The following is a 138198-nucleotide window of genomic DNA, read 5'->3' as shown; positions in this document are numbered from 1 at the left end:
GTGGGCAGTTAGCCACCCCGGGTTGTGGTGAAGGGATTACACGGTGGGTGCTAAGAGACAAGTGGGGGTGGCAGTGAAGGTGTAAATGACTATTGGATTTTGAACAAATGTGGAAAAAAATTCCCCCAAAATTTTACTAGTTTTCCACATTTATGACAAATATAACATATAAAACAAAACACGTTACAATACAAAAAAAAAACAAAAAACATATTCTTTCTTATTTTCATTTTCATTTCCATAGTTAAGTGACTTCCTCAAATCCCCCCTAACTGAATTTCATTTTATAACCTTGTAACAGTTCTCCCAAACATCTTTCTAGATAATTAGTTCCTTCAATTGACTATATTCAACTCTTTTCTTATTGTCTTAAATCCATATTGCTATACCACATTCTTATTGTTATCTTAGGCCTGTTTAGTACTTTCAAGAACCTTCTCAATTATCTTATATTACAATATCATAGTCTTTAACTTTCATCCAGTCTTCTTGGTATTCCTCCTCTTTCTGTTCACGAATTCTTCCAGTCAGGTCATCCAGCTCCAGAAACTCCAACATCTTCATCTGCCGTTCTTCTACTGTTGGTTTTTCTTGAGATTTCCAATTTTCTGCTAATAGCAGTCTTGCCGCTGTAGTGGCATACAAAAATGACCTAACATCTTTTTTGGGCAATTCCAATCCTATTATTCCAAGTAAAAAGGCTTCTGGTTTCTTTACAAATGTATATTTCAACATTTTAACTCATTATATATCTTTTCCCAGAAGTCCTTAACCTTAGGACACGTCCATCACATATGGTAACAGGTATGATAAATCTTTGCTAGTTTTACCAGGTTTAAGTACCACCTATACATCATTTTCATAATATTTTCTTTTAGTACCGTACATGCCGTGAACTTAACCCCTTTCTTTCACAACCTTTCCCAATCTTCCAACATTATATTGTATCCCACGTCTCTTGCCCAATCTATCATAACAGATTTGACTTGTTCATCCTTTGTATGCCAATCCAACAGCAAATTATACATTTTAGATAGATTTTTAACATCTGTATCTAACAACTCTGTTTCCAATTTGGTTTTTTCCATTGCAAAACCATTTTTCTTATCAAGCTTATACAACTCATTGATCTGGTAATATTGTAACCAACCATCCAGTTTATCTTTAATTTGATCAAATATTTTCAATTTAAATCCTTCATTATCTTCCAACAATAAATCAGCATATTTCAACCATTTAGTCTCCATATTTAGTTTTTTCTGGGCCTTAGCTTCCATTGGTGAAAGCTACCTGGGTGTTTTCCTTCTAAGAGATCTTTGTATCTTATCCAAACATTATATAGAGATTTTCTAATTACATGTGTCAGGGGCTCGGGAGCAGGAGCACTGGGGAGAGAGGAAATGGAGAGCGAGGGGGAGGAATCCGAGGGCAGCGTAGGGGAGTATGACAGTGACCCGAGAGATTCCATGAGCTTCTCCAGCGAATCAGAAGATTCCCAGAAGGGGGCGCCGATGGTCAGGGCAAGGGGGGTCCCAGGGGGGACGCACCAGAAACAAGGAGCCAGCGGGGAACCCCAAAGCAGCAGCGGGGGATCAGGACCAGTTTCCCCACCAGAGCGTAGTGGGGGGGGAAGAGTCACATGTGTCAGGACCAGCGTCTCCTCCAGCGGGGAGAGAAGATGAGTCAGGGCTGACCACGCCTCCATCGGAGAGTGGGGGAATGGAGGGGAGGTCAGTTGCAGCTAGCCCCCCCGAAGGGGGAAGCAGTGACAGCAGCAGTGAAACGGTTAGGAGGAAAGTTGCTGGCTGGGCGCGCGCACCAAGTTCAAATGTACAGGCGCGGGGGACAGCAGGAGACCCGGATGGGGAACCAGCTCCTAAAGCCCGCCGGAGGGAGGGAGAAGGCTCAGGGGAATCAGCGTCAGAAGAGTCTAGAAAGGGCGAGACCCCGACGGGCAGGCGGACCCAGAGGAGGAAAGAGCAGAGGAAGAGGTGGAGCAAGGCTAGAGTCTTAAACTGGTGTATGGGGGGAGGAGATTCAGACGGAGCATCAGCGGTCTAAAGCTTGAGACGTAGGGCTGCGCGCTGCGGCTCTGGAAGTGAAACTGAACTTCAATAAAGACTTTTGTATTTAACAACGAAGCAGCGTTGGTCCTTTGTGAGCTGGGACCTAGGGCAGCTCTGACAACATGATTTTTAAAACCTTTGTGGGCCTTTATCTTGTTGTACCATAGATATGCATGCCAACCAAATGAATTGTCAAATCCCTCCAGAATCAACACATCAACATTGTCAAATTGAATCCATTCCTTTATCCAGCAGAAAGCTGCAGCTTCAAAATATATCTTCAGGTCTGGCAGGGAGAATCCCCCTCTTTCTTTAGTATCTGTTAGTAACTTACTGGTATATTTAATTCTGGGTCCCCCCCCCCCCCGCCAGATAAATTTAGACAATGCTTTCTGCCATTCTTTAAAACACTTAACATTATCAATAATTGGTATGGCTTGAAATAAGAACAACATCTTTCGCAATACATTCATCTTTACCACTGAAATTAATGGTTACCGTTTTGAATTTTATTGTGTTATTATCTTCCTTAGTGGGTGGTGCAGACTGCTATTCAGAATAATGCTTTTTATAGATTAGAAGGCACTGGGGATGAGTTTATGGAACCAAGGGGGCTGTGGCCCAAAATGGTTTGGGAGCCCCTGATCTAGTGTTTAATTCTTATCTGCTAACTCCAGGGTGTGAGCATGCATATATATGTATATGCTTTTGAGTGCATAGGGATTTAAAAACAAAACAGCACCTTTTCCTTTAACGTCCTCAATCCGGCAATACCTTTATTAGGGCCAAGCAACATGCCACTAAAGAGTTGCAGGCTTTGGAGTGCTGCAGAACTCTTCGTCAAGCAAGATACCATACAAAGCAAGTCACGGGGTGGGGAGTGAGGACAAACAAAGAAGTAAAATATAGGCTTGAGGTTGCAGTCATGTGGTCAGTTTCTAGATTTAGGGTGTGCACAAATTACCACTTTAGAGCACAGTGAAGTCCCATTTCACAACTCCCTCCCCTCCAGGTGTTCACATCCAGTGGCGTAGCGTGGGGGTGCAGGGGGGGCCAGCCGCACCTGGCGCAACATCTGGGGGGCGCTCACACTCGCAGCTCTCTGCCCTACCTGGCTCACTCAGGGTTAGGGGGCGCAAATTACTTGCCTTGCCCCGGGTGCTGACAACCCACGCTACACCACTGTTCACATCAGCCCAAATTCTTTAGTGTCAGATTTGTTTCTGCTTGTATACACACTATGTGTAGTGTACTAACAGCACACTGTCTTCTGACTAATAGCGTATTAATGCTTCCCTTATGAAATGCTGCATTTTGCAGTGCAACCCCCTGCAACCAGACTGCAGTTTAAGTTACTAATGCATACACTGTCATAGAAAGCCATGTTTCTTTGTAGGAAGGGTGCTACATTTAAATTGGTACAATCTAGTATTAAGAGCTTCACAATCGTGGATCATGCATGCTGAGGTGCAACATTAAATGCTGATGATCGCAAATGTATGCATATGTAAATCTAAATATTACATACACATTAAATGTAAAACTCCAAAGGGAGATAAGAAAGTTTGAATTCTGTTTCTTCTTATTTGAATTTATCTCCCTTTTCCTTACAAGTGAAACTGTGGAAATATATTTTGTTAGACGTTCATCTTTTTTCTTTTCTTTTCAAAAATCATAATCAATCGCTGGGGGAGCAGGACTTTTGATCGTGGAATGACTTCCTGGTGTCCCAAGAAGTTCAGAAACCACCTCATATGTTGCTGGCACATGGGAACCCAACAGTCTTTCTGATCACATCTCTAATTTCTTTGTTTCTCCGAGAATAGATGATGGGGTTGAAGAGAGGGATAAAAAAGGCGTAGATGACTGCAACAATCTTGTCATAACGTCCCGATCCCATCCATGTCAAGTGCATGTACATGAAGCCAGTCGTTCCAAAAAAAGTAAAGACCACAATGAGGTGGGAGGCACAGGTGGAAAAAGCCTTCTGGCGCCCCTCCGAGCTATTGATCTTAACAATGACTTTCAGTATCTTCATGTATGAGAGGAGGATGAGAAAGATGAGGGCCAGGATGGCGATGGTGTGGAGGGCAAAATCCAACATGATGCTGGTCAATATGTCTGTGCAAGCAAGACTGATCACCTGGGGGAAGTCACAGAATATATGATCTATATGACTAGGCCCACAGAAGGGTAACCTGGAAGTCAGAACAATCTCCGGCAAAGGACACACAAAACCACATGCACAGCATCCCAGCACAAGCTGAATGCAAAGTTGGGGTGTCATCTTGGTCATATAGTTTAACGGGGCACAGATGGCTAAGTACCGGTCGTAAGCCATCACTGCGAGCAAGCAGGCCTCTGAGATACCCACACTGTGGAAGAAATAGATTTGCAGAAGGCAGCTCCTGAAGGAAATGGACTTCTTGCTCTTCAGAAGGTCCACCAGCACCCTGGGCATGGTAATGGTAGTATAGAACACCTCCAAGGTGGCCAACACAGCAATGAAGAAATACATAGGGACGTGAAGACGAGGAGTGGCAGAGATGAGGCTTAAGATGAGAGCATTGGCACTGAGGATGAGCAGTAGGTCACCAAGAAGATGGCAAAGAGGAGTATGCCGTAGTCGCCCAAGTTGAGGAACCCATCAAGCTCAAACTCAGACACTGAAGTGCCATTGATAGTGTTAAGTTGTGGGCGAACATAGCAGACGACACAGCGATTTCTCCAGAGCAGCTCTTTATTTGTAAGCTGGACAGAACTGAACAGCAAACAGCTCAGCCGGCCTGCTTCTATAGGCAGCCGGCTGTCAACATTGTAGCAACAACAACCCAGGATTTCCCGCCTAAAAGAATTGACGTGGACCTGAGTGAAAACTATCTACAGTATCCCCCTGCTGGCCCAGGGTGAGAACTTCAGTACATAACACCCCTCCCCACCGAGATAAGGCGTTAGTTACAATCATAATGGTTTCCTTATATACAGCACTACACGTAATGGTTCAATTAGACACAAAAGCATATCGGTTACATTTCCCATACTTAGACCAACAGTGATACATGTCCAACAACATAGTCCTTTAAATAAGTTGGGCGCTTGGAAACTCTGCCAGACCGCCGAGGACTGGTAGCCAAGTCCGGGGGGCCACACAATTCTTGCTGAGGTTGTGGTGCGACCCTAGGTGGCGTTGAAACCAAATCCCCTGGATCCGCTGCTGTGGGTGGAGCCTCCGCAAGTGGAGTGGTCTGAGTCTGTGGTAAGTCTGGCAGACCCTCTGAAGCAGCTTGGTTCAGCTCCACGCTGGCAGTTTGCGAGGGAGGTGTAGGTGGAGCCTCGCCATCTGTAAGTGTCTCTTCTGGAGCCACAAGCGCAGTTGGGGGCACCACGGTAGTGTCCAAGTCCCCAACCCTGCGCCTACGCTGGTCTATGTGCCGGCGCCACAAGCGTCCGTCTTCGAGTGCCACCTGGTACGAGCGAGGTCCAGTGACTCCCACTACTGTGGCTGGCACATAGGAATGTCCCCCACATAGTTCTGGGCAAAGACCTGGTTTCCTGGAACAAATGACCGTGGCGCGTTGGCACAGCCTGGGGGTTCGGCCACGGCAAAGTCCGGGTGCAGCCGGTCGAGCGGTGACCTGAGGCGGCGGCCCATAAGCAGTTCAGCAGGACTCCGCCCTGTGGCCGCATAAGGGGTGATGTGTTGCACGAACAAGTATTCGGCGACCCGCTCATGCCAGTCTCCCCGGTCCAGGCGCGCCAGTGACTCTTTTGCCGAGTGCACCATTCTCTACGCTTGCCCGTTGCTGGATGGAGGAAAGGGTGCCGTTAGGGCATGGCGGATGCCCAGTCCCAAAAGATACTGCTCAAAAGTGCCTGACGTGAACTGCGATCCATTGTCGGAGACAAGGACATCAGGACACCCATGCATCGCAAACAGGCCTTGCAGCACCCGGATGATGGCCTCGGTAGTGGTGGAGGGCATCAGGGCCACCTCCAGCCATTTGGAATAGGCATCCACCACTACCATAAAGGTCTGGCCGTGAAAGGGGCCAGCCAGATCAATGTGCACCCTCGACCAGGGTGTCTTTGGCGTCTCCCAGGTGTGTCCCTTCGCTGCCAGTGGTGCAGGCCTTGACTCTTGGCACGCTTGACAGGCGGACACCCAGGCAGTGATGGCATCGTCCATGTTAGGCCACCAGACGTAACACCGAGCCAACGCCTTCATTTTGACAATTCCCGGGTGGCCAACGTGCAGAGCCTCCAGGACGCGCTGACAGAGTCCCTGGGGAATCACGACGCGGTCTCCCCACAGCAGACAGCCGCGATGAGCCAAGAGTTCATGTTGTCTGGTTGTGAAGGGCTGGAACTCCGATGCAAAAGGCCCTTGTGGCCACCCCCTCCACACCCAGTTGAGCACCCGGCTGATGGTGCGATCCTGGGCAGATGCGGAGGCCACAGTGGCAGCCGATACAGGCGCTGCCGGAAGATCCTCCATCAGGAGGAGCGATGAAGCTGGAGCCGGGTCTTCCACAAACGCTGGAGGAGGGCAACAGCTGAGGGCGTCGGCATGGCCCATCGATTTCCCCTGGCAATGGACGAGCCGGTAGTGGTAGGCAGCCAGGAAAACAGTCCATCGCAGCATGCGTGGCAAGAGGACCGGTGGAGTTGGACGATCACCGGCGAGGAGGCCCAGGAGTGGCTTGTGGTCAGTGATGAGGTCAAAAGTCCTGCCATAGAGGTATTCATGGAACCTCTTCACTCCAGCCACAAGTGCCAGTGCCTCCTTGTCGAGCTGACTGTAATTCCGTTCCGTCGGAGATAGCGTCCTGGAAAAGTAGGCGAGCGGTGCTTCTCTTCCGTCTGGAAAACGATGACTAAGGACAGCGCCGATGCCAAAAGGTGAGGCGTCGCAGGCAAGGACCAGCGGCCTGGATTCACTGTACTGTACCAGCACACGGTCCGATGAAAGGAGAGCCTTTTTTTTTTTTTTTTTTTATAATATTTTTTATTACGTTTCTTTCCAAATTTTATACATTACAAACAAATAAAGAGTTTACAAGAAACCATTTTTTTTTTTTTAACAAAAATCCCAACTTGGACTTCCCCACCCCTTCCGATTCTGCGTTCTTTATATTAACAATGTCAGCAATTTGTTACCTTATGTCATACCTTATTGTAACTTTTACATGTTATGTATCTAAGTTCAATATATTGTGTCACAGTTTTTATACCTTTAAAATAAACGTAACATGTTCAGTTCATATTATCTCCTTTTCTCTTTTATCACTTAGTTTACTATTTACTTAATCATAATTGCTAAAGCGTATCATTTCGAAATCATGCACAATCTTAAGATTCATACAGTTTATAATACTTTTGCAAGTAGTCTTTAAACTTTTTCCAGTCCGCCTCAGTTGTTTCTACATCCAAATCTCGGATTCTGCCGGTCAGTTCAGCTATCTCCATGTAGTCCATCAACTGCGTCTGCCATTCCTCCAGCGTGGGTAAATCTTGTGTCTTCCAGTTCTTTGCGATAAGTATTCTTGCTGCTATACTAGCATACATAAACAAAGTTCTGTCCTTCTTTGACACTTTCTGGTCTACCATGCCCAACAGGAAGGCCTCTGGTTTCTTGGGAAAGGTATACCTAAATATCTTTTTCAACTCATTATAAATCATTTCCCAGAAAGCCTTAACCCTTGGGCATGTCCACCAGAGGTGAAAGAAAGTCCCCTCTGCTTCCTTACACTTCCAACATTTATTGTCAGACAGGTGGTGTATCTTAGCTAACTTGACTGGGGTCATGTACCACCGGTATATCATTTTCATAATGTTTTCCTTCAAGGCCGTACTTGCCGTGAATTTCATTCCGGTGTTCCATAACCTTTCCCAGTCTTCAAACATAATGTTGTGTCCAACATCCTGTGCCCATTTAATCATAGCAGATTTAACTGTCTCATCCTGTAAGTTCCACATAAGCAGCAAGTTATACATTCTAGATAACAGCTTTGTCTTTGGTTCTAACAATTCTGTCTCTAGTTTCGACTTTTCCACCTGGAAACCAACTTTTTTATCCATTTTGAAAACCTCTTGAATTTGAGCATAATGTAACCAATCTCGCACCTTATTTTTTAGTTTGTCCTGGCTCTGCAACTTCCAATTGTCTCCAATTTTTTCAGTCAGTTCCCAATATTTCGGCCAATAGGCCTCCATATTGGGTCTTTTTCGGGCCTTGGCCTCCACTGGTGATAGCCACCTCGGAGTTTTACTCTCTAGTAAGTCTTTATATTTCATCCAGACTGCAAAAATTGCTTTTCTGACAATGTGACTTTTAAACAATTTATGTACTTTAACCTTGTCGTACCATAGGTATGCGTGCCATCCAACCGATGAAAGGAGAGCCTTGACCGCGTTGAAGGCCACCGTCTCCCGATGACCCCAGGACCAAGGCGTCTTTGTGCTGAGGAGTCAGTGAAGAGGCTCAGCCACCGTGGCTTTGTGGGGCAGGAACATGTTATAAAAGTTCAGCAGCCCCAGGAACGCCTGCAACTCCGTCTTGTTCTTTGGGATGGGGGCCTGCTGAATAGCGCGGATCTTGGATGTGGTCGGGTGAAGGCCGGAGGCGTCGATAAGATAGCCCAGGAACTCTACCTGTGGAACGGCGATCTGGCACTTCTCCCTCTTTACCTTGAGCCCGGCCTCTTGGAACCTGGTCAGCACGGCACGGAGGCGCTCGAACAGCTGCTGGTGTGAGTCTGCGGACACCAAGACGTCATCAAAATATGGTACCACGCCCGGAAGCTCTTGCAGGAGACGCTCCATAAGGCTTTGGAAGATGCCAGGAGCCACACTCACCCTGAACTGCAACCGGCGGCAACGGAATGCCCCTTGGTGGGTGACGATCATCTGGGCTTCAGCAGTGGCATCATCGACGGGCAGTTGTTGATAGGCTTGGGCAAGGTCCAGCTTAGCGAAGACCTTACCCTCACCCAGGGAATGCAGCAGGTTTTGGACAACAGGAACCGGATAAGCGTGCTGCTGAAGTGCCTTGTTGATCGTGCACTTGTAGTCAGCGCAGATTCTCACCGACCCGTCTGGCTTGACAGGCGTGACGATGGGGGTTTCCCACTTGGCGTGGTCAACTGGCTCCAAAATTCCTTGGGTGATCAGCTTGTCCAGTTGTTCGTCCACCTTAGCCTTGAGAGCAAAGGGAACCCGGCGTGGCTTTAGCTTGATGGGGGCAACTTGTGGATCAAGGCTAAAGGAGATGGGCGTACCTGTATATTGCCCCAAAGTGCTGTCAAAAACCTCGGCAAAGTCTTTGACCAGACCCTCCATCTCTGTGTTAGAGATGCAGTTGATGCCGGTGACTTCCAGGCCGAGGGCATCAAACCAGTCTAGCCCTAGGAGGCTTGGCCACTGACCTTCGACCACCACCAACCGGAGCAGGCCTGAAAAATCCTTGAAGGCAATCCGGAACCGGCCAACGCCTACCACGGGAATGTCGTTTCCCTGGTAGTCTCTCAGGTGTATGAGGTGAGAGTCGAGTTGCCTTTTGGACACTCTGGGTACCAGTCTTTTGTTGGTGCTCCAAGACACGATGGACAGGGCAGACCTGGTGTCGATCTCCATGTCACATGGAGTTCCTTCAATGAGCACCGTGACGTTCAGCTTGCGTCGCGTAGGCAAGTCGGTTTGGCCAATCGTGGTTCCAGACGGGCAGCGGCAGTTGGTGAGAGCAAAACAGCTTTCCTTGGCAGCCTGGAGTGAAGACTTGGACTTGCGAGTCGGTGAAGGGGGGGTGTCAGAGGGAGCTGATCGGCAGACCTTAGCGATGTGGCCCCTTCTGGAACACTTCCTACAGATGGCGTCTCTGAATCGACACTTGGCATGGGAATGGTTGCCTCCGCAGCCGGCACATTCCAGTTGGCCCTTGGACTTCTGTTGGAACTTCCTGCGCTCCCGCTTTGTCTGGTGCACGTCATCGTCTTCACTGGAGGATGCCTCATCACTGCTGGCCTCTTCATGATGCACTGGAACTGGCTTCCTAGCAAGACGCGGGCTGCTGGACTTGCGGATCTCCTGGGCGGAGCGTTCAGCAGCTTCTGAGGCCACAGCCTCCTCAATGGCTTTCTGTAGCATGAGGTCTGGCTTGGCGAGGAGACGCCGTTGCAGATGGATGTCCCGGACCCCGCAGACAATTTGATCCATCAGGGCATCGTCTAAGTCTCGGAACTCGCAGTGCATTGCAGCCTGTCGCAGGGCGGTGGTGCAGTTGTTGATTGACTCCCCCTCTGCCTGGTTCCGGTGGTAGAACGCATGGCGGGCAGCAATCTTGGACGGCTTTGGTGCGTAGTGCTTGCGGAGCTTCTCTTGGATCGTGTCCCACGGTGTTGCCTGGACTGCTTCAGGCGCAACCAATGCTCGGGCTGTCTCAAACACCTCAGGCCCACAGAGGCTGAGGAATAGGCCCCTCTTACGCTCCTGTGATACTTGCGTCAGCTCGTTGGCTTGGAGGTAGCAGTCGAACCGAGCGAGGTAGGAGTCCCATGATTCAGAGGCTGGCACAAACGGCGGTAGAGGCACAAGTGAAGCCATGATTCCGATGCCGGCGTGAAGGGCAATGGATGGAACACCGTGCTCTAGCCAGAATAATCAGCTCTGAATTGGTTCTGTTCAGTGATTTCGCTCAGTGATTCAGCTCAGTGATTCAGCTCTGCTCAGAGGTGGCTGCATCTGGCTGTGCTCTGATGTCCATCTATCCCATCCTCGTGGCCAGTGTTAAGTTGTGGGCGAACATAGCAGATGACACAGCGATTTCTCCAGAGCAGCTCTTTATTTGTAAGCTGGACAGAACTGAACAGCAAACAGCTCAGCCGGCCTGCTTTTATAGGCAGCCGGCTGTCAACATTGTAGCAACAACAACCCAGGATTTCCCGCCTAAAATAATTGACGTGGACCTGAGTGAAAACTATCTACAGTATCCCCCTGCTGGCCCAGGGTGAGAACTTCAGTACATAACAGATAGCTTCGACCTGCATCATAGGTAGGCTAATCTAGAATAGGAAATAAAATATATGAAGACGGGAGGCTGGCAAATGGAAGGTCATGGACTTTATGTATGCATCAGACTTTCACTGTATTTCCCTGTAACTTGAAAGATACCACTGCCTGAAGCTTGCAAGGATCATTATGACCACACAAATAGTATAGTACAGGTCAATCTTTTTAACAAAAGCTCCAGAATTTTGGGGGGGATCTGTGTGTCAATTACATAAAAACACATACTTCCATTCTCAGATATAATTGGAAAAAACAGTGGGTTGGGGGTGGGAGGGGGAAAGGAACATTTCTTTTACTTTCCGGGTCATGTTGTCAGCAGGACTAAACCACTTCTGGCGCAACAGGCCCTGTGACGGAAACCAGAGTGCATGGAAACACCGTTTACCTTCCCACCATACTTCAATTTGCACTGGCGTGCTTTCGAACTGCTAGGTTGGCAGGAGCTGGGACAGAGCAACGGGAGCTCACCCCATCCCAGGGATTTCAACCACCGACCTTCTTATCAGCAAGCCCAAGAGGCTCAGTGGTTTAGACCGCAGTGCCACCAGTGTCCTAGTATTAGAAGCGATGGTTAATAAAGGCTGTGCACTGCTGTGCTCCCTCCCTGCTGAAAGTGATGGGCACAGTCACTGAAGGCAAACGTAGTGAACAAGAATAGGATGGGTCGCAGGTGGCCAGCTCCCACCAATCACAAGAAATTGCTCATGGTACCTGGGACTGAAATGGGTTCATCTCTTTTCTTCAAAGGGAGCTGTGTGTTTACTCTGCTTTCAATGCCAGGACTCTATAGCATCTGGGGAGTGATGACAGTGCCTCTGAGTGTATACAGCTTGTCTTTCTTTCCACCTCTAACAAACCACTGCCAGTTCTCAAACATTCAAGATTAAGAAGCAGAGACTGGAGGCCTGATGAATTATTTCCTCAATGCTTTCAGGAGATATAATTATAGATGTAGTATAATAATAATAATAATAATAATAATAATAATAATAATAATAATGTCTCACCCATAAATTGCATCCCATGAGGCATCCCAAAGTGATTTACAATGTAATAAAAACATACATAAAATAATGTAAATATAAAATATTGTGTTTGTGTGTGTGTGTGTGTGTGTGTGTGTGTGTGTGTGGATAGATAGATAAATAATTAGGTAAGCTGAAAATTTAAAACAGCAATAAGACATACGTAACATACCAATTATATCCAATACAGATACCAACATTGACAAATACCCTAATTTAGAAGACTTGTTGAAAGAAGAACATCTTTGGCTGGTGCCGAGAAAACAACAGTGATGGTGCCTCTCTGAGGTTTAACGTTTAATGTTCCAAGGAGTAAATGCTCCAATGGCAAAGGCTCAATTCTGACATTGTGCAGAAAGATCAGACAGTGCTGCAGGATAACCTCTCCTGCAGAATGCAGTGATTTTGGTTTGGTGTGTAGAGAAGTGAGACAATCTTTTAGGTGTACCAATCCCCTCGTCTACAATGGGAAAATATTATACCTATCCAAGACCCCTGTGGGAATCCCTTGTTTATTATTCCTCAGACTATAGTTCTTCAGAACAAAACTGTTTTCCCAGGAAATCAACATACCCTATTGAGTATAAATATAAATATCTCCTAAAGTCCAACTATACCTGGAGGATTTTTGACTGCAAGAAATTGGATCCAAAAACTCTGGAGGCACCAAACATTACGCTGACTCTTTTTCACACACCACAGGAGCCTCTGGGCTGCAATTCACACAACACACTCATCAGGGAGTAGTAATTTCCACTGAGTTTATTTGTGAGTAAGTGCGCTGAAGGGTTCAGAGAAAAGAAATGCCATAGTGCACCTGCAGTCTGTCCCATATTGGTCTCTACAGCCACAGCTGGCGCTGTAACTCCCCAATGGTTTGACTTTATCCCGGAAGGTACACTATTCACTTGTCTCCCGAGATGCCAACACAAAAATCCAGTTAGGAGTGGGCTGCAAATCACTTGAAAGGGAAGGTATGCCTCTCATCTGAAAAGGTTTGCTCTTATAATTAATGAGGGAGCTTTAAATATAGTCAATTTGGGTAGTTGTCATGCACCTTACTTGAAGGATGTTTTTTAAAAAGCAAAGAAAGCAGGAAACAAATGAATAATCAAAACAAATCTCCCAAAAGAGCAATGTAAGCTAATGTTTCCTACCCCACCCCTTCTGATAGATCAGCATCAACTTATGTCTGGGTGTTAAAAGCGATCCTCTTTTAACACACACACACACACACACTACATAATTTTCATAACTTTCAGAACTTCAATCTTCCCCCTTACTAAGCACTGTGGATGGATATTCCATAACTAGACTGTTTCTCTTGAATACTCACAGCAAAGATTCCACACTTCCCTGGCCTTTTCGCCTAGGATTGCTGTAATCCAAAAATATATCCTGATATTGAAAACCAGGGACCCTTGTTTGGAGCTTCCAAGAGAGGGAAGAGGAAACTGTTCCCCCACCCCATAGGGCCAACTCCTCCTCCTTATCATACAGCCAATCCAGCAGCCTTGAACTCATCCCACATTGCCATGCCTTCAGCCAGTCCTGTTTCCTGCTAGGACTTGATGCTCAATTGAGTACCATAATGGAGAACAGAAAGCTCTTGTTTCAAAAATCCCCACTGGCTACCGGTCCATTTCCAGGCACCATTCAAAGCTTTGGTTATAACCTACAAAGCCCTATACAGATTGAGTTCAGGCTATCTGAATGAGCATCTCTCTATATATGATTCTGCTCGGCTATGTGAGAGTTACATTGGGGAGTTACAGCGCCAGCATCGGAGAGTTACAGCACCAGCTGTGGCTGTAGAGACCAATATGGGAGAGACTTTCTCTCAGTCCCATCTCACTCACAGGCACGTTTGGTGAAGATAAGAGGGGGCCTTCTTGGTGGCTGCTCCCAGATTGTGGAACTACCTTCCAAGGGAGACTAGACTGGCCCTAATCAGCTTTCCTGTCACCAGCAAGCAAATTTTTTTGTTCTGACAGGCCATTTTCTTTGGCCACTAAATTGCTGTCGTGGCAGCATTGGTGTTGTTCTCTCTCTCTCTCTCTCTCTCTCTCTCTCTCTCTCTCTCTCTGTGTGTGTGTTTTCAAACAATTTTCAGAGATTCTCTGTGCTGTATCTATAATACCAACTAACGAAACACACATTAAATTCTTATTTTTAATAATAAATAAATATAAGCCAATCAATAAAAACATTTTACATTTATAATTTAATATTTCTCCTTTGTTAGTCACTGTAATAAATACAGGGTTTTAGTGATTTCGCATCTTATTACATTCCACATGTACATTATTACATGTCTTTGTGAGCCTGTGCATGAATGAGCAGATGGGTTTGAGATGGGTTTGTGTGTCATGACACACGGTTTGGAAAGCTCTGTGCCATGGTCCTCAAAGTGGGCAGTTAACCACCCCGGGTTGTGGTGATGGGAGTACACAGTGGGTGCTAAGAGACAAGTGGGGTGACATTGGAGGTGTAAATGACTATCAGACTTTGAAAAGCTGGTATACTGGATTGAGTCCATCAAATTGGTTTAATCAGTTGAACGAAATATTTTAATTGGATTTTGAACAAATGTGAATTTAATTGTTACCGTGGTGCAAAACGCTATTCTGAATAATGCTTTTTATAGATTAGAAGGCACTGGGGATGAGTTTATGGAACCAAGGGGGCTGTGGCCCAAAAAGGTTTGGGAGCCACTGATCTAATGTTTATTTCTTATCTGCTAACACCAGGGTGTGATCATGAATATATATATGTATACGCTCTTGAGTGCATTGGGATTTAAAAACAAAACAGCACCTTTTCCTTTAACGTCCTCAATCCGGCAATACCTTTATTAGGGCCAAGCAACATGCCACTAAAGAGTTGCAGGCTTTTCAGTGCTGCAGAACTCTTCCTCAAGCAAGATATCATACAAAGCAAGTCACGGGGTGGGGAGTGAGGACAAAGAAAGAAGTAAAATATAGGCTCAATGTTGCAGTCATGAGGTCAGTTTCTAGATTTAAGGTGTGCTCAAATTTCCACTTTAGAGCGCAGTGAAGTCCTATACCCCCTTGCAATTCATAACTCTGTCCCCTCCAGCTGTTCACAGCAGCACAACTTTGTTAGTGTTCAGATTTGTTTCTCCTTGTATACACACTATGTGTGGTGTACTAACTAACAGCACACTGTCTTCTAATAGCGTATTGATGCTTCCCTTGAGAAATGATACATTTTGAGGCATCCCACACACCCACACCCCACAGCAAGCTTGCATCCAGACTGCATTTTAAGCTGGTAATGCATACAATGTCATAGAATGCCATGTTTCTTTGTAGGAACGGTGCTACATTTAAATTGATATAATGGAGTATTAAGAGCTTCACAATTGTGGATCACGCATTCTGAGGTGCAACATTACATGCTGACGTTCGCAAATGTATGCATATGTAAATCTAGATGCTACATACATGTTACATGCAAAATTTCAAAGGGAGATAAGAAAGTTTGAATTCTGTTTCTTCTTATTTGAATTTATCTCCCTTTTCCTTACAAGTGAAACTGTGGAAATATATTTTGTTAGACGTTCATCTTTTTTCTTTTCTTTTCAAAAATACCGTAGTAATTACAGCAACAATCGCTGGGTGAGCAGGACTTTTGATCGTGGAATGACTTCTTGATGTCCCAAGAAGTTCATAAACCAACTCACATGTTGCTGGTGCATGCCAAAGCAGGGAAACTAACAATCTTTCTGATCACATCCCTGATTTCTTTGTTTCTCAGAGAATAAATGATGGGGTTGAAGAGAGGGATAATAAAGGCATAGATGACTGCAACAATCTTGTCATAATGTCCCGATCCCATCCATGTCAAGTGCATGTACATGAAGCCAGTAGTTCCAAAAAAAGTAAGGACCACAATGAGGTGGGAGGCACAGGTGGAAAAAGCCTTCTGGCGCCCCTCCGAGCTATTGATCTTAACAATGACTTTCAGTATCTTCATGTATGAGAGGAGGATGAGGAAGATGGGGCCCAGGATGACAAGGGCATGGAGGGAGAAATCCAACACAATGCTGGTTGATAGGTCTGTGCAAGCAAGACTGATCACCTGAGGGAAGTCACAGAATATATGATCTATATGACTAGGCCCACAGAAGGGTAACCTGGAAGTCAGAACAATCTCCGGCAAAGGACACACAAAACCACACACACAGCATCCCAGCACGAGCTGAACACAAAGTTTGGGCGTCATCTTGGTCATATAAGTTAACGGGGCGCAAATGGCTAAGAACCGGTCGTAAGCCATCACTGCAAGCAAGCAGGCCTCTGAGATACCCAAGCTGTGGAAGAAATAGATTTGCAGAAGACAGCTGCTCAAGGAAATGGACTTCTTGCTTCTCAGAAAGTCCACCAGCACCCTGGGCATGGTAACGGTGGTGTAGAACACCTCCAAGGTGGCCAGCACAGCAATGAAGAAATACATGGGGACGTGAAGGCGAGGAGTGGCAGAGATGAGGCTGAAGATGAGAGCATTGGCACTGAGGATGAGCAGGTAGGTCACCAAGAAGATGGCAAAGAGGAGTATGCCGTAGTTGCCCAAGTTGAGGAACCCATCAAGCTCAAACTCAGACACTGAAGTGCAATTGATAGCTTCGACCTGCATCATAGGTAGGCTAATCTAGAATAGGAAATAAAATATATGTATGCATCAGTCTTTCACTGCATTTCCCTGTAACTTGAAAGATACCACTCCCCGAAGTTTGTAAGGGTCATTATGACCACACAAATAGTATAGTACAGGTGAATCTTTTTAACAAAAACTCCATAATTTTTGGGGGGATCTGTGTGTCAATTACATAAAACCACATACTTCCATTCTCAGATATGATTCGGAAAAAACAGTGGGTTGGGGGTGGGAAGGGAAGAGGAACATTTCTTTTACTTGGCGCAGATTGGAATATAAATATTTTGAATTTAAACCTACGTCGTTTAAGCCACTTCTATATCAACCCAACTTGACCATGCAACACTGATAAGAGGCATTTTCAAAGAGAAAAAACCCCACCCCTTCACTGACACCAAAGATAAAAGAGAAACCAGGTCTGGATGAAATGTGCTAATTTACAGGTATTGATGCAAATCCTGATATTATTACTATGCTTTAATATAAATACCATATATCTCACCAGGCAGTGTATGCACATTGCACCTTTATAGCACATTCAAAGCACATTTCCTCCCTCAAAGGACCCTTTGCTCAGGGTGCCGGGAGGTGTAGCTCTGTGAAGAGTAAACTGCTGTGGTATCGCCATGTGGTTTATCCATAAAAAAGCCACTGTACTGGGTGCAGTGTACAGTAAAGGGGACATTAGAAACCACAAGAGAAGCACTAGTATTAGAAGGTAAAAGGTAAAGGTAAAGGACCCCAGGACGGTTAAGTCCAGTCAAAGGCGACTATGGGGTTGTGGCACTCATCTCGCTTTCAGGCCGAGGGATCCAGCATTTGTCAACAGACAGCTTTCCGGTTCATGTGGCCAGCATGACTAAACCGCTTCTGGCGCAACGGAACTCAGTGGTTTAGACCACAGCGCAACCTATGTCCTAGTATTAGAAGCGATGGTTAATAAAGGCTGTGCACCTCTGTGCTCCCTCCCTGCTGAAAGTGATGGGCACAGTCACTGAAGGCAAACGTAGTGCACAAGAATAGAATGGCACAGGTGGCCAGCTCCCACCAATCACAAGAGACAGGAAAGTAGAAATTGCACATGGTACCTGGGACTGAAATGGGTTCATCTCTTTTCTTCAAAGTGAGCTGTGTGTTTACTCTGCTTTCAATGCCAGGACTCTATAGCATCTGGGGAGTGATGACAGTGCCTCTGAGTGTATACAGCTTGTCTTTCTTTCCACCTCTAACAAACCACTGCCAGTGCTCAAACATTCAAGATTAAGAAGCAGAGACTGGAGGCCTGATGAATTATTTCATCAACGCTTTTAGAAGATATAATAATAATAGTAATAATAATAATAATGTCTCACCCATGAATTGCATCCCATGAGGCATCCCAAAGTGATCTACAATGTTATAATAACATACACAAAATAATGTAAATATAAAAGATTGTTTGTGTGGATAGATAATTAGGTAAGTTGAAAATTTAAAACAGCAACAGGACATACGTAACATACCAATTACACCCAATACAGAAACCAACATCGACAAACACCTTAATTTAGAAGACTTGTTGAAAGAAGAACATCTTTGGCAGGTGCTGAGCAAACAACAGTGATGGTGCCTCTCTGATGTTTAATGGGAGTTCCAAGGAGTAGATGCTCCAATGGCAAAGGCTCAATTCTGATATTGTGCAGAAAGATCAGACAGTACCTGCAGGATAACCTCTCCTGCAGAATGCAGTGATTTTGGTTCGGCGTGTAGAGAAGTGAGACAATCCTTTAGGTGCACCAATCCCATCATCCACAATGGGAAAATATAATTCATTTCCAAGACCTCTGTGGCCATCCCTTGTTTATTATTACTAAGACTATAGTTCTTCAGAACATAACTGTGTCCCCAGGAAATCAACCTACCCTAGTGAGTATAAATATAAATATCTCCTAAAATCCAGGATTTTTGATTGCAAGAAATTGGATCCAAAAACTCTGGAGGCACCAAACGTTAGGCTGACTCTTTTTCACACACCCCAGGAGCCTCTGGGCTGCAATTCACACAACACACTCATCAGGGAGAAGTAATTCCCACAGAGTTTATTTGTGAGTAAATGCGCTGAAGAGTTCAGAGAAAAGAAATGCAATGGTGCACCTGTATGGTGCACACTACGTAATTTTCACAATTTTCAGATCTTAGGATTTCTCCTTACTAAGCACTGTGGATGAATATTCCATAACTAGACTGGTTCTCTTGAATACCCATAGAAAAGACTCCACACTTCCCTGGCCTTTTCACCTAGGATTGCTGTAATCCAAAAATATATCCTGATGTTGATAATCAGGGACCCTTGTTTGGAGCTTCTGAGCGGGAAGAGGAAACTGTTCCCCCCCCCATAGGGCCAACTAGTCCTTATCATACATCTAATCCAGCTGCCTTGAACTCATCCCACATTGCCATGCCTTCAACCAGTCCTGTTTCCTGCTAGGACTTGATGCTCAATTGAGTACCATAAGGCAAGACAGAAACGCCTAATTTCAAAAACCCCATTGGCACCATTCAAAGCTTTGGTTATGACCTACAAAGCTATACAGCTTGAGTTCAGGCTCTCTGAATGACCATCTCTCTCTCTATGATTCTGCTCGGCTTTGAGATATTCCAAGGAAGTCTTTCTCTCAGTCCCATCTCACTCACAGCTACTTTTGGTGAAGATAGGAGAGGGCCTTCTTGGTGGCTGTTCCTAGATTGTGGAACTACCTTCCAAGGGAGACTAGACTGGCCCTAGTCAGCTTTCCTGTCACCAGTAGGCACACTTTTTTTTTCTTCCAACAGGCCTTTTTCCTCGCCAGGCTTCCTCAAACCCGGCCCTCCAGATGTTTTTGGCATACAACTCCCATGATCCCTAGCTAGCAGGACCAGTGGTCAGGGATGATGGGAATTGTAGTCTCAAAACATCTGGAGGGCCGAGTTTGAGGAAGCTTGTTCTTTGGCCACTAACTGGCTGTCATGGCAGGGTAGGTGCTGTTCTTTGTGTCTGCGTGTGTGTGCTTTTAAAATGATTTTCAGAGATTCTCAGTGCTGTATTTATCATAGCAACTAACAAAACAAATACATTATTTGTAATAATAAATAAAATATAAGCCAATCATTAAAAACATTTTATATTTATAATTTAATATCTCTTCTTTGTTAGTCACTGTAATAAAAACAGGGTTTTAGTGATTTGGTATCTTATTACATTCCACAGAAAACTTGTCTGAAATGCTGTTTGATGCTCCAGAACCTGTCTATTTGTACATACTTGTGTGGAATCTCGATTAAAATAAAAATGGGGGGAAATAAACTGAAAGTTAACTTTCCTAAATATTTCTGTTGTTTTCTGCTCACCTGCAGCAACCTAACAGACAAGTAAATAGCGAAGCAAGGTGAAGAAAACACCAGTAGGCTACCCGCCTAGGTGTACCAGGGTGCCCTGTCCCTGCTAAAGACCTTCTGTGGGTTTTCACTTTGCTTCCCCATTTGAAGAAGGCTTGGTTCAGAAGAGCCAGGAATCTGCATTGCAAAAGTAAAAAATAACAAATCGCTGGCCTAGATCATGTTTACATCTCTTGATGAGATTAGCTCGGCAAGCGGTTCAGAAGATCACGATCCAATTAGGGTACGAGGGTGACCGAAAAAGAAAAAGGAACCCCGGCAGCGACTCTAAGCAAGGGAGCATGGGGATGAATCCCCACCCCACGCCCTCATTGAGCAAAGCACGCAGATCGCAAAGCGGCGCCTTTCGGGAGAAGGAGGAGGGATCGCGCTTGCGCACTTCCCTCGGAACGCAGGTAAGGAAAGAGGGGATCTCCTGGAACCCGCGAATCCTTCGGCGGGATTAGGCGAAGGCGAGCCTTAGTTAGAGAAAAGCCCAAATTTCAAAGGTCCTCCGGAAGACCCGCCCTTCGCCGCGGCACTCTGGGCCGTTGAGCGGGATCCGCTGTGATGCGTCTGTCTGGGGTTGTTTTTTGGGTTGTCGCCATCCCGTTTTTCGAGCTGGGGCGGGGTAAAGGGGCGCCTGTTCTCCAAAAGAGAAATGCATCCCGATATTGGGGGATGAGAGAAGCGGGGAGAGGGGACGTGTCGGATCCTTGAAGCGATCCTTACCCAATGCATTAAAAAAGAAATAACTTTTGCAAGCGTTTGTGTGTGCAGACAAATGCTCCCTCGTTGGATCAGCAACAGCGATGGCAGACGCAGGCGGAAGAGCAGTGCAGATTTGGAGGGGGGAGTGTGGGGGGTCAGGCAGCTGCCTCCCTCCCTCCAAGCCTAACAGTGAGTGTGGGAAGGGGGGTCTGATCTCGATCTCTCTTTCTCCCGCCTCCCTTCCAAATTATTAGGATGGAGGAGAGTGGGAAGGTCAAGCCGCGGTTGCCACTGAACTGGGAAGAAAGTTGCCGCGCAGCAGCAGAAAAGGGCGCCGGGGTAGCGCTGGTCCAAAGTTTTGGTATTTTTCTTATTTTCCCATACAAACACACACACACGAATAAAAAAAACATGGGCGTAGCCAGGATTTATTTAAGGGGGGGTGGGCAGGGTTTATGTTGGGCGGGGGGCGGAACCAAGCTATTTGCGATGCAATTGGTCAGTTAAGCACTTTTATTTATTTACTTGATTTAGGCTGGGAGCCGCTGACCCCCACCCACCCCCAACTACGCCCATGCACACAAACCCAGTACTGGAACTTGGTATTGCTTCTTGATCACAAGACAGCAGGGGTTGAGGAGTCCCTCTCTGGGGACAGGATCAATTCCTCACCTCCCCCCCTGGCAGCTCTTTAAACGGCCTAAGGTCCTGCCAGCGCTGAGGGAGATTGTAGCCTACCCACCGCCTGCCTTGACACACTCCTGGAGAAATAGGAAGGGGAAGCTTCCCGCTTCCTGTTCCTTCTGGAATCATCGCTCCATCCCCTGTACCCTATATGTTGTAACTGAGCCAAAAAGTAGGCATAGCGGAAATAATCACGCAATCTTCCTCTTCCTGCTTCTTGTAACCAACTCGCTGGCTCCCATTTCCTCTGCTGATGGCCGTGTCTGTATTTAAGTGCCTCCAGACTCTCTGTGTGTCACAGGAGGGGTTCCTGCGTAAATTTAGGTACACTGTTGTTCTGGTGCAAGAAACCCTGCTTAAAAATGAATAAAAATGGATCTTCTGCGGTTAGGGAACTGACAGTGTAATGCACTGAGAAGTGTGGGGTGAGCAAATGATGAATGGGAAGGCATGTAAACACACCAGGAGTAACTCAGGATGAATGCTCTTTGTTGTGTAAGTGCCCCATAAGTAAATCCAAAGGAAAGCACAGTAAATAGTTAGCCGCAGGGTAAAGCAAACCAGGAAGGATGCTGAATTGTCCACAGGAAGCGTTAGACTGTAAGCTTCTTCTGCAAATGCAGCTAACTTGATGTTGCTAGGCTACGGTTCTCATCACTCCCAGCCAGCATGCCCAGTGGTCAAGGGTTATGGGAATCCAACAACATCTGGAGGAGACAGTGCTACATAAGGCCTCATTCTTGTTTCAGTGTGTAGAAGGCGTTAGTCTGGTTCACACATAACACTAAACCTTAATTTGTGGAACTGTGTTTTATTACATGATGGTGTGGCATTAAATGTGAACCATGTCCTATGGCTTAACTATGGTTTCTTTATTGCCATCAAGCCATCATCCGAAGCCACAGCTTGTTGGCTTATAAATCTTGGCTTGTTTTAATTATGACTTGATGCATGTTTGTTTTTGGTTTTTTGGTTGTAATTCAGAAAAGTGAACAAGGAATAATTTTTTTTAAAAAAAGCAAAGGTATGGGGCAAGAGTAGCTGGAAAATAAAGCAAACTGGAGAAGCAAACTGGTTTGTTTGATCATCTGTGAGGCAACTTGTGGTTTGTGAAACAAACCGTGGCTTAGCATTAAGACAGACCGATATGCTCCTTTATAATGTGTTTTTGCTAACATTTTACCATATGCTGTCCACACCAGTGGGCAAAGTTGGGTGAGAAGTAGCCAGGTTTCACCTTGATATACCATTGCCCACATAATTTGTTTTACGGCAGAAGTGTGCAATTCTTAGACTCACAGAATTGTAGAGTTGGGTCATCTAGGACTCATCTACATTAGTAAAAAAAACTGCTATGAATGCGTTATAAACATGCAACACTAGATGGTGCTGTAGAGCAAAGAATTATCTTCGCGATTTTCCATTGCGAGGTTCCCCCCCCTTTTTTGTTATAATGATTTAATTTCTGACTTATATATTGCGGGGGGTTTTCCCCTTTGTGTAGATCCACCCCTGTTTTAACCCGCTGCAATGCAGGAATCTAAACTGAAGCATCCATGACAGAAGGTCACCCAACATCTGCTCAAAAACCTCCTTCGTTCAACATTGCTCCTGTGACTTCCAACACCGTTCCACTCCTTGCGCAGCATGGAAACTCATGTGTTGCTCCAGCTGCTGAAGTTACACCTTGAGGTGTTGGTTGCGGTGCTCCACTCAGCCATCAGCCGATGCAACGCCTATCTTATGAGTATCAGAAGGCGGCAGAGGAGGAGAGTGCTGATAGGGCGGGCGATTCAGAACCACATCTTGAGGACTAGGCGCATCATTCAGAGGAGGAGGAGCTGCAGACATATGGTTCCTATCGTCACCTTGTTGGAAAGCGGGCCGAAATTGCGGCGCTGGTGGGTCTGCCCCACCAAGCAGCATTGGTGGGAGCGTTCCATGCTGGGGACCCGGGACGACGAAACGTGGATCGAGAGCTTCCAGATGAGCAGAGGGACCCTCTTTGAAATTGCGGACGTCCTCCGACCCCAGCTCCAGAGGCAGAGAACTATCATGCGGGAAGCCATCCCCGTCGAGAAGCGGGTCGCTATCGCCGTGTGGTGGCTTTCTAATCTGAAGTGCTACCGCGAAGTTGCCGCTCAGTTTGGAGTCGGGAGGTCGACGGTGGGAGAGATCGTTCTGGAGGTGTGCTTTGCCATCAAGCACCTGCTCATCCAGAAGACAATCTATTTGGGCGACTACTGGAAGGTAAAGATTTTTTTTAATGTGTTTTTTAAAAAGTTGCTGCAGTTTCACAGGTTCAAACTAACACTGCTGCATTTTCTGGAGGGTGTGTGAGTGTGTTGAGTTGCACATTGCAAAGGAAAAATAGCTATAGATAGATAGATAATTTTTCTGTTTTACAATTTCAAATACTCATTTTACATCCTTAAGATATCAACAACTTCCCTTTTTCTCTTTCCACGCTTCATTTTATATATCTTAAATCCCTGCATACTTTAACAAAAACTATACCAATCAGTATTCCATTACTGCATCCATCAAAACTTATTTATTGCATCCGTCAAAACTTACTGTTGAATTTATCTTAACGCTGCCAGCGTTTTCAGCTATACAGTGGTACCTCAGATTACATACGCTTCAGGTTACATATGCTTCAGGTTACAGACTGCGCTAACCCAGAAATAGTACGTCGGGTTAAGAACTTTGCTTTGAGATGAGAACAGAAATTATGCTCCGACGGCAGCAGGAAGTGCCATTAGCTAAAGTGGTGCTTCAGGTTAAGAACAGTTTCAGGTTAAGAACGGACCTCCGGAACAAATTAAGTACTTAACCCGAGGTACCACTGTACACTATTATTTTCCATATATTCAATAAACGTTTTCCAATCTTCTTTAAACGTATGTTTATAGTTATAGCTAAAAAGTTGGACAGATGGCAAGAATAATATTGATAGTGTAAGAACATATGCTAATTGATATTATTCTTGCCATCTGTCCAACGTTTTACCTATAACTACATGCGGCAATTGCCATTGTATCTGTGGGTACTTATGGAGTAGTCAGTGTAGCAAAATGTTGCTTTCTTTGACATTTTCATCCCACCTTCCCAGATATAAAATCTTCCCTAGGCAGCTTACTATCATCATCATCATCCCACCTTTTCCTCAGACTCGGACTCAATTCAGCTTACAGATAATATTGTTGTTGTTGTTTAGTCGTTTAGTCGGGTCCGACTCTTCGTGACCCCATGGACCAGAGCACACCAGGCACTCCTGTCTTCCACTGCCTCCCGCAGCTTGGTCAAACTCATGTTCGTAGCTTCAAGAACAGATAATATAGTTATACAGATAAAACTTCAATGTAAATTAATAAAACTAATATAAGCATGAAAACATAACAGTTGCGCAGTGTCAGAATACCACTTGCTGAAATCCTATTGGTGACCTGCCATGTTTTATATTATGTGGAAGAGATTTCCGATACGAAACGACTGAATTGTTCGAAACTGCATGGATTGCTGCAGTGGGACGGAATAATTTGGGAACATGGGGCAGAAACTCACATATATTTGCATTGTAGTTTATATGGAATGTACCTGTTTCCTGAACAGTGTTTTTCTGTTTTGCACTTGCAATGCAAAATTAGTAAAAAATACTTACACAGCACAAAAAAGAACACAGCTTGCTACTATGCCATATCACTGTGACTTTTTTTGGATGTGGTGGGTGTGCTGTGTGGACATTTTTGGGGTGAAATTGTTGGCACAACCACAAAACAACCGTTTTTAAATTTACTACTTCTTTGTTGCCGCTTACAGATCATGGATGGTTTCAGGAAGATGGGATTCCCTCACTGCGTTGGCGCAATGGACTTGACGCATCTGTCCATAATAGCCGCTACGGGTCCGGGAGACGAGTGCAACAAGCCAAAGAACTTCTGTTCCATTCTGCTTCAAGGGACAACCGACCACACTGGCCGTTTTACTAACATTGAAGTGGGATGGAGCGGGAAGAAACACGATGACGTGCAGATCTTCCGCAAATCTGCGCTGTGCCAAGCTATGGACGAGGGCACCTTTGTCCCGGGGAACCCGACTATCAACATTCAGGGTGTGGAGATCCCACCTCTAATACTCGCCCATAGCACCTACCCTATGCGGAAGTGGCTCATGAAGCCCTACGGAGGCCCCTTGGACCAGAGGAAGACCATCTACAATAGGACTTTCAACCACTGCCACAACGTGGTCCAGCAGGCCTTTGGCAGGCTCAAGGCAAGGTGGCGTTGCCTCACTGCGAGGCTGCCAGTGGCAGAGGAGAACGTTTTGGCGGTGGTCACCGCATGTGTCGTGCTGCACAATATTTGTGAGACCAAGGGGCACACCGTTCCCGAAGGTGTGGACATCTCTGAGCACGTACTGTTGGCAGCATATAACGAGGACTGCCATTCCTACGAAACCAGCAGTGAGTCGGGAGGCGAGGAGGTGCGCAATGCGATCTCACATTACCTGGCAGGAAATACTGAATGCTGAGATCTGGACTTTGCATTTCGGTGTGTTTGGCATTTGTTTTGTAAATATAATTGCCTTGGTTACGCAGACGCGTTTCATATGTGTGTATGCCATCTACACTCGTTGAGTAAAGCTCAGGTTAATGAAGCCAGATCCCCTTCCCTTCATTCCTAAAATTCCATATTTTCCCTGCATTTTGCATCATATATATATATTACAGTTCACACCATTTGCACAAGTTGAATTAACATGTTGCTGCCATAAAGATGAATATTAAGTGCACATACAGCCTGCCTCGCCCCCACCCTAAAACTTGTAATACTACCTCCCCACAAGAGCAAGACATCTGCCCCCAGATGTACAAACAACAACAGCTTCCCTTTGAAAAAATAACAGACAAGTTAACGAAGGCATTGAAACACACTGCCCCTTCCTCCTGCTCTAGGGAAGGGCTCTGATTAAGCCATCTCCTCTGACCCCTTAGCACCATGGTGACTGAAACACAACTAGCTGGAGGAAGGAGAGGAGTTGCTTTAATTCCCCACGCCAAATCACAGTTTTTAAAGGCAAACGACTCCTCAGTATGTAGCCCTCTTTAGGTGTTAATGGTCCATGGAATGACTCACTCAGGATAGCTCTGTGAGCGTAATGGTAGTGGGGGGATTGGAACTCAGGTTCCTCTGGTCCAAGTACAACACACTGGCAAGCCATGCATTTGTTTTCCGTTTAATCAAGCAATCTAAAGACTTGAGGGGGAAAAGGCAGGTTCTTGAATTCCAAGGTATGTGAGGGGTGAGACAACCCAAAACCTAATTACAGTGGTACCTTCGTTTAAGACCAGCTTAGTTTATGAACAACTTGGATTAAGAACGCTGCAAACCCGGATGTAGGTGTTTTGGTTTGTGAACTTTGCCTTGGAAGCAGAACATGTTGAGTGTGTTGCATTTGTAAATTGAGTCCCTCGCTGCTATGGGAAAGCACGCCTTGGTTTAAGAACGCTTTGGTTTAAGAACAGACTTCCGGAATGGATTAAGTCCATAAACCAAGGCACCACTGTATGTGGAAACCACTGCCTCCTTGGAGGAAGTTCCGTTACTAGGGAGCTATAACCAAGAAGGTTCTGCTAAAAAGGTGCCTGGTCATTGAGGCCACCCAGGGATGCTGCCAGGGATCAGTAACTACAGGTAACATGTAAGCCCCGTCTTGCATGCAGCCAGTTATCAAGGCCAATTAATCTTCCACCAATGTCCTCCAACCACACACTACTTAAGTCTTTTCGTTGGGCTCTATTCACATCTGACTTGTCACTAAGGACATTGTTCAATGTAAAAGAACAAAAGGGTGGTTTGGGAGGAAGTGGGATGACTTGGGTGTGGGTGTGTGGGTGTGGCAAGGTTAGGTCTGAAGTGTTACATCCACCTGAAAAGGAACCTCTTCCTGACGAGAATTAGGATGGCATTCCACCCTTATCCTAAACCAAGCACTGATTCCCAGCCCTATATAATGAAGCCTTTTAATGTGTAATGTTTTATTATGTTTTTATATGTGTTGGGCGCCACCCAAAGTGGCTGGGGCAACCCAGTCAGATGGGCGGGGTACAGATAATAAAATTATTATTATAATACACACATTGGCATATGGCATCATGGAGTCCTGGAGTCCAGCAGTGACAAAGACAGCAGGTCGGAGACTACAGAGTCATCAGCTAGGAAGGAAGCCTGAGTTCCCAACTGACACTGATAAGACGGTCCTATTTTCATCAACATTCTCCTATTTTTGTTGGAGAAATGTTGGAGGGTAGGTAATGTTGGTGATGCAAAAGATGACTGAACCTGAAGGCTGGTAGACAGGAGTCCCCTGAACCATAACTGCACAAGAATATCCTTGCTAGATCATGCCAGCGGCCCACCTAGCTGCTTGTTCCGAAGTTGGAGCCCCTGTGTGTGTGTCGACAGCAAGCATATACTGTATAGTTGTCTCGAAAATCAGGAATTTTGGTTAATAGTTGGTGCTAGAAAGAGGAAGGCGTCTTGGGGTGCAGCAAACGCCTCATGGCGTCCTTGACTTCTTTGTTCCTCAGGCAATATATGATAGGGTTGAGCATTGGCGTCACAACATTGTAGAGCACAGTTGCCAAGGTGTCAAAATATACAGAACGGCTGGCACTGGGCCTGTTATAATTGAACATGCAGGTGACATAGAATAAGGTGACCACTGTGAGGTGCGAAGTGCAGGTGGAGAACGCCTTGCGGCGGCCTCGATTGGTACGGATTCTCAAGATGGCCGCCACGATGCGGACGTAGGAAACCACGATGCAAAGGAAAGGACTGACGCCAAGCAGCAGGGTGACTGCCAGCAAGGTGATTTGGTTGGGGAATGTGTCCGTGCAAGACAGCTTGAGTAGCTGGGGGACGTCGCAGAACAAATGGTCCAGGTTGTGAGAGGCACAGAAGGGCAGGAGAGCGGTCATGGCCGTGTGCAGGACTGAATTGAGGAAGCCGCAGGCCCAGGAGGCTGCCACCAGCCGGGCACACAGCTTCCTGTTCATGAAGATGGTGTACGTAAGTGGGTGGCAGATGGCGACGTATCGGTCATACGCCATCACGGCCAGGAGGAGGCACTCGACCCCTACAAAAGTCACCAAGAAGTAAAGCTGAGCCAGGCAGCCCAGGATGGAGATGGTCTTTGTCTCCGTCAACAGATTCTTGAGCATGTGGGGCAGAGTGACGGAGGAATAGCAAATGTCCAGGAATGACAGGTGCTGGATGAAATAGTACATGGGCGTACGAAGGCCAGAATCTAGCCCTGCGGTCACCAGGATAAGAGCATTGCCCAGCAAGGTGGTGATATACATGGTCAGAAACAGAAGGAAGAAGAGGGCTTGGGGTTCCGGGAAGCTGGAGAAGCCCAGGAACACAAATGATGTTGTCGCGGTTTGGTTTCCCATCTGCCTCACCTCCTGTACCTGAAACGTGGGAGAGATTTAGGAGACCAAACGGAGGGACCACACCCATAACTGAAAATCATGCTTATTCCCAGCACATACAAAGCTCCATTCACGCTGTGTCACAAGAGACTAGGGCCCTGCGGGACCTGACATCTTTCCACCAGGCCTTTGGTCAGGGCGCAGCCTGACTCCCTCCTTTGGCAATCTTTACAGAACTTAAGCTTATGGTTGCCATAAATTTGATTTTAATTAATTTTTATAATGAAATGTTTTTAGAATGTTGCACTATTTTATTGTTGTTAGCCGCCCTGAGCCCGGCTTTGGCTGGGGAGGGCGGGATATAAATAATTATTTTATTTTATTTTATTTTATTTTATTATTTTATTTTATTATATTTTATTTTATTATTTTATTTTATTTTATTTTATTTTATTTTATTTTATTTTATTTTATTTTATTATTATTTCATCTGTGATCTCTCAAGCACACCATGAGTTACAGCAAGAGCTGGGATAGCTCAAGGGGTAGAGCATGAGACTCTTAATCTCTGGGTCTTGGGTTTGAGCCCCAACTTGGGCAAAATAAATTCCTGTATTGCAGGGAGTTGGACTAGATGACCCACGTGGTCCCTTCTAACTCTACAATTCTGATTGTATGTAATCTGTCCTTTCCTCCCTATTTATTTCCTGATCTATAAGATACCCGATTATTCATTTCTGTCTCTCTGTCTCTCCCTTGCACCTTCAGCATCAGTTTCTTTCTTTCCCCCTTTTACTTCTTTTGCAACTTGTGATTCAAGCCCAGCCTTTGTCCACTAGATGCCCTGAAGATGTTGCTGGACTACAGCTCCCATCTTCCGTGACCATCAGCCATGCTTGCTGGGTCTGATGGGAGCTGGCGTCCCATGACATCTGTAGATGTGGGGCAAGCCTGGTTGAGGCAAGCTGCTCTGCCATCTCTACCGGTTTGTTAGTGTCTTCCTCTTCTCCTTCCTAAACCTCACTTCAACTCCTGCTGCCTCACCAATGTGCATCACAGCAGAGATTTCTCATCCTTTGCTTCCTCTCCTTTGCAGTCTCTGCTTCACTTCATACTTCTGCTCTATTGACAAAGCTGCATGAATCCCACAGTGCAGGGCTAGGAAAGCCAATCTGGTGCCCTCCTGACGTTTCTAGACTACAACGCCCATCGGCCTCAGCCAACACGGGCAGTGGTCAGGAATGGTAGGAGTTCTAGTCCAGAAACATCTGGATGTTGTTGACTGTTTCGGGTGTAGAATGCTATGAGAAAGTAGATTCTGCCCCTGTAAATACAGATATTTCTGTAATAATGTAACTGGGATAGGATTAACATAACACAACTCTCTTAGATGCAGGATGTGTCATATTGGAAACCTGGGACCTTGGCTCAAATATTTGTTTGACCATGAAGTTTAGTAACAGTGACCGTAGGCAGTCTTTCAGCCTAAGCTGCCTCAAAGGGTTTTTCTGAGGGGAACTGGGATAGCCCAGTTTTATCAACAGCCATTTTAAAAATAAAAGCATTTCTTATAGTAAGCACTGCTTCAAGTGGCGAAATGCTTGCAAACTGGATGGGAATGAGCTCCATTCCCCACCCAATCGCAGGCACTTGAATTTTGAGTACTAGCAACGTTCATGGGTTTTCTTTTCTTTTTTCCAAGATAGAGATGGGAGGAAAGCTGAGGAACAAGCTGTGAAGTCAATACATTCCACAGTGCCCTGTTTAGTCAGTGGACTCATGTCAGAGTTTTGGAAGCGGCTATCGTTCTTGGTGGGCAAAAGTAAAGTTGTCTAAGGGATCAAAGAGGAATATAAAAAAATTCCCAGCCTTTCCCCCATCCATTTCCTCTGCTTGGTGTTTATGGATACTACAATCACAGCAAAATCAGAGAAGGCAATGCTAAACTAAGTTTGTTAGAAGACTAGTTAAGCAAGGCAACTGACAGCAAGAGAGATGCTGGCAATTACTGTTTCAGACGAATCTTCCTGTGTGATTTTCAGCTACTCTGAATTCAAGGTTGCAATGGTTTTTGAGTCCGCAAACCAATTTAGTTAAAACAGTTCTATGTGATCTTTGCCCCATCGACTTGCCTCGCTTCAATTGCCTTCACATTTATAGACTCAGGCTTGCCTGAAGCTGCTTTAAGTTGAGTGAGGCCAATGGTCCATGTTAGTGAAGTGTTTACTCTGACAGGTACATAGGAACATATGAATCTGCCTTCTACTGAGACTGGCCAGTGGGCCACGGAGCTCACTATTGTCACACAGACAGCAGCACTCAAGGATTCCTGGCCAGAGTTTCTCCCAGCCCTAGATCATCCTAACAACCCACAGAACATTCTAGAGTCTCACCTCAAATCACAGAACTATGGTGCATTACAGAGGTAGCCAACGTGGTGCCCTTGGGATGTGGTTAGACTGAGCTCCATCCTAAGCAGTGACAACAAAATGAAGATGGAAAGCCAGAGAATGAGGACAAGAGATGAATAGCTAGGTAGACCAACAGATGGACAGGGAGCCGGGAAATAAGTTGCATTAAGGATCATAAATATATTTACCAGTGCAGAAGGGTCTCTTTTGTATTATCTCCAGTAAATGCCCATTTCTTGTAATCACACCCCATGAATAAGCCCATGTATATCTTAGTTCTTTGAATACACAAAGCATTTTTAAAAATATCCCAGTGTATTTGCTGCAGATCTGAGGAGCAAACATATCTCAATGCCTTTGGGATTGATTAACTCAAAGGAATTGGTACTCTTAGAGAATTGTTTACTTGCTATAAGAAGTTCCGTCCCCCTTGAGCATTATGTTCCTTGATTGGACCCAGAAGACTTCAAGATCAGCCCAGTCCAGCCTACTCTTGCAGTCAATAATAATAAATAAATAATAATAATAATAATAATAATAATAATAATAATAATAATATTTATATGCCAACCATCTGACTAGGTTGCCCCAGCCACTCTGGGCAGCTCCCCCCAAAATATTAAAAACACAATAAAACAGACTGTACAGGATACAGACTGTACTGTTACATTTCTCCATGTGCAATAGCACATTGGTTTCCTTTGAAAGGAGGCTTATTGCCATTTTGTAATATTTGCATTTATTTACAGATAGACAGGATGAGCATAGGTGGAGGCACAACTTCAGTACTCCAAAAGTCCATCACAGTTCTCTGCTCCTGCATCAGATCCATTTTGAAAATCATTGCCACTGGTATTACCCAATGAATGGCTTGAAAGCATCAGACTATTCCGCAACATTGTGGAAGATAAGCAGATGTGAATCTGATCGGCATCTGGCTGCTTTGAGGAGGCCATATCAGACAATCTGACTCCCATTTTGTGGGGAGAAAAATAGATATAAACCTTCCATGTGGGAGAATTGGCTGGATCCCTAGATCTAAAGTGTGGGGCTAAACACACACTCCAGCAGGAGAGAGCCTGCAGCAGAGTTTAAAAACACAGAATTGTGCAGCAAGTGAGTGAAGCATTAGAATAATAGTCTGTTGGGCCTTTTAAATATTCTTAACACAGAGAACTCCCTTGTTCAGCTCAAAAGTCTCTCCCTTTATCTGTGTATGTGTGCACAAGAGAGGGAAATGGTAATATTTCCCTTTCCAGTTCCCAAGAAAAAGGTTATTGGGAGGGTAGACTTTTCTCCTAGGAAGAGTTTACACCAGGCGCAGGCAAACTCGGCCCTCCAGATGTTTTGGGACTACACTTCCCATCATCCTGACCACTGGTCCTGTTAGCTAGGGATCATGGGAGTTGTAGGTCAAAAACATCTGGCGGGCCAAGTTTGCCTATGCCTGGTTTACACTTTTGTTTTTTCTGCTCACACGGCAAAAAGAGCTCAGAGGGAAAAGGAAAGACTGACACATTTGCAGAGACATGCAACATTTTTATTTAAGATATTGAAAACCAAATAAACATGACTGTGCACAACTGGTTCCACACATTTCAAAACATGTTTTGATTTCATGCCAGGATTTCAAAAGCTTGCTTCCCAGTTCCAGATCTTTAGGTTACACAGGCACCACATAAGCCAGGGATGCCATCTTCATTTCAACATCAGGAAATGGCATTGCATGCAAAGTTGGGTGGGACATGTCCTCCGGCTCACCCATAGCTCTATTCTGGACCTTCTGCTTGTGGAAGTTGCACAGCTCAGTTGGTTAGATCGTGGTGCTGATGACACCAAGGTTGCAGGCTTGATCCCCCTATGGGACCGCTGCCTATTCCTGCATTGTAGGGGGTTGGACTAGGTGATCCTCAGAGTCCCTTCCAACTCTACAATTCTGTGATTCTGAGGGAGCTGCTGAATTGAGACAATTGTGTTTCCATAACACTTACCTTTCTGCTGCATTTCTAGGCACAGATTTGGGCTTTCCAGTCCATGTCCAAGCATGTATTTATTTTTGCCCCACCATTTCCCCCATGAAAACCCGCTCTTTGACACTGAATTGGAGCAAGTGGCAATTCATGGAAAACCCGAATTGCTGTTTGTTCCAATTCAGCAGTAGGGACTGGGTTTTCCTGGGGAATGTGGAGGGACAAAAATGGAAAGTGCGTGGACATGGGCCAGGGAAGTGCAGACCTGTGGCATAATCTTTAATGGACTTTAGCCCATATCATCAGATATCGGAAAATGAAGGAATATATGGAAACCTAAGAAGAAATAAGCTAGTCTTTAAAGTGCCACAAGAGTCTTTGATGTTTTTGTTGCAACAAACTAAAACAGGTTCCCTTCTAGAATTTGTTTGCTCAGGTCCTTCATGCTGTGACTACATTTCTCCAGGGCAAACATTCAAAATTCCACAACAGCTGAATTCCCAAGCTCAAAAGTCAGCGCTCGACATCAGAAATGTTTGTGTTTCGTTATTTCACTATCCATAAACCTCACTTTCCTATTTTTCAAGACGTTAGGTGACAAATTATAGGTTTTTCTAGACACAAAAGTATTAGTCGAAAAGACACTTGCGGGGACCAGTACAAATGTGCACCTATACAAAAATATACATCAAAAGAAAGGGCCAGCATTTCTGATATTAAAGGGAGGGGGCTGGTAGGTATCAGAGGTCTCTCTTCCTCCCTGTCACTTTCCGGAAAGCTTGTTTCACATCCTTATTCCTTAAGCTATAGATCAGTGGATTCAACATGGGTGTGACGGTGCCATAGAATAAGGAAACGTATTTGTCTAGATCTGAGGATGTTTTGGTCTGAGGCTGTAAGTACATTGACATGGCTGTTCCATAGAATATGGTGACCACCATGAGATGTGAACTACAGGTTGAGAAGGCCTTGGCCCTGTTCTCTGTGGATTGCATTTTCAACACGGTGGTGATAATACGGGCATAGGTGACCAAGATGAAGCCAAAAGGAAGAAGCAGAGTAAGGATGCTGGTGGCAAACATTGACACCTGGTTTCCACTAGTATCTGAGCAGGCCAACTTGAGCATAGCCTGGACCTCACACGTGATGTGGTTGATAACATTATGCCCACATAGAGAGGCCTGTGAGGTGAGAGAAGGTACCAGGATCAGCAGGAAGGAGCTGCCCCATGAAATGGTTGCCATAGCAATGCAAACGTTATTGCTCATGATGATATTATAGCGCAGGGGGTTGCAAACAGCCACCCAGCGGTCATAGGACATCATCGCCAGCAGGAAGCATTCTGTCATCCCCAAGAAGAGGGAGATGTACATTTGGGCGTAACAGCCAGAATGGGAAATGGTGGTCTTGGCTGACAGGCAATGAGCCAACATCTGGGGGATGGTGCTGGTAGTATAGCAGATGTCAAGGAAAGACAGGTTGCCAAGGAAGAAGTACATGGGTGTGTGCAGGCAGGGGTCCACCACAGCAAGCAGCAGGAGGAGACCGTTGCCCACCACAGTGATGAGGTAGATGAGGAGAAAGAGGCCAAAGAGGGCGATCTTCGTCTGAGGGTTACTAGAGAGGCCCAGCAGGATGAATTCTGTTGTGGTAGTCTCATTCTCTCTTCTGCCCATGTTATCTCCCTCTAAGAGCTTAGCTGGAACTGAAACAGGAAAACAGATTGGAAGTAAATAGCCTCACCTGATCCAAGAGTGTTGCATTAATTTATATTGAGGCTTACATCTTGTATTATTGCTGAAGCCACAAGGCTGCTAAGCAATAATGAGGAAAATAAGAATCAGGAAAACCCCCACAATATTAGAAGGAAACTAAAAACTGCAAGGAGGGGGAGTTGAAGAAGTTAGGGAGTGGGAAGAGGGGAATGGGTCTTGGAAGCCATTAAATTTCAAACTTGAGAAGGGCAGAAGGGATGCAATGAGTAATTGTATAGGAGACACAAAAGTGAGAAGCAGCATCAAAAAACCCCCACCACCAACCAAGCAACAAAACAATCCAGATTTAGTCATGCTTATATACTACACCCAATACATACACACACAGAGTACATACAATTATTGTGTTTTTTAATGTAGCCCACTGTGGGTAGCTCTCAGTATCATCAGCCCATACATACATACCTCTGAAACTAGCACCAAAATCCATGGAACTTATATTAATCATAATGTGAGCAGAAGTCTGGAAAATGCAACTTAGTCAGACTGCACTTCTCCAGCGATTTACTTCTGTCTGATCAGATAGAGTTAGGATTGCCACTTGAATTCAGACAGAACTCAATATATTTACATCAAAGGTTAGGAAGTCCTCTAACACCCCACCACCATGAAAAACATAATTAACGTGTATAATTTTATTGTCACAAGGTGACACAATGGCCATTAGACAACTTTAAAAGGGAGTTAGAAAATAAGAGAACAAGAAGAATATTCATTGAAAGAAGACTGGAAACTGTTTACTAATTATATGGGTGAAAATTGTGTACATTTAAATATGCTGGTAGCATTAAGATAAACTCAACAGTGTAAACCAATTTTGATGGTGTAACAATGGATTACTGAATGGTATAGTTCATTTAAAATATGCAGGGATGTATGCTATGCAAAATGAACCACAGAAAGAGAAGAAGGGAAGTCAATGATTTAAGGTTGTCTAAATGAATATTTTGAAATGAAAAATCTAATAAAAACTATATATAAAAAAAATAAAATAGGGAATTACATTAGAAACACACACCCCGACTGTGGATCAAAGTATCCCGAACTATAAGCCAGGATAGATAAAAATGAAACATCAACATGCAGAGAAGGTATAACTCTGTATACCAGATGCTGAGGACAAATTACAAGGCAAGGGAAATGCCATCAGTTTCATGGCGGCATCAGGGAGCCGGTCTATGACGGGCGACCATTGTTTGAAACAAAGAGTATCGGACGAGATGGACCATTGGCCTGATCTATCAAGACATGTATTATATTATTACAGGAGACAAAGTTATAACTGGTTCTGTCCTAAATTCTCATTTAACATGCCTAGAAGGAAAAGGAAAGACAGCAACTCACCATAGTAATGCCTTAATCTTCCAGAGTTTTTGGCACCCGTTCACAAATTTTCCCTCACTTGTGAAAAATGAAAGACATGCAGAATACCTACAAATATTAGAGAATAAGATAATGTGTGCCATAGTTTGGGCATTTTAAATAAGACCACAACTATCCCATAGATCAATGAAATTTAAAAAATGCATTGGCTCCATCTAGGGTGGGGGGCGAGAGAAACTGCAGCCAGGAACAGGACATGTTTGCAGTAGTTTTCAGAACTGACAAAAAACTCCTGATTCATTGAAGGTTTAGATAACAACATTCTCTAACTTGGTCATTTTCCAGGACTGTCATCTCATCCACAGGGAGATAATCCACTCTGTACTGTAGTTCATTAGGGAGCACTTGCACATTACGAATTAAATAGTTTTTTCCCCCTCCTCAGTGACAAATGTACCCAAAGATCAGGAAAAAACTGTTTATGTATGCAACAACAGCTGCCCAGATGATTTATGCCAGGCGCAGGCAAACTCGGCCCTCCAATTCTTTTGGGACTACAATTCCCATCATGCCTGACCACTGGTCCTGCAAGCTACGGATCATGGGAGTTGTAGGTCAAAAACATCTGGTGGGCTGGGTTTGCCAATGCCTGGTTTACCCTTTGGTTCTTTCTGCTCACATGGCAAAAAGAGCTCAGAGGGAAAAGGAGAGACTGACACATTTGCAGAGACGTGCAACATTTTTATTTAAGATATTGAAAACCAAATAAACATGACTGTGCACAACTGGTTCCACACATTTCAAAACATGTTTTGATTTCATGCCAGGATTTCAAAAGCTTGCTTCCCAGTTCCAGATCTTTAGGTTACACAGGGTGGCACATAAGCCAGGGATGCCATCTTCATTTCAACATCAGAAAATGGCATTGCATGCAAAGTTGGGTGGGACATGAACTCCAGCTCACCCATAGCTCTATTCTGGACCTTCTGCTTGTGGAAGTTGCACAGCTCAGTTGGTTAGATCGTGGTGCTGATGACGCCAATGTTGCCGGTTTGATCCCCCTATGGGACCGCTGCCTATTCCTGCATTGTAGGGGGTTGGACTAGATAGTCCTCAGAGTCCCTTCCAACTCTACAATTCTGTGATTCTGAGGGAGCTGCTGAATTGAGACAATTGTGTTTCCATAACACTTGCCTTTGTGCTGCATTTCTAGGCACAGATTTGGGCTTTCCGGTCCATGTCCAAGCATTTATTTATTTTTGCCCCACCATTTTCCCCATGAAAACCCGCTCTTTGACACTGAATTGGAGCAAGTGGCAATTCATGGAAAACCCGAATTGCTGTTTGTTCCAATTCAGCAGTAGAGACTGTGTTTTCCTGGGAAATGTGGAGGGACAAAAAATGGAAAGTGCGTGGACATGGGCCAGGGAAGTGCAGACCTGTGGCATAATCTTTAATGGACTTTAGCCCATATCATCAGACATCTGAAAATGAAGGAATATATGGAAACCTAAGAAGAAATCAGCTAAAGTGCCACAGGAGTCTTTGATGTTTTTGTTCTGGCAGACTAAAACAGGTTCCCTTCTGGAATTTGTTTGCTCAGGTCCTTCATGCTGTTACTACATTTCTCCAGGGCAAACATTCAAAATTCCACAACAGCTGAATTCCCAAGCTCAAAAGTCAGCGCTCGACATCAGAAATATTTGTGTTTCGTTATTTCACTATCCATAAACCTTGCTTTCCTATTTTTCAAGATGTTAGGTGACAAATTATAGGTTTTTCTAGACACAAAAGTATTAGCTGAAAAGACATTTGCGGGGACCAGTACAAATGTGCACCTATACAAAAATATACATCAAAAGAAAAGGCCAGCATTTCTGATATTAAAGGGAGGGGGCTGGTAGGTATCAGAGGCCTCTCTTCCTCCCTGTCACTTTCCGGAAAGCTTGTTTCACATCCTTATTCCTTAAGCTATAGATCAGTGGATTCAACATGGGTGTGATGGTGCCATAGAATATGGCAATGTATTTGTCTAGATCTGAGGATGTTTTGGTTTGAGGCTGTAAGTACATTGACATGGCTGTTCCATAGAATATGGTGACCACCATGAGATGTGAACTACAGGTTGAGAAGGCCTTGGTCCTGTTCTCTGTGGATTGCATTTTCAACACGGTGGTGATAATACGGGCGTAGGTGACCAAGATGAAGCCAAAGGGAAGAAGCAGAGTAAGGATGCTGGTAGCAAACATTGACACCTGGTTTCCACTAGTATCTGAGCAGGCCAACTTGAGCATAGCCTGGACTTCACACAGAAAGTGGTTGATAACATTGTGCCCACATAGAGAGGCCTGTGAGGTGAGAGAAGGTACCAGGATCAGGAGGAAGGAGCTGCCCCATGAAATGGTTGCCATAGCAGTGCAAACCTTATTGCTCATGATGATATTATAGCGCAGGGGGTTGCAAACAGCCACCCAGCAGTCGTAGGACATCATTGCCAGCAGGAGGCATTCTGTCGTCCCCAAGAAGAGGGAGATGTACATTTGGGCGTAACAGCCAGAATGGGAAATGGTGGTCTTGGCTGACAGGCAATGAGCCAACATCTGGGGGATGGTGCTGGTAGTATAGCAGATGTCAAGGAAAGACAGGTTGCCAAGGAAGAAGTACATGGGAGTATGCAGGCGGGGGTCCACCACAGCAAGCAGGAGGAGGAGACCGTTGCCCACCACAGTGATGAGGTAGATGAGGAGAAAGAGGCCAAAGAGGGCGATCTTCGTCTGAGGGTTACTAGAGAGGCCCAGCAGGATGAATTCGGTCATGGTAGTCTCATTCTCTCTTCTGCCCATGTTATCTCCCTCTAAGCGCTTAGCTGGAACTGAAACAGGAAAACAGATTGGAAGTAAATAGCCTCACCTGACCCAATAGTTTTGCGTTAATTTATATTGAGGCTTACATCTTGTATTATTGCTGGAGCTTCAAGGCTGCTAAGCAATAATGAGGAAAATAAGAATCAGGAAAACCCCCACAATATTAGAAGCAAACTAAAAACTGCAAGGAGGGGGAGTTGAAGAAGTCAGGGAGTGGGGAGTGAGTCTTGGAAGCCATCAAATTTCATTAAAAGCCTGAGAAGGGCAGAAGGGATACAATGAGTAATTGCATAGGAGACACAACAGTGAGAGGCAGCATCAAAAAAAACCACCACCACCCACTCGAGAGCCAGTGTGGTGTAGTGGTTAAGAGTGGTAGATTCATAATCTGGGGACCCGGTTCACGTCTCCGCTCCTCCACATACAGCTGCTGGGTGACCTATGGCTACTCATACTTCTCTGAAGTCTCTCAGCCCCACTCACCTCACAGAGTGTTTGTTGTGGGGGAGGTAGGAAAAGGAGAATATTAGTAGCTTTGAGACTCCTTTGGGTAGTGATAAAGCGGGATATCAAATCCAAACTCCTCCTCCTCCTCCACTCAACAAAACAATCCAGATTTAGTCATGCTTATAGTACACCCAATACACACACACACACACACACACACAAACACACAGTACATACAATTATTGTGTTTTTTAATGTAGCCCACTGTGGGTAGCTCATTGTATCATCAGCCCATACATACATACCTCTGAAACTAGCACCAAAATCCATGGAACTTATATTAATCATAATGTGAGCAGAAGTCTGGAAAATGCAACTTAGTCAGACTGCACTTCTCCAGCGATTTTCTTCTGTCTGATCAGATAGAGTTAGGATTGCCACTTGAATTCAGACAGAACTCAATATATTTACATCAAAGGTTAGGAAGTCCTCTAACACCCCACCACCATGAAAAACATAATTAACGTGTATAATTTTATTGTCACAAGGTGACACAATGGCCATTAGACAACTTTAAAAGGGAGTTAGAAAATAAGAGAACAAGAAGAATATTCATTGAAAGAAGACTGGAAACTGTTTCCTGATTATATGTGTGAAAATTGTGTACATTTAAAAACGCTGGTAGCATTAAGATAACTTCAACAGTGTAAACAAGTTTTGATGGTGTAACAATGGATTACTGAATGGTTTAGTTCGTTTAAAATATGCAGGGATGTACAGTATGCAAAATGAACCACAGAAAGAGAAAAAGGGAAGTCATTGATTTAAGGTTGTTTAAACAAATATTTTGAAATGTAAATTAGAAAAATCTAATAAAAACTATACATAAAAAATAAAATATGTAAAATATGAAACAATATGTTGTGAGCTGGGAATACTGCCTTTATCAGTAAGAGCATGGCTGAGGACCTTGAAATATTGGATCTTCCTCCATTATAGAGCCCTATCCCCTAATTCTATACTTTACGATCTTTTAAGCGATAGTGCAATCTACAATCTACAATCTATCAGTGATTTGTAGGAGAAAACTGGATTCGATAGGGCTCACTCTAACTGATTTTGAAATCTCTGATCCCAAAGATTTATGGGAAATTATCAGGAAGACCCTCACAGAAAAAAGTGTTCTCGCCATGCTTGAGGTTGCAAAGCACAGCACCTGCTCTCCTATCCACCTAAATCTCCCTTTGTGTAGAGATTTCCAAAAGGGATACATGACAAATCTGAAGAAACATGAATCGTGTAGGCTGTTTATGTTGGCCAGATTGAACATGTTTCCCTCGGTGGTAGTGAGAGGAAGATACTTAGCTATCCCAGAATCAGAGCGTCTCTGTAAATGCAGAAAACAGGAACCCGATACTCTAGAGCATATATTCTTTTCCTGTGATTTTGGCAGCTATGCCAGAAGACAATTATTTGAGGCCCTAAAATTTAATAGGCAGTTTTTTACACAACCAACTGTTCAGGACCTGCTGGCGGACAGTGATGATCAAATTACTTTAATAGCGGCTGAATTTTTAAGTGCTGTCCATGAAGAAAGAATGGGCCATGATAAAGAGACTTAGTGGTTTTTAATGGTAGGTGATGTTGCTGTGTTGTATTATATTATTTATGTACATCGATTTATTTTTTGGAGTTAAGAATAGGACTGGGATAAATTGTGTTCGCTGAGCCCGTATTTTATAAAGTCTGTATATGATGTTTGTTTGTTAATGTGAGGTGTGATATGCCTAATAAAGGATTTTGAATTAAATAAAATAAAAGGGAATTACATTAGAAACACCACCAGTGGATCAAAGTATCCCCAACTATAAGCCAGGATAGATAAAAATGAAACATCAACATGCAGAGGAGGTATGACTCTGTATACCAGATGCTGAGGACAAATTACAAGGCAAGGGAAATGCCATCAGTTTCATGGCGGCATCAGGGAGCCGGTCTATGACGGGCGACCATTGTTTGAAACAAAGAGTATCGGACGAGATGGACCGTTGGCCTGATCGATCAAGACATGTATTATATTATTACAGGAGACAAAGTTATAACTGGTTCTGTCCTAAATTCTCATTTAACATCCTTAGAAGGAAAAGGAAAGACAGTAACTCACCATAAGGTACCCCTGCCCGTACGGGCCAGTCTTGCCAGACTCTAGGGTTGTGCGCTCATCTCACTCTATAGGCCGGGAGCCAGCGCTGTCCGAAGACACTTCCGGGTCACGTGGCCAGTGTGACAAAGCTGCATCTGGCGAGCCAGCACAGCACACGGAACGCCGTTTACCTTCCTGCTGGTAAGCGGTCCCTAATTATCTACTTGCACCCGGGGGTGCTTTCAAACTGCTAGGTTGGCACCAACCTAGTAACTCACCATAGTAATGCCTTAATCTTCCAGAGTTTTTGGCACCTGTTCACAAATTTTCCCTCACTTGTGAAAAATGAAAGACGTGCAAATTACCTACAAATATTAGAGAATAGGATACTGTGTGCCATAGTTTAGGCATTTTAAATAAGTCCACAACTATCCCATAGATCAATGAAATTTAAAAAATGCATTGGCTCCATCTAGGGTGAGGGAAGAAAGAAGCTGCAGCCAGGAACAGGACATGTTTGAGGTAGTTTTCACAACTGACGAAAAACTCCTGATTCATTGAAGGTTTAGATAACAATATTCTCTAACTTGGTCATTTTCCAGGATTGCCATCTCATCCACAGGGAGATAATCCACTCTGTACTGTAGTTCATTAGGGAGCACTTGCACATTACCAATTAAATAGGTTTTTCCCCCTCCTCAGTGACAAATGTACCCAAAGATCAGGAAAAAATTGTTTATGTATGCAACAACAGCTGCCCAGATGATTTATGCCAAGCACAGGCAAACTCGGCCCTCCAGATGTTTTGGGACTACAGTTCCCATCATGCCTGACCACTGGTCCTGCTAGTTAGGGATCATGGAAGTTGTAGATCAAAAACATCTGGAGAGCTGAGTTTGCCTATGCCTGGTTTACACTTTGGTTATTTCTGCTCACATGGGAAAAAGAGCTCAGAAGGAAAAGGAGAGACTGAGACATTTGCAGAGATGTGCAACATTTTTATTTAAGATATTGAAAATGATATAAACTTGACTGTGCACAACTGGTTCCACACATTTGAAAGCATGTTTTGATTTCATGCCAGGATTTCAAAAGCTTGCTTCCCAGTTCCAGATCTTTAGGTTACACAGGCACCACATAAGCCAGGGATGCCATCTTCATTTCAACATCAGGAAATGGCATTGCATGCAAAGTTGGGTGGGACATGAACTCCAGCTCACCCATAGCTCTATTCTGGACCTTCTGCTTGTGGAAGTTGCACAGCTCAGTTGGTTAGATCATGGTGCTGATGACGCCAAAGTTGCAGGCTTGATCCCCCTATGGGACCGCTGCCTATTCCTGCATTGTAGGGGGTTGGACTAGGTGATCCTCAGAGTCCCTTCCAACTCTACAATTCTGTGATTCTGAGGGAGCTGCTGAATTGAGACAATTGTGTTTCCATAACACTTGCCTTTGTGCTGCATTTCTAGGCACAGATTTGGGCTTTCCGGTCCATGTCCAAGCATTTATTTATTTTTGCCCCACCATTTTCCCCATGAAAACCCGCTCTTTGACACTGAATTGGAGCAAGTGGCAATTCATGGAAAAATTGAATTGCTGTTTGTTCCAATTCAACAGTAGAGACTGGGATTTCCTGGGGAATGTGGAGGGACAAAAAATGGAAAGTGTGTGGACATGGGCCAGGGAAGTGCAGACCTGTGGCATAATCTTTAATGGACTTTAGCCCATATCATCAGACATCTGAAAATGAAGGAATATATGGAAACCTAAGAAGAAATCAGCTAGTCTTTAAAGCGCTACAGGAGTCTTTGATGCTTTTGTTGTAGCAGACTAAAACAGGTTCCCTTCTGGAATTTGTTTGCTCAGGTTCTTCATGCTGTTACTACATTTCTCCAGGGCAAACATTCAAAATTCCACAATAGCTGAATTCCCAAGCTCAAAAGTCAGTGCTCAACATCAAAAATGTTTGTGTTTCATTATTTCACTATCCATAAACCTCGCTCCCGTATTTTTCAAGACTTTAGGTGACAAATTATAGGTTTTTCTGGACACAAAAGTATAGTTGAAAAGACACTTGCAGGGTCCAGTACCAATGTGTGCCTATACAAAAGTATACAGTGGTACCTCGGGTTACATACGCTTCAGGTTACTTACGCTTCAGGTTACAGACTCCGCTAACCCAGAAATAGTACCTCAGGTTAAGAACTTTGCTTCAGGATGAGAACAGAAATTGTGCTCCAGCGCCACGGCAGCGGCGGGAGGCCCCATTAGCTAAAGTGGTGCTTCAGGTTAAGCACAGTTTCAGGTTAAGAACGGACCTCCGGAACGAATTAAGTACTTAACCCAAGGTACCACTGTACATCAAAAGAAAAGGCCAGCATTTCTGATATTAAAGGGAGAGGGCTGGTAGGTATCAGAGGTCTCTCTTCCTCCCTGTCACTTTCCGGAAAGCTTGTTTCACATCCTTGTTCCTTAAGCTATAGATCAGTGGATTCAACATGGGTGTGATGGTGACATAGAATATGGCAACGTATTTGTCTAGATCTGAGGATGTCTTGGTTTGAGGCTGTAAGTACATTGACATGGCTGTTCCATAGAATATGGTGACCACCATGAGATGTGAACTACAGGTTGAGAAGGCCTTGGTCCTGTTCTCTGTGGATTGCATTTTCAACACGGTGGTGATAATACGGGCGTAGGTGACCAAGATGAACCCAAAAGGAATAAGCAGAGTAAGGATGCTGCTGGCAAACATGATCAACTGGTTTCCACTAGTATCTGAGCAGGCCAACTTGAGCATAACCTGGACCTCACACAGAAAGTGGTTGATAACATTATGCCCACATAGAGAGGCCTGTGAGGTGAGAGAAGGTACCAGGATCAGCAGGAAGGAGCTGCCCCATGAAATGGTTGCCATAGCAGTGCAAACCTTATTGCTCATGATGATATTATAGCGCAGGGGGTTGCAAACAGCCACCCAGCGGTCGTAGGACATCATTGCCAGCAGGAGACATTCTGTCATCCCCAAGAAGAGGGAGATGTACATTTGGGCGTAACAGCCAGAATGGGAAATGGTGGTCTTGGCTGACAGGCAATGAGCCAACATCTGGGGGATGGTGCTGGTAGTATAGCAGATGTCAAGGAAAGACAGGTTGCCAAGGAAGAAGTACATGGGAGTGTGCAGGCGGGGATCCACCACAGCAAGCAGCAGGAGGAGACCGTTGCCCACCAAAGTGATGAGGTAGATGAGGAGAAAGAGGCCAAAGAGGGCGATCTTCGTCTGAGGGTTACTAGAGAGGCCCAGCAGGATGAATTCTGTCGTGGTAGTCTCATTCTCTCTTCTGCCCATGTTATTTCCCTCTAAGAGCTTAGCTTGAACTGAAACAGGAAAACAGATTGGAAGTAAATAGCCTCACCTGATCCAAGAGTGTTGCATTAATTTATATTGAGGCTTACATCTTGTATTATTGCTGAAGCCTCAAGGCTGCTAAGCAATAATGAGGAAAATAAGAATCAGGAAAACCCCCACAATATTAGAAGGAAACTAAAAACTGCAAGGAGGGGGAGTTGAAGAAGTCAGGAAGTGGGGAATGAGTCTTGGAAGCCATCAAATTTCATTAAAAGCTTGAGAAGGGCAGAAGGGATGTGATGAGTAATTGTGTAGGAGACACAAAAGTGAGAGGCAGCATCAAAAAAGCCCACCACCACCCGCTCAACAAAACAATCCAGAATTAGTCATGCTTATAGTAGACCCATTTTATACACAACCACACCCACCCACACATCCCATACAATTACTGTTGTTTTTTTTAATGTAGTCCGCTGAGGGCAGCTCACAGTATCATCAGCCCATGCATACATACCTCTGAAACTAGCACTGAAATCCATGTAACTTATAATAATATGAGAAGAAGTCATAATTATGTGAGCAGAAGTCATAATGTGAGCAGAAGTCTGGAAAATGCAACTTAGTCAGACTGGACTTCTCTAGCGATTTACTTCTGTCTGATCAGATAGAATTAGGATTACACCTTGAATTCAGATTGAACTCAATATATTTACAACAAAGGAAAGGAAGTCCTCTAACACCCCACCACCATGAAAAACATAAGTAACGTGTATAATTTTATTGTCACAAGACGACACAATGACCATTAGACAACTTTAAAGGGAGTTAGAAAATAAGAGAACAAGAAGAATATTCATTGAAAGAAGACTGGAAACTGTTTACTAATTATATGGTTGAAAATTGTGTACATTTAAATATGCTGGTAGCATTAAGATAAATTCAACAGTGTAAACCAATTTTGATGGTGTAACAATGGATTACTGAATGGTATAGTTCATTTAAAATATGCAGAGATGTATGCTATGCAAAATGAACCACAGAAAGAGAAGAAGGGAAGACATTGATTTAAGGTTGTTTAAATAAATATTTTGAAATGTAAATTAGAAAAATCTAATAAAAACTATACATAAAAAAATAAAATAAAAGGGAATTACATTAGAAACACCCCCCAGTGGATCAAAGTATCCCAAACTATAAGCCAGGATAGATAAAAATGAAACATCAACATGCAGAGGAGGTATGACTCTGTATACCAGATGCTGAGGACAAATTACAAGGCAAGGGAAATGCCATCAGTTTCATGGCGGCATCAGGGAGCCGGTCCATGACGGGTGACCATTGTTTGAAACAAAGAGTATCGGACGAGATGGACCATTGGCCTGATCTATCAAGACATGTATTATATTATTACTAGAGACAAAGTTATAACTGGTTCTGTCCTAAATTCTCATTTAACATGCCTAGAAGGAAAAGGAAAGACAGTAACTCACCATAGTAATGCCTTAATCTTCCAGAGTTTTTGGCACCCGCTCACAAATTTTCCCTCACTTGTGAAAAATGAAAGACATGCAAATTACCTACAAATATTAGAGAATAAGATAGTGTGTGCCATAGTTTGGGCATTTTAAATAAGTCCACAACTATCCCATAAATCAATGAAATTAAAAAGATGCATTGTCTCCATCTAGGGTGGGGGGAGAGAGAAACTGCAGCCAGGAACAGGGCATGTTTGCAGTAGTTTTCACAACTCACGAAAAACCCCTGATTCATTGAAGGTTTAGATAACAACATTCTCTAACTTGGTCACTTTCCAGAATTGTCATCTTATCCACAGGGAGATAATCCACTCTGTACTGTAGTTCATTAGGGAGCACTTGCACATTAGCAATTAAATAGTTTTTTCTTTCTCCTCAGTGACAAATGTACCCAAAGATCAGGAAAAAACTGTTTATGTATGCTACAACAGCTGCCCAGATGATTTATGCCAAGCACAGGCAAACTCGGCCCTCCAGATGTTTTGGGACTACAGTTCCCATCATGCCTGACCACTGGTCCTGCTAGTTAGGGATCATGGAAGTTGTAGGTCAAAAACATCTGGCGGGCCAAGTTTGCCTATGCCTGGTTTACACTTTGGTTCTTTCTGCTCACATGGCAAAAAGAGCTCAGAGGGAAAAGGAGAGACTGACACATTTGCAGAGACATGCAACATTTTTATTTAAGATATTGAAAACCAAATAAACATGACTGTGCACAACTCGTTCCACACATTTCAAAACATGTTTTGATTTCATGCCAGGATTTCAAAAGCTTGCTTCCCAGTTCCAGATCTTTAGGTTACACAGGGCAGCACATAAGCCAGGGATGCCATCTTCATTTCAACATCAGGAAATGGCATTGCATGCAAAGTTGGGTGGGACATGAACTCCAGCTCACCCATAGCTCTATTCTGGACCTTCTGCTTGTGGAAGTTGCACAGCTCAGTTGGTTAGATCGTGGTGCTGATGATGCCAAAGTTGCCGGTTTGATCCCCCTATGGAACCGCTGCCTATTCCTGCATTGTAGGGGGTTGGACTAGGTGATCCTCAGAGTCCCTTCCAACTCTACAATTCTGTGATTCTGAGGGAGCTGCTGAATTGAGACAATTGTGTTTCCATAACACTTGCCTTTGTGCTACATTTCTAGGCACAGATTTGGGCTTTCCAGTCCATGTCCAAGCATTTACCGTATTTTTCGCTCTATAAGACGCACCAGACCATAAGACGCACCTAGTTTTTGGAGGAGGAAAACAAGAAAAAAATATATTCTGAATCTCAGAAGCCAGAACAACAAGAGGTATCGCTGCACAGTGAAAGCAGCAATAACTCTTGCTGTTATAGCTTCTGGGATAGCCTGCGCAGCCTGCATTCGCTCCATAAGACAAACACACATTTCCCCGTAATTTTTTGGAGGGAAAAAGTGAGTCTTATAGAGCAAAAAATACGGTATTTATTTTTGCCCCACCATTTTCCCCATGAAAACCCGCTCTTTGACACTGAATTGGAGCAAGTGGCAATTTGTGGAAAACCCTAATTGCTGTTTATTCCAATTCAGCAGTAGAGACTGGGTTTTCCTGGGGAATGTGGAGGGACAAAAAATGGAAAGTGCATGGACATGGGCCAGGGAAGTGCAGACCTGTGGCATAATCTTTAATGGACTTTAGCCTATATCATCAGACATCTGAAAATGAAGGAATATATGGAAACCTGAGAAGAAATAAGCTAGTCTTTAAAGTGCCACAAGAGTCTTTGATGCTTTTGTTGTGGCAGACTAAAACAGGTTCCCTTCTAGAATTTGTTTGCTCAGGTTCTTCATGCTGTGACTACATTTCTCCAGGGCAAACATTCATAATTCCACAACAGCTGAATTCCCAAGCTCAAAAGTCAGTGCTCGACATCAGAAATGTTTGTGTTTCGTTATTTCACTATCCATAAACCTCGCTCCCGTATTTTTCAAGACTTTAGGTGACAAATTATAGGTTTTTCTAGACACAAAAGTATTAGTTGAAAAGACACTAGCGGGGTCCAGTACAAATGTGCACCTATACAAAAATATACATCAAAAGAAAAGGCCAGCATTTCTGATATTAAAGGGAGGGGTTGGTAGGTATCAGAGGCCTCTCTTCCTCCCTGTCACTTTCCGGAAAGCTTGTTTCACATCCTTATTCCTTAAGCTATAGATCAGTGGATTCAACATGGGTGTGATGGTGCCATAGAATATGGCAATGTATTTGTCTAGATCTGAGGATGTTTTGGTCTGAGGCTGTAAGTACATTGACATGGCTGTTCCATAGAATATGGTGACCACCATGAGATGTGAACTACAGGTTGAGAAGGCCTTGGCCCTGTTCTCTGTGGATTGCATTTTCAACACGGTGGTGATAATACGGGCGTAGGTGACCAAGATGAAGCCGAAGGGAAGAAGCAGAGTAAGGATACTGGTGGCAAACATTGTCACCTGGTTTCCACTAGTGTCTGAGCACGCCAACTTGAGCATAGCCTGGACCTCACACGAAAAGTGGTTAATAACATTATGCCCACATAGAGAGGCCTGTGAGGTGAGAGAAGGTACCAGGATCAGCAGGAAGGAGCTGCCCCATGAAATGGTTGCCATAGCAATGCAAACGTTATTGCTCATGATGATATTATAGCGCAGGGGGTTGCAAACAGCCACCCAGCGGTCGTAGGACATCATCGCCAGCAGGAGGCATTCTGTCATCCCCAAGAAGAGGGAGATGTACATTTGGGCGTAACAGCCAGAATGGGAAATGGTGGTCTTGGCTGACAGGCAATGAGCCAACATCTGGGGGATGCTGCTGGTAGTATAGCAGATGTCAAGGAAAGACAGGTTGCCAAGGAAGAAGTACATGGGAGTGTGCAGGCGGGGATCCACCACAGCAAGCAGCAGGAGGAGACCGTTGCCCACCACAGTGATGAGGTAGATGAGGAGAAAGAGGCCAAAGAGGGCGATCTTCGTCTGAGGGTTACTAGAGAGGCCCAGCAGGATGAATTCGGTCATGGTAGTCTCATTCTCTCTTCTGCCCATGTTATCTCCCTCTTAGGGCTTAGCTGGAACTGAAACAGGAAAACAGATTGGAAGTAAATAGCCTCACCTGATCCAAGAGTGTTGCATTAATTTATATTGAGGCTTACATCTTGTATTATTGCTGAAGCCTCAAGGCTGCTAAGCAATAATGAGGAAAATAATCAGGAAAAACCCCACAATATTAGAAGGAAACTAAAAACTGCAAGGAGGGGGAGTTGAAGAAGTCAGGGAGTAGGGAATGAGTCTTGGAAGCCATCAAATTTCATTAAGATCTTGAGAAGGCAGAAGGGATGCAATGAGTAATTGTGTAGGAGACATAAAATGAGAGGCAGCATCAAAAAACCCCACCACCTCCCACTCAACAAAACAACCAGATTTAGTCATGCTTATAGTAGACCCATTATACACACACACACACACACACACACACACACACACACATATATATATATATATATATATATATATATATATATATACAAACACACACACACACACACACACACACACACACAGTACATACAATTATTGTGTTTTTTTATGTAGCCCACTGTGGGTAGCTCTCAGTATCATCAGCCCATACATACATACCTCTGAAACTAGCACTGAAATCCATGGAACTTATATTAATCATAATGTGAGCAGAAGTCTGGAAAATGCAACTTAGTCAGACTGCACTTCTCCAGCGATTTACTTCTGTCTGATCAGATAGAATTAGGATTGCAACTTGAATTCAGACTGAACTCAATATATTTACAACAAAGGAAAGGAAGTCCTCTAACATCCCACCACCACGAAAAACATAATTAACGTGTATAATTTTATTGTCACAAGGTGACACAATGGCCATTAGACAACTTTAAAAGGGAGTTAGAAAATAAGAGAACAAGAAGAATATTCATTGAAAGAAGACTGGAAAACTGTTTCCTGATTATATGGGTGAAAATTGTGTACATTTAAAAACGCTGGTAGCATTAAGATAACTTCAACAGTGTAAACAAGTTTTGATGGTGTAACAATGGATTACTGAATGGTTTAGTTCATTTAAAATATGCAGGGATGTACAGTATGCAAAATGAACCACAGAAAGAGAAGAAGGGAAGACATTGATTTAAGGTTGTTTAAATAAATATTTTGAAATGTAAATTAGAAAAATCTAATAAAAACTATACATAAAAAAATAAAATAAAAGGGAATTACATTAGAAACACCCCCCAGTGGATCAAAGTATCCCGAACTATAAGCCAGGATAGATAAAAATGAAACATCAACATGCAGAGGAGGTATGACTCTGTATACCAGATGCTGAGGACAAATTACAAGGCAAGGGAAATGCCATCAGTTTCATGGCGGCATCAGGGAGCCGGTCCATGACGGGTGACCATTGTTTGAAACAAAGAGTATCGGACGAGATGGACCGTTGGCCTGATCTATCAAGACATGTATTATATTATTACAGGAGACAAAGTTATAACTGGTTCTGTCCTAAATTCTCATTTGACATCCTTAGAAGGAAAAGGAAAGACAGTAACTCACCATAGTAATGCCTTAATCTTCCAGAGTTTTTGGCACCTGTTCACAAATTTTCCCTCACTTGTGAAAAATGAAAGACATGCAAATTACCTACAAATATTAGAGAATAGGATACTGTGTGCCATAGTTTAGGCATTTTAAATAAGGCCACAACTATCCCATAAATCAATGAAATTTAAAAAATGCATTGCCTCCATCTAGGGTGAGGGTAGAGAGAAACTGCAGCCAGGAACAGGACATGTTTGTGGTAGTTTTCACAACTGACTAAAAACTCCTGATTCATTGAAGGTTTAGATAACAACATTCTCTAACTTGGTCACTTTCCAGAATTGTCATCTTATCCACAGGGAGATAATCCACTCTGTACTGTAGTTCATTAGGGAGCACTTGCACATTAGCAATTAATTATTATTTTTTCTCCTCAGTGACAAATGTACCCAAAGATCAGGAATAAACTGTTTATTTATGCAACAACAGCTGCCCAGACAATTTATGCCAGGCACAGGCAAACACGGCCCTCCAGATGTTTTGGGACTACAATTCCCATCATCCTTGACCACTGGTCCTGCTAACTAGGGATCATGGAAGTTGTAGGTCAAAAACATCTGGAGGACCGAGTTTGCAAATGCCTGATTTATGCACAAAGATGGAAATAAGAAACAGTCCCAACCAAGGAGGATTGGCAGATGAAATTGATGGACTATGCAGGGATGGCTAAACTCACATAAGGAACCAGGAAGAAAAAAAAATATTCAGAAAAGAATGGGAAAATTTGTGGACTATTTGAAAAATTATTGTGAACAACTTAAAACAATAGCAGGCTTAGCATAAATTGAGCAGTTAAGATATAAATGAAATAGAATTTTAGGAGAAAAACAAATAAATAAGGAATTAATTTGGATATGTAGCAGTAAAGTTAAAATGTAAGGAGCCAAAGAGAGGAAATAGAATCAAATTGTAGGTTTGTTTTCTTTCTTTCTTCTTTAATTAAACTTGTATGTTTGTTGTAAAACTGAAAAACTATTTAAAGAAAATACACTGAGAAATGAAGAGGAGGACACAGAGCAGCAGAGAAAGGGTATATTTTCAGCTATATTGGAAACCTGTCACAGTAAACAAATCCATCCGGTTTTATCCCAATCAGAAACCCTGGATGAATAGAGAGGTCCAGGGCCTGTTGCGGGAAAGGAACAGGGCTTTCAGGTCAGGCGAGGTGCAGCTTTACAGTGTGGCAAGAGCAAACTTGAAGAGGGGTATTCGACAGGCAAAACGGGATTATAGGCTGAGGATTGAGGACAATTTAAGGAGCAACAACACAAGACAGATGTGGCAGGGGATTCAGCACATTACCAACTACAAACCTAACCTTGGTGCTGTCGACGGTGACCCTTTGCTGGCGGAGGAGCTTAACCTCTTCTTTGCTCGCTTCGAGAAGGAGCCACCTGAGACGCCGGTATTACAGCCACCAGCCCATAGGGGCCCCTCATTCACGGTAGAGGAGCATGAGGTGAGAAAGGTATTGAGGATGGTGAATCCGAGGAAGGCGGCTGGACCTGATGGCATCACTGGAAAGGTGTTGAAGGGCTGTGCGGATCAGCTGGCGAGGGTCTTTACTAAGATCTTCAACAAGTCCCTACACCAGTCTATTGTCCCACCCTGCCTGAAGTCGTCAACTATTGTCCCTCTGCCTAAAAAATCTACAATCAGTAGTTTGAACGACTACAGACCAGTTGCACTGACTCCAATCATCATGAAGTGTTTTGAGAAACTGATGCGCCGTCATATTATTTCCTGTCTTCCATCAACTTTTGACAACTACCAGTTTGCGTACAGGGCAAATAGATCCACAGAGGACGCTATCACCACCACTCTCCATGCTGCTCTGTCCCATCTGGAGCAGCCGGGGAGTTATGTGAGGCTGCTGTTTGTGGACTTTAGCTCAGCTTTTAACACTATCCTCCCCCATAGACTGGTGTCCAAGCTAGAGGCGATTGGACTCTCCAACTCCACCTGTCTCTGGGTTTTGGATTTTTTGTCAGAACGTTCTCAGAGGGTTAGAGTAGGGTCACATATGTCCACAGCCCTTAGCCTTAACACCGGCTCACCACAGGGTTGTGTGTTGAGTCCCCTGCTCTACGCTCTCTATACGTATGACTGTACAGCCACCTATTCCAGCAACAAAATCATCAAGTTTGCTGATGACACTACGGTGGTAGGGCTCATTTCAGGAGGGGATGAGTCCGCCTATCGGGACGAGGTGGAGCGGCTCTGTGTTTGGTGTGGAGAGAACAATCTGGCTCTTAATACGGCTAAGACCAAGGAATTAGTGGTGGATTACAGGAAAAAAAAGGCGGACATTCAGCCCTTGCATATCAATGGGGAACGGGTGGAGAGGGTGGCGGAATTCAGGTTTTTGGGAGTAACTATCGATCAGGGCATGACTTGGAGCGCAAATACCACTGCTCTGGTGAAGAAGGCCCAGCAGAGAATTTATTTCCTCAGACTTTTAAAGAAGAACAATCTGAGTGAGAGACTGCTGGTGTCCTTCTACCGAGGCTCCATAGAGAGCATTCTTACATACTGTATTTGTGCTTGGTTCTCCAGTTGTACAGCTAGGGAGAGGAAGGTGCTCCAGAAGGTCATAACCACAGCACAAAGGATTATTGGTCAACCTCTCCCATCTTTGGAAGAATTGTACGGTTCCCGTTGTCTTAGGAAAGCAAACAACATCCTGCAGGATTCATCTCACCCGGGATACAGTCTGTTTGCACTACTGCCTTCTGGCAGGAGATATAGAAACATCAAGTCAAGGACAAACAGACTGAAAAACAGTTTTTACCCGAGAGCTGTGGCCCTTTTGAATGCTGTAACTCGATAGTGTGACCTGGGAGATTGATGGGTGTGGGTGTGGCTGGAATGTGGTTTGTTGGTTGTTGTTGTTGTTTTGCTTTTGTTGTTTTTAAGGGATGGCATCCAATTTCGTTGCACTTGTGCAATGTTGCACGTGTGTAATGACAATAAAGAATCTATCTATCTATCTATCTATCTAATATTGGAGTCATCCTCTTAAAAAGTATAACAGTAGGGATTTTCATCCATTTTTATTCATTCAGAATCAAATCATATTCTGCTTTATCTTGGGGTAGGGTATGTGGCTTCCCACCACTATCTCCAGTGCCCCAGAATGACACAAGTTCTAGTGGCATTTTGGGAAAGACCTTCTCAGCCATTATGTCATTTTTGTTAAGGTTCTGATCATGCCCATTGGGTACCATAGGTTGTGACCAATATTAATCATTTTCAGAATAGACCTATTGAAATGAATGCCAATCATTCATCTAGGTACATTATTTTCAATCAGTCTACTCTGAGGAGAACTTAGTTTAAGACAACCCCAAGTTATAGAAAACTATAATTATTGTCTTCCTCAATCACTGTGCATTTTTATTTTATTATTATTTTTTAATTCATTTTGTTTCTCAAGCAGTTGCTTGAGGTTGCTATTATGTTTCCAGTGGTACATAAACTCACAATCACAACTGCTTTTCATACTTAACACATTTCAACATGGTATAAATACAACTATTACTTCACGAAAGGAATAAGTTGGTTTATTATTTTAACCAACAGAAATTAGAATCCAGACTAAAGTATCAAAATGAATACATGCCATCACCAATAAATAGAGGATTAAAATGCTAAAGCCATAAACGAACACAAAGCGTTATCGTATTTTGGCATACTTTGAAAACTAATATGATGTACAACTGTGCTAAACAATGGGATGTTGCCTTAGTAATGCAGTAGGTACCACAAGGCACAATTTCAGCAAGTGCTTGTTCAAGTTAATTTTTCCATAAGAGATCTAACTAGATTTGAAAGATGTGCTCTAGAAGCCATTTTATGCCAAGTCTTAAAAGCATCTTCAATCTGTCAGTGTGTATCTTTTGGTGAAGAAAGTATTGATTTGATGTGTAAAGATCTTTCCTATTCTAATTGATTCAAGAGGGTTCTGGAAGCTTCCCTGTGTGATACAAACTGGTGCAAGCTGGAAGTTTCTATCTGACACGTAAGTTTCTATTCTGCCTAGAAAGAAGCAGAAGGTTCCTGATGTTTGGGTTCTTCCTTCAGAGAAGCTGAACAGCTGGTTTAAATCTCTTCCACTCATGGTCATGCTGACTATAATAAAAGGCCAGAAAGAGCCTGAGTTTCACTTTCTATCTTTCTCTTTCCTTCTGGTGTGGTGTTCTGTACATAGTATGCTTAGTGTTAAGGTTTTATCTTATTATAAGTTGTTGTAAGTTTAGGTTAAGTCTGCTGCAACTGGATTTCTTATGGACAGTGCCAATCCTGAACGTATGGATTTGTGAGCATTAGGCGCATTTACCTTCAGTAGCAGTAGTAAAACTCTGCTGGATGGAATATTAATTGCCTGTGGTCTATTTTGGGGAAATCCTGCAAAGTGCTATGTCTTTTTTACTCTGCTAACTATACATTGGAGTTCTGCTCTGTATCAATATGAGCAGAATTCATGACACAATCTTGACATTAAAGCTATGGAGGTGGCCTAAGAGCAATATATTTTTTGTTGGAAGAGAGGACTTAGCTAATGTTGCAGTGGACAAGCAACATTGTGAATGACCTTAACTTGTAACAATACAAACAAAACTAAATTTTAAACAATACGTTTAATAATTTTGTGAATAATAATAATAATAATTTATTATTTGTATCCCGCCCGTCTGGCTGGGTTTCCCCAGCCACTCTGGGCGGCTTCCAACAAAGATTAAAAATACATTAAAATGTTACACATTAAAAACTTCCCTTCAGATGTCTTCTAAATGTCAGGTAGTTGTTTATTTATTTGACATCTGATGGGAGGGCATTCCACAGGGTGGGTGCCACTACTGATAAGGCCCTCTGCCTGGTTCCCTGTAGCTTTGCTTCTTGCAGTGAGGGAACCACCAGAAGGCCCTCAGAGGTGGACCTCAGTGTCTGGGCTGAATGATGGGGGTGGAGACGCTCATTCAGGTATACTGGGCCAAGGCCGTTTAGGGCTTTAAAGGTCCACACCAACAGGCCCTCTGCCTGGTTCCCTGTAGCTTTGCTTCTTGCAGTGAGGGAACCACCAGAAGGCCCTCAGAGGTGGACCTCAGTGTCTGGGCTGAATGATGGGGGTGGAGACGCTCATTCAGGTATACTGGGCCAAGGCCGTTTAGGGCTTTAAAGGTCCACACCAACACTTTGAATTGTGCTCAGAAGCACAATTCTTTACCTCTCAGTAGCTGCCTGGTGTTTACATCCAGTCTCATAACGATAATATAGCATTTGGGAAGAAAAATGAAGCCCGGTAATGCAATATTGGAGACTAAGGTGGAGAAGATCTCCACAGTCACCATATATTTTCCTTTGGCGCTCAAGTAGCAATGCAGAAATCACACACGGACACACTGGCGGAGGAAGGGGTGTGTGGTGAGTGTGGTCCACCCCTGGTGTCATCACTGAGGGGGGATGACATCGCCGCCCCGCCCCCCTCCTGGGACACTTACCCCGCCCCGGGTGCGCAGCTAGCTCCACCTCTGCATGGACATAGGAAAAAACAACCCCAACCGCTCCCCCCCAAAAGACCCACATGCTGAAGGAGATAAACTTGAATCCTGATTGAGTCATACTTTGAACCAGTGCTTGGAAAGTTAATTTTTAAAATGAATTTTTTCCCGTTCCCATTCTTCCCTCCAAAAAGGAATTCATTCCAGTTCAAGTTCAAGTTCACCCCCTCCAAAAAGGAACTAATCCTGCTCCAGTTCAATTCACAATTCAATTCACAATTCATCCATGTGGTCCTTGGCAGGTTTTTTTTCAGGCTTCAGAATTTTGCTAGCTGCTCTGCTAAATTACAAAATATACTTAAGAATATCAAGAAAGCATCAACACACACACACACACACACACAGTGTAATGTGAACAATGGTTTTATTTGTTTTCCCCAACAATTGATCTTTAAGCTTAAAAATAATCACTTTTCAGAGAGATGATGATGATGATGATGATGATGATGATGATAATAATAATAATAATAATAATAATAATAATAATAATAATAATAATACCACCACCCCACCCATCTGGCTGGGTTTCTCCAGCCACTCTAGGCAGCTTACAGCATATATAAAGAATTGTAAAGCATCAGACATTAAAAATTTCCTGATACAGGGCTGCCTTCAGATGGCTTATAAAAGTCAGATAGTTGTTTATTTGGGAGGGTGTTCCACAGGGCAGGCACCACTACCGAAAAGGCCCTTCCTTGTTCCTTGTAACCTCAGTTTTCACAGTGAAGGAACCGCCAGAATGCCATTGGAGCTGGACATCAGTGAACTGAACGATGGGGCTAGAGACGCTCCTTCAGGTATACAGGGCCAAGGCCGTATTAAATGGTAAATACAATGGTCACAATCAAACACAGAGCTAAATCCGATGAAATTTTCTTAAGTTTTAACAAATTAAAACTTAAATTGCATTGAATTAAAAATTGCCCAAAGTTCCACTGCTAAAGGAATTTAATTCTTGTTCAGTTCACCAGGAAATTATAAGGTACTTTCAGGTGTAATTAATTTTGAATTATTCAGTTATTAGTTAATCTGCATTAGTTAATTCCTAGGACTAACTTGAATTCAGTGGGGCTAACTACTGAGTAGACATGTATGGGAATGTTCCATAACACAGGAGTAACATAATCTGGATCCAGCCCAATGAAATGTTTACATATGCATCATAAACTGTATATGTAAAAGGATATTTAACAGTTTATGTAAAAGTTTAAAAGATAAACCAAATAAAGGAATGGATAAGTAAGATCCCACAAGGTATCACAATGCCTTCAGGGGCTAAGGCTGCTGTGGTTTCTAACTTTTAAAACCCAAGATGCTTCATAGATAATTGCTCAGTGGGGAATAGGAAGGGCTCAATATAGCTCAAACATGAGAACCTGAACTTAAGTAACTTTTATCCAAAGTTCTTAAACGTTTCCCATGACTAAACGTTTTCTTACTTTTTGCAGGAAGATTACACAGCAGTGGAGGTAAGATGCATGGAAGAAATGGGATCCAATTTAGAAAACATCAGTCTTGTAGGGGGTTTTTTAGGATTACTTTTTCTCTATGTTTTTAGCTGGAAGGACAAATAAAAGAGTCTCTCATGGTGAAAATGCTCCTAATTTTGAGAGCTAATTCCGAGAGCAATAAGCTTCATTAGGCACCTGCCAAGGCCCACAGTCATTTTATTTTAATATGTATTTTTTTAATAACTGCTGGTTTTACTTGCATTTTGAAAAATGTTTAGGTTGCCTTGTTTTAAACATCTGATTTATAAATCATTGTCATTTTCTTTGTAAACTGCTTAGGTTTTTTTTAAATAATTAAGCAGTATATAATTCCTGTTTAATAAAGAAAAAAACCACTCTCTTATCTTAAAAGATAAAACTGCCCTGGAAATCCTGATGAAGGCATGTATATAAATCTTTTAAAATAAAGCAAACATCTTGATTTCAATGGGAGTTAAATATGCCTAAATCTAGATCCAGCCAATTGCATTTTTGTGAAACTTTGTGAATTGCTGTTGCATAGTTATAACTCCCAAGTCAGTTTTTGCAATGCTTGTGAAGAATTTCACAGCTTTGCCTATACTACTAGAGGATATTGGTTTATTTTAATTTACTCCTAGAAATTTCAAGACCAGTTGTTAACAATCAACTTTAGGTGCTAACAAATGGCCTGTTTATAATTATTTGCTCCTGTCAGGAATACTTATGGTTGCTCCCGAAGTACAGTGGTACCTCAGGTTAAGTATTTAATTCGTTCCGGAGGTCCGTACTTAACCTGAAACTGTGCTTAACCTGAAGCACCACTTTAGCTAATGGGGCCTCCTGCTGCCGCCACACTGCAGGAGCCCAATTTCTGTTCTTATCCTGAAACAAAGTTCTTAACCTGAAGCACTATTTCTGGGTTAGTGGAGTCTGTAACCTGAAGCGTATGTAACCTGAAGCATATGTAACCTGAGGTACCACTGTAAACAGCCAGGACTCTTACCTGCCTTTTACAGGTTTTATTGGGTGCAAAAACTATGTACAGTGCAGAAGTCCAAAATCCATGTCTGCCTCAATCACTAGCAGATTCCGAGAGTGGTTACTTCTGGTTTCCCTTCCAGCACCAAAGCCGAGGCAAACCCACCCCCACCCCTCTTTTCCTTACGTTTAATTCCGTTGCGGAAACTATGCAACGGAAGCTGCAGGTCAGTCTCCCTTTCTGTTTGCCGGGGAGCGGTGCTGTGGCTCACCTGAGCCTGTGTGAACCTTTGCTTCACGCCCCCCCTTCATCCGTTTCTCCTGAGGCTTCACCTTCACCAGTCTCTGACGAGGTGCTGCTGCTCAGCAAAGGGAGAGGCTGCCTGTACGTTCCTGCCTCCCTCCCCTGTCTTGATGGCAGTCCCCTGACAGCTTTCTCTCTTTTTAAAGTATTTTTATTAGTTTTTTAACATATCATTTTCAACAATTATTAAACATACTTTTATATCTTATACAATTTTTTTGACTTCCATCAATCACATCTGAAAATTTTCCAGACTTTTCTCGTAATATACATTTCTTACATTCACTATTATGTTTAAATCTCATAAATAATGTCTCTCTTCTTTCTCTTCTTTGCAATATTTCATATATTTCTCCTTACAAAACTTCTTCTAATCCTACTAGCGTAATTTGTTGATTACAGTTGCTCTTCAAATAGTTTGTATATTTCTTCCAATCTTCTGTAAATCTCCAGTCCTGCAGGTTTCGAATCCTTCCTGTCATTTTATCCAATTCTGCATAGTCCTTTAATTTTGTCTGCCATTCTTCTTGCTTCCATTTCTGAGCCAACAATACTCTTGCCGCTGTTGTTGCATATAAAAACAATTTTACATCCTATCTATTAATATCCTCACCTATAGTGCCAAGTAAAAATGCTTTTGGTTTTTAAAAAAATGTATATTTCAACATCTTTTTCATCTCATTATATATCATTTCCCAGAGGTTTTTTTACTTTCTTACATTCCCACGACACATGATAAAATGTTCCTTCTTTTTCTTTGCATTTCCAACATTTATTATTTATCTAATACATCTTGGCTAATTTCACAGGTGTAATATACCATCTATACATCATTTTCATCATATTTTCTTTCAAGGCATTATAAGCTGTAAATTTTATTCTTTCTTTCCACAACCTCTCCCATTCTTTAAGCTGTATGTTGTATCCAAAATCTTTTGCCCAGTGTATCATCACCGATTTCACTTCCTCGTCTTTCAGGTGCCATTCCAGCAGTATTTTATACATTTTAGACATTATTTTACATTCGTTGTTTAATATTTCTATTTAAAATTTTGTTTTCTTATCATCAAATCCATTTTCCTTTAAATCCTGTTTATACATTTCATTGACTTGGCGATAGTGCAACCAATCATTTACATACTCTTTAACCTCCTCATAAGGTTTCATTTTCCATTTACTTCCTTTCCCCACCAACAATTTCTCATAGGTAACCGAATTTTTACTCATATTTATCTTTTTCACACTCATTGCTTCCAATGAAGATAACCACCACGGTGTTTTACGTTCTAATAATTTTTTATACCTGTCCTATAATTCATATAAAGATCTTCAAAATATATTATTACCAAATCCTTTATGGATTTTTGTTTTGTTACACCATAAATATGCGTGCCAGCCAAATCTATTGTCATAACATTCCAAATCCAACAAGTCTGTATTTTTTAGCAACATCCATTCCTTTAACCAACAGAGGCAAGCTGCTTCCTAATACAACTTCAAGTCTGGCAGGGCGAAGCCCCCTCTTTCTTTAGCATCTGTTAACAATTTATATTGTATTCTCGGTTTCTTCCCCTGCCAGACATATCTTGAAATTGCTTTTTGCCATTGTTTAAAGATTGCTGTCCCTTTAATTATTGGAATTGATTGAAATAAAAATAATATCTTTGGTAGCACATTCATTTTTATAGCCGAAATCCTTCCCCAAAATGACAATTTCATCCTTCCCCATACTTCCAGGTCTCTCTTAATTCCATTCCACACCCGTGTATAATTATTTTGAAATAAATCTATATTTTTTGTGGTTAATCAAATTCCTAAATACTTAACTTTTTAAATTGCTTCTATACCAATCTGCTGCTGCAACATATCCACCAAGTCTTGTTTCATATTTTTAACTAACGTCTTAGTCTTTCTTTTGTTTAATTTAAAACCTGCTAGTTGTCCAAATTGTTCTATTTCTTCAGTAACCTCTTTGGCATTGTTTAATTGTTCTTCTATAGTTAGTACCAAGTCATCTGTAAAGGCTTTCACTTTATGATCTTTCCAGCCAACTGAAATTCCTTTTATTTTCTCATTTTCTCTTATTGCCCTTAGGAAGACTTCCAGTACTGATATGAATAGTAGTGGTGAAAGCGGACGCCCTTGTTGTGTACCTTTCATAATTTCAATATTTTCAGTTATTCTATTATTTACTATCAGTTTTGCTTTTTGATCAGAGTATATCACTTTTATACCTTTCATAAACAATTGCCCAGTGTCCATTAATTCCAAGTTCTTTATCATAAATTCCCAAGATATATTATCAAAGGCCTTTTCCACGTCTGCAAACATTAACATCGCTTGTTTATCATTCCTTGCTGTCAGATATTCAAGTATGTTCACAATATTCCTTATATTATCTTTCATCTGATGACCAGGAAGAAAACCTGCTTGATCTTTATGTATTATCTCATTCATTACTTTTTTCAGCCTATTTGCTAATATACTTGCAAATAATTTGTAATCATTATTTAACAGCGAAATTGGCCTATAATTCTTCACTTGTAATAAATCAGAGTCTGGTTTTGGTATTAATGTAATATATGCTTCTTTCCATGTTTCTGGTATTTCTCCTTTATCTAATATATTATTCATCACTTCTTTCATTGGTACAAGTAGGGTGTGCTTTCATTCTTTATAATATTATGCTGTGAATCCATCCGGTCCTGGTGCTTTTCCACTTTTTAGTTGCTTTATTGCATCTTTAATTTCTTCTTCCTCTATTATTCCATTTAACCATTCTTTCTTTTCTGTCGGAATTTGTTGCACTCCTTTCTGTTTCAAGAATTCCTCTATCTTCTTTTCCAGGTTTTTTTTTAATACAATTGTTTATAAAAATTAACAAATCCTTTTCTGATTTCTTTCAGATTTTCTACTTCTTTTCCGTCCAATATTATTTTATTTATTGTGCTTTGAGCTGTTCTTTTTTTAATTTGCCATTCCAACCATTTACCTGATTTATTGGCATATTCAAAATTCTTCGGTCTCATTCTTTTTATAATGCATTCCACTTCTTGATTATCATTGCAAATTGGCTTTGTAACATCTTAATGTTCTGATTAATTTTTCCATCTTTCAGGTTTTTTATTAGCTTTTTTCATTTTCTATAATCTGATTTAAAATCTCCTTTTTCCCTTTCTCTCTAATTTTTTTTCTGATGCTGTTTTGTTGTATAAAGAAGCCTCGCATAACAGCTTTACTAGCGTCCCAAACAACATTCATTTGGGTTTCTTTATTACAGTTATTTACAAAATACTCTGTTAGCATCTTCTGAGCCTTCTCATTTATTTTTTCATCTTCTAACAAATTTTCATTTAATCTCTATTGAAAAGTCTTTTCCTCTAATTATTTTATTTCACACTTAATTGCATTGTGATCCAAAAGTATCTTTGGTTGTATTTCTATTTTTGTAACTCTAGGTGTTAGTTCACTTCTTGAAGCCGGTTGATTTGGTTCTGAAAAATACGTAACTTGCTTATCTAATGGATGACTCAGTCTCCAAACATCTATCATATTGCAATTCTCTATCATAGAGGGAAAAAAGTCTTTGGTAACTTCCCTTCTTTTCTTTTCTCTTATTTTCTTGACCTGTCCATTTCCAACGAGACCACTCCATTCATATCTCCCATGATTATAATTTTTTGATCCATAAATTCAAACAGTTTTTCTTCCAGATCTTTCTAAATTTCCATCTTACTGCCATTTGGTGCATAAATTCCGACAATTATCAATTTTTCACCTTGCCAGTTGACTTGTACTGCAATTATTCTGCCTTCTTCATCTTTAAAGATTTGCTGAGCTTCTAATTTGTTTTTTACATACATCACCACTCCTCTCTTCTTACTTTTATCTGATGAGACAAACACATTTCCTATTTTTTTGTTGATTAATACTCTTCTGTGTTTCCTGGCTACATGAATCTCTTGTAAACAAATGATGTCCAAATTATTTTTTAACAAAAAATGTCTGATTCTATTCCTTTTATTTTTATCATTTATGCCATTAACATTCCAAGTCCATAATTTCAATGCCATTTTGGCCTTCTTTGGAAAGTAAAACTGTTAAAGTTCTTAAACCTGTCCTCCTCCTCCTCCTCCTCCTTCTTCTTCTTCTTCCTCTTCTTCTGATTTATTAATATCTTCTCCCTCTGGCTTCGCTGCTGCTGCCTCTTCTCCCTTTCCCAATTCTTTGTATCGTATCTTCTCAGAAATTTGCATGTTTCATCCACATTTTTGAATTTAAATTTCTTTTGTTTGTAATAAAATGAAACTCCTTCTGGAAATTCCCATTTAAATTCAATTCCACTTTTTCTCAAAATCATAAGAACGTCCTGCATCGAAATACAATTCCCAGACGGGGCTGACCTCCTTTTTTCCACCCCGCTGCATCTAAATTATTATAATTTAAAAGCTTTTTATTTCTCACCAATTTAAATCCAAATTTTCCTTTCTTTTGGAATCAATCGCTGTGCCAGGTAAGCTTGAGGCTGCACTTCTCAGGAGTAGACTATGGCATCCCACACCAGCGTCTCGATCTCGCCAGTCTTCCCACTCCTAAAGGGAGTGTTTTAGGTGGTGGAGAGACTGCTCTTCAGCTTCACTGGGAACATGCCCTCAGAATCTTCCTCCTGAGGTTTTTGGGGGCTTGCGGAACCCATGCAATACCTCCCTTTCCCCCCGAAAAGCTGGATTCTCCCCTAAGGGCTGAATCCCTCTTGCTCTCAGCTTCGCGATCAACCGGAAGTCCCTATAATTACCGTATTTTTTGCTCTATAAGACTCACTTTTCCCCTCCTAAAAAGTAAGCGGAGATGTGTGTGCGTCTTATGGAGCGAATGCAGGCTGCGCAGCTATCCCAGAAGCCAGAACAGCAAGAGGGGTTGCTGCTTTCACTGCACAGCGATCCCTCTTGCTGTTCTGGCTTCTGAGATTCAGAATATTTTTTTTATTGTTTTCCTCCTCCAAAAACTAAGTGCGTCATGTGGTCTGGTGCGTCTTATAGAGCGAAAAATACAGTATTTGCTCTCATTTCTTCCCAGGCATTGATATCATCATACTAACTGGCTGCTTCTTTCATTATAAAGAGGGTCTGGTCGATAATTCCCTCCTCCAGGCTTCTAATACTATAGTTTTCAATCTTTCTACTTCCAGGGAGTCATTCCCCACTTTCATTAGCTGATGAGAGAACACTATATGAGCCAAATGTAAATAATGGAGGACATGTCGTATTTTTCCATATATAACACGCCCCTGTGTCTAAGACGCCCCCTTTTTTGGGGGGACTGCAAATTAAGAAAATGGGGGGATACACTATCCGTATATGAGACAACCTCCAATTTTTAACATAACTTTTAAAGAATAAATCCTAGTTTTATACACAGAAAAGTACAGTAGTTTAACTGGAAGAGTCACTTCTCCTGATGGCCAACTGCCTGCTTCCAAAGTATTATTTCCAGGGGGAAGGACCAACTGCATTATATGTTGTTGTTGTTTAGTTGTTTAGTCGTGTCCGACTCTTCGTGACCCCATGGACCAGAGCACGCCAGGCACTCCTGTCTTCCACTGCCTCCCACAGCTTGGTCAAACTCAAGCTGGTAGCTTTGAGAACACTATCCAACCATCTCGTCCTCTGTTGTCCCCTTCTCCTTGTGCCCTCCATCTTTCCCAACATCAGGGTCTTTTCCAGGGAGTCTTCTCTTCTCATGATGTGACCAAAGTATTGGAGCCTCAGCTTCACGATCTGTCATTCCAGTGAGCACTCAGGGCTGATTTCCTTAAGAATGGATAGGTTTGATCTTCTTGCAGTCCATGGGACTCTCAAGAGTCATTTGCCCTTAATTCTTAATGAGCCCTGTATGTACTGAATCCATTTATATTACCTGTGTATGCCTAAACATGTCCCTTTGATAACTGTGGACATCTATCCTCATCTTTCTTCCCCATGTTACTATCTCACACCACCATTCATCTTTTTGTTGTTGGGAACATTGAAGCAAAAGGTTCCTATATGATAAGGGTTAAGTTGCCAATACTCCAGGCTAATGTGACATGTCCACATCAGGAATTTTCACGTGGATGCCCCCACTTTTAGTTTCCACCACTGTACTTGTAATAAACAAATGAGGGGGGGGAGAGAAGTAGCATTTAGGGTGGGTCACAAAACAGCGACCCCAGCTTCACAATGGGACCTGCACAGATTTGTATTACCAAGCTCAATGCTGTCTCCTGTCTTATACACACACAAAATCACAACATTAAGCCAGTGGATGCCCTTCACAGTTGTTCTCTGTCCAGTTCAGGCCAAGAATCTTGCAGAATCAGTTTTTCACATGAAAAACCTGTCCCTACTGTACTTAATACATCATGCCTGTATTCATTGAGAGTTGCAAGGTATTAAGCAGGGATGGGGAACCCGAAACTTCTAGATCAGGAGTAGGCAACCTAAGGCCCATGGGCCGGGTGTGGCCCAATCGCCTTCTCAATCCGGTCCGCGGACGGTCTGGGAATCAGTGTGTTTTTACATGAGTAGAATGTGTCCTTTTATTTAAAATGCATCTCTGGCTTATTTGTGGGGCCTGCCTGGTTTTTTACATGAGTAGAATGTGTGCTTTTATTTAAAATACATTTCTGGGTTATTTGTGGGGCATAGGAATTCGTTCTTCTTTTTTCTTCCAAAATATAGTCCGGCCCCCGATGTGGTCTGAGGGACGGTGGACCAGCCCATGGCTGGAAAAGGTTGCTGACCCCTGTTCTAGATGTTATTGGATTACAACCTCCCACCATCCGTGACCATTGACCTTGCTGGCTGTGGCTGATGGGGACAGGAGTCCCACAACATCTGGAGGGTGACAAGTTCCGTATGTTAGGTGTAAAACCATCCCTGTTCCAAAACTTCCCATTTCAATCCTGATTTCATTCTCTTAGCTCAAGCATTGTGTGTGTGATGGAGCAACACAATCAAACAATTGCCCTGGAGTTCGTGTTTCTGGGATTTTCCAAAGATCAAGACACCAACCTTTACCTCTTTGCAGTGGTCCTTTTCATGTACCTCATCACCCTGACAGGTAACACACTCATCATCGTGGCCATCCACATAGACCCACGGCTCAGCACACCCATGTACTTCTTCCTGAGCTATCTGTCCTTCCTGGACATCTGCTACACAACAAGTGTGGTGCCTCAGTTGTTGATCCATTTCTTGGCCAGCTACAAGACCATCTCCTACAACAGGTGCATGGCTCAGCTCTATCTCTCATTCGCCTTCGGAAGCATTGAATTTATCCTCTTGGCAGCCATGGCTTATGACCGATATGTGGCTGTCTGTCATCCGTTGCATTACAAGGTCATCATGAGCAGGACAGTGTGTACGCAGTTGGTGCTAGCATCTTGGACAGCTGGATTTCTCAATGCTCTCCTGCATACGGTGTTCACTGTGCGCCTTCACTTCTGCAACTCCAACATCATCAATCACTTTGCCTGTGAAGTCCTGGCTGTTATCAAGATTGCATGTTCAGACACTTCCATCAATGAGATTCTGTTTCTGGTGACAGGGTCCATTGTGCTAGTGATCCCCTGTATCGTGGTCACACTTTCCTATGTCTATATAATCCGTGCTATCCTACGTATCCAGTCTTCAGGAGGTCGTCAGAGAGCCTTCTCCACATGTACCTCTCACCTCACCGTAGTTGCCCTCTGCTATGGCACAGCAATCTTTGCTTACATGAGCCCCAGATCCAACACTTCGCCCAACCAGGACAAGATGCTGGCTTTCTTCTATGCAGTCGTTACTCCAATGCTCAACCCTATAATCTACAGCCTAAGGAACAAGGAAGTCAAAGGAGCCCTGGCTAAAGCAAGAGGGGAAAATATCGTTTCTGAAAGTCATTGATCCATTTGTGAATTTTTATACATCCAGTAAGGTGGCAGAGCAGATGGAGACATGCAATTTGCTTAATCACTTAATTAGTCCACACAATGGACTTGTATGGAAAATGATTCTAGGAGGAAACATTGTTTTGATACAAGATGAACATTTAAGACTGCCAAAAAAGAAACACAAGCATTGAGGAAGTAATGGGCATGAAAACCAGTCACTAAAAGTGATGAATGATCCTCCCACCTCAAAACAATTCACTTGCAACCCCAAGAGAAGTGGTTTGGAGTTTGATTTTGCCCCATTTAGAGGATTATCAGGTTAATCCAAATTTGCAGGGGAAACACATTGAGGTTGGTGCTGTTTGCGTGTAACATTTTATGGACTAGGTAAGCTAAAGGGAAATGCAAACAATAAATACACCCCAAGGTATCTTATCGATATCTCCTCTTTGCCATCTCTCTCACAGGCTCTTGCTACCTATCCTAACTCCTTCATTGGACACCTCTCGATTCCATACTTTTAAATCATCAACAAGGAATGTCACAAAGGAGGCATTCCATTGTTACCTTGACAACCTACCTACCTGGACATAGGCCATTTCTCCTACTGAGTCAAGATTCCAGACTGCTTACTCCAAGTCCTCTGCTGTCTTGCCAAAAGGTTTTCTAATTCCCCCTGCCCGCCCTCTCAAAAGTGGCCATTTATATATATTAAAGTCAAGAAGAGATGGTAGCCTTATGCTGAACTAGAAGCTTGATACCTATAGAATATTATGGATATTAACAAATCCAAAATAACTGTTGTGTGCCACTTCAGTCCTCTCAGTGGACTCAGTCCATTCACACATATCATTAGCAGCAAAGCAGCTGCTTTTTCTCCCATGAGAGATGAGGTGTTGCTGAAGTTGGCATTTGAGAGTACTGAAACCACAAGCCAATATTGGAAGTGCAAAGGTGCATTGGAATCTCCAGTGTGTGCTAAAGAGTGGTGGAGCAAATATACCCATAAGTTACCCTCTTTTGCAAGTACAATGCACTGGGGTGGAGAATATATGAGAGAAATCCAGCAAATTGTCAGAGGCAAATCTCACCAAGTTGAATGGGACTTACTCCCAAGTAGGTGTGCTGCACCAACACTGACAAGGACCACTTCTCAGTCATGTCACCCATCCTGACACAAAATATAGCTTCTTGGTTTGCTGTATTGTTAGCTGAGGTGGTGTTATTTTGAGAGGAAGAGAATCGCAGCAGCTGCCATTTGTTTTTCACACAAAGCCGCTTTCTGAGGTGGTTTTTCGAATTTTGAGAAACTCAAAATGGCTGCCTCCTTTGCCACTCACCGGGAACCACCGTTGTAGTGGGCGGCAAATGAATGTGTACAGAAAACCACACACCTTTACTGAGTGGGCAGACTGTGCCTCTGAGCACTGTCCTTTTCTTCAAGAGATGCAATGTTAACTATCCCCCCAAAAGAAAAGGCAGATTGAATCAGACTTGTGAAAAATATGAAATCACAGTGTTCTGTTCCACATAACCCTATTTTTAAACCTGAAGTATAAAAACAACAAAAAGAACATTTTACACATTTGGATTTCTTCTCTTTTCATAGTGGAATGTCTTGCAAACCCCCTCTTTTTTTTTTATTATTATTATTATTATTTGACAGCACATGCAGAGGCTTAAAAGGCAACCCATGCCATTCTTTGGGGTGGAGGAATTAACAATGTAAGCATATTCATCAAAAACTTAGGAGACCCACCAAGCTCAATAGGACTTAATTTCAAGTAAACACGCCAAAGAAACAAATTTGTGTGAGGGGCCATTTCTTTTCTTTTCTTGATTTTGATAAGAATTTTTATTGCAAAGTAAATACATCAATACCAAGCCACACATAAAGAATAATATAAAGAGAAAGAAAGAAAAACAAAGAAAAGGGGGGAGCAAAGAAAGGTAGACAGTAAAAAAATAAAAAAGTATAATATTTCAATACAATAAACACTATTTTACAAAATGATAATAGTAATAAGACTTCCATCACTCTCACAACACTTCCTTTCACATTTCGTATTTTATCTGTATTTCAGTATTATTTTTATCTTAATATATAGGTATGTTTCCCCTTTTCCATTCACGAGGTCATTCTAAACACAGCCAATTTTTTACATTAGAACCTTGTATTTATAAATAATCATTCAGGCACTTCCATTCCTTCTTGACTGTATACATTGGCTTTAGTCTTATTCTATCCATCAATTTGGCCAGTTCCAAATATTCACATAATTTACATAGCCATTCCTCTTTGGTCGGTACCAGGAACCAGGTGAGGGGCCATTTCACAAACTCATCTCTCCTTAAATTACTGGCTCAATTTCATAATTGGTTGGTGGATTCACTGTTTCTTGCCACATCTAAGGCTGTGTACACATTACTAGGTTGTCCTGGTTCCTCAATTTGAATCCAGGCAGGTTTGGCGGGAAACGCATCAAATTGTGATTATTTCCTAAGAAACCACATATGGATTGTAACTAATGTTGTGTACACTGCTCCCAAGCCAGTGATGAAAGCACACTGGTTGCGGAGCAAACAGGAACGTGTACACAGCTCTAGTGCAGGATTGCAGTCTAAGTCATCTTAAAAATGTGCCCTTATGAGATTTTCAGGGGGATCTCAGTATCCCAGACCTGGAAAAAGGGAAACATCCTCTCAGAGAAAGGATAGTTGAAAGTATAGATAAGTTCCATGGAGTCGGCGTCATAAAAGGAGAGGATTTCAAAATCGTACTCCAGGAGTATCTTGATCCGTCGCGGGGATTTCCACAGTGGAAGGACAGTGGAAGGAGAGGTAGAGGCCATGTATTCTCCCTCAGTCAGCTGCAGTGCCCAAAACCCCTCAGTAACTCTGATGCATTGGTACCATTTTCTCCCTATGGATTCCCGGACTGCCCCGATGGCCCATGCTTTGGCCTTGCCCACCTCTACCACCCATTCCATAGTCCCAGAGGTGATGCCTTCTGCTCCAAGGACACATGGCGAAAAATTGAAGCGCTCAGGGTTGTCAGGAAGAACCTGGGCCTGCCTGCCCAGGTACACACTTTTCCGATCTTCAGAAAGGATGAGGGTAGGGAAGGCTGTCTTGGGATCCAGTGTGACTTCCACTAAAAACAGAGATGGAGAATAGTTTGCAAATAACCTTACCAGCTGAAGAAATGACTTTCTACTCTAGGGGTTGAGAACCTTTGGCCCTCCAGATGTTGCTGAACTACAACTACCATCATCCCTGGTCATTGGCCGTGCTTCCTGAGGCTGATGGGAGTTGTAGTTCAGCAATTCCCGGAGGACCAACTGTTCCCTATACCTGTTCTACTGCTTTAGTGGTAACAGTTTCCAGAGCACAGACATCTCAAGGTGAAGAACAACGTTTTAGGAACAGTGAATGTTATTTAATGGTACCTTTGCTAACCAGAAAAAAAACATGTACTATTTTCCTTCCTAGGATAAGTTCTAAAAACAAAGCAAAAAACAACTTTGTAGATTTGGGCATAGTTTCAGGTTGAACCCAGGAAAGCCTTCCTTGAAATATTACAGGTATATTTTAATGATGTAATTATTATGATAATTACAAACTCATATTCATAACTATATCATTGCTGTTAAGAAGAAGAAGAAGGCCTTGATAATTATAATATGGTAAGTATAACTTAAAATTGCACATTATTTTCAAAATTACCATTCCAGAAGGCGTCTTCTTCTATTTGTCCCTGTAAACTAACCTTTCTTTTGAGTCCCGCAAAACTTGTCAGTGATACTGGACAGCAACCTTTCTTCCCGTTTTCTTTTTTCTTCCCTGGTCGAGGCCACTGCTTTCGTAGGCTGCAGAAAAACTGTTGTTGTTTTTAAAAAAGGACACTCTTGTTAAAAATAAGTAAATAAAAGAAAGAAGATTTCCCATCCCCTTTTTGCTCCTCTTACACCGCATGCAGAAGAACAGTGTCCATTTGCAGAAGTCCCATCAATAAGCTGATGCAAATAGGATCAGGGTCTGCATAGTATTGCAAGAGTTAGGGCTCCTTCAGACTTTGCATCATTGATATGGGGCTCATGGAATAGAAATGTGCAGTATAAAGCCTGAGGCTGTTCTGTGGGCAGAGTTGCGGAGGGCCGCAGTCATGTAGAAATATCACAGTAAGAAACTGCTGGAGGCCCAGTGTCACAGCTGGCATAGTCTTGGATCTGCCAGGGCCCACAGCCCCCCAAAAGCACATAATAAATATGGTGGTATGTAGCTGTCCATTGGCTAAGCCTCCATATGTGCTTGGACTTTTTCACAAGGCTAGTACAGTGGTACCCCGGGTTAAGAACTTAATTTGTTCTGAAGGTCTGTTCTTAACCTTAAACTGTTCTTAACCTGAGGTACCACTTTATCTAATGGGGCCTCCTGCTGCCACTGCGCGATTTCTGTTCTCATCCTGAAGCAAAGTTCTTAACCCGAGGTACTATTTCTGGGTTAGCGGCGTCTGTAACCTGAGGTACCACTGTACAGCTTCCTGCAACTGCGAGGCTCCATCATACAATATGGAGCCGGGAACAGCATGTGGCCACCTTTTTAAACACAGGAGGTTGGGACAGGCAGCCACTGCTACTCACTAAGCCCTAGTCAGCTGCATTGAGGTAGTGGCAGTCCCAGTGATGTCGCCATGGGCAAGGAAGGGAGAATCTCTGCTGCCAGGGAGGCAAGGGAACAAAGCATGAGTTCTAGGTATCAGGGACAGTGGTGAACTCACCAGGCGTGGAGGACAAGGGCTCCACTGCAAGTATGAGGCCCTTCAAGGACTGTTGCTGGCCGTACACTGCTGTATTGGAGAGACGGGTTTTCATCTTAGAATCACAGATTCATAGAGTTGGGAGGGACCCACAGGGTCATCTAGTCCAACCTTCCTACAATGCAGGAATCTCAGCTAAAGCATCCATGAGAGATGGCCATCCATTGTTGCCCACCCAGGCACACAGCAGACGAACGAAGACCGTTTGGTGCTCACAACCACACCATACATTTAAAGCACACGGAGTCCGCCCAAAGAATTATGGGAGCCATAGTTCGTAGCTCTGTGATGGTTGAACTGCAGTTCCCAGGATTCCATGGGCAAAGTCTATGGGCATTTCTCAAGCATGTTTGATACACGGATGAAGCTCAGGATTCACAGCAAATTGGACAAGAGACCTACGAAGCCTGGAATGGTGTGGCTCCTTTGTTTACTTACATGCTGACATCTCTTGTTTGACTTTTGCCGACAGATCCTTTCTATTTATTCGGTCGAGGATGTTGACTGTCATCTGCAATGCTTTCGCCTCCTCATAGGCCCTGACCATGAGCCGTGCTATTTCAGTGAGGTCGGCCTTCTCAGTCTTACAGTGCCGGATTGGCTTGTAGCCTTGCTCCAGTGGGTAGTCTTCGAGGTGCATCTTAAATCTCTTGAATTCCTCCTCTGTGAGCTCGTCCAAGTAGTCCACCAATTTGCAGCAGACACTGTTGGACATCTTGGCCCCTTCCAGTCAAAGGTTTACGGAAGGAGGAAAAATGGTCTCTAGGAGAAGGTGAGTCAATTCTCTTCTGATTGGATTGAAGAAGCAAAGATGGGGCTGACCAGTTTCTGCAAAGTGTCATGAGCTGTGAGCTGAAGGATGCACAATAATTTTACAGAACGATTTCAGTTTCATAAAAGGAGACTCCTCAACCCATTTTATTATTATTATTATTATTATTATTATTATTAATAATAATAATAATAAGCAACTTAATGACAAAATGCAAACGGGGGAAATCAAAAGCCATTGAAAAGAATGAAACAACAAACAATACCACATTCCTAAAATGCTCATCCAATATAGTAAGAGGGACAAGTTTCTGGAAAAAAGCATAATGTCAAGGGGAACCAGTGGTTGCAAATATCAGTTAAAAAAAGGTAAAGGGGCCCCTGACCATTAGGTCCAGTTGTGGCCGACTCTGGGGTTGCGGCACTCATCTCGCTTTATTGGCCGAGGGAGGCGGCGTACAGCTTCTGGGTCATGTGGCCAGCGAACCAGAGCAGCGCACGGAAACGCTGTTTACCTTCCCGCCGGAGCGGTACCTATTTATCTACTTGCACTTTGACGTGCTTTCGAACTGCTAGGTTGGCAGGAGCAGGGACCAAGCAACGGGAGCTCACTCTGTCGCGGGGATTCGAACCGCCAACCTTCTGATCGGCAAGCCCTAGGCTCTGTGGTTTAACCCACAGCGCCACCCGTGTCCCAAATATCAGTTACCTCCCTCTAAATAAAGGTGAGCCCAACTTCACCCCAAAATGGATGCTAAATAGGTAGGAGTCACATAAAAAAAATAGATTGGCCCCATTCTGCTCAGTTTTCCTTTTGTTACAAAACAAATATGCTCCATCTCCACACAGCTCTGTTGAAGTGATGTCCTGCCTTTTCATGCTCTGTGAGTATCAAATATACCACAGAGTACTCCATTATGTGTGCATATTGGGTACATTCAGGTCAAGTTCCAAAGTCTGTTTGACAAAAACTTAGAGGGGAAGCTGTGATAATTACAGCAAAAGCAAGAAAAGAACTTTGCAGCAACTATGTCTGTCCGTATTCAGGAGTAAATTATATTAAATTCAATGGGGTTTTTTCTCCCAGGTAAGCGCAACCAATTTATTTTCTAGTGCAGACGTTGTGTTGTGGGTGCCTATCCCACTTCCACCTGACACAGGTATATATATTGCATATTATAAACAGTATATCACCCCGCTTCCATAGCCCTGGCTCAGGTTTGTTTATTATTCTGTAAACCCAGCCAAACCTGTTTGATCAGCGACGACAGGAGGACAAAAGAGACATGTATGTACAGAACAAGAAGCAAGGCGCCTTTCAAATCAACAGTCCAGGCTCAACATTTAATTTGAGGGAAGGTTCAGAGTTTGGGGAAAAACTCACCGCTCCTTCCTTGCTGCGGTTGTCCTCTTTGGCATGGCACAGCAAATGAAAGTGAAAGTTCCGGGGAAGGTAAAACTCAATTCTGCCCCCCTCCCAAAGTTGAAAGTGTCGTCATAGCTTGCTTGTGCCGCGCAGACTTTGAACACTGTTGCTTCCTTCAAAGTTTATAGCTAAAAAAAGGTTAGAAACCTTTCTCAAAAAACGAGCTGCTCTGGCTCTATAGGAAAGCAAGCATACATTAGATAGCCAGCTGCTTAAGAGGAAATAATCCTTGAGTAACTTTAACAGGAGCTCCATCTGCAGAGATCAATAAGGGAAGCTTTTCATGGCCTGGGGGTTTGTCAGCTGTTAATGCCAGCCGATTAAACTACTGTTAAAAGTAATAGGAGCACGGGTCTTATACATTTTTTGAGATCTATCCCCCACACACACACATATGCACATTCATTTTCTTGATGTTCTTCTGTTTGTTGATGTTCAATTTGGTAAGACTGTGATCCACTCTGCCAAAGAAATGAGACAGGAAGGTATCTGAATACTGGGAGCCGGGGCTATTATTTTCTTAGCGCCCTGGTAAAGTGTGTTAGAAATTTAATTAACTTATGAATAGAGCAGGGATCCTGGCAAAAGCTTTAGGGGTCCGTACCTGTTTCTTTGGTGCATCCCCCCTTTGGTCTGTCATTTTCCGCCACTCTTCTCAAAAGCTTGGGATTTGAAGGATAAAGCTATCCAATTGTTGCATGCTGGGAATCCCAGTTCTCCTCCATTAAAGAAATCCCACCCTCGTCCTTCTCCAGTTACAGGCTCCTTTCCTGGGCTTATGCTGCCCTCGTGTGGCCCCATTCCTGTTCACTGTAGGCACTGAGTCTCTTGTTCAGTATAGCAGCACAAAGGGGTGGGGAGGCGTGGATGGGGTAGCCTTTTCCTCTCATTCCATGGTCTCAACAAAAATGCCAACTGCCTTTTGGAAAGAGAGGGAAGCTCCCATCCCAATGCAATAGCTTTTTTGGGGGGGGGAGGTGATTTTCAACAGGACTATAGTACTGGGGGTGGGACAAGTTAAATCCCACTTCCCAGTGCACCACAGGCTCAACTAGACCATCCAGCAGCCAGTTTAAATAAAGGGGGGGAGCGGGATATTTATATATCTTCAAGTGACATCTTGTCATGTGTAGCTTGGCCCATAAGTCTACACACTAACAGTGAGCTCAGCTTTTTAGACTTAATGGGTATGAGTCAGCTAAAGTTGACCACTTTAAATTTCCATTGATTTTAGTGGTATTTAAGATTGGGTTTAATTCTGCTACTGGCATCCATACGAATTAAGTGTTTCGCTCTGATGATTGTAGCTTGTTTAGCTTTCCTGCTGTAGACATGCGCTTCTGTTATAGGACCACGACACAGCGCATGCCAATTTGCTAAAACGTAAGTTTAGCAGGTAGGGTAACCCAAAGTACTGTAGAGCCAGGGGCTAACAGATACAAGTCTTTTCTGCAGCTGTAAGTAAACTGGGGGTGGTATTTCCCAGGCAGTCACAGCCACAGCCTATGAATATGAGGTCACAATGGATAGATGAGGTCACAAAGCCAGTCTCTGGTGACTGGTCATGTTGCCTATGGTGATTAGTCAGGTTATCCCTGCATCTCATTGCTAAGGTGCAGTTGAGGTTGAAGGGATGAGGAGCAGGTTCACTTCACTCATTGTCTCTTGGTGGCATTTCGGCACCAGGACTTCTTCAGAGTACTCATTTTCTCAAGGTGCGTAGTATTGCTGAATAAGAAAGGATTCCTGTATATTTCACATTCATATTTTATCCCATGTCTCTTTAGGTCTGTATCTTGTGCTTTACCATAGAATTAGGCTATGTAACAGCTTTATATAGCACTGTTTAAAGCAGGAATAGGGAACATGTGGCTGCTACTATCATCATCAATAAGATTTATATGCCACTTAATATACAAAATACCTAAGTGGTTTACATAAAACATAGTAAGGTAAGAAAAATAAAAATGTATGTACAACATTTAAAACCAAAAATACAAAGAAATACATGAGTAAAAACAGAAAAGCCATCAATAAAGCATTCAGTTAAATATCAATAAATAATAGAACATGGTGAATCTGATGAGCCTGGGAATGCCAGCTTAAATAGACGGGTCTTCAGGAAGTGTTTTAAAGTTTGAAACTCTTTCTGCCTCATGAACTGCGCATGGAAGGGTGTTTGACCACTTGCTATGTTGACAACAGCTGGAGTGGCACAGGTTCCCCATCCCTGGTTTAAAAAATAAACCCAGCAACAGGATTTTGGAGGTTCTCAGACAAGGCATCTCTGTGGGACCCCTTAACTTGGAAGAAATGGGCATGTAATTCTTTTCCACTGGCTGAGTTCTCCACATTTTATGGTAGATCATTGCAGCTATTCTGTAGCCGGACATTTTATTCAGGACAACCAGAATATCAGTTGGAGTAGCCCAGTATATTTATTTTGTTTCATAGTGTTAAATACAAATAAAAAGTACAAAAAAAATTAAATAAGGGCTTAGAGCTCATCAGTTATTCCGGTGCCTTTTCATTCATTAGCCAGAAAACAATAGAAGGCAACAGCAATTTTATTTTTAAAGAGCAACTGGACGAAAGTCTGTCTGGGTGCTTTCCAGGAAAAAGGACCAGAGACTTAGTTTTTTTTATTTAAAAAAACAGCTGAACATTCAGGAGAGAGGCCAGGAATATTTCTGAGGAGCCACATCCTTGTTCCACCCACCCTTACGGGTTGTGATAGTCATGACAGGCATGTAAGTGGTTCTGTTCAGGCAGCTGAGTCCTTGACGGGTGCCAGCACAAAGTGAAATAACCTGCAACCGTTGCAAACTATAGAAATCATTTTGGTTCAAGCTGAAGACAGTTGCCCCAGTCCAACAAGAGATCCTTACAGGTAAGCAGCCTTCTGCATGCCACTAATGTGCATTTTAAAACTGTTTTCACTCCACTCTTTGAGCTGAAAAAGGCTCCCAGAGCAGGTTTCAATTATCAGTAATGAGACTCATATTCACCCATGACCCTCCAGCATTTTGAATAAAACATTTTTGCAAAAGGTTATTTGAAGAGCACAGATGGTTGTGTTTATGAGTGCACATGAGAAACGCCCAACAAATGGTACTTATTGTTCCTGTCTTAGCGCTTCTGTCCTTTTCTTACATATATCAGGCCTAACTCAGCTGATAGGCGGACAGGTTTTGCTTCGCAGCAAGTCTAACAGCCCAGACTTCACTTAAGCTTTTGGCTTACTTACTTAAAACCATCTGAGTGGTTTTACTGAACTGTTCCTCAAAAGATAGTGCCATCTCCAGCATGGTGAGTTTGCTCTTCTCCTGCTGATGCACATCACCCCACCATATATATTTTATGGATGAGCCTCAGTGGGATGAGGATGCCTTGGCCCACAGGATCTTAAGATCCTTGTAAACCTATAATCCATCAGAAAACAGGGCAACCTTTATCCCATACACCCCCTAATTCAATCTCCCTGTGAGCAAGGCTGAGCCAAAACTTGCTAGAAACTGTATGATCCTTCCTACGCCTCAGGCAACACCATGCTGAAGGCCGCAGGTTGACAGCTGTTGCAAATCTGCTGTAAAAGGTGTCTTTCAGACGAGTAGGAAGCATCCATCATACAAAACAGTATTTATTTACAGGTACAGATTATATGCGAATGGTGATAGGGAAGGCGGCAAGTGCCAAGCGGCCAGCTAGACTGGAGGACCCAGAGTTCTGGCGCACAGCTTAGCCGCAGGGACCATCACACAGCCTGAAGCTGAGAGTGCACCAAACAGGGAAAGGTCAGTTTTGGCCAATCCCAAAGTTACTCAAGGTCATTGAGGAGCTGCAGTTCAAAGACCTGCAGGTGCTCCTTGAGCCGTCGATGTGCCTCGGCGCTGTGCGGCCGCCGCTCGCGCTGAAGCTCGCAGATCCGAAGGCGGAGTCGCTGTTCTCGGCGCCGGCAGGCCTGGAGCTGCCGCTGCGCCTTCCCCAGAGCATCGAGGGCCGCCTCTGCTCGCCGCTTCCACAGCAAGGCACTGCCTACCTGGTAGCTGTGCTCGTTCTGGATGTAAGCCCCAGCTGGGGGAGGCAGGCGCAACATGTAGAGAGAGAGGGAAACGGGGTGGGATGAATCCCCCACTGGCTCCGGGAGGGCGGGAGAAGGAGAAGCTTCTTCCTGGCCAGTAGCAGCGGGGGACTGTTCCAGGGGAATGTCTGACAGGGTGGCCAGACTCTCTGACTCCGGCCCCGGGAGGTCAGGCTGGCTTCGAGGCTCGCCGCTGGTGGGAGCAGCCCCAGGGCTTGGCAGCTCTTGTGCAGGGAAGCAGGAGATGTCCATGCACAAAGGACTCGACTCCTCCTCCAGGCAAGGGCTGCAGCTGTAGGCAAGGAACAGAACCCTGGTCAGACAGGAACCGAGTGGGGAAGATCTGCCACACTTTTATCACAGGTGTAGTGACAAGCAGAGGAGGACAAAACTGGACATGTCCTTCCAGACGCTTCCCGAAATAACCCAAGCATGCCAGCATGGAGCAATAACTGTGGTTCAACTTCAACTGGAGGGCAGCAACTTCCCTACCCCTGCAGTAAGGCAGCAATTCTGTGTGCACACTTCCGAAGAAGCAAGCCCCACTAAACATAATTAACATTCATAGGATGGTACAGGAAGGGAGGGAAGACCTTCCACAGAGCATGGCAAGAGAAGCCAGAAGGGCAGGACTCACCTCTGCTTCTGCTGACGTTTCGCAAGTTTTGAGTTGCCTAGCTTTGATTTTTGGCGCAGTTTGGCGTGAAGTTCAAATATTGTGGGAACAGCACCCTCTTTGAGCCGATGGTAGCCACTGCAAAAAGGAGCATCAATACTCATAAGCCATCTCTGGCTTCAGACAGGCAAGCATCCTTCTCTGGAAGGTCATCTGAACTATAGACCTTGCAGCAAGGCATCTCTTTTTGGGGAGCTGCTAGGTTCTGGGAGGTGCTAGCTGTACCTGCGGTTAGCCAGTTATATTTCTACATTGCAATGTTTTCCCTCTAGATCTCTGCACGTGCAACTGCATGTGCAGAGTCCCAAATAAACAGAATGAACTTTGTAACACATGCTGCTTAAATTTGGATTTCTCTCCACAAATCTCAATGGAGATAATCCAGCGTGACTTCCACAATACAGCACTCCCACTTGCTTATTCTCCTAAGAAGATATAAAATTGCTTTATAATGAGTCAGACCATTATTGCCTACTACTATTTGCTCTCAGTGATACTTAAGGACTCAGGAAGAGGCTTTTCCCAATACATACTACTTAAGATCCTCACACACCTTCATTACTTTATCAAACTGATCTAACAGGTCTTGGTGACTTGGGTATGTCTAGGTTTATCTTTTCGGCATCTGCACACATTGGATTCTGCCCTCACCCCCAAAAAAAGTATTTAAATTGAAAGCTGGTCACCCCTGAATAAACCACAGAGTGGGTCTTCCATGACAGCTTTCTGGCCTTCAACAATTGTTCCCCCCACCCCGCCGGCCTTTAAGTCATTTCTAGCTCCCTTCTCCACCCCCTCTGCAAGTAGCACCTTTGCCAATGGCAAATGTATTATCTAAGACATTGTCCAATTGTGACCATATCCACCTGTTTTAATTCTGCTTAACTGTTCATGCCCTTTCATATTCCAGTGACCTACCTGGTGCCCACCAGTTCGAAGCAACTCTTCTCAAAGTGCTTGGAGCAAAAGTAAACATACTTGGAAGCAGGGTCCCAAAGACCCTGGCCGCTCATGTCCTTCCTCCGACAATTCTCCAACCACATCGCTCGCCGGGGGTTGTCCTTTGGAAGTCTAGGAGCACACACAGGAGGTGAGTCAGAGTTAGCCAGGAAAGGATGAGCAGCACAGTGCAGCGAAACAATGGAGGCCTTCTTCCCAGGAACAAGGACATTTGTCTGAAAATGTCATCCCAGGAGCTTCCCTGTCATGTGCATCATAGAGCAAAAGTATGATTTGATTGCATGGAATAACAATTGCTCTGGGTGAGTAGCTTAGTGTCAAACTGAGTCTGACTGATCCCTTGGGGCTCCAGATACTTGGCTAACATAAGGCTCTTTCCCAGGCTGGAAAAAGAACTATAGCATCATTCTAGGCCTTTAACACTAGGAGACACTACAAGGATATATACATTACTATTTCCAGAGATTATGGCTGTTCAGACAACAGTATCACTGCAGTGCAAAATAAAAGTAAGTGTGGCTAAGTAAAATATTCCATAGTTTTTGGTGAAGCCACCCTGCAACTTGCCCTTCCCGTTCACATTTCATGCCAACAAATCCCTATCTTGGACGCCTTTTTTGGTGAGAGAGAGGGCATGGCATGATTGTTACTTTAAAAAAGAAGTATGCATATTACAGCTTCTGTTTGTGCGAAATATGCTTAAGGTACCATAAAAAGGCACTGTGAACTCCAGAAATGATAACAGGGAAATATAGTGGTACCTTGGTTCTCAAACACCTTGGTACTCAAACGCCGGAAACCCTGAAGTAAGTATTCCGATTTTTGAATATTTTTCGGAAGCTGAAAGTCTGGTGCGGCTGTCGGCTATTGTTTCTGGGGCACCTGCACCAATCAGAAGTTGTGCCTTGGTTTTCGAACATTTCAGAAGTCAAACAGCCTTCGGAATGGATAAAGTTTGGAGCTTTTGCTTTTGCTATTTATTTTGCATTTTTGTTTTTTAGGCTTTTTCAGTTAATTTGTTTTTGTTACTGTGTGGAACCCAGTTCAGCTACTGATTGACTGTGTGACTGCGGAAGTGGATAAAAGCCCCCCATCCAAAAAATGACTATCATCAGTGCAGGTAAGAAAAAAACCTAATTTTAATTTTTATCATCTACAATACTGTCTTATTTATTTTATAGTACAGTACATTGATTATTGCTTTCATTTTATGGATCAATGGTCTTGTTAGATAGTAAAATTGCTGTTTTAGGGGTTGTTTTTAAAAGTCTGGAACAGATTAATCTGTTTTGCATTACTTTCTATGGGAAAGCATGCCTTGGCTTTGGAACGCTTTGGTTTTGGAACGGACTTCCAGAAAGGATTAAGTTTGAGAACCAAGGTTCCAATGTAATGGAAAGATCCTCAACTAGTCAAAGGAGTGACAGCAGGAATCTGGTAGGTTTTCTTAGCCTTTCCTCTGCCTTGTGACGGCTCTAACTTTGGATCAATGGCTACACACACACACACACACACACACACACACTTTATATTCTGCCATGAGCTCCTCAAGGAAGGGTGGGACAGAAATATAAGAAGAAATACTAATATCCCCAACGTGATATTCCTGCAGACTAGTACCAGCCAGCCCTCAATTCAAAATGGGCACCATTTTGAAAGGGAGATTGGGTGGGCCCAGAATAGCATCAACTCTCACCGATGGAAGGAAATGCCTCGGTTGCGTGTCTCAGGAGTGTCACGGGTGCAGCAGCCAGTGGCAGAACAGTGGCGGGGCATCTATAAGAAAAGAGAGGAACTTTAAAACCCACACTATCCTGAAGACTCAGGGTAAGCTATAGAAGCTATTATATTTGTATTTTAAGAGGAAGGGGCATGTTGGGTATTCAGAAGCCCCAAGAGCTGACTAAGTGTGCTAAGAAAGTCCCAAAATTCTGCAACAAGTTATCATAATTCGTTGCCAAAAGCATCTGCATTCTATAAGCTGTAGAAATTATTCTAATCAGCACAATTTATTCACATAATCTGCTAGTTTTTGTTTTTTAGGCAGCGGTTAAGACAAGGAGCTATATAGGGAAGCGAAGTCCCACTCCACAATATAACTACTGGAAATCATCTTCATCCACCCACTTGGTTTATTACATTTTACCAGCATTGCAGACAAAACTTAAAAGCCCACCTTCACAAGACATCTAAGATTCTGAAGAAGCAGGATCCCTTGCACAGGAACACAGTAAGTTTTTCAGTCTGGCATGGAATACACACAAGCTGACTCTCAAGTCATGCAGGTTCTTCCTTTTGTTATACTTGATGAGCACCTACTCTCTGTTTGCATCTGTTTCAATTGTTTTTCAAGGTATCAGAAACAACGAGGGGGGGGAGAAAAAAAGAAAAGCCCCCTCATATTTTCTGGGCCTCTGTATCTCTCATTGTAGAACAGCAGAAACAGCAAAGCAGCACATAACATCCTTATAACACTAAAGCAATATCCCAGAAACCATTTAAGTAAATACACTTAGGGTTTGGACAGCTCTAAAAGCAGAGCAACCATCTTCAGGAACTGACATAAGGCTGTGCAAAGCCATGTATCCTTTGGAAGATTACTGAAGCTCTCGTCAGAGATTACTGAATCTCTTGTCAAGGTTTGGGGTTGTGGGGGGAGACAATCAAAGCATCAAACCAAAATGCTCAAAAACCAAACTGGGAATCTGAAGCAAAGAGAAAACTATATTGTGCAAAACAATATAAAATTATGAGTGCTGATGGGAAAAGGATACTAGAACAGGGTCACCCAATAAAACTGATTTGGCAGTAGGCCAAGGACAGGGAAAGGAACGTACTTCTGCACACAGCAGATTAATGCAGTGAATTCAATACCCAGATGTGATAACTTAGTACTTAAAAAAGAAAAAAACATTGAACATGTTCACGGAGAAGACCATCAACTGCTATAAGTGGAAATTACTCTTCCACAGCCTCTTACATCCATCTTTGGATGTACACCTCTTCCAAGTTCTCTTCAGCATTTTCTGTTGTTTGCTTCCCGCTGTTAGTTTTAGATTGTCCACCCATTGTATATGTGGCCATACCCTTCGACTTTTGATACTGAAGGTTTCCAGTTACCAGATATTGACACAAAGCAACAGGGAATGAGAGTTGCCTTCATCCACTGCTGGGAAGGGTGGGGCATTCCAGAGGATCTACTTGGCCAATGCTGCATCAGAATGCTGGCCTAAATAGATCCAATGTAACATGGTAGCTGAAGTATACCGGTAAGCTCTCAGAGATCTTAACCCTCCACCTTTTGGCTTAGGCATTATTTTCATTTGCACGGCATTTCATTTTATGATGCTAGGGCTGAATTTTCTTCCCTCACAGCCAAGTTGGCTCACATTTGGATGTTGCAGATATCACTTAGGTTGCACTAGAGGCAAGATGATGCCCAACAACACCGGAATCCAGACAAGGATACAAACAGGAAAACGGAGGGCAAAAGCTGGTGCTGAGAAAATATAGCGGTACGAGATAGGAACGAGAAAACACTGCTCTTAAGTGAAACAGAGAGAGGCCTAGGCAGATGGTTTCATACATCTCACAGCCATTCAGCTCATTCAGCTGCTGATCTCCTAAGGGGTTATTTATTTTTAAAACCTGTATCCCATCCATCCCCCTGGGGGTTCATGCCTCCGGTGCTCTTCCACTTTCGCCGCTCACTTCAACCCTCACAACAACACAGTGAGGTGGGTGGCTAGTTCAAGGTCACTCTAACCAGCTTCAGAGCCAAATAGTGGGGGAATGAAGCCAGGATTCCCACCCCACACAACCCCCCCCCACACCCCAAGGTCCTAGTCTGACCCTTTTAAAACCACCCCACAGGCAGCTGAAAACAGACTGGCGACACCCTTACATTCACACGCTTTCACCCACCCGACCGTGGAAGTCCTAACGTGCATCAGTAATTGGGGGCCGGCGGAGGGCAAGGAAAGGTTTGTGAGGTTTTTTTGCCAATTACGACCATTATTGCGGGTTAGCTAATCTGGAATGAAATGGGAAGAACGTTTGAGTGGCAGGAACTGAGGACCATCCCAAAGGGATGGGGGAGGGAATGTCATGAGCCGCCTCCCGCCGCCCCCCCCCCGCAAGGAAAGGGACATTCCAGAGTTTGAAATGACTGGGGGGGGAATATGCAGAGCAAAAGGGGCGGGGCCACAGAAGGTCTCCATCTCTCTCTCTCCCTCCTCCCCCCCCCCCCACCGGGAAAGGAGGAAAAGCGGCCAAAATGCCCCTCTGCCCACCGCCGAGAACGGAGACGCCGAGAACGGAGAGGAAGGGCTCGCGGCGGAGAAGTCGGGTGAGGGGGTCACTAATTTTTATTTTATTGGTTTCTCTCCTCACCTCCCCACTCCCATTGCTCGGGGCACCGCCGTCGCGGCTTCGAAGCTGACAGGGGGAATCTCAGCACCTTCTCGCGAGAATAGGTGCGCGAGCAAGCGAAGACCTAGAGATAGGAAAAAGTGAAGAGAGCCCCCTCGGCGCCGGCCATTTCCGCTCTCGAATTCCATTCGCTCAACCGTTCAGAAGGCAAGGATCGCTTCCCCCGTAGAGCAAAGAGCCAACGCAAGAGATCACAACGCTTTTATAAAAGCATTTTTAGTCTGCAATCCTAGACGTCTTTGCCCGAGGATAGGAAAACCTAGGGGTTGCGTCTTGTGTATTACAGGAAGTTCAGGCTGCGCGCTTTTCTCACCTTTTCCTACCTCTAGGGAGCGAGATTGCAGCTCCTACGTATCACCCCCCGCCTGACCAATCCCCCTCTCGCCTTTCTAGGCGCTTGGGTTGCTTCCGGGCAGCCTGGCGCAACCTAACCTCCCATCTCCCTCCTCCCAACCCCACCCTCAGTCATTACAGCCAATCAAAGGCCGCCCCCGTGCGCATGAAAAGGCGGGTACCGTCGCCCCGTGGGCCAATCACAAGAGCGTCAAAGCACCCCGGCAGGAGGCGAACTGTCAGTGGGCCGGTTTGCTTTTAAAGCGGTTCTGTCCACTTAGACAAGGCAGCCTTTGCCCAAAAGTTCACAAGCTGATAGATATGACACAAAAAGAGGGGAAGGGAGAAAGAAGCAGACTCAAGTGACAGTTATTAAAGTTAGATAGCAAGTTCCTATCTACCAATTTCGCATGGGGCTCTCTACCTATGGAATATGCAGAAATGGCGAAACTTACCGCGAGAATAAGAAATCAAGATAACAGACTTTTTATAAAAGAGTAGAAATTATTGAATATTTACAGATAAATTGCAAACAGATAAAAACATTAGCAGGATTATTGTAATAACCTGCAGTTTCATGAGAGTATATATTTAAAGTAGATAATTAAATGGGCAAATTAAATGAATTTGGATATGCAGAAGATATTAAAACATAAATTTAGGAACTGCAGAAAGAGGGGAAAGGAAGTCAAACTTTGAAATGTTAAATTGATTGTAAAACTAGTGAAATGTATAAACTTGAAAAGTATAAATAAAAACTTTGAAAAATAATTATTCTTTTTATTTTGTGACTCCTAACTATTTAGTATTCATTGACCTTCTCCAGAAAGTCCCTATCCCTGCTCTTGCATTCCCCCCCCCCTTTTAGGTAAACGGCCACAGACAAGAATATTGTTATGGCTACATGGGCTTCTTGGCCATGTTCAGATTTTTTACTGCAGTTTTTGCTAGGGGAAAATATGTTTACAACTTCAATGAAGCCAAATTTATCACCTTCAGCGTGTTGTTATTTTGTAGTCTTTGGATATATTCTAGCTTTTTTATTCCTCCCCCACTCTGCTGGAACTGAACAAATATGCCATGCATTCTTCAGAATTTATGATAGGGGTATTATAATTTCAGTGGTGTACAAACTCATTATCTTGAGTATTGCCTCTTCTAACGGGCCTCTTTCAATCGGACTTGAGGTGTGTTGAGTCAGCCTATGATTAAAAATGAAAAACTCTGCATTGTCAGCTTAAACAAACTCTGAACTTCCAGAATTTAAACAGTGGTGAGATAAAAATATTCTTGCATAACCCATCTCAATATATGGAGAAGGAACCAGGGATGGCATCTTGTCCTCAGGATTGAGGGTGCCTGCCGCTGCAATGGGGATGTGCGACATCACACGCATATATACAGGTGTGAGTGTGACATCGCACGTCCGCATGGTGGTCCCTCTTCCTCCTCTGCAGGCAGGATCCAACCCCACCCCACCCCGGAAAAGGATGCCTTGCTGGCTGGCTGCAGACGACGGAGCTGAACATCTCTCTTGGAGGCAGTGCCGCTGACACGTGCCGGATTTTCTCATTGACTTTGTGGGTGTCCAACCCCCACAATTATATTATTGTGCCTCCCTGGAATTGGCTGCTATGGAAGGAACTTTTGGGTTTACTACTAAAGGTCAAACTGCCCTTTTTGGTAGAAATGCAGGATTTCTTCAGTTTTAAAAATATCAGCTTCCACTTCCTTCCCAGGAAAGAGGAGGAGTATTGAAAGAAACAAGACCAGAAAGTCTGATCCCAGCAATTAAGTCTTTGAAAACATTTAAGTTATGGGATGTTGCCCCAACAGTTGCAATGTGGCAGTGGACAGGGAAATATAGGGAGAGAAGAAAGTGGTTTCCTTGATCCTGGCAATCTAAATTATCCTAGACATGAAAATTGTGAAATGAGAATGCTCTTCTTCTCACACGATACCATCTTCAGCTATATGGTCATAAAGCAGTTTCAGCCCGGTAAACAGTGCCAATACTGAGCCCTCCTCCTCCTCCTCCTCCTTCTCCTCCTCCGACCACTCTTGGCAAGAAAGATTGTCTTCCATGAACACAGTCTTAACAGTGAGTCCATAAGTAACTGGAGGCCAATTCTGGATCCACAAGTCCTTCCACAGTGGGGACATAGGTTTCCTGGCAGGAGCTGATCATGGTGAGGGTTTGTCAGATGCACCCTACTCTTGCTGTTTCTCCTTTTTGCCCTGAGCTTGTGCTTATTCAAAGTCCATGACACCCTTGGTAAAGGATGTTCTCCAGTTAGAGATGAAGATAATCAATAGAGTTGGGGCGATAACACATCCCTGTTTAATGTCTGATCCCACTGTGAATGGTTGACTTTGAGAGCCATTGTTATCCGTGATTGTTGCCATCATGTTATCGTGGAGGAGCCAAAGGATGTTCACAAATTTATCTGGGCAGCTGTTTTTCAGAAGGACAGTCCACAGGGCAGTACAATTTACAGTATCGAAGGTCAGGTAGATAAACGCCATATACAAGGATTGATTTTGCTCTCTGCATTTTTCTTGAAGCTGTCAAGCAGTGGAATTCATATCCACTTTCCCCCTAGAACACTGAAAACCATTTTGGGATCCAGGAAGTGTGTCCTCAGATATAGGTAGGAAACGGTTTGCTAAGATCCTTACAATAATTTTGCTGGCTGTGGCTAAGAAAGAGATGCCTCAATAATTTCCACAATCCGTTCAATAACCTTTAAAAAAAAGATTGATAATTTTGGCATCCCTAAAGTCTCCTGGGATCTCTTCTCTCTCCCAGATTTTTTTGATGAGCTTGTGAAGTTGTTGGGTAAGCTAAATTCTGCCCACTTTGAAGACGTTGGCAGGTATCCCATCAGGTCTGCTGACTGTGTTGTTTTTCATTTGGTTAATAGCTGTACACAAATCTCCAGATCTGGTGATACAGCAAGATTTGGAGATACATGCAACACTAGCATGTTTGGGGTAAGATTTAAGGTAGATGGGAAAGGTGGGATGAGTTTCCTCTCCTACCCTTAAAGACCACCACATGTTTCCTGTTCCAGGGCAGCTGTTATCCTGAACATTATCACTCTTTTTAGAAGGAAAGGTGTACTGCAGTATTTTGAGCAAAAAAAAAACAATGGACCCCCCCCCAAATGAGGGAAAATGTAACCTGTGCATCAGAACTTGAAAGTTGAAGAAAAAGGTGACCAGCAGATTTAGACTTGAAAGATTAGCAAAATGATGACATATGGGTCAGAACTCCAAAAAAGGAACGAAAACATAACCTGTAGGTGAGGACACCAAAGCAAAAACGTTTTTTAAAAAATTACCATTTTGGTGATATTCTGAAGTGTTTGGCTATCCTTTGTTCCTGAGTACCAAGTGGCTGTGGAGATCTTCTCCACTGTGGCTTCCAGTACTGGTTTACTAGGTTAAATGTTTGTTTGCAAATGCTACTTTATTGTGTGAGATCCACTGTAAATCCAATCAATAAATAAATATTCTAAAGTATTGTAGAGTCTGCAATTTCTGCCACAATATTCTTCTATATTGAGGTGGTAATGAGGTGGTGAGCAAATGGACATAACTTACAAATTAGTATGGATCATCACTGTCATTTTCTTCACTTCTATCAACAAATCAGAGGACATTTGTGTGATACATTACCCAAAATAAAAGATAACGGATTAAAAAATGTTAATTGAGTGAATCTCTCCGGGTTCTCCAGTAATATATTTTGGCAGGGACATTTGGACTTCCAGTTTTGGTTCTCCATTTGATTTATCCTACCCCAAGTTCATGTGTCACATTAGCAGACATTGGCATTTTCCCCTCATCCATCTGCAAGGCACAAAAATGGCAGGATATCATGTGACTATTCAGTGGTACCTAAGATCTGGCAAACAAATATAGAAAACCCCTGCTACAGCAAGCTAACTTCAGAATTGTAGAATTGTTCCTTAATCCACTAACCCAAGCAGCAGATCCCTTTTTCTTTTCTTTTTTTGTAGAAAGAACTTACAAAGCTATCCAGTCCAAGCATTTTGTTATTTCAACCTGTTAACAGTCTGATAAATCTCTTCCTTCAAAATATCTCTGTTCATTTTGGTCCAATGTGTCCCACTCATACATTTTACATTAGATATGTCCTCACCTCAAGGTTTCATCAAGCTATTGAGTTTTTAGTAATGATAAATTCCCAAACAAGGAATTTATTTTTGCATTATCATAAGTAACACTCCCATCTTTTTGTATCAGTGAATAGATTTTTTTTAGACTTCTGCTCCCCTTTATCACATGTGCTAAACATTTGAATGCTCATTTAATGATTCATATACTAACATATAGGGAGAAATTTGATTCAATTCTCATTTAAAGATGAAACTTCTCACCAGCAAAACAAAAAGTGAACCAAAACAGTCATCAGTTGAAATCTGGAGTTCTCAAAATTTTGCAGTGCAGTTCAAGTAACTCTCATTGCAGGGTTGTGTGAAAGAAACATTCCTACAGGAAAGCTATCTATGTTCTTCTTTCCTTGACAGGAACCTAAGGGAGATGTTGTATGTTTCTCTAAAGTTTTATTGAAGATGGCATTAAGATATCCTGAAATTATTCTATCCCCTGTGGCAAATTGTAAGCATTCCTTAAAAGATTTGGCCAAGAATGAGAATTGATTGGAATTAGGAGCATATATCCTATATGGTCCTGAAAACTGAATGTAAGATTAGAAAAAAATGAGAAATGGAGAGAAATCATAATGGAGAGATTCACCTATCAGGCAGACATGCTTCCACCCAGACTCAGTCCCAAGGCCCAGGATTTACCGGTATACTTTTGTTTGTCCAATTACAGCATATTCTCCATACACTTCAGCTGTTCCACAATGAAGCAACAACTACTTATTATGGTTAAGATACAACAAGTATTCCCCCCCCCCATTCTTCCAACACACCTGCTGCTTCAGGTTGGATAACCGATCATTAACTCCCCTATAATTATGAATCTCAAGATGACTGAATGTGTTTTTCATGTGGCCCCAGTGCATTTCCAGAGACCACTACTAGATATCTAAATGCAAATGCAACCCCCAGTATCTCTGGCATTTCAAGTAAGAGGGGAAAGCCAGATTCTGTAAGTCTAATCTCAGATCTTTTCTTGATTTTGTAACCAAGCTCCCAGGAATTAATCTCTTGCTTAGGTAGCATGTAGCGCCATTCAAGATAACCTGCTTTGTGACTGATCCGAAGACCAATGTTGTAAATGGAATAAAGGGCTCTCTGCCTAGAAGGAAGATGAGCATGATATTTTTTGTGATGCTAGTGCTCTTGTTGCTTCCCTGGATGATATGTAATGGAAAAAAGATCAGTACGTGCACCATCAGTGACCCATTCCATATTCCGCACAAGTATTATCAGCCAGGTGACCTGATCATTGGTGGACTTACTTCTCATCTCTTTCCTTCTCTTAACTGGGAAGACTTCAAGAAATACCACACCTTCCGGCAATTACTTAATGTATTGTAAGGACTTCATTTGATGCTCATTAATATCCAGATCCCTGTTTATTGGCGTTTCCGTGTGCCGCTCTGGTTTCGCCAGAAGTGGCTTAGTCATGCTGGCCACATGACCCTGAAAAACTGTCTGCGGAAGCGGACAAACACGGGCTCCCTCAGCCTTTAAAGTGAGATGAGCGCCGCAACCCCAGAGTGGTTTGTGACTGGGCTTAATTGTCAGGGGTCCCTTTACCTTTTAACCCTGTTTACACAGAAATGAAGACAAATACTCTTTAATGCAGTTTGAAGCAGAGAGAGATGGATATCTATGCATGAGTGAGAGAAGTAAGGGTGGTGGTGGGGAAATTCCATTCTGCTCTCTTTTAAAGATGAACCTATCTTTTTAACAGTAATGAAACAATATGCAAACCTGAACCCAGCTATGCCTTGAACGTCAAACTTTTCCAAATTTTGCAGTGCAGTTCTCCAGTCAAGTAATGCATACTAGGGTAAAGTGTACATAACAATGCATATTTTAGTGAAATAACATTTTAAAATGCATTATATTTGCAGACATCACTTTGCAAAAATGTTTACACTGGGCAGAACTTCATACAAAAATATGAATATTAGGAGAAATTTGTACTAAAATGCTGGTGGCCTTTTTTTAAAAAAAAAATCACAAACTGATATCAGAATGTAAACTTAAGATTGGAAAAATGAGAAACAGAGAGAAATCAAAACTGACAGATCCACCCATATTTATATCTTTGCCTGCCAAAAATTGAGTATTGGTTTGAATCAGGAACATATATCCTATATGCGATTGAAAACAGAATTTAAGATTGGGGGGAAAAGAGAAATGGAGAGAAACCCAAACAGACAGATTCACCCATCTCTATGTCACACAATGCCTAGCATACCTGGTAACTCTATATCAAGTAACTCTCATTGCAGGGTTGTGCCAAAGAACTACCAGCATATTCTGGCACTGGTATTTGCTGTCAAGGAGATCAATGAGAATCCTGAGATCTTGCCAAATGTCACCTTGGGATTTCACATCTACGATAGTTATTACAATGAAAGGATGACCTATCGGGCAACTCTGGAGCTTCTATTCACACAGCAGAAATTTGTTCCCAACTACAAGTGTGACACTCAGAAAAGTCTGTTGGCTGTCATTGGGGGACTTGATTTTGAAACCTCTCTCCATATGGCAGCCATCCTGGGTGTTTACAAGACTCCACAGGTAAGATACAGGTAACTTCATGAGTCATTTGCATTTTCCTTTTCTACCCAGAAAAGTTTTCCAGTTCTGAGAGACAAAGATCACGTTCACACTATACAGTTAAAGCACTATTATTCTACCTTAACACTCAGAATCCTGAGAACTGTAGCTTGTTAAGCATGCTGAGAATTGTTAGGAGACCTGTTACAGAGCTACAATTCTAGCACTCTTAACAAATCTCCAGTAAACATTCTTGGTTATGTGAAATATTGCACAAGCCACAAATCCACTATGCTAGGACCACACTCCACTCTTACAAAGGCTGAAGCTGATGACACTCTCAGGAATATCTTTGCATTCGAGATGCACTGATTTTGCAGTTATGCCATCAAATCAACTTGCTCCATCCTGGACACTCTGGCCTAGCAGCAGAGGTGAAGCCCAACCGCAATTGCCCTTTCACTGCAGATGCATGTAGCAATTCCCTCTATTACATTGACATAATATGCTTCCTTATTTCTTTTTAGCTCAGTTATGGCTCCTTTGCTCCAGAAGACAGTGATCAAGTCCAGTCTACTCCCTTCTACCGGATGGTTCCAAACGAAGCCCATCAATACACTGGCATTGCTCAGTTGCTTCTGCACTTTGGATGGACGTGGGTTGGGTTTATCGCTATAGAGGGAGAGAGCGGGGAGAGATTTTTGCAGTCCATGCAACTTCTGCTTTCCCAGAGAGGCATCTGCTTTGCTTTCTCAGAGAGAACTCCAAAAAACACATATTGGAGAGTTTTATTTTCTTTAAGTCTCAAGTGGCTCCAAATCTACAAAGTTATTGCAGAGAGCAAAGCCAGTGCTGTTGTTGTCTTTGGAGAAACCAAGTCCATGCTTTGTTTACGAACAATGCTCATCATAGGTGAAATAACATATGGCGCAAATACACCAGTAGGAAAGGTGTGGATTATGACTGCTCAGCTGGAGTTTACAGAATTCTTCTACCAAATGACCTTAAGTATGGAAGCCTTCCATGGTTCCATCTCCTTCAGGGTTCATTCAAAAGAGGTTCAAGGATTCAGAACATTTCTTCAGCTCATAAATCCTCTGGGGACCAATGAAGACATTTTTCTCAAGTTGTTCTGGGAACGAGCATTCAGATGTTCATTTCCAAGCTCTAAGACAAAGAAGCAGGTTAATAAAATCTGCACTGGAAAGGAGAAGCTTGAAGATCTCCCTTCATCTGGCTTTGAGACGAGCATGACTGGCCACAGCTACAGCATCTACAATGCAGTCTATGTTGTAGCACATGCTTTACATGCCATTTTCCGAACCAGGTACAAACGCAGAACTATGGAAGACAAAGGGAGGTGGGTGCTTCCAAATCTGCAGCCTTGGCAGGTAATATCTTTCTTGAGACTCAGCTCTATTGATATAGGCGGAGGAATGACAACCCAGGGGCATATAGAACAGTGCCTTTATAGGAAGCTACCCTATACTAAATAAGATCTTTAAGAACATCAAATTCAGTATTGTTCACACTTACTGTGACTTTCCTGCATTCCAGGAAAAAGTCACTTGCAGCCCTGCCCAGAGATGCTTGGGTTTGGAGACTAGCACTTGTTTATTTTCTCATTCATCTTTCAACTGCCAACAAAAGCTTCAATCTAACAAGTTCCCTCCCCTGGAAATAATTGTGTGTGGAAAAGATCTGAGAGATGTTTGAGTTTTAATCAATTGTTCCTGTCCTTCTGTTCCTCTTTCTACTCAGCTCCACCCCTTTCTTAGGAATGTCTCATTTAACAACAGCGTGGGAGAAACAGTGTCTTTTAGTGAGAGTGTGGAATTGAAGAACGGATTCGATATTACCAATTTTGTCATTTTCCCAAATAACTCCTTCCTGAGAGTCAAGTTTGGGAAAATAGATTTGGAGGCTCCCACAGGCAAGGAATTTTCAGTTGATGATGAAAAAATGGTGTGGCACAGAAGCTTTAAGCAGGTGGGGCACAGCTGTGATTTCCAGGCTCTATAGGGAAATTGAATATTATTGCACCGACTAATAAAACAGAGCAAATGGATAGCAGTCTTGGTGCACTTCTTGCATAACTCAGATCCTGAACCCATAATTATGGAAGCCTAGAACACCATGTTTCCATATATGAAAATTATCCCTATGTAGTAGTCTATAAATCTGTAAATTTAATGCTTATATTAAAAAAGCATAACACTGTTATAAGCCACTGTGCGTTCAACTGACTGTGCATGCATACACGTGCAACATCACATGCCTCTATATCATAAAATGATTAGTAAGCATTAGGCTACAAATGATGTAAAATTAGTATGTTTTTGAAAAAGTACACAATTTTGCTGCTGCGTTACTAAAAATCTGTGTTTTGTCCCATTGGCAATGGAGACCATCAGCAACTCTTAATCCTGTCTAAAACCTCATCATGTACAAGCTACTTTATAGCCATACAGTATTTGATAGGAATGCAGCCAATGTATTCTAATCATTTAACTGCTTGAAATCAATCAGTCAATCAAACCTCAACCACCCAAAAAACCTGAAACAAGTTTCTCAAAAAAACACACCACCCAACACACCTTGAGTTTGCATCTGTTATTTTATTCTCGGTGATAAACTATTCGTGTGTTTATTCAAATGGACAGGTTCCACCCCTTTCTACATGTAACCCAAATTGCCCTCCTGGCTCCAGCAAGAAAAAGAAGGAGGGGGAGAAATTCTGCTGCTATGATTGTTCTCCATGCCCTCAAGGCAAGATTTCATCCCAAAAGGGTAAGAGACAAGAAATACTTCAAAGACAGTGCACATTGTAACATACGTAAGGAGACGGTTTCAGCAAAAAATGAGCCAATCATTGATGCCATTGTTCTTTCTATAATAGCTGAAGCTCAGAAGCTTGAGGCTTTCAATGGTAATAATTGTATAAATTTTCATATCTTATTGGAGCAACACTCAGAAACCCAACTAGTATCTTTTTATGATATTCCTTCTGATTCTAAGTTAGAAGCCATCTTTCCCCACCCTAGTGATGTGATCTGCATGGGACTCCTATTGATGATCAATCAGAGGTTACCACTGACTTTGAATGGTGTTGGTCTATTTTGGCAGCATTTCTACAGTTCATCTAAACTTTTTCATAAATTGAAATTTCGCCCTTATTTTCTGGTGTGTTATGCAGCAGGAGATAACTGAGGATGGGTCCGTAAGATAACTTACACAGGAATGCATCCAGTGCATTTGGACAGGACTTACTAATATTATTATTAATTATTCAATGTATGAATTGCCTTTTAAGAAGATTTCTTAGGTGAATGAACAATTTAAAATAGCACATAGGAAATATAAAAGCATACAAATTCCATAGTTAACAAATAATAATGCAAGCTGGTGAGCACATAAAGCATACCCAACCTACAAGTGTCTTCTCCCACAACCATGACTTCATCACTACAAAATAATCTACACCTTCAACTCAATCCCAAGAACAATGACATCAACGTTCAAATGCCTGGGGAAGCAAAAATGTTTTTGCTTAGCGCCCAAGTCATGTCAAAGTTGGCCCCAAGTGAATGTCTCTGGGGAGACCATTCCATAAACGAGGGACACCATTGAAAAGCCCCTTTCCCTTGATGCCACCTTCCAAACCTCTTTCAGAGGAGACATATGGAGGAGGGTCTCTGATGGGGACCTAAACATCTGGATAGTCTGATATGGGAGAGGGTGGGGTAATAGAAGAGAAGCTTGCAATCAAGCAGTTGATAGAACTCTGCCCTAAATGTATCTACCACTTTATGATTAATGCATGGGAGACTGAATATATGTCTGAAGGAGCCACTCCACTATAAATGTTCTTGAATCTTCAAACATCATCGTCTCCGCAGCAATCTATACAACAGATGACTGCCCCTGTGAAGTTAGCATAACATAGGCAGACAACCCAGCAAATTACAGTGGTACCTCGGGTTAAGTACTTAATTCGTTCTGGAGGTCTGTTCTTAACCTGAAACTGTTCTTAACCTGAAGCATCACTTTAGCTAATGGTGCCTCCTGCTGCTGCCATGCCGCCGGAGAACAATTTCTGTTCTCATCCTGAAGCAAAGTTCTTAACCTCAAGCACTGTTTCTAGGTTAGCGGAGTCTGTAACCTGAAGCGTATGTAACCTGAAGCGTATGTAACCTGAGGTACCACTGTATGCTGATTTCAGGTCCAAAGGTCATAGTGTATTTGTTCTGTCTAGGAATCCTTTTGCTACTCCAGTTTAATGTTAGGATGTCATAGACAGTTTCTGTCCGGCACACCCAGAACCTGCATCTCTTCTTTTACCAGACATGGACAATTGCGACAGATGTAGTGAAGATCGATATCCAGACAAAGGCCAATCACAATGCATTCCAAAGGCAATAATCTTCCTGTCTATAAAAGAGCATCTAGGGATGAGCTTGGCTTCTTTGGCTCTTTCTCTCTCTCTGCTCACAGTGTTGGTTCTAGCCATCTTTATTAAAAACCAGGACACGCCAATCGTCAGAGCCAACAATCGGGATCTCACCTACGCTCTCCTCACTTCCCTCCTGCTCTGCTTTCTCTGCCCTTTGCTCTTCCTCAGCCCACCAGAAAGAGTGATCTGCCTTCTCCGACAAGTTGCTTTTGCTGTCATTTTCACAGTGACCGTTTCTTGTGTGCTGGCCAAAACCATCACCGTGGTTCTGGCCTTCATGGCCACTAAACCAGGATCCATAATGAGGAAATGGGTGGGGAAAAGACTGGCAGGCACCATTGTGTTTTCTTGTTCTCTTATCCAAGCAGGTATTTGCACTGTGTGGCTAAGAACCTCTCCCTCATTCCCCCATCTTGACATGCACTCCATGGTGGGAGAAATGATACTGGAATGTAATGAAGGGTCCGTCGCCATGTTTTACTGTGTTCTTGGTTACATGGGCTTCCTGGCTATGGTCAGCTTTGTTGTGGCATTTTTAGCTAGGAAACTGCCAGACAGCTTTAATGAGACCAAATTTATAACCTTCAGCATGTTAGTGTTTTGTAGTGTCTGGATATCCTTTGTTCCAGTTTACTTGAGTACCAAAGGAAAATACATGGTGGCTGTGGAGATCTTCTCCATCTTGGCCTCTAGTTCTGGCCTGCTGGGTTCCATCTTTGCTCCCAAATGCTACATTATTGTACTGAGGCCCTATTTGAATAGTAAGGAGCAGTTAATAAAGAGGAAATTCTAACATATTCCAAGACCTGCAATTTCTGCCATCATGCTTTCCTCCAGTGAGATGTTAATACTGTTGATGTGGTGAACAAATGAACATGTCTTACAAATAAACATGGATGATCTTAGTCATTTTATTTACTTTCTCTCAACAAACAAATTAGGACAGTTGTGTGATATATTATTCAGAATTAAATATAATGGATTAAAAATGTTAGTTGAGTGAAACTTCAGTGTTCACCACTGTATGGAGTTCTAGTTTTGGTTTTTCATTTGATTTAGCCCACCCCAAGCTCATTTGTCACAATAGCAGGCATGGACATTTTCCATTCCTTTATTTCCATGGCATAAATATGCCAGAATAGCAAGTGGCTATTTAGTGGTACCTACCACACGGTGGAGTATGCAAAGAATGCTATGGCAAGCTAAATATTCAGAGTTATTCTTTAATCCACAGCTCTACACTCTAGCGCCTTCCTGGGCTGCATAGCGCCTCTCCCACTACTCCACTCCAGCATTTAAATAGACACCAGAGGAACACCTTATTAAAACCTCTTACTGAAGAATAGAACAGGACCCATATATTTATGGGAAGCCTTCTAAGAGCTTATAGGCAGAGGAGGAGCATGGATGGGTTGATCATGGGTCAACCAGGTAATTCAAAAGTAAAATGGAATTTATTTAAGTAAAACAGAATTTATCTGGCTTTAACAATAAAGAAAATGTCTTTTTAAAAAAATCCTCCCATTGCATATAAAAGGAGTGATATTCCCCAGTTCAGATCAGGATTGTAGTGTGCATTGAAGCTGGGCATATATGTCATGCATTCTTCAGATATTATTATTTGGATCTTACAGTGCAGTTGTATACAAACTTTTTATCTTCTGCAACACCTCTTCTAATGGTCTCTTTCAATTGGCCTTGAGGTGTCTGTGCATCTTTAGTTGAGCAATTGATTAAAAAATGAAAAACACTGCATTGTCAGCTCCAACAAACTCTGAACTTCCAGAATCTACACAAATTGTGAGATTAAAAAAATATTGCTGAGTAATTTATTTCAATGTCTAGAGAAGGAACTCATGGTTTTACATTGAAGATCAAGCTGCCCTTTTTCGTAGAGATCCAGGATCTAGGGGCGTCTTGCCCATAGAGGCAAGTGGCGCAGGGTGCCAGGGCACCAAGTTCTGGAGGGCGCCAGGGAAGAGGTGGAGGCTGGACGCGGCGGTGCCTCCCGGCATCAGCTCGCCGCCTTCGCCCGCCTCGCTGAAGCAGCACCATGCCCAGAGCCTCCGCCTCTTCTCCGCCAGAGGAGCCACCCTCCAGCCGTTGCCCGTCTCCTCCAGCTCCGCAAAGCTGCCGGCAGCGCCGTAAAAAGGTCGGCAACTCTGGGAAATGGGGGGGGGTCTTTGCACCACGGCGCCAGATATACTTAATACGGCCCTGCCAGGATCTATTCAATTTAAAAAATTTCCTTTCAGGAAAGGAGTATTGAAAGAAACTGGATCAGAATGTCTAGCAATTAAGTTTTTGAAAGCGTTTAAGTTATGAAATGTTGAATTGATGGTTCCAATGTGGCAATGGAGAGGGAAATATAGGGAGAGAGGAAAGTAGGAGGGGACAGATCCCTGAGCCAAAGACATAAGTAATATAGGTGCTTTGGTTGCCTGGTATGATGACCTCTGCCAATGCTCTTGAGCACATTGGAGTAAGGTTTGAGCCAGATGGGATTTGGGGAAATGTCTTCTCCTATCCCTAAACACTATCACAAGTCTCGACTTCTGGAGTCGGCGCCATCGGCAATGGCGGATTCTTATCCAAACATTAAACAATGCTTTCCTGACAATATGGTTTTTAAATGCTTTATGTGCTTTAACCTTGTCATACCACAAATATGCATGCCACCCAAAAACGTTATTAAAACCTTCTAAATCCAAAATGTCTGTGTTCTCAAGAAGCAGCCATTCTTTCAACCAGCAGAATGCTGCTGATTCGTAGTAAAGTTTAAGGTCTGGCAGGGCGAATCCACCTCTTTCCTTTACATCAGTTAATATTTTAAATTTTATTCTGGGCTTCTTGCCCTGCCAGACATATCTAGAAATATCTCTCTGCCACTTCTTGAAACAGTCCAAGGACCTACTTGAAAATAAAACCCCAAGGTGGTTGTCACCGATGGAAGCAAAGGCCCAGAAAAAGCTCAATATGGAGGCTAAATGGCCGAAATATTGGGAAATTCTGGAAGAAGAAGGAGATAAATTGAAATTGCAGAGTTTTGAGAAATTAAAAGATAAAGTGCGAGATTGGCTTCATTATTATCAAATAAGGGAGGCTTACAATTTGGACAAAAAAAATGGCTTCCAGGTGGAAAAATCAAAATTGGAAACAGAACTGTTAGACCCCAAAACTAAGATACTTTCAAGAATGTATAACTTGCTGCTGAAATGGAACACCCAGGATGAAACGGTTAAATCTGCTATGATTAAATGGGCACAAGATGTTGGACATAACATTATGTTTGCTGACTGGGAACAGTTGTGGACCACAGATATGAAATTTACGGCATGTAATGCCTTAAGAGAGAATATTATGAAAATGATATATAGGTGGTACATGACACCAGTCAAGCTGGCAAAAATCTACCATTTGCCCAATAATAAATGTTGGAAATGTAAAGATAATGAAGGTACCGTATTTTTCGCTCTATAACACGCACCTGACCATAACACGCACATAGTTTTTAGAGGAGGAAAATCCGTAGGCATGCCACCCGTACGCATTCCCTCCATAACACGCACAGACATTTCCCCTTACTTTCTAGGAGGAAAAAAGTGAGTGTTATGGTGCAAAAAATACGGTACATTCTTTCACCTTTGGTGGACGTGCCCAAGGATTAAGGCTTTCTGGGAGATGATATATAATGAAATGAAAAAGGTATTTACATATACCTTCTTGAAGAAATCAGAGGCCTTTCTCCTGGGCATGGTCGGCCAATTGGTGTTAAAGAAGGATAGAACTTTTTTTATGTATGCCACAACAGCAGCAAGAATACTTATTGCAAGGTATTGGAAGACACAAGATTTACCCACTCTGGAAGAATGGCAGATGAAAGTGATGGACTATATGGAATTGGCGGAAATGACTGGCAGAATCCGAGACCAGGGAGAGGAGTCGGTGGAAGAAGACTGGAAGAAATTTAAGGACTATTTACAGAAACATTGCAAAATTAATGAATGTTAAAATGATGCTGGAATGAAATGAAGCGGTTTTAGTAATAATGTTAAAAAGGAGTATGAAAAATTGATTTATTAAATAGATGAAATTATAAGGTTGTAATATGTTAAGATAAAGAACTAAGATAAAAACAAAGAGGGAAAGGATTTGCTGAATTAACCATTCGAAATGGAATACAAAAAAGGGAGGTGAGAGGAGGTCAGGGAAACAAGTGAAGGAAAAATAAGACATTGAAAGATGGACTCATTATTTCTATTTTCTTTTTTTCTACTCTGTATTTTTTATTGTTTGTTTTCTTTCTTTATTATCTTATTATTTTTGTAAATTCTTTTCTTGAAATTTGAATAAAATATCATTAAAAAAAAACAAACTATCGCAAGTCTCCTGCTTCAGAGTGCTGGTATCCCAAACAGGCAGCATCAGTGTTTTTAGCAGCAGATTTGCTGCTAAAATATTACAGTATTTGAGCAAAAATGTAGTATGTGGGACAGGATGCCAAAAAATGACCAAAAGCATAACCAGATCAGGTCTCCAAAAAAACGATCATAAATTTGACCCATGGGTCAGAGCGCTGAAAAATAACAAAAAACATGACCGGGGGTTAGCAGCTGGAAAATAACCAAAAATGTGTGCTCAGAGGTCAGGACTCTAAAAAATGACCAAGCTCTCCAATCTGTTAATATCATCATATTGAATCCTGATTCTGCCTTCTGCAGCATTAGATTCCCCTCCCAGTTTGGTGCCATCTGCAAATTTGATGAGCGTCCTCTCAATTCCTTCATCCAAGTCGTTGAATGGGCCCAGGACAGAACCCTGCAGCACCTCACATGTCACATATTCCAAAATGATAATGAACTGTAAGCGCTATGTGAGTTTAAGAATGAATTAACTTTCTGTTGCAACCTTTTATTTAGAAAGTGATCAGGGCATGCTGCTGCCCAACCACAGCCACACTACACTAATAGATTTTACAAATGATTTCTATGATTGTCAGCTCTCACTTCCATCCTAAAAGGGCAGGGGCTAACATTGTTGTGGAGGTGGGGGGGGATGATTAACAAAATCAATCCTCCTGGCAAACTGGGAATATCCCCTCCCTCACCCAAGTTTAGGATATTCCACCATTCTTCAGCAGAGTTTCTTTTTCTTTGAGCAAAATTAGTGGCTCACGTAAATGTGAACTAAGCTTTGATAATAAAGAAAGCTGTAACAAAATAACACAATGAGAGAAACTAAATACAGTAACATGGGGCAAGTCTGACTCTACTATTCAAATTCGCCTCCATTACAAAATAGCTTCAAAGCCAACCTGGATGTTCAAAGCCCACCCCCGCATCACAATATGCCTGTCCTTTAGTTCAAGTGGAGGCCCTTTTCTTCACTTTTCTCTACTACCAACCTTACTGTATGCTTGTGAAACAGGAACCACTTATAAACGCCATCTCCAACTCCATGAAAGATTCCATCAATGATGTCTCCGAAAAAATTTACAAATCACTTGGGAAGACAGGCAAACTAATGCCAAGTGTACTGGAAGAAGCAAAGATCACCAGTGTCCATAGCTGTCAATTGTCCCTTATTTGAAGGGACAGTCCCTTATTCAAGCGCCATGTCCCGCTGCTGTCCCTTATTGATGGATGTCCCTTAAATTTCACTTAAATGATGTCCCTTAAATTTCAAAGGAAGCAGCTCCTCTCCCTCCCTCCCTCCCTCCCTGCCGGCCAGGAGAAACGCGCTAAGAGGAAGGCACACTTGGCAAACCCTCACCGTGATCAACTCCCGCCCGGAAACCTGTATTTCCACTGTGGAAGGGTGTGTGGATCCAGAATTGGCCTCCACCGTCACTTACGGACTCACTGTTAAAACCGTGTTCATGGAAGACAATCTTACTGGCTACGAGTGATCGCCAAAGAAGTACGTGCTACTCAGTGAAAGGAAAAAAAACTTTTGATATGCTCCGAGGCACAGTGCTTCACTTGCTCCAGAGCTGCATTTTGATATTTAAAATACAACTTGGCCCACGTTAAAGCTTAATCTGACGACATAGAGTCCAAACTGCTTAACACTAAAGGTAACTTTTAGAAACGAGCTCGACCTCTTCCCAACGGTCTTATTTACGCCCGTGTGGGGAGAAGCACGCTTTCCCCCTCTGACAGATAACGGACACGAGCCGCGGAAGCTTGGCGCCTGCGCGCTAAAGACAAACGAGGTTATTTAACAAGCAGCCAAAAAACGTTGACGATCCCCTCCTTGCCTAAAACGAGAACAGGCGCTCTACTACGCTTACGTTGTCTCCCTGCCCACAAAAGGGCAAACTCTTCGTTTCCTTGGCTACGCAACCGCCTAGAGCTTTCGCCCACTCAGCCCCCGCTTACGTAGTAGAAGAGCGCCGCATTATGGCGACCGGGCGGGGGCTGAGTGGGCGAAAGCTCTAGGCGCTTGCGTAGTCAAGGAAACGAAGCGTTTGCCCTTTTGTGGGCAGGGAGAGAACGAGCTATTGCGCAGCTGCAATGAAGAAGGGCGGGGGCTGGGCGGCTCGTCATCTTTGAGGCGGCCAGTTCGAATGCAGAGCTCGGTGAGCGGAGGTGCGGGCCTGGATGCTGGACTTCCCTCTCTCGCTGCATCCCTGCGTCGTCCTTGTTTCTTCACACCGTATTAACCCTGGAGTTCTGGTTCTTCTGCCTCCACGATGGTAATAGAGGGGCAGGAGGGACTGGGGAGGAGGGCAGTCCAGAGGGAGGACAAATGCCTTATAAACACATAGCCACAGCCCATGCAGCAGGACTGTAGCCCATGACGTTGTAGCCCATAATAAGGGGGTTGGCCTGTAAAGTGCCACAGGACTCTCTTGTGTTTGCTGCAGCAGACTGACGAGGCTATTACACTCCCCTCAAACCCCGGGAAACATTGTTTTTAACACAATGCAAGATATAGTAATAAAAAACGTTAAAGTTATCAGGCAGTCTTTTGAATATCTCAAAACTCTTCCTTGTGGGTGGAAGATGGTCAGGTTAAAAAAAAGGGCAAGCCTGTTATGTATTTATGTGTTTAGAATGCTTGGATTCTCCTTTTTTCAGCCAAAAGAGACACTTAAAGTGGTGTACCAAAACAACAACAAACCCCCAAACCCCACTCAGACTTGTGCTGGAAGAAAAACTGCATGTAGCTAGAATAATTCAGGTAGTATAAGTTCAGGTAGTATAGAATAATTTTTTTAAGTTATTATTTCTCCCCCTCACCCAACAGGCCTGTGGTCTACAGAAGCTATTTGCTGTGGAGGCAGACTTTGAAGATGAGGTAAGAGAATATTTGTGAATCTGGGTGTGGTGGAGAGGGCAAAGGTTTCTACTTATTGGCTGAAGTGTATTTTGGACGACTTCAGACGGACATGTGACTTTGGATGGAAGAACTCTGTTGGCCAAATGGCAAACAAAAGATACCCTTAAGCCCTCATGGGCTCTCAGGCTCACAATGTTCATGTAGTACAAAGCTGAGGGATGGCACCTCATGACAAGCATTCTGTTTCTCTGTTCTTGGTAGGATTTTCTGTCAGCTGTGAATGATGTGGAGAAGCAAGCCCTGGATCCACCTACAGATAGCTCAAGATGTCTTAGACCCCTCTCAACTGGGTTGAGAGCCCCCAGCACCACCATTCCGGTCTCTGAGGGCCCAAGGATGACCATGTCCCCAGTCTTGCAGGTGCAGAACTGCTCCAGACTAAGGTTTGGAGAAGGTAATGTCAAAAGCAGCCAGAAGACTCCTCTGGCGACCAGCTTCACAGTTCAGAAGGACCTGGCACCCACTGCAACTGAATGTAAATCGAGCGGCACTTCAGACACAAGGTTCAGGTTTGTGAAGCAGCCTCCAGCTAAGCTCCCCACTGGGGGTGCCCCCTACAATGAGGAAATTGACAATGAGCTTGTATTGGCTGCATGCATGGTTCTGGAAGAGTCTGATACACAGTCGTGTCCGGGGTCCTTCAGGTCCAACTATGTGTCCTGGGAGCAAATGCGAGATAATAGTGTAGCAACAGCGAAGAAACCACGAGTGGTAGATTCGCTGGCATTGACTGACACTTTTGTGTCAGAGACCTCACAGTTGGAAAAGACCAGGAAACAACCTGTGGTCATCAGCCATCTCCATCAGGCAGAGACTTCTCCAAAGTTGCCTTTGAGGCCTCCTGCCATGGACTCTTCCTTGTCTCAGTCTCGCCTAGGGTTGAGTAGCAGCACTTGTGCCCTTTCAAACTCCAGCTGCCAGGTGCTCAGGCCTTTCCAGGCATCTCTGCATAAGCCCACTGCCGCATCCAACAGCCCATGCTTGCCTCTGGTTAGATCCTGCTCTTCTTTTCAGTCAGCAAGTACCCCAACAAGGCCGCACAAACCATGGATGCCAAATCAGAGCTGCTCTGTGTCCAGAACGGCCAATTCTGGTGCTCAGCTGCTTTCTGCATATGGTCCCCCAGCAACCTCTATGGAGACTTCACCTGCCAACCCTAAAGTTACCGGAAACCTCCAGTCACCTGTGGTCACCAATCACCTTGTCCGTTTGGTCACAGCAGCCAACAAGATGCCAGAGCCAGTCGCCCAAGTTCCTTTGCGGGCTAAGACGCGGCGCTTCCCAGGACCTGCTGGCATTCTGCCACATCAAGTAAGAGGACCAGCAGGATAATAGGACAATCTTTATGTTGGGGGTGGGGAGTGTATGGCTGTCCAGCTAGTAACTACAGCTACCTTTGGCTCTAACCATTGGCCATGTTGCCTGGGGCTGAGGGGAGGTGCAGTTCAGCAGCATCTGGAGAGTCACAGGTTAGCCACCCCTGCTGTATGTACAAAGGAGTGAGGATGCTCTGGAAGTACCGTACTTTTCCATGTATAAGACTAGGTTTTTTACTCTAAAATAGTGTTTAAACCACAGAGCCTAGGGCTTGCTGATCAGAAGGTCGGCTATTCGAATCCCTGCAATGGGGTGAGCTCCTGTTGCTCGGTCCCTGTTCCTGCCAACCTAGCCGTTCGAAAGCATGTCAAAGTACAAGTAGATAAATAGGTACCACCCTGGCGGTAAACAGTGTTTCCGTGCGCTGCTTTGGTTCACCAGAAGCGGCTTAGTCATGCTGGCCACATGACCTGGAAGCTGTACACCGGCTCCCTCGGCCAGTAAAGCGAGTTGAGTGCTGCAACCCCAGAGTCGTCAGCGACTGGACCTAACGGCTAGGGGTCCATTTACCTTTACCTTAATGTTTTAAAACAGGGGTCATCTTATACACAGTGGTCATCTTCCCCCATTTTCATAAATTTGAGTTCCCCAAAATAGGGGGCATGTTATACACGGGGATGTGTTATACACAGAAAAATACGGTATATTTGTGTCATGAAATATTATTACCTTATTTCCTCCACTCCACCCACACTTGCTATGTCACAAAAGGGGCATAAAAGCTGCCATCCTCCCTAAGTTTTCTCTGCTCCAAAATGGCTGCTACATGGTTGTCCTAGTGATGGGGATTACTAATTACCTCCTTATATGGGTACACTGAATGCTTCTTGGGGTGCCTGCAGGTGAAATAACATTTTTGCTCTGCTTTGCTGATAAAATGCTCTGTGGTGGCTTAGAAAAACAATGCTAATGAAATTAATAATATAGAAAAATGATAAAATATTAATTGTTATTCTTGAAACCTCAGTTAATTATTTTTGCTGAAATATTCCGCAACCAAAATCACTAAAAAGTGACCTCTGACTGGGGCTGAAGGGAAATTGAATACAGAAAGAAAACTTGTACATTTTCTCCTGATTTGGGACATAGCTTTGACTCAGGGAAGACAGGAAGTCAAGCTAATAATTTTAGTCTATGCCAATATTTTTGGAAAGAAAGAAAGAAAGAAAGAAAGAAAGAAAGAAAGAAAGAAAGTAAGTAAGTAAGTATACCCAGACCATCTGGCTGGGTTTCCCCAGCCACTCTGGGTGGATCCCAACAGAATATTAAAAACATGATAAAATATCAAACATTAAAAACTTCTCTAAACAGGGCTGCCTTCAGATATCTCCTAAAAGTCAGATAGTTGTTTATTTCCTTGACATCTGATGGGAGGGCGTTCCACAGGGCGGGCACCACTACTGAGAAAGCCCTCTGCCTGGTTCCTTGTAACCTCACTTCTTGCAGTGAGAGAACCGCCAGAAGGCCCTCAGAGCTGGACCTCAGTGTCTGGGCTGAACGATGGGGGTGGAGACACTCCTTCAGGTATACTGGGCCGAGGCCATTTAGGGCTTTAAAGTGTTTAGGTAGGGTTGTGTAACTGCCTTGGGAGCACAGAATTGCGCCCAGACTACCACATTCAGCACTCTGAGAATCTCAGCTTTCATTTTTTAAACGCGGCTGGGTGGGAGGGAGGGATCTACCTACCTTTGGGTATCTTACTTTAAGGTGAGTCCATAACTCTGGCAAGAATTTGTGTTCATTAGATTTTCTTCCTTTCCTTGTTCCATAAAATAGCCAAATGGGAAAAACTTAGAAGAGATTCTCATTACAACTCCACAGACACCAACTCATGGGGCTCTAGCGAAGCTGCGGACGGAGGTAATTCATGGTTCTACTCTTCCCTTTCTTAATAGAAGAAGTCACGCTGCGGAGGGGGATTGGAAATTCTGCATTGCCTCTGAGAACCCAGCTGTGATGCTAAGTGCATGATTACAACCCTGTTGGGTGTCTTTTCAGTTAATGGGATATGAATTTCATTGGAACCAAACTTCATGGGAATGGGAGTTTTAGCCCCTGCCTTTCACAGTCCTGATGCCAATAAAGAGTTCCTTAACGTGTAACTACTGTATTAATGGTGATGGTCGCTCCCATGGTGCCACAGGGCATTGCTAGCCAAGCTTGTGGGGAGCGTAACTTTTATCAGGCTCAAGCACAGGAAGGGAATGGTTAAACCTCACCCCTCCATACACTGTAGTCCTAGTAAAAATTGGTGCCCTGTACTGGCTATTAATTTTTTTTAACCCCAGCTCTGAAGCAGCTGTGCAGAATGACCTTCACAGGAGAAAACTCCAAGTTTCCATCCCTTCTTTGTATTTCAAAAAAGAAAAACTAACTCATCCATGGAAAATCTTGAAATCTTTAGCCTAGTACTTCCAAGCGTCACTTGGCTATTCTTATTGTACAGATAAGGTCAATATTAAGGATGATGAATTGCAGAAACTCACCTCATGAGCCAGAGCAGTCCTGGAAACAACATTTTACAAGCCCTGTCAGGGAAGTGTTCAGGTAGTTTTAAAAGATGCCTCTGGGCATGTGCTGAGTAACCCAAACCAGCCCTTGCATGTCTTGGACTACAGCAAGTTTTTCATAGGTCCAGTCGTGGAGACACTTTCTTGTTCTGCTTCAATAGAGATGTTTCTTTCAACTATTCTTTTATATGTTTTAATGTGTGTGAGAGAGGGTAAGGTGGCGAGGAGGAGATTCTGGAGTGAGCAGAGGAAGGAGCATAAGCAATATGGCATGCACCCAGTAGAGCAAAACAGCTCCCATGGATAATGTTGTCTACAAATGACTAAGTGCTTTACCCGAAGGTAAGGTGAAAAGTAAGCTTTAACCTGGAATTGCGTGTGCGACTCTAGGAGATGCCTCCTTCCCAGCAGCCAATAGAAGACGAATTTGGAAGAGGCCCTTGGGCTGCAATGAAAACGGAGCTGGGATTGGACGAGAGAGATCCGTCCTGCTTCCTTAGGACATACAGTGTCGTTATGGTTCTCCGTAAGGTAAAGGCTGAGTTTGGTTTTTCAGGTGGGAAAATTCCACTTCACTTGAAGAAGAATCTCTTCTTGAAGTGCAAATACCGAATGTGATAAAATGGTTGGGCCTGGAAGCAAGGAGGTATTGCTGGAGCCATGGATAACCTTATCAGTAATCTGGATGGAGTATATACTGTGATCCATCTGCAAGGGTACAGTATACGTATAAACATTTTTTCTAAAGAACATACAGAAGTTCCTCCATAACACCTTGGAAGTGTTGGTGACTAGTATTCACTCTAAATCCAGCCCAGGGAAGGCCAACATCTGCTCCACACAGCTGGGAATAACTGTCCACACCTCTGGTACGACCGCTTGCACCAGGTTTGCATGCACTGGTGAACGAAGGTGGGGTGGGGTAGGGCAATCCGCCCCAGGTGCCATCGGGGGGGTGTGTGCCATCGTGGCTACCCCAAGACGCTTGCTGCACACGCCCCAGGACATGCACTGCTTGCCACGCACCCCCGACACACGCCACGCACCTGGATGTACACCAGTGCCGGAGCAGGCCTAGTCTGGTAAGAAGGTAAACATGGCGGGTTGCTAGGCAACTCCCACATGCCTCTCCCTCCTGCCTCTTTTCCTGCTGCGCATCAAGCGATAAGTGAGGTGTGGGCAGTTGCTTGATGTCCACCTGTCCTCTTCACCAACCTCGAGCCATCAGGAAGCGAGCTACGAGGCCTCTTTGGCCAGCTGTCCTTTCGCTGTGTGTCACTGTACTACAAAGGGCAGGAAGAAATATATATTAGAAGGCCTCTTCCATATCCTTCGCTGCTCTGGCGATCAGGCACCTTTTCTCAAAAGTTAATACAATCCTGTCTCAGATTTGCCACCCTGACTTCCCACAAATAGTGTGTTTCCCTTGCTCATTCTCTTTCCTGCAGGCAGCCCTGAAGCAGCTCCCAAAGAACAAGGTTCCTAACATGGCTGTGATGATTAAGTCGGTAATGCAGACCAACGTTGACGCGGGTGCCATGTTCAAAGACCCTACTGGTAATGATGAAAAGAGCTCAGTGTCGTGACTTACTTCTTCTGCATGCATTATTGGTGGGGCGTTTCTGCTTTGCCTGTGGTGTCTGGGCAAACCTTGTTTGTTAATGGCCACCGTCTGACTCATTTCTGGGTGCTTGAATTGACTCTGACTAAATATGGTACAGTCCTTTAGGCACATTGTGCTACTGGGAATTGTTGCACGGGCTTCCACTAGCCTTACAATGGAGCTTGTATATAGCCCTGAGCAAATCTGTGTGTTTTGCTGACCCCTTGTGTTGATGGTGAAGGATGGAGAAGGAGAGTGCTGTCTTTTCATTAGATTGAGGGAAAGGGACTGGATAGTTGTGACATGGGGTTTTCCCCCCAAAAAAAACTTCTTTGGAGCCAGCAAAGAATTGGACAAATGTTTCAAATTCTTAAGTAAAATGTTTTAGGTGCCTAAACAAAATTTGTGAATAGGTATTGGGAGGGAGAATTGCCTAGACAGGCTGGCTTCTCAAGCCAGAAGTGAAGCAAGAAGAAAGGCAATGGCTGGAGAGAGTTAGTTTTCAATGGACTGCTCAAATATTAATTAAGCTTTTTTCCCTTTGCTATTGGAAATACGTATGTAAAACATATTTGCATGGACAATAACAAAAAAAGAAGACTGGGTAAAAAGCAACTTGAACCGAACAAAAACACAAACAAAACAAAAAAATACAAACACAATTTAATCCTTGGCATTTCCAGTTACAATTTATATTGGCAGTAGTCTTTTTGTTCATTTTTCAGCTTTGACTCCCAGTGGTACCCTCTGGCTCTCCAGATGTTGCTGAACTCCCACTCCCATCATCCCTAACCATTGGCCATGCCGGCTGGGGCTGATGGGAGATGTAGTTCAGCAACATCTGGAGGGACAAAGGTTCCTCACCCGATTTAAATCCAACATCTGCCAGGGAACAAGCAGTCCAGCAAATATTGAGGCAAGTTCTCAGTTGAGCTAGTCCCACAAATGCACATGGAGGTTCCAGACTGACATTTTGGCACCAATTTTTTGTGGGCATAGTTTGAAACCTTGGTGCTCTATGCTACCAGGTAATACTAACAGGGCATTAAAAAAAAAAGGAGGCCATTTGGGATGGTTTGCTTCTTAACTCTCATGCATAAACATTCACTGCAAGCCTCTCCAGTATAGTTTGTTTTAGTTGCCACTCCCTACACAGCCACATTCTTGACTTCCTAGGATATGTTTTCATTTGACCATCACAAGGAATAAAAAGGCAACACTGAAGTTGTCCTTAGAAGTCCTAAGCCTAGGTGGGGCTGATATGTGCATTTGCCTGGGACCAATTGTTCTTTGCTCCAGGTCACTGGCAAATTATGTGGCTGGTGTTGAGTGCTTGGGACCCTTCCTTCGCTGGGCTCTCCCTCCCATCTCTGTGTTCCTGTATAAAGGGCAGTGAGAGCTATTGGTGTGTGACGCTCATGTGTTTCCTCTTTGACTTCACTGTATATTTAGTGCTCCTGTACCTGATTGGTTTGGCCTTCTGTCATGCAGGAGAAATGCAGGGCACAATACATCGCCTGTTGCTGGAGGAGAAACAAAGTGAATTTAAGGCTGGTTCAGTGCTTCTGCTAAAGCAGGTACTAGAAAACAAGAAATCAAGGGCTGGGTGAGCTTTCATTTCCATGCAAAAAAATTATAACGAATAACTGGTATTTAAGACCTGCTACAGGGGATCCAGAGACCTTTTTGAGTGGTAGTTCTGCTTGTTTGTGCCCCTGCTGGTGCAGTTATCACCTCCAGATTAACACAAGTTAACGAAAACAAGTTACCCCTTCTAGCTTTGTGTCAAATAGATGCAACCAATGTCAGTTGAAAGCAGAACTGACAAGTCAGGAACCATCTACCAAAGATTGTCCATTGGATGGTGGAATGTTCCTCCTTCTACTCCCAGAGAGCTTTCTTTACTATTATCTGGGTGCTCTAAATGAGGTCCATGAGAATATGTAGAAAGGTGTCTTAGAATTCTTTGCTCTAGAGACTCACTTAGTCCATCTTACTTCTGGAGATTGTATGCATCACTTTTATTCAAACCTCTTGTATTCAGATGAGCTGGTCCAGGACACCAATTAAATAGTATTATCTCCCTCCTTGTTTTTAGAAGTTGGGTTGTATATTTCATTCTTTGGTTGTGAACTACCCCTTCCCAGCGATGAAACATCTGCCCCTCTATTGTTGTATTTATTTATTTATTTTTATTTTTTAAAGTACAGTGGTGCCTCGCTAGACGAAAAGAATCCGTTCCGCGATTCTCTTCGTCTAGCGGTGTCAGAGCTGCCCTAGGTCCCAGCTCACAAAGGACCAACGCTGCTTCGTTGTTAAGTATAAAAGTCTTTATTGAAGTTCAGTTTCACTTCCACAGCCGCAGCGCGCAGCCCTATGTCTCAAACTCTAGACCGCCGAAGCTCCATCTGAATCTCCTCCCCCCTGACACCAGTTTAAGATTCTAGCCTTGCTCCACCTCTTCCTTTGTTCTTTCCTCCTCTGGGTCCGCCTGTCCGTCGGGGTCTCGCCCTTCCTAGACTCTTCTGACGCTGAGTCCCCTGAATCTTCCCCCTCCCTCCGGCGGGCTTTAGGACCTGGTTCCCAATCCGGGTTTCCTGCTGTCCCGCGCGCCTGTACATTTGAACTTGGCGCGCGCGCCCAGCCTGCCACCTTCCTTCTGACCGTTACACTGCTGTCACTGCTCCCCCCTTCGGGGAGGCTAGCTGGAACTGACCTCCCCTCCGTTTCCCCACTTTCCAATGGAGGCGTGGTCAGTCCTGACTCATCTTCTCTCCCCGCTGGAGGAGACGCTGGTCCTGACACATGTGACTCTTCCCCCCCACTACGCTCTGGTGGGGAAGCTGGTCCTGATCCCCCGCTGCTACTTTGGGAGTCCCCGCTGGCCCCTTGCTTCTGGTGCGTCCCCCCTGGGATCCCCCTTGCCCTCACCATCGGCGCCCCCTTCTGGGAATCTTCCGATTCGCTGGAGAAGCTCATGGAATCTCTCGGGTCACTGTCATACTCCCCTACGCTGCCCTCGGATTCCTCCCCTTCGCTCTCCATTTCCTCTCTCCCCTGTGCTTCTGCTCCTGAGCCCCTGACAAGCGGTTTTTTCGTCTTGCGAAGCAAGCCCATTGACAGCTTAGTGAATTAGCGCTACAGCTGTCAAGCGGCTTTTCGCGATCAGCTGTTAAGCGGCTTATCAGCGGAACAGCTGATAAGCGGCTTAGCGGTTTAGGAAAAGGGCGAAAAAAGCGAAAAAAACCCCGCGGGGGGACGCAAGATTTTTTCGTCTTGTGAAGCAACCCCATAGGTAAATTTGTTTTGCGAAGCGCCTCCAAAACTGAAAACCCTTTCGTCTAGCGGGTTTTCCGTCTTGCGAGGCGTTCGTCTTGCGGGGCACCACTGTATAGTCAATTGTGCCGTGTACCATAGGCAGTATTGATACCTACCTTGGGTTTCACAGGTGGGTGTGTTCTCCCCATCCTATCGCAACCACTACCTCAATGTGACACCCAGTAATTTGGTGAAGATATATCCTCCGGGATTCAGCAATGAGAAGTTATGCCAAGAGATTGAGGGAGGAATGCAGATGGAGCCAACACAGGTAAGGAGCAGGCTCTCCTTGGCACAATTGCTAGGGTATAGGAGAGGCTGTGTGTACTCTGGATACTTTTAAAAAAAAGTGTATGGAGGCACTTGTTCTTAATTACTGGGATGCTGTATTTCATTAAGATTGGCAGCCATATGCGATGTATTAACTGTTAAAATGTGGGGGCAGGGTGGGGTGGGACTGGCCCTGCATAGGTCCTTTCCTCTTCCCACACTTAGCAAATTCTGCATCCTAATTTAACTTGGAAAAATTGCCTAAATTCCTATTTTCTTTAGTTTACATAGGTGAGTTTTGAAGTGTATCTTGATGCAGTATTTCCACTGCTCTAGTGCCAATTTCTCTCTCTCTCTCTCTCTTTTAAAACTTTGTCAGCAAATTCTGTAAAATGGGAATAGCAGCCGCTAAGGTAAAATGCATGAGGAAATGCTTGAATGTTAACAAAACGTTCAAGGTGAAAGGGGGGGGGGGAAGCAACAAGAGAGTTCCCTCTTCTCAAACACGCCGTGCTCAGGTCTGTCCAAAGTCAGGATGGATATGGAGAATGAGGAAGCAGCCATTGCTGCCTTGGTTAATTCCTATGCAGCTAAGGGCCTGCTCCATGAGAGGAAATTGGAGGACACTGAGAAACCAGTCTTCTATCAGGTCAGACCACTAGTAATGTAGATCAGACTTAACTACTCTACAGTGACAGGAACTGGCTCCCCAGGGTTGCAGAGACAAATCTTGCCCTGCCTGAAGATCCCTGGGATTGGACCTGAAGCCCTTTTTTTACATTTAAAGTATATGCGCTGCCACTGAGTTACACCACTCAAGGGAATTGGCTTGAGTGAGTGAGATAGACAAGGGATTCCACTACACCCATCAGTAGATGATTGATCTGTTCCAGTTGTAATCACTGTTCATAGAATCATAGAGTTGGAAGAGACCCCAAGGGTTAGCTAGTCGCACCCCTGCAGTGCATACTTCTATGCCAGTGTGGTGTAGTGGTTAAGAGCAGTAGTCTCGTAAACGGGGGAACCGGGTTCGCGTCTCCGCTCCTCCACATGCAGCTGCTGGGTGACCTTGGGCCAGTCACACTTCTTTGAAGTCTCTCAGCCCCACTCACCTCACAGAGTGTTTGTTGTGGGGGAGGAAGGGAAAGGAGAATGTTAGCCGCTTTGAGACTCCTGAAGGGGAGTGAAAGGTGGAATATCAAATCCAAACTCTTCTTCTTCTCATTCTCTTCCCAAATCACATCTCCCTTCTGAAGTTTAGGCTGTGTGCGATCACTTGGAGAAGTCATACCACTTCACTAGGAGAGCACATGATCTTTTACTGAGAATATCTCTGGCTGAGCCTCTGCCTATACTAGCATCTCAAGTACCAAACTCCATGCTAGATCTCACCTGCTTCAGACCTCGGAGAGCTTTAACTCAGGTGTGGGCAACCTTTGGCCCTCCAGACGTTGCTGATCTGCAACTCCCATCATTCCTGTCCATTGGCTTTGCTTGCAAAGGCTGTTGAGAATTGTAGTTCAGCAACATCCCAGAGTCCAAAGGTTCCCTACACCTGTTTTAACTGAGCTGTGCAGACCAGGGTTGGGGTGGTCCTTGAGATGATGTTGGACTCCCAACTCTTACAGGGCTGTGCTAGATTTGTTGGTGTCCTGATCCTTTCCTGTAATTGATATTGGGAGCCAGTTATGATATGGGACCGTGGCTTGGTGATAAAAGTATGAAGGATGCTAAACTCAAACATTCTCTGTGGCCTCTTGGAACCTTGCAAGTGCAGGCTGCGCCGGAATTCCAGCAGGATCCTCCCACCAACACCCCCGTTGCCATGACTACAGCAGACAACAGGAACAAAGGAGGACATGAGATGGATGAGGACCGCTGTCAGCGCGTATCGGCATTGGATGAAGGGTCATCATCGACATCAATTCCACGGGTCTCTGGAGCAGGCAAATCAGTTTTGCACTTTCCATCCCCAAAGGCTGAAACAACTGATTTGGGTAAATAGAACTCTAAGTAGCAATGGACTGATAATGCCTTTCTGTCTCTCTTTTCCCACTGCCACCTCCAGAACAAGGAAAATAGGAAGTGTGGACTACATCAGGGATGGGGAACCTGTGGCTCTCAATTTGTTGTTGGGTTCCCTTCAGTTCCAGCCAGCACAGCCAATGATCAGGAAAGATAACCAGCAAAATGGCCTACAGAAAAGTCCTACTGAGCCAGATGCAGCTTACAGGACTACATGTTGCCAACCTCCCTGCCGCTCCCCAAGCACTTAATGACTCTCAGATCAGCAGATGGCATGCAGAGCCCTGTGTGTGACCATTCAGTGGCCACACATAGAGCACTGCACCCCACCTGCTGATTTGAGAGTGTGCAGCAAAAGCGGATATGTTGTTCAAGGATAGAATCAGGTACTTGGCATCCCGGGGACTGAAATTATCTTTTGAAAAACGGGCAAGCTAGCCCTCCTTGTCCAGGGAGAGCTTTGATAAGCAGCATCTGGCAACAGCTTCAAAAGCAGAGAGAAATTGGCCAGGGCTTTTTGTGCTGCCAAGGGGTGAAGCTGCATGCCTCTGTGCTTCTCCTTTGCCCTTCCTCATAACTACTGCTGTCTACCTGCATTCCTGCCCACTCACCCCGGTTCCTTCCCAGAAAATTCCAAATACTTTGGGAAACCTGAAACATAGAAGCAGGTCAAATGTATGAATCACAAATGTAAAGTAGAAAATGTTTGGCCATGGAAAGAGGCGCTTCCTAGGATATTCACAGCTGAGTAGGAACATAAGCATGTTGGGCCTCGGCTAAAACAACGGTGCTACTGGGCTATATTTGCTTAGAATGCAGGTTGGCAGAGACACTGCATAGATGGGGCCATGTCATCTGAACCAGTGATAATTCTACCCACCCTGGCACTGTTTGCTTTATATATATAATGACAATAATTGATCCCCACCCCACCCAAAAAAAGTGGGGATGGTGCAGAGATTATCAGAATATGAATTCCTCACTGGTTGTGAAATGTTGTATTTGCACTCTGTGTCTGAAGCATAGATTGGACTAAGCCCTGACCAGAGCCTTGCTCACTGAGTCTAAATGAGTCTGCAATATTTTCTTTCCTCTCCCTTTATTCCCAAGGGCACAGCTTTCCCATGGGCTGAAGAGAATGGGGCAGCCCCTGATCTTTGGAGAATCTCATGTGCAAATAGGAACCATGCATGGGGCGCTGGGGTGATTTAGTTCCTGTTTTGCAGCCTGAATAACTTTCCATGCTTCTTATGCAGATGACCTGGACCAGCTTCTTGGAGAACTACCTGATGACTTTTTCTCCAACTTTGATGCCCAAAGCAATCTATGATAGCTCACTGATGCTCAAATAAGAGGACCTGCTGTCATAGAACCATGGCTATTGTCCTGAGCCCTGCACAGACTTTTTTGCCCAGTGAGGCTGACTCCCTTGCACATATCTTTGAGATTTTTGCCTTCAGCATCTTTATCAACATTGGTTGCAATTGGAGAAAAGACGCTCCTTCTGTAATTGGACAGAAACTGGAGCCCCAGCAGGAACAGCATTGGACATTAAGCTCCTACTACTTCTGATTTTACTGCAGCCTGCCATTTGTTCAAAGGCACAGCCTTCCAAGCAACAAGATATCTGGCAGTACACACCCAGCATCAAACCTTATTCCAGACCTACTTCTGCCTGCGCGGCACTTTGCCTGGTTGTTTAAACCAGCCAGAACGGTCGTTTAGCACATTAAGCAGCTGTCGATCCCTTCCGATTTGAAACACTATCTCTCCTGATGCCTGCTTTGGTACTCTGTCACAAACCACGTCAAGGGCAACATGCGAATAATCTTGTAAATAACCTTGTAAATAATCTTATGCGGATGGAAGCAGTTAGCAAAATGTGTGAAGTTGACTTTTGCCGATAGAACCTTGCGAAATAGATGTTTGTGAAAGGAAGGTTTTGAGCATGTTGTATCTTTTTATTTAATCCTTACCTTTTATTCCTTTGCGATTGACATTTTGATTGACCGTGGGTTTTAAAGGGAGTGTGTGCATAATATGTTTTATACATATGAACTTAGAGATCTGGCTCCAGAAAGGCAAGTAACCTTCTCTGCCAGGTAGCTCATGCCAATTTGAACTCTGGATGTCGTAGCAGCCATTCCTAGTACTGAGGCACTTATATGCGCACTGGTTACTTCACACAAGCAGGGATGGGAGTCTGTGATCCTCCTGTTGTTGGACTCCACTTCCCATCAGCCCCAGCCCCCTTGGCAAATGGTCATTGATTGGCTAATGGACGGAAGCTCTTGGACTGGAGGACCACAAGCCTCCCATCCCCGCTACCTCTCAATTTTCAGAGTTGGCGCCGTATACCCATTGCATGATTGCACTTCTCTACATATTGAAGTGAGGAGCATCCCCTGTTCATGTAGAGCTGCTTGGATACATACAATCACCTCCATATACTACATGGAAAATGTGGGTCTGAGATATCGAAGCTGGATAAACCCAGTTTTCTTGTTTGTCTCCTTGGGAAATTTAGAGCAAAACAGAATGCTGGCAATAAAGAACCAGAAACAGCAAAAATGGAATGCGTTTTTCTTCCCATAAAGTGCTGCAGTCAATGCTGTGGTAGTTTGACCAGTTGTGTCAATGTATGTGATCAAATTTCATAAATTTATTCAAATGACAAAAACTGGTGTGTTGGAACTGGTTGTCCACATGCACTTTTCGGAGATGGTCTCATAAGTGTATAATAAGAAATGTGTGACATTGCTGCTGTCATCCCCTGCAAGATTAGGTGTTTAAATATGCTTATAGAACTATAATACAGTGGCATGCAGAGAACAACTCACTGTCGGATTGGTTGGAGGGAAAAAATACAGCCCCTGGAGCCTTTTTTCAAACAGATATTTCAGTTAATGACAAATAAAAAGGGGGAAACCTCTGTGCATAAAATAACACGTACAGATTGGGAAATGATACAATGGAAGAAGAAAAAATGTACACTAACTACTGTTTGCGCACAAGCTTCAAGAAAAGCTGACTGAATGTCACCCTATTTATTTTTATTTAAAACACTTAAGATACTGCTAATGATTGTGAATATCAAAAGTGGTGTAAAAAAGATTAAAATGGTGCCATAAATAATAAACGTAAAAAGAATACAGTACAGCAAAGTGGTTTCTAACTGCTACATCAAAGGCTTTGGTAAACAGGAACATCTTTAGCCAAATGCCAGAAAGAAAGCAGGCGGCAACCATCTCTGACTCTTGGCAAGTCTCCTGGGGACAGGACATTGTCCTCTTTGTGCTCATGTTGGTACCCAGCCAACTCAAATTGGGATAAGGTTTGCAAATCATTAGACCAGTGTTATGGGGCAAGTTCTAGCATTCAAATGCCATATGCTCAGCTGCCCCCGTTTAACATGAGAATCTTCATAGGTTGGTGGTAGAGGTTCCAAATAGGCCAGTGCTGGATTTAGGGCGGTGAGGGCAATTCCCACACACGGTGCTGAGCCAAAGGGGGCACAATATTGAGAAGATCCATAATTCAGAAGATCTATTTGGGGGCACCGAATTATCAAAGACTGCCTCTGAATTGGCAAGCAGACAGACACTTAAAATCAGGATAGGGAGCTTGTGGCCCTCCAGATTCTAACCAGCATCAGCTAGCATAACCAATGGTTAGAGGTGGGAGTTTTAAACAATAAAAGCTGGATTGCACAGCTAAAGGAAGCAACAAGGAATGAGAGCCGTAATGGATGGGCAATGAAATTCAGTGAAGTGGCAACATTACTTTCACATGATATAAGCAGAAGGCAGGTGGCAATTTGTAAAACAAATCCTTGGATAGCTGACTTGTCATGTCTTTGGCAGCATCTACATTACACATTTAAAGCAGTATCATACCACTTTAAACAGCTGTAAAAAGGTAAAGGACCCCTGACAGTTAAGTCCAGTCGCGAATGACTCTAGGGTTGCCGCCATCATCTCGCTTTACTGGCCGAGGGAGCCGGCATTTGTCCGCAGACAGTTTTTCTGGGTCATGTGGCCAGCATGACTAAGCTGCTTCTGGCGAAACCAGAGCAGCGCACGGAAATGCCGTTTACCTTCCCGCCGGAATGGTATCTATTTATCTACTTGGACTTTTGACGTGCTTTCGAACTGCTAGGTTGGCAGGAGCAGGGACCAAGGAACGGGAGCTCACCCCATTGCGGGGATTCGAACCGCCAACCTTCTGATCGGCAAGCCCCAGGCTCAGTGGTTTCAACCACAGATGGTAGAATCCCCCTTTCCAGTATGTGCTCTGAATTCCCCCCTCCCATATTAATATTTATTTTTCAGACAGCAGACTTTGCTTACAAGATAACTCGGGGGGCTAGGGAGGAAGGCTTAAATACTTAAAACTTGGTGATTGCTATCCTCATTTTGTTCCTTTATCACTGTACTCTTCTCAGCTTTCTTCTACGGATCCACCAACAAGTTAATTGCACGGAGATCCAGAAAGGAAAATTGACACTGCAGAGAGACTGAGAGTATTTTTGCTGTCATGATGACTATTCCTTTCTATTTATAGACACAGCAAAGCTTGAGTGTTCTTCCAATAAACAGATGTGCCCACTGGTGACACCGCGTCGTAACCATACCTTTTAAAATTGAAGCTGGGAGCAGGTGCTCCTTTCCTAAGCAGCTTTCAGGTTGGGGGTGGATGAATTAGGCCTGCGTGGATAAACTTTGGTTGCCTTCTCCTCTCGCGTGCAAGAATGTCGAAGGAAACTTTCACGTTCACTTCTTCCACTCTTCGCTCCTTGTGTCTGCAGCGAGAAATGCTGGAATGGGAAGACCGGCGGAGGGCTGCGTCTCGCCAGTCTGTGAGTCGGAGGTACCAGCCTGGTTTGGGGAGCCTCTCTGCACTCCCCAAACTTGCCCGACGCCCACAGTATTGCCGGGATCCTGCTGTTCACAATGCCCTGTACACAGGAGACCTTCCAAGAGTCCGGAGCATTTTTAAGGATGAATCTACTGCCAACTTGATTGTGGAGACCCTCAGTGAGGAGCTGGTGTGGTCTGCCGAAATGGGTAAGAAGGGGTTGTCCATAGTGGAAAGAAGATCACTTGGATTGGTCACTGGCCTTTTAGATTTTGACTCAGTTCTGTGGGGGTGGGAGACTTTTCGAGGCGTGGGTTATGGCAGGACGACAAGTTGGAGCACAGGAATTTTGGTCCCACTGGGGAAAGATTCAGCATTGCAGGGTCTGTTTTTAGGATTTCTTTTAAGCTTAGAAGGGTGTGGGGAGGCAATTTAGAAAAAGAACATGATAGAGGCATATGAAAAGAATAACCTGCATGCACTCACTGTCCTGAAAACAGTTTCACTGCCCTTTAAATGCCCAGTATTTTTTTTTAAAAATAGGAAAAGTGAATAGCCAGAAATTTAGCTGTAATCACAAAAATGTGGCCACTTCAGTAAAAGTGGTTAGTTTGGAATCCCCTTATGAAAAGTGGTATTCTTTGTAAACAGAGCCTTCTGTCACATTGCTTATATTGCAACATAGGTATTTTGACATGGAACCAGTAGCAACTTTGGCAGAAAATGTTTGCTATTTTTTCTCTGCCGTCAACAAGTTGCGACACTTTTAAGAGCAATAGCCTTGAACTTCCTCAGACTTCCTCAGAGGCCCACGTTAATCCACAACCTGCAACACATTGCCCAGATTTAAGTAGTTTCAGGGCAAACAGCAGTATTGTTTCATCCTCACTCGCTTGCATGGAATTTTTGATCACTAACAGTTACCCAGGCTAGTCCTCAAATTCAAGAGCTGGTCTACCATGAGTCTATTGCTTTGGGAAAGCTCCCCAGCGGAGAACGATGGAGAAAGTTGTACTGTGCTGTTTGCTCCCATCACCAGAGAATCGTGGAATTCTGTGCTTCTAAATATTTATTAAGGTATTTGTTTTGCTCATGGGCTATCATGGCTGATAGTTCTATCGTCAGATTTTGTGGCAGCCTAATTATGCATTGTGGGAAGGATTTTCTGTTTGTTTGCCCTGAACCTATTGTAAATCCATTTAAATGGCGGTCTTAACCTGCCGCTTCTCAGTTTCTGATCCTCCTGCCCAATGATCTTCTTCTGCAGGGCTGTGGGTGCTGACCCCCCAGAAGAAGCACACTTCTCCATTGTGCATCACAGCGGCCAGAGGCTACCAGGATTGTGTGAAGCACCTGCTCCTGCAAGGGGCTGAGGTTGATGCTGTCGTTGGTGGGAAAGCCGCCATTCACGAAAGCTGTGCCAACCACCGCGCAGAGTGCACCCGCCTGCTCCTGAGCTACAGTGCAAACCCCAACCTTCTTTCGGAGGACGGACTGGCCCCTCTGCATCTCTGCACCACTCAGGAGTCTTTGCCGTATGTCTGGGAAATTGGGAAGGGGTGTGTGTTTGTGGATTGAAGTGTTGCAGCAATAAGGCGACAGCAGAATAGCGGCAAAGTAATTAGCCAAATAGGACTAACGATTAGCCTCTATTAAACTAACAATTAGCCTTCCTGGTGGACTTGGCAAGGGGCTCCTTAATTCAACTGCAAAAGTGCCTTTCTCCCATGCTAAATTAAATGTAGATTGTACTACCTCAATAAATTATGAAGAGCGTGGTGTTAAATATTACAATCCTTGGGCAATTCTGAAGCAAGAACCACTGAGTTTAATCTTGTTTTGCATAATTGCTTTTGTTTATTCTGTTCCCTACTGTTTTCTGGTCCTGCTAGTCATGGGGGTAGAGAGCATGTTTGCAGGGCAGTGGAACCCCAATCACTGGCACCTTTCTCCAGCTACGCTTCCTGAGAAAGCTGTATTCTTCTGTTAATGAAAAGTGTCCAGTTGAGCTGGGGTGAATGTAGCCAATGAACACACCAGGGTGGGAAACCATGGCAGAAGGCACAGATTAGGTTAATACCCAACTCTCCACAACTCTGAAGAGTGCACAACACATATTTATACAGTCCTGGTACATTGTTACACGTGAAGGACGCGTGATCATGTGCTTCAACAGAATACCTTGCATTCAGTCTTCCTGTTGGTCTTGGAGTTCGATTCCGAGACTCCTGTCACTCTCCCAGACATTACTGACACTACCAGGAAATTTCCAACTGCAAGGTCTGTTGCAATTGGGCAGCTTGACTTTTGCTTCTATAAACACCTTGTGGACAGCTAAATGGGTCATGCTAAGTAGGCCATATCGTTTGCAAGCATATCTAACTGGGGGGAGAGAAGCCATTGTTATGGACACACTTAGGCCAAAAGGGTCTCTCTAGCCCCTTCGCTTCCAGTTGCAGGGTCATGTCCTATATGGGTCCTGATTCTTTTAAAACAAAAAAACAACAGAGTAGCAGAAGACTGTGTTCACTGCTGCTTCCCCAGATAAATATTGTGCAAAATTCCTGCACCCACCCATAGGTTGGATCGTGTGATGGTTGCCAAATTCCCCACAGCTACTCCTTGTGCTTTCCAGATGTGCCCAGCTGCTCCTGGAGTACGGAGCTCTGGTGAACCAGAATACAAGAGACCACCGTGCTTCCCCATTGCACGTGGCTGCAAAGCACGGCCTGGACGACCACGCGAAGCTCTACCTCTGCTATGGAGCACAGGTTGCCCACAGGAACCGAGAGGGAGAGACAGCCCTCAACGCGGCCTGCGCCAGTGCAGACAGGCCTGAGGAGGCTGGCCGCTACTACCGGGTGGTGAAGCGGCTGCTGGAAGGTGGGGCCGACGTCCGGACAGCTGGCCGGAAGAACCATACGCCCCTGCACAACGCCTGCAGCAACTGCCACATCCGCATTGTGGAGCTTCTGCTGCAGCATGGGGCACAGGTCAACGTTAGAAACTGCGCCGGCTACACACCTGTGGATTGTGCCCTGCAAGCAGTGGAAGATTACCTGGAGGGGCAACCTGAGAGGCTTATAGCCACCTTGCTCGACCATGGTGCTGCTTCTATCAATCCCAAGGTAAGGGTCACCATCTCTATAAGTTGCTGGCTGACCTTGGTATTGGGGAACCTCTCTGTACACCCAACCCAATAGGAGGAGAAGGCAGGGCTGGCCACACCATTAAGCAGCTTTGGGGTAGCAAAGAGGTTCTGGAGGGCAGAGTTGTTTGTAGGGTGTGGTCTGCCCTGTACCCCTTAAGCTACCTTGTTGTCCTCTTGTATGATGGAGGACACTCTCTCCTATTGTCAGCTCAGTAGTAAATTTAACCTACCATTCAGTATGTGGAAAACAAAGTGGGTAGGAGTCATTTAGTCCTTGGTTAGGCAGCAACATTGTTTGAGTTGGTCCTTAGGTGGTGGGGAGGAGAACATTTGTCTGTGGCAGCCTTGGCCAACCTGGTGCCCTCCAGATGTTCTGGACTACAGTTCCGTAAGTCGTGTCTGTAAATAGAAGGAAAGGAATGATATGAGAGAATCAAGGCTTAGTGGGGCCTGGAGATGGAAGAAGGGGTCCCTGGGAGTAGGAGTGGAACCAGGGGTTGTGCAGGAGTCTGATGTCCCACCTCCTGGTTATTGGAAGTCATGCTCTGCCACCCCCACTTGTCTTTTTTCCTGAGATTTCCACCAGGTTTTGCCAGCATGTTCCTAAGCAGTTTCCCACAGTCATATGTATTCTAAACATTTCTTTTAAAAATGTGTACTACAAGATACCCAGGATTACATATACTGTGCTTAATTATTTTACTGAGCCCTTGAAATCTTGGTCTCTGATATATGCACCCTCTTGGTCTTTTGGATTTCATCCTTTCAAGTTTATAAGAGCTAGAATGTGTCTGTCTTCTGCCTTCCTTTGCCAAGGAAAATTCCCTGGAAATACTCAGAAGTCCTAACTGGAATCTTTCTGTTTTCTTTTCTTTTTCTTTCTTAATACTGAATTAAATTTATTTCTAGGCTGTGATAATACAGGAGTTCTAAGCACTGTGATAATACAGGAGTTCTGGCTGAAGACTTCCAAGGGATGTAGCATAGGAGATTGCTCTGATTTTATCTGTGCGGGATTGATAATTATATTATTTTATGTACCTTGCTTAAAGCAAGTTTTTCCATTAAGCAGTTTATATATATATTTCTAAATAAATAACGGAATCTACCTCTTCTTTTCTTTCCAGTATGCTCACACATGTGTTTTCTCTCTCTCTCTCTCTCTCTCTCTCTCTCTCTCTCTCTCTCTCTCTCTCTCTCCTTGGTAATTTTGCCTTCAGATGCTAAAATTTTGTGCCTTGTCACCTCAGGCTATGGAAGTTGTTCTAAATTCCTATGACCGGATCCCACCCTGTGATTCTTGGGTGGATTCTGTGCCTCTTGAAGTGTGGCAGGTAAATTCCTCCAATCCAATGTAATGCAACACAAAAACAAATGCATATACACACACTTATGCAATCACATGGCTTGCTGTTTTGTTCTGCAAAATCTATTTATCTCTTTGCACTGATGTGCTTTTGAACTGCTAGGTAGGCAGGAGCTGGGACAGAGCAACAGGAGCTCACCTCGTATGCCCTATAGGATAATATAATTTTGTATGGCATGCCTCCCTGGTTGCTTCTGCTACTACAGGGACAGGGAACCTGTGGTCCTCCAGATATTGCAGTTCCTATTGGCCTCAGCCAAGGCTCAGGGATAAGAATGAGAGGATTATGTTTGTGGTGGTCAGTGGAGGCTGATGTGTCTTAAGACTCAGAAGGCGGAAAGGCCAACACAGAGTGGACCCAGGGCTAATAACAGGCAGAGCCAACTAATTCTAGGTTTGCGCCTATCCTCCTTGCTGCTGACTTCTATAGTGACAACACCGAGACTAAGGAGGAGGGAGTTGACTGCTAGGGTCACTTCCCTAGGCTGGTTGTAAGCAAGAAGGCAGGCTGGTGGGAAGTCCCTGAGGGCAGACTGCAGTTGGTGGGGCAGTACCCAATTCGCCTCCATGGACCAGCCATGTGTGTGTGTGTGTGTGTGTGTGTGTTCAATGCCTCATTTTACTTTTCTTTGCATTTTGACAGGAGCATCAGGTGTTCTACGATTCAGCTATCTACCTGGTGAATCAGCCCCGCCCTCTGCAACATCTGGCCCGTTGTGCTGTGCGGAAGCAGCTGGGGCCGCAGTGCCATCAGGGCATTGCTCAGTTGAAACTGCCATCTTCTCTGCAAGACTACCTGCATCTCCCACTGGAGGGCTATCTCCAGTGATGAGGAATGTATACACTGGCCTCAAGAAGATAGAAGTCAAAAATTCAGAATGACATACTTATTTTTCCAAGTGGCCATTTCTCCAAATTTATGAGAAGCTGCTCGTTAAGCACTATTAATAAGGTTGTGGTGAAATGTAAAATTGTCTGGGAATGGTATATTCAGCAGCCATCTGCTCTCTCATCTTGAAATGGTCAAGGATCACCCTAGAACCTGGGGCCTGAATGAGCACTTGGGCACCTGACACTTTAAATCTAAATTATTTTAATTATATTTTAACACATTTATATTTATGTTTAGGTCTGAAAATGGCTGACAATTGCCCCACGATGTACTGTTAGGCCCCTTCACCATATAATTTTTGACTGCACTAATACTGATTAGTATTCAACTGATTATTTCCTTTATTTAGCTTGTGTCTGCTTTTATCTGTTTTCTCTTATCAAAATGTTAGTCAAAGATGCCCCTTTAAATCTAGCAGTGTAACAAAATCTCTTGCTGCAATGTTCCAGCTCCTGCCCGCAACACCATGTTGTAGACATTATCATCGTTATTAACCTGCCTATCTATCTATCTATCTATCTATCTATCTATCTATCTATCTATATAACCTGCCTCTTTTAATCAACTATTTTGTATTAAAATATATTTTAATATATATCACAGCAAACTTTTAAACAATAAAAAATACTGAATGACAATGCAATCAAAACCAGAATAAAAATAAGAGAAGAGCCCATTTCAAAAGACAGTGCTACATAATACCCTGCTGGAAAAACTCACCAGAAGGCATGCAGCGGTGAGACGCATGTGCCCTTCCTTGGGCAAAGTCTTTTATTGACTACAATGAAAAGGAGATATATTGCTTCTGTAGCAGATGGAGGATACCGTGCTCTGGATACCAATATAACTTTGCTCAGTGGCTTAATTCAGATGTTAAGCAGTGAGAGGTGCAAAATGGAGCCATGTGGAATGCCATAACATAACTCCTGGAGGAGGACTGTTGCCATCAACAATAGAAGTGGCCATCAACCTAGAAAGAGAACTGTTGCAACATGGTCTAGTGTGCGTGACGCCTGCCACTATGCCCTAATATTAATTCCAGGATGGGGTTCCCAATTAGCTAAGTACTGCAGACCCCATTTTTCAAAAGCCAAGCCATGGACCCCCTACTTCTGAACATTTTGATATATCTATGGTGGTTTTTGTTATGCAAATGGTGCCACAACCCAGGGTGTGTGTGTGTGTGTGTGTGTGTGTGTGTGGTGTTATGTGCACCTCTTGAGGTCCATTGATCCCCAATTGGGAACCACTAGGATAGTAGGACTGATAATATCAAAGACTGTCAAAAGTTTTAGGAGAATTAACAGAGCTGAACTCCCCTTGTCTCTCTATCTCTGTCTCCATCAGGGCAACCAAAGATGTTTCAGTACCAAACTGACGCCAAAAACCAGACTGAAATGCAAGCCCCCCCCCCCGCCCCCCAGACAGCGGCCATCATCTAAAAATGCCTGGAGTTGCAGCAACAAACTCCCGTGAACAGGGTGGCCTACCATCAAAAGGAGAATTTGCATATGCTTATATATATGTATATATACACATTTAGAAATAATTACTGTAAGTTAAATAAATATACCTTATTTCTTCCTATTGTCAGAAGAGTATAACCTCACTGCGTAATTTCAGAAATGTAGGAAACCTAACTTCAGAGTTAATACAGAAACTTTTCTTTCACGATTTGTGAGTTTTTATGTGGAATGGGACCAGGGTGTGCTAGAAGAAGCGGACATGGGCCCCAACAGCTGCTTTTGTGTTGTGGGGGGGAAACAAATTTTAAAATGTTCTGATAACGTTTCGGAAACCTCCCCCTACTAATAAAGTTCCTCTATTTGGTCAGAGCTTGTAGGGCAGCGGCTGAAGAAGGAACAAAAAGGGTTTTCTTGTGTGAGTTTCTTGTGGCTGATTAGCTGCTTTCTCTGTGCAAAGGTCAGAGGGGGCAGGGCTTCTGTTGAGGTAGGGGATTAGCTGTGGGAGGAGCTTGTCAGAGCTTGTAGGGCAGCGGCGCGCGCCTAGCGGCGCGCGCAGTTTGATCCATCTTTTAGATTTAGGGGAGCTAGTCTCAAACGTTTGTTGGGGGAGATATAGGTTTATTTGGGGGGATTTATTTGTCCTGTCTTCATGCTTTTTATGATGGAGGACCGCTGTAGTCACCCCCAACGACACCTTCTCAAGATGGAGGGTGAGGGAACAGCTGCAGTCGCCTGTGGTTCCTGCGCAATGTTTGCCATCTTGCCAAAGGTTGCAGGCAGCTTTACCTGCAGCAATTGCATGTTGATTGCCCTCTTAAAAGACAAAGTCCAGCAACTGGAGGAACGTGTAGCTACGCTCCAAAGAATTAGAGAGCTGGAGCTCTTCTTGGAAGCAACAGAGCACACCGTCTCCACCAAGGAGGAGACAGGGGACTCCCCTGAGAAGGAGGCTAGTTCACCAACACAGGAGCCAGATATATGGAGAAACGTGACTCAAAGAAGTAGGAGGCCCAGGGTTCGCTCTGATTGTTTAGAAATACGCAATCGCTTTGAGGTCCTTTCCCCTAGCATGGAAGACGAAGAGCAGACTCCATTTGAGGATCTCTCCCTCATTACAGTCGATCAGGTATATGAAGACGAGCAGCAAAGGCAGTCTTCAGGGAATGTGCAGGCGACCTTGGAACGGACAGCTCACGGAAGAACCCCGACCAGACCTAAGAGGAGGCGTGTAGTGGTGATAGGGGATTCCCTACTGAGGGGAACAGAAGCAGTGATCTGTGGGCCTGACAAGATGTCTCGGGAAGTGTGCTGTCTCCCCGGGGCTAAGATCCAAGATGTAACTGAACGACTGCAAGGAATCATAAAACCCACTGACAAATACCCCTTCCTCTTGGTTCATGTGGGAACCAATGACACTGCAAGCAATAGCCTCCAGAAGATCAAAAGAGATTACGAGGCTCTGGGCAGGAAATTGAAGCAATTAAATGCACAAATTGTCATCTCATCTGTCCTCCCAGTTGAACGACGTGGCCCAGGGAGAGAGGGAAAAATAGTGGAAGTGAACAACTGGCTTCGCAAATGGTGTAAACAGGAACGGTTTGGATTCTTAGATCACGGAATGCAGTTTCTTGAAGATGGACTTCTGGCAAGCGATGGGCTGCACCTCACAACGGTTGGTAGGAATGTTTTTGCAAAAAATCTCAGAAACCTCATCAGGAGGGCTTTAAACTGACTAATGTGGGGGAGGGAGACAGTGCTCCTGAAGGTAGGAGTCTATCAATTGATGAAGATGATCATCCAAATGTCATAGACCGAATGGAGCAAACAGCATGCAGACCTAGTGGTGGGAGGAAAAAATCCTTAAATAAGAGACACGGGGGAATGATTAATGGACTTCAATGTCTGTACACTAATGCGCAAAGTATGGGAAATAAACAAGATGAGCTTGAGCTCTTGGTACAGCAAACTAAATATGACATAATAGGCATCACTGAAACCTGGTGGGATAAGTCCCACGATTGGAATGTAATAATGGAGGGATATAATCTATTTCAGAGAAACAGACCAGACAAGAAAGGAGGAGGAGTGGCGTTATATGTCAGGGATGTGTATACCTGTGAAGAGATCCAAGATTTAGAACCTCAAAGCCAAAGTGAGAGCATTTGGGTCAAAATTAAGGGAGAGAAGAATAACAGTGACCTCATTGTGGGAGTTTACTATAGATCCCCAAGCCAAACGGAGGACATAGATGATGCCTTCCTGGAACAGATGGCCAAGCATGCAAAAGGAAGGGAGATAGTAGTAATGGGGGACTTCAATTACCCGGATATTTGTTGGATGTCAAACTCAGCCAAGAGCATAAGGTCAAACAGATTCCTCACTGGCCTTGCAGACAACTTCATTGTCCAGAAAGTGGGAGAAGCTACAAGAGGAACAGCCATTTTAGATCTGGTCCTAACCAATGTTGATGACCTGGTTAGTGGGGTAGAAGTGGAAGGATCATTAGGCGCGAGTGATCATGCTCTTCTGAAGTTTACTATACAGCGGAAAGGAGCAGCCAAGCATACTAGGACTCAATTTCTCGACTTTAAGAAAGCCGACTTCATAAAACTTAGGGAAGTGCTGGGTGAGATCCCATGGACAGTAATACTAAAAGGAAAGGGAGTTCATGATGGCTGGGAGTTTGTTAAGAGGGAGATAGTAAAAGCACAACTTCAGGCAATACCAATGAGACGGAAACATGGAAGGTGCCTAAAGAAGCCAGGGTGGCTATCTAAAGAACTTTTAACTCAGTTAAGATTAAAAAAGGATGTGTACAAAAAATGGAAAAGGGGGGAAACCACCAAAGAGGAATTCAAACAAATAGCCAGCACGTGTAGACACAAAGTCAGAAAAGCTAAAGCACAGAATGAACTCAGGCTTGCTAGAGAGGTTAAAAGCAACAAAAAAGGCTTTTATGGGTATGTTCGTAGCAAAAGGAAGAACAAAGAAACAGTGGGGTCACTCAGAGGAGAAGATGGTGAAATGCAAACAGGGGACACAGAAAGGGCTGAACTCCTCAATGCCTTCTTTGCCTCAGTCTTCTCCGATAAAGAAAACAATGCCCGACCTGAAGAATTTGGAGCAAATGATTCAGCAGAGGAAACACAGCCCAGAATAACTAAGGAGATAGTACAAGAATACTTGGCTAGTCTAGATGTATTCAAGTCTCCAGGGCCAGATGAACTGCATCCAAGAGTATTAAAAGAACTGGCAGATGTGATTTCAGAACCACTGGCAGTCATCTTTGAGAATTCCTGGAGAACAGGCGAAGTCCCGGCAGACTGGAGGAGGGCAAATGTTGTCCCTATTTTCAAAAAGGGGAAAAGAGAGGACCCAAATAATTACCGCCCAGTCAGTCTGACATCAATACCAGGGAAGATTCTGGAGCAGATCATTAAGCAAACAGTCTGTGAGCACCTGGAAAGGAATGCTGTGATCACCAATAGTCAGCATGGATTTCTGAAAAATAAGTCATGTCAGACTAACCTGATCTCGTTTTTTTGACAGAATTACAAGCCTGGTAGATGAAGGGAACGCAGTGGATGTAGCCTACCTTGATTTCAGCAAGGCATTTGACAAGGTGCCCCATGATATTCTTGTAAAGAAGCTGGTAAAATGCGGTCTTGACTATGCTACCACTCAGTGGATTTGTAACTGGCTGACTGACCGAACCCAAAGGGTGCTCATCAATGGTTCCTCTTCATCCTGGAGAAGAGTGACTAGTGGGGTGCCACAGGGTTCTGTCTTGGGCCCAGTCTTATTCAACATCTTTATCAACGACTTGGATGATGGACTCAAGGGCATCCTGATCAAATTTGCAGATGACACCAAACTGGGAGGGGTGGCTAACACCCCAGAGGACAGGAACACACTTCAAAACGACCTTGACAGATTAGAGAACTGGGCCAAAACAAACAAGATGAATTTTAACAGGGAGAAATGTAAAGTATTGCACTTGGGCAAAAAAAATGAGAGGCACAAATACAAGATGGGTGACACCTGGCTTGAGAGCACTACATGTGAAAAGGATCTAGGAGTCTTGGTTGACCACAAACTTGACATGAGCCAACAGTGTGACGCGGCAGCTAAAAAAGCCAATGCAATTCTGGGCTGCATCAATAGGAGTATAGCATCTAGATCAAGGGAAGTAATAGTGCCACTGTATTCTGCTCTGGTCAGACCTCACCTGGAGTACTGTGTCCAGTTCTGGGCACCACAGTTCAAGAAGGACATTGACAAACTGGAACGTGTCCAGAGGAGGGCAACCAAAATGGTCAAAGGCCTGGAAACGATGCCTTATGAGGAACGGCTAAGGGAGCTGGGCATGTTTAGCCTGGAGAAGAGGAGGTTAAGGGGTGATATGATAGCCATGTTCAAATATATAAAAGGATGTCACATAGAGGAGGGAGAAAGGTTGTTTTCTGCTGCTCCAGAGAAGCGGACACGGAGCAATGGATCCAAACTACAAGAAAGAAGATTCCACCTAAACATTAGGAAGAACTTCCTGACAGTAAGAGCTGTTCGACAGTGGAATTTGCTGCCAAGGAGTGTGGTGGAGTCTCCTTCTTTGGAGGTCTTTAAGCAGAGGCTTGACAACCATATGTCAGGAGTGCTCTGATGGTGTTTCCTGCTTGGCAGGGGGTTGGACTCGATGGCCCTTGTGGTCTCTTCCAACTCTATGATTCTATGATTCTATGATTCTATTATCCTCTTACGCGTGGAGGCTGGGCAGGGAAGCTGGTGGACTGCGCCCAGCAAAGAGTGACCTGAAACAGCCTTGCAGTGCGATCTCTTAACATTGCAGTTAAAAACCCCGATTTCTCCTATTTCCCCCCTTGGGTGGAAAGTTGTGGGGGTGGGCACGATAAAAATAATCGGACATGCGCATATATATCAATTTATATAGTTCTGTCTGTTCTGTTCACTGGAAAACGAAAGGCACCCCCTCTCGCGCTTTTGGCCAAAAACAACATTTTATAGCTGGATAGTACTGTATATAAAATGCTAAATGTACGCAATACGCCTTGGACGCGTAATATACACGTCACCCATTCCCTTCCACAGCCGCTGCTATGGCAACCGCGGCCTTCCATCCTGGCAACCTCGCGCGCCTCGAAGTGACGTACGCAGCGGGCGTTAGTGACGTAATCGTTTCCTCTGGGGAAGAAAGGGCTCTCGGGCAGGTGAGTGACAGGTTCCCGGCGGGCCCCCAGCTTGACGCTTCGGGGCTGAGACCCTTTTGAAGCGGGCCCTTCCGCTTCTCCCCCCCGGGAAGTCCTTCGGCGCCTCCCGGTTGCGAGCGCTGCCCGCTCCCCGCTCTGCTGCTGCCCTTTCGGCCGGACCGCCTCCCCCTCGGCGCCTCTCCGCCCTTGCCTTCGCTTTCCTGCCCGCGGAAATGTTGGAACTTTCCGTCCCTCTTTCGGGGAGCGTCTCCTCTGCCCCGGCACCTTTCTTTTCGTTTGCACGCTGCTTTTTGGCCCCGCTTCCTCCTCGCCCTGCCTCCTTTCTGTCACCTCGCGCGGCCCTGAAGCTGCTTCCCTTTGCACTGGCGAGGCTCCACGTCCCTTCCCCCAAGCAACACCCCCCCCCCCCCGCCTAGTGGGCTGCTTTGTTTTTAACTTTGGGAAGCAAAGCTCATGGCGAAGCCTAAGAGGGAGAACGGAATGAAGAAGGAAACCTTGCGGGGGGGGGCATCGGGTAGCGGCAATGCCCATAGAAGTTAATACCCGAGAGACGGATCTTGCTGAAACTTGGGACCGGATCAAAGGTGATGGGGAACATCAGAGCAAGGCTAAAAGACAGGAGTTGAGGACAGGCTCCTTGAAGGCTTCGTAGAAGGGAGAAGCAGGAACCCAGCAAAAGGCAGGTTGAGGCACTTGGGCAAAACAGGAAAGCTCTCAGCTAGCATACACTTCCTTGGGGGCCAAGGAGAACATGGAAATCACCTGTGCTATATCGTGCAAATAGGAGGACTACATGGAGTGCATATGTCATTAAGTGCTTATGTCATGCCAAGTTGTTGGTTCCTTGCTCCCTCCCTTATCAATGGAAACTTAATGTGCCCCAGTTTTTTGTTTACTGTGGCTACTTCCCCAGCAGGCCATCAAAGCCAATGGCAGGAAGCTAATTCTTGCCTCTCACATGTATTTTTTCCATCATTGGATAAGGGGGTGGCCTGGGTCAATCTTAAAAATCCTAATGAGATAGAGGGGAGTATATCTCTGCCACTCCCCACCCCCCGCCCCTTTTAACGTCAACTGGACCAGAGGAAATTAAAGATATTTTTCTGGCATGGAGATAAGTAGTGGGAATTGCTTCACTTGCTTAGTTTCTGTACATTGGGTTGCTATTATAAGGTCAGTAGCAAAGCTGAGACTGAGGAAAGCATACTCAGTCATAGCTGTCTCTTTTCCCCAAGTAATCTGCTTTCTTCACCGTATTGACATTTTAAGACATTATAGATCAAAAGTACTGCCTTGAATTGGGCTGAAAATCTATTGAAAACCAGTACAACCAGCACAGAGCAAAGTAATGTACTTCTGTGAACTAATCTTCCCCAGGCGCTTCCATGAAGACATAGTTTTGCGTCACAAACTGGTTCTGCAAATGGAAACTTCTCTTAACCTGGAGGCAGTTTTATTTTTTAATATTGGACAGGGAGGCTAGCAGGCAAGAGGATGTGAAGGTCTTAGGTTACAATCTAGTGGGATAACGAAGGCTTCAGCCTACAAGTTTTGGCTTCTATTACAAATCTTAGATCTGAATCCCGCTTGGTAAGTAAGAAACAAATAAACCTAGTCCCTATAAGTATGTCCTTAAGTCATATAAATTTTGGCTGCTTGATATCTTACTCCTGATAACATGTACCAAGCTGGTAAATTAAAAAAAGATTTGTTGGAATACAAAGAAACATAGGTCTCTAGAAATCTGATGATTTGTTGGAAAGATAGTGTGCATCAGCATGCAATGTTAACTGCTCTGTTTTCTAGATCCTCTTTCTCACTAAGTATATATCATCAATCCATCTTTGTACAGATTGTAAAGTATTTTGTACATTGTCTTGTTTATCCTTGCAACACCCTTTCATTCCCATTTTACCACTGGAGAACTGAGGCTGAGATAGCAACTTGCCCAAGGCTCCTTGAGGTCATGACTGAGGTAGGGGCTAAATCTCACGGGACTAGGTTGAGAACTATGAATTGTGCCTCTCTGACTTTGATGCCTATTTTATGTAACATTCAGAGAAACAGGAAAACTGAAAACAGCAGGTAAAACCAGGGGTAAAAACCACTCTCTCTCTTTCTCCTTAATTAAAAACTGCAGTGAGACATGGGACTGAAATCCTAATCAGATGCCATCTGAATTTCCCTCTGCTGTCAAGGCCAGAACTGCTATCCTTGTTGCTCCCCTGTTCTCTAAAGGTAAGAGATGGAGCCCCTTGAAGTGACCATCATTGAAGGTGTGGGGGATGAAGTCACTGTTGTGGCTGGAGTCGTGGTCCTTATCATGGCCTTGGTCCTGGCCTGGCTTTCCACATATGTGGCGGATGGTGGCAGCCATCTTCTAGGAACGGTTGTGGCTACTGGAGATTCAGCAGTGATCCACTTGAGCCCCATCGAACGCTACGTGGGGAACTCGGTGTCAGAACAGTCGGAGCCCCAAGGTGCTGCAGAAGGGGCTGAAGAGAAGGCAGAAGAGGGTCCTGCTTCTGATGCAGGTCCTGCAGTTGAGCAAGGAGACAGCAATAGTAGCTCAGATGCTACCTTAGACCGTCTTTTGGACATTCAGGGCCTGTCCCAAAGGACCTTTTCTATTGCTGCTGATTCCCAAGAGAACCAGAGAGTTCCACAAGCTGTGCCTGTCATGGAGGAGAGTGAACCAAACCCAGGATTTATCAAGGTGCGCCTCAAATTCCTCAATGACACAGAGGAGGTGGCCATTGTGAAGCCAGAAGACACCATTGGCATCCTCAAGAGGTGAGTGGTGTTGAATATGAATAAAATATGCACAAGTCCAAAGTGTTGCGTCCACATATTAACAGTGAGTAATGTGCAACCTGGTTTTTTTGCAGTTAAAGCAAGTAAGTAAAATGGTTTGTCTCATATGTTGTCAACAATACTAAACAACTGAAAGCCAAAAGAAATACTTGCACGAGTACATCATCTATACATGTGTTCAAACCATTGATAAGAAAAGGTTTGATAAACAGGATGCAACATCTCAAAATCTTTAGTCACTGATCATTAAAATGTGCATTAAAAAAACCTTTAGCACAAGTTACAAGAAAGAAGATTCCAACTAAACATCAGGAATAGCTTTCTGACGTAAGAGCTCTCTGACAGTGGAACGGACTCCCTCGGGAGGTTGTGGATTCTCCTTCATGGCGGGGTTTTAAACAGAGATCATATGGCCATCTGTCATGAATGCTTTAGTTCAGATTCATGCACTGCAGGGGGTTGGACTAGATGACCCTTAGGGTCCCTTCCATCTCTACAGTTCTATGATTCTACTGTAATCTGGATGACACAATGCAATGAGAAAGAATAATGTAGAGGATCATGCAGGTAAATGCTCTCTTGGATACTTATGGCTGACATTTTTTTGTATACTTTCTTCAGTATTGTGAAATAAGTTTTAGTTTTGCACATAAAGAAGTTCTGTCCAAAGGAGACTAGTGGAGGGTGGTTCTGGCATACTGATTATAAGGAACCATTGCATTATATGCAGCTGTGAGCAGCGCTAGCAGACGAACCCTATTCATTTTGAGTGTCATGAAGCATGTTGTACAGCAGTCTGCTGAGCTGAATCATTCACCTGACCTTTAAAAAACAGCACTACACATTTGAGGGTGGGGGTGGGAGATGAACAAAAAATATTTCCAAAGAGTGGGAAAGCTTCAAAGAAAGCTTTGCAGGTGGGTGGGTGGGTAGGTAAATAGCAAGAGCTGCGTGTAGTTTGTTAGCCTACAAAGTGGTTGGGGTGGAGGTTTATTCCTCTTAAAACTTTGAGACCTCCAAGTGCACTCACAGCAGTACAAGACCTCTGTGCACCGACTACCAGCCCAGCAGCACTTCTTGGAATACCCCTGGGGTGATGTGAGCCATGGACACTCCAGCAAGTGCTGCCAGGCTACTAGGATCCAGCATGCAGAAATTTCCCCTTGTTTCATGTACCCCACCAACTTCCACATCCCCTATGAGAACTGCTACTTGTGAACACATTTATTTATAGGGTAGTGAGGTATGTTGTTGATTATTTTAAAGCGGCCTTACCCCACAACATCATGCCCTGCAGGTATTTTGTACTACAACTCTCCTCAGTCTCCACCAGAACACCCATTTAAAAGCAGTCCCATCAGTATTCCCTCCCTCTCTCTCTCTCTTTGGCCTAGATGTTCATTTCCTTGTTTTTCTCTCCAAAGCAAGTACTTCCCAGGCCGGGAGAATCAGATGAAGTTTATCTACCAGGGCCAGCTTCTCCAGGACCAGGCACGGACTCTTCGCTCTCTCAACATCCTGGACAATTGCGTAATCCACTGTCATCTTTCTCAGACTGCTACCTCCGCCATGCCTGAACCAGTGGTTGCACCATCGGAAGCTGGCGGTATCACTTTGAGCATGGGCAACCTGATGATTCCCATTTTTGTGGTGATGCTGGCGGTCATCTGGTATTTCCGTATCAACTACCGGCAGTTATTCACAGCCCCGGCCACCATTTCCTTGGTTGGGGCGACTGTCTTTTTTAGTTTCCTTGTTTTCGGGATGTATGGACGATGAGCAGCCATGGGGAAGGAGGGAGTGGCCTTAGCTGCCAAATCTTGAGTGCTCTCTGTTTCGTACTTCCACTCATTCATACCCTGTGAGGGACATATAAAGCTCTTATCCAGAATTCTCCGCTGATGGAGGTTAGAGCTCCACAAAATCTTTGAGTTGAAAAATTGTACTTAATTTCTACATTTTCTATCGCTACAGCATTTGGGTATCTTTGGAGAGTGATTCTAGAAGAGGGGAACGAGACAAGTATAGAAGAGAGCAGGGCCACAGGTGTTTGCTCTGATCTTCCCCCTACTCTCAGGATAGAATCCTTTCAGCTGTCAGAAGCGTTGCCTTGCTGTCGTCCGGCTTCTAGGCCTCAAAGAGAGATTTGGCTGCCACGTTCTCCTCCACAGCTACTAGGACTTGGAACTTGGTGATGATTATCGTAGAGAACCCATTTGTACTGAAGTACAGTTCCTGTCCCTTGTGCTCTTAAGACTTCTGAGCCCCGCAATAGAGGAAACGGGCTCTCCACCTAAGCATTTGCCTGTTTAGTTTGCTGCTGCTGCTGCTTTGGAAAGCATGAATGGAATGATCTTTGGGCTCATGCTTCTCTCCATTTCACCGCCACTAATTACATGGTAGTTACACAGTGACACACTGTGAACTAGTGAGACACCTGCCTTCTCCCCTCCCACCTTGCCAAGATACATGCACCTTGAACTATGTTCTGAAGACACCTGCCCACTTCTTACTGTACGGACTCCATTGAGATGCTCACACTACCCCTGTGCTGTAGAAAAGAAGAGCCCTCTTCAAAGAGGGCCATTTGCATGTGCACACTCTGCAAGGATTATGATCCAGAATGCCATTAGTAACCAAGACGCTTGCATGGTTTGCCTCTTAACTGTCTACAGGAAGAATATTGGCAGCACTTGGGGGTTAACCAGGTTGACTTACAAGTACTGAAACCACATGTATCTCCTTGGAATTCACCGTCATTGGCTGAGAGGGCTTCAGATAGAAGACAGGCAAGCTGAATTTCCCTTGTCTTCTGTGTCAGAGGTGATGATTTGACATCGAAGACATAAAAGACCAGGAATGGTAAATGTAATCACTACACCCCTCTCCGCTAGGTTGTAGGCGACTTCTCTTTGAGCTTGCTAAAGTATTTTAAATCCCACAACTTGTCTCTTAAGTGGAGGGAGTTGGAGGAGTTAATTAAATTTCAGGCCTCATGGTTGCTAACCTAAGTTGGAACTGAATAACCAACTTCAGATATTTCCGATGGTAATTATCAGTGCCAAGTAATTTCCCACTCCTCCTCAAAATCAATCTCTAGTATTTGTACCACTGATCCAGCTTTTAAAATCAAGGCATTTATTAAAAGTTGTCAGAAATCATTCTTTTAAGTTAAACCTGCGCTTGACATCCACTGTGTGAAATGTATTATAAAAATCCATGCAGATTTTATGTCGTCGTGTTTTCTTCTGTGGAGTTTGTTCAAATCTGTTTTAAGAGGAAGGAAAATAAGGAAAATAAAAACAGGCATCTGAGTAACTACCTGTGACAATTAAGCATCACCTCTAAATGACTAGGCAGGGAAGCTTTTTGTAAATTGGGGGAGATTGGACTCTTCCCCCCCAGTCTTTGGTGTGCTACATATATATGTCCAGTTATTTACTTGCTTAAAAGGTCTTTTGCTGGAGCTGGGAAGTTTCCATACCCAAATTTTATATACTCTATATACTCTTCATATATAGGCTTTTCACACCACCAAATTCAGAACAGCTTTGCTGCATGATCT

General features: G+C 43.8%; 15 protein-coding genes and 4 long non-coding RNA genes across 29 annotated transcripts; 7 read left to right on the top strand and 12 right to left on the bottom strand.

Moving 5' to 3' along the window:
* Nucleotides 1–3369: 3369 nt before the first annotated feature.
* On the bottom strand, nucleotides 3370–6048 carry LOC128400313 (olfactory receptor 6N2-like). Its single transcript, XM_053362466.1, has 2 exons — nucleotides 5987–6048; nucleotides 3370–4639 (listed from the first exon to the last, which is right to left on the bottom strand). The coding sequence occupies exons 1-2, from the start codon at nucleotides 6046–6048 to the stop codon at nucleotides 3817–3819; spliced, it is 885 nt and encodes a 294-aa protein (XP_053218441.1). The 3' UTR covers nucleotides 3370–3816.
* Nucleotides 6049–15856: 9808 nt separating this feature from the next.
* LOC128400312 (olfactory receptor 6N2-like) lies at nucleotides 15857–16824 on the bottom strand. The gene has a single exon (XM_053362465.1). The coding sequence runs from the start codon at nucleotides 16814–16816 to the stop codon at nucleotides 15857–15859; it is 960 nt and encodes a 319-aa protein (XP_053218440.1). The 5' UTR covers nucleotides 16817–16824.
* A 3610-nt stretch (nucleotides 16825–20434) lies between these two features.
* LOC128399436 (uncharacterized) lies at nucleotides 20435–26218 on the top strand. Of its 3 annotated transcripts, none has more exons than XM_053360903.1 (3): nucleotides 20435–20643; nucleotides 23127–23872; nucleotides 25445–26218. In XM_053360903.1, the coding sequence occupies exons 2-3, from the start codon at nucleotides 23270–23272 to the stop codon at nucleotides 26153–26155; spliced, it is 1314 nt and encodes a 437-aa protein (XP_053216878.1). In that variant the 5' UTR covers nucleotides 20435–20643; nucleotides 23127–23269; the 3' UTR covers nucleotides 26156–26218. The 3 variants fall into 3 exon arrangements, with proteins under 3 accessions (XP_053216878.1, XP_053216879.1, XP_053216877.1); XM_053360904.1 differs by lacking the exon at nucleotides 20435–20643 and adding an exon at nucleotides 20670–20710; XM_053360902.1 differs by lacking the exon at nucleotides 20435–20643 and having other exon boundaries at nucleotides 21480–23872.
* Nucleotides 26219–28145: 1927 nt separating this feature from the next.
* LOC128400310 (olfactory receptor 5V1-like) lies at nucleotides 28146–29081 on the bottom strand. The gene has a single exon (XM_053362463.1). It carries the CDS (start codon nucleotides 29079–29081, stop codon nucleotides 28146–28148), a length of 936 nt encoding a protein of 311 aa, XP_053218438.1.
* A 5100-nt stretch (nucleotides 29082–34181) lies between these two features.
* LOC128399448 (olfactory receptor 13H1-like) lies at nucleotides 34182–35126 on the bottom strand. Its single transcript, XM_053360924.1, has one exon. It carries the CDS (start codon nucleotides 35115–35117, stop codon nucleotides 34182–34184), a length of 936 nt encoding a protein of 311 aa, XP_053216899.1. The 5' UTR covers nucleotides 35118–35126.
* Nucleotides 35127–38411: 3285 nt separating this feature from the next.
* On the bottom strand, nucleotides 38412–39406 carry LOC128399440 (olfactory receptor 13H1-like). Its single transcript, XM_053360912.1, has one exon. It carries the CDS (start codon nucleotides 39380–39382, stop codon nucleotides 38447–38449), a length of 936 nt encoding a protein of 311 aa, XP_053216887.1. The 5' UTR covers nucleotides 39383–39406; the 3' UTR covers nucleotides 38412–38446.
* A 4968-nt stretch (nucleotides 39407–44374) lies between these two features.
* On the bottom strand, nucleotides 44375–45351 carry LOC128399447 (olfactory receptor 13H1-like). The gene has a single exon (XM_053360923.1). The coding sequence runs from the start codon at nucleotides 45340–45342 to the stop codon at nucleotides 44407–44409; it is 936 nt and encodes a 311-aa protein (XP_053216898.1). The 5' UTR covers nucleotides 45343–45351; the 3' UTR covers nucleotides 44375–44406.
* Nucleotides 45352–48987: 3636 nt separating this feature from the next.
* LOC128399439 (olfactory receptor 13H1-like) lies at nucleotides 48988–49939 on the bottom strand. The gene has a single exon (XM_053360911.1). It carries the CDS (start codon nucleotides 49921–49923, stop codon nucleotides 48988–48990), a length of 936 nt encoding a protein of 311 aa, XP_053216886.1. The 5' UTR covers nucleotides 49924–49939.
* A 16772-nt stretch (nucleotides 49940–66711) lies between these two features.
* Nucleotides 66712–67936, top strand: LOC128399690 (olfactory receptor-like protein OLF3). The gene has a single exon (XM_053361353.1). It carries the CDS (start codon nucleotides 66800–66802, stop codon nucleotides 67742–67744), a length of 945 nt encoding a protein of 314 aa, XP_053217328.1. The 5' UTR covers nucleotides 66712–66799; the 3' UTR covers nucleotides 67745–67936.
* Nucleotides 67937–69669: 1733 nt separating this feature from the next.
* On the bottom strand, nucleotides 69670–75707 carry LOC128399692 (E3 ubiquitin-protein ligase TRIM39-like). Of its 5 annotated transcripts, XM_053361360.1 has the most exons (5): nucleotides 75352–75706; nucleotides 74706–75208; nucleotides 72989–73402; nucleotides 71501–71611; nucleotides 69670–70885 (listed from the first exon to the last, which is right to left on the bottom strand). In XM_053361360.1, the coding sequence occupies exons 3-5, from the start codon at nucleotides 73263–73265 to the stop codon at nucleotides 70377–70379; spliced, it is 897 nt and encodes a 298-aa protein (XP_053217335.1). In that variant the 5' UTR covers nucleotides 73266–73402; nucleotides 74706–75208; nucleotides 75352–75706; the 3' UTR covers nucleotides 69670–70376. The 5 variants fall into 5 exon arrangements, with proteins under 5 accessions (XP_053217335.1, XP_053217336.1, XP_053217338.1 ...); XM_053361361.1 differs by having other exon boundaries at nucleotides 72989–73312; nucleotides 74706–75707; XM_053361363.1 differs by lacking the exon at nucleotides 74706–75208 and having other exon boundaries at nucleotides 72989–73312; nucleotides 75352–75707.
* A 1455-nt stretch (nucleotides 75708–77162) lies between these two features.
* THAP7 (THAP domain containing 7) lies at nucleotides 77163–85229 on the bottom strand. 4 transcript variants are annotated; one of them, XM_053361357.1, is made up of 5 exons: nucleotides 85209–85229; nucleotides 82161–82240; nucleotides 80423–80575; nucleotides 79466–79582; nucleotides 77163–79120 (listed from the first exon to the last, which is right to left on the bottom strand). In XM_053361357.1, the coding sequence occupies exons 2-5, from the start codon at nucleotides 82238–82240 to the stop codon at nucleotides 78565–78567; spliced, it is 906 nt and encodes a 301-aa protein (XP_053217332.1). In that variant the 5' UTR covers nucleotides 85209–85229; the 3' UTR covers nucleotides 77163–78564. The 4 variants fall into 4 exon arrangements, with proteins under 4 accessions (XP_053217332.1, XP_053217329.1, XP_053217333.1 ...); XM_053361354.1 differs by lacking the exon at nucleotides 85209–85229 and adding an exon at nucleotides 84857–84965; XM_053361358.1 differs by lacking the exon at nucleotides 85209–85229 and adding an exon at nucleotides 84857–84965 and having other exon boundaries at nucleotides 80483–80575.
* Nucleotides 80511–82840, top strand: LOC128399693 (uncharacterized). The gene is made up of 2 exons (XR_008327255.1): nucleotides 80511–80594; nucleotides 81466–82840. It is a non-coding gene; the product is annotated as an uncharacterized LOC128399693 (long non-coding RNA).
* A 3625-nt stretch (nucleotides 85230–88854) lies between the features above and the next one.
* LOC128400044 (uncharacterized) lies at nucleotides 88855–101671 on the bottom strand. Its single transcript, XR_008327297.1, has 2 exons — nucleotides 101523–101671; nucleotides 88855–89083 (listed from the first exon to the last, which is right to left on the bottom strand). It is a non-coding gene; the product is annotated as an uncharacterized LOC128400044 (long non-coding RNA).
* LOC128400042 (vomeronasal type-2 receptor 26-like) lies at nucleotides 91130–97320 on the top strand. 2 transcript variants are annotated; one of them, XM_053361996.1, is made up of 4 exons: nucleotides 91134–91983; nucleotides 93724–93951; nucleotides 94626–94752; nucleotides 96307–97320. In XM_053361996.1, the coding sequence occupies exons 1-4, from the start codon at nucleotides 91555–91557 to the stop codon at nucleotides 97206–97208; spliced, it is 1686 nt and encodes a 561-aa protein (XP_053217971.1). In that variant the 5' UTR covers nucleotides 91134–91554; the 3' UTR covers nucleotides 97209–97320. The 2 variants fall into 2 exon arrangements, with proteins under 2 accessions (XP_053217972.1, XP_053217971.1); XM_053361997.1 differs by lacking the exons at nucleotides 94626–94752; nucleotides 96307–97320 and having other exon boundaries at nucleotides 91130–91983; nucleotides 92490–93833.
* Nucleotides 101672–102951: 1280 nt separating the features above from the next.
* On the top strand, nucleotides 102952–117785 carry HROB (homologous recombination factor with OB-fold). Its single transcript, XM_053361722.1, has 10 exons — nucleotides 102952–103112; nucleotides 103667–103717; nucleotides 103961–105070; nucleotides 106913–106996; nucleotides 108037–108177; nucleotides 109095–109203; nucleotides 110741–110826; nucleotides 112698–112838; nucleotides 114615–114834; nucleotides 116119–117785. The coding sequence occupies exons 1-10, from the start codon at nucleotides 103110–103112 to the stop codon at nucleotides 116190–116192; spliced, it is 2019 nt and encodes a 672-aa protein (XP_053217697.1). The 5' UTR covers nucleotides 102952–103109; the 3' UTR covers nucleotides 116193–117785.
* LOC128399889 (uncharacterized) lies at nucleotides 107519–110799 on the bottom strand. Its single transcript, XR_008327280.1, has 3 exons — nucleotides 110713–110799; nucleotides 108862–108924; nucleotides 107519–108278 (listed from the first exon to the last, which is right to left on the bottom strand). It is a non-coding gene; the product is annotated as an uncharacterized LOC128399889 (long non-coding RNA).
* Nucleotides 117786–119469: 1684 nt separating the features above from the next.
* Nucleotides 119470–125611, top strand: ASB16 (ankyrin repeat and SOCS box containing 16). The gene is made up of 5 exons (XM_053362027.1): nucleotides 119470–119928; nucleotides 120987–121254; nucleotides 122355–122847; nucleotides 124091–124204; nucleotides 124880–125611. Exons 1-5 carry the CDS (start codon nucleotides 119613–119615, stop codon nucleotides 125063–125065), a joined length of 1377 nt encoding a protein of 458 aa, XP_053218002.1. The 5' UTR covers nucleotides 119470–119612; the 3' UTR covers nucleotides 125066–125611.
* LOC128400052 (uncharacterized) lies at nucleotides 119923–126848 on the bottom strand. The gene is made up of 3 exons (XR_008327300.1): nucleotides 126702–126848; nucleotides 123101–123269; nucleotides 119923–120077 (listed from the first exon to the last, which is right to left on the bottom strand). It is a non-coding gene; the product is annotated as an uncharacterized LOC128400052 (long non-coding RNA).
* Nucleotides 126849–131715: 4867 nt separating this feature from the next.
* On the top strand, nucleotides 131716–137864 carry TMUB2 (transmembrane and ubiquitin like domain containing 2). Its single transcript, XM_053361592.1, has 3 exons — nucleotides 131716–131819; nucleotides 133960–134612; nucleotides 136058–137864. Exons 2-3 carry the CDS (start codon nucleotides 134065–134067, stop codon nucleotides 136410–136412), a joined length of 903 nt encoding a protein of 300 aa, XP_053217567.1. The 5' UTR covers nucleotides 131716–131819; nucleotides 133960–134064; the 3' UTR covers nucleotides 136413–137864.
* Nucleotides 137865–138198: the final 334 nt, after the last annotated feature.

The sequence above is a fragment of the Podarcis raffonei genome, chromosome 13 (assembly GCF_027172205.1).
Source record: "Podarcis raffonei isolate rPodRaf1 chromosome 13, rPodRaf1.pri, whole genome shotgun sequence".
Taxonomy (NCBI): Eukaryota; Metazoa; Chordata; class Lepidosauria; order Squamata; family Lacertidae; genus Podarcis; species Podarcis raffonei.
This window is presented reverse-complemented; position numbering and strand designations above follow the sequence as displayed.

Coding starts and splice junctions, on each gene's coding strand:
- LOC128400313 (XM_053362466.1), bottom strand. CDS start 6,048: ATGCCCTCCACCACTACCGAGGCCATCATCCGGGTGCTGCAAGGCCTG. Junction 4,640..5,986: donor GGCCTGTTTGCGATGCATGG/GTGTCCTGATGT, acceptor GCTCATCCTCAG/TGCCAATGCTCTCATCTTAA.
- LOC128400312 (XM_053362465.1), bottom strand. CDS start 16,816: ATGATGCAGGTCGAAGCTATCAATTGCACTTCAGTGTCTGAGTTTGAG.
- LOC128399436 (XM_053360903.1), top strand. CDS start 23,270: ATGGAAACTCATGTGTTGCTCCAGCTGCTGAAGTTACACCTTGAGGTG. Junction 23,873..25,444: donor ATTTGGGCGACTACTGGAAG/GTAAAGATTTTT, acceptor TGCCGCTTACAG/ATCATGGATGGTTTCAGGAA.
- LOC128400310 (XM_053362463.1), bottom strand. CDS start 29,081: ATGGGAAACCAAACCGCGACAACATCATTTGTGTTCCTGGGCTTCTCC.
- LOC128399448 (XM_053360924.1), bottom strand. CDS start 35,117: ATGGGCAGAAGAGAGAATGAGACTACCACAACAGAATTCATCCTGCTG.
- LOC128399440 (XM_053360912.1), bottom strand. CDS start 39,382: ATGGGCAGAAGAGAGAATGAGACTACCATGACCGAATTCATCCTGCTG.
- LOC128399447 (XM_053360923.1), bottom strand. CDS start 45,342: ATGGGCAGAAGAGAGAATGAGACTACCACGACAGAATTCATCCTGCTG.
- LOC128399439 (XM_053360911.1), bottom strand. CDS start 49,923: ATGGGCAGAAGAGAGAATGAGACTACCATGACCGAATTCATCCTGCTG.
- LOC128399690 (XM_053361353.1), top strand. CDS start 66,800: ATGGAGCAACACAATCAAACAATTGCCCTGGAGTTCGTGTTTCTGGGA.
- LOC128399692 (XM_053361361.1), bottom strand. CDS start 73,265: ATGTCCAACAGTGTCTGCTGCAAATTGGTGGACTACTTGGACGAGCTC. Junction 71,612..72,988: donor CAAACAAGAGATGTCAGCAT/GTAAGTAAACAA, acceptor AAACAACAACAG/TTTTTCTGCAGCCTACGAAA. Junction 70,886..71,500: donor TTGCGGGACTCAAAAGAAAG/GTTAGTTTACAG, acceptor CTCTGTTTTTAG/TGGAAGTCACACTGGATCCC.
- THAP7 (XM_053361357.1), bottom strand. CDS start 82,240: ATGCCCCGCCACTGTTCTGCCACTGGCTGCTGCACCCGTGACACTCCT. Junction 79,583..80,422: donor TTCGAACTGGTGGGCACCAG/GTAGGTCACTGG, acceptor TCCTTTTTGCAG/TGGCTACCATCGGCTCAAAG. Junction 79,121..79,465: donor AAACGTCAGCAGAAGCAGAG/GTGAGTCCTGCC, acceptor CCTTGCCTACAG/CTGCAGCCCTTGCCTGGAGG.
- LOC128400042 (XM_053361996.1), top strand. CDS start 91,555: ATGCGATTGAAAACAGAATTTAAGATTGGGGGGAAAAGAGAAATGGAG. Junction 93,952..94,625: donor GGCACAGAAGCTTTAAGCAG/GTGGGGCACAGC, acceptor TCAAATGGACAG/GTTCCACCCCTTTCTACATG. Junction 94,753..96,306: donor CAAGATTTCATCCCAAAAGG/GTAAGAGACAAG, acceptor TTCTTTTACCAG/ACATGGACAATTGCGACAGA.
- HROB (XM_053361722.1), top strand. Junction 108,178..109,094: donor TCGTTATGGTTCTCCGTAAG/GTAAAGGCTGAG, acceptor TCTTTCCTGCAG/GCAGCCCTGAAGCAGCTCCC. Junction 114,835..116,118: donor GGCTGAAACAACTGATTTGG/GTAAATAGAACT, acceptor CTTCTTATGCAG/ATGACCTGGACCAGCTTCTT.
- ASB16 (XM_053362027.1), top strand. CDS start 119,613: ATGTCGAAGGAAACTTTCACGTTCACTTCTTCCACTCTTCGCTCCTTG. Junction 119,929..120,986: donor GGTGTGGTCTGCCGAAATGG/GTAAGAAGGGGT, acceptor CTTCTTCTGCAG/GGCTGTGGGTGCTGACCCCC. Junction 121,255..122,354: donor ACCACTCAGGAGTCTTTGCC/GTATGTCTGGGA, acceptor TGTGCTTTCCAG/ATGTGCCCAGCTGCTCCTGG.
- TMUB2 (XM_053361592.1), top strand. CDS start 134,065: ATGGAGCCCCTTGAAGTGACCATCATTGAAGGTGTGGGGGATGAAGTC. Junction 134,613..136,057: donor ACCATTGGCATCCTCAAGAG/GTGAGTGGTGTT, acceptor TTCTCTCCAAAG/CAAGTACTTCCCAGGCCGGG.